Raw genomic sequence first — 137,911 nt, forward strand, 5'->3', positions numbered from 1 at the left:
TGGCTCGTGGCTGTAATACAGGATTTTCCCTGCTGACAAAGGCTCCCTATTGAGAATCATAGAATGGTTTGGGTTAGAAGGGACCTTAAGGATCATCCAGTTCCAACCCCCAGCCATGGGCAGGAACACGTTCTACTAGACCAGGTAAAAATACTCAATGGTGTAATGTTTCCCCACAACAGCACGCTCCAGTCATACTATAAACAAGGTGCTTTGAAGTACAAACGATTTATTGCAATGTTTCATTATTTACAGTACCGTTCGCTTTGTCCCTGGGCGCTACCGAAGTGCAAGCCACATGAAACAGAAAAGCTAAAATGATGGTAACAACAAAACATGCCTGTGCCTTACGCTCTTGCTGTCCTGCCTCTTCCCTGGTACTGAATGCAGAGGAGTCTGCTGCTCTTCCTGGTCGCTTGGAACAAGCTGGTAAGGTGAAACTTTGGTCACAAAGGATTGTCGGTTGTTGTTCTGTTCAAGGTGAAGCAGGAACAGGAATCTGCTGTCTTTCCAGCTGTACTTTACTCAGAATGCAGGGTTTCTGGCTTCATGCAAGACACCTCTAACACAGCACTGTCGAGTTTCTACTTAAATTTTTTATGTAAGTACTGGTTTATTTCCAGTTCTTCTCATCAAGTGATTCTCTTTGGTTTATGTAAGCTTTAAGTCATCTACCTGTTCTGAGGGTAAGCTTCCTGGCTTAACTCCCTTAAAAGAGCCAGTACCTCTGGAGTTACGACTACTGGATACTGAAACTGGACATCTCACCTCCTGGAGTTCTATTTAAAGGTCTTTACAGAATACTGCAACTTTTATTCTGTGTTTCCAATTGTATAAAAATGGTGATTCAGACACCACTGAAGACCACAGTTTCACACACTGTCAGCACAAATTACACTGGTTACTTCAGGAATGATGTCTAAACAGAAACTTGCCTTTGGTGGGGGACAGTAGTTACTACAAATTTTATTGAAGACTTCAGAATTCCAGTGTTCCCGTGGCTAAATTCAGGTCAAGAATCCTTTCAGCTTTCTAACGAATGTATTAACTTTGAGAAAGTACTTGGAAAGACACGCTTCAGATGGAGTACCTGCAATTTCCACTGCTGCCAGCAGCCCCCTGGGAGGTGGGCAGTGAACTTTGTCTCAGTTACCTTAGCGTGCAACAGGGATGTCGTTACCTTCTAAAACTTGAGATGCTTTGTATTACAAAGATCTTGTAATTAGGAAATGTTTAAGACTCTATTCCTGAAAATAGGTTCTATTAAATGGCACTCGAGTCCCCCAGAAAACGTGTGGCAGGGCTGTTGGGTAAGGCTCAGCAGTACAAACCGCTGCCCTCCCTCCTCACTCACCCCATGCCTGGTTTACAGTTCAACAGAGCCCCTGCAACAGCTGCCTCAAATTATTCTAAAATTAGAGCCTCTCAAAAACGGGATGATTGCAGCTCTTGGCAGGTTTTCTCCTGTGAGTCACACTTGTATTCTATGTTTTCACAGGCTTTTCTGTATCACTGTTGGTAGACAGCCACCAAAAGCTTTACAGTTGCAGAAGGTAACATTTTCACAATGAAAATGTATTGGGTTTATTTCTTAACCTACCATACAAAACACGGTGTTTAAAAGCTCTGCAGTGCCTCCCTACTCTCATTCCTCTGGAATTTGGAGGAGGCAGCAGAGCTCACATGCAGTCAACAACGTTGCTGGATCCCTGGCCCACGTCCCGGATCTGGCTGCTGAGACAAGAGCACACAGCCACGCCGGCCCCTGCCCTGCAGTGCGACACGGAGCCGACGAGTTCCCACCTGAAGAAGATGGCAGAGGAAACAACAAAAGTAAGCTCCTGTCCTTTCTGAGTGTTTCTTTTCTGTGTTGGAATCACAGAGTAGTACGGGTTGGAAGGGACCTTCCAAGGTCATCTGAAATTCTCTTACACAACCTAGCTGTTTACTCTGCACAGTAATACACCCCGCTAGTTTATTCTTATTATTTCACTGGTAAACTTAGTGTGAAATCAGATTGAAACAACCAGAAGGATCCAGATTCTTATTGAATGAAGGGAAGAGGACAAGGGATGGAGAGGAGGAAGAAAGAGGAGGTGCTTAAGTATTTACAAGAAGAACCTAGTGGCATAAATGTAGCTAGTCATGGATATTACTCAATACTACCAGGAAACAACAGCTAGACTCCTGCTGCACACTATTTCTATTACGTTTTCATACAGGCTGATTTCACTGTCTTAAGCCAAATAAAGCATTTTAAATTACCTATTCACTATGGGATCAAATGCCTCCACTGTATTCAGGTACACGTTGCCATTATGACCTCCAACTGCAAAGATTTTACCCATCAGTGTCGCTATGCCAACACCACCCCTAGGAGTTGTAAGCTCTGCCACATACTCCCACTTGTTACTGCGCGGGTCGAACCGCTCCACCGAGCTCAGCGGAGAGTTGTCGTCAAAGCCACCTGCAAAGAATCATCACATTGTCAGGTTTTAGCCACTTCTAGTGCTAAAACTTAATCTAACAGCTGTCCCTCCTGTCACCGCGTAAGCATCACCCACAGTGACAGCAGTGTTCTACTCAAGCTGCAAGGAGAGGTGTTTCTATTGTTTTTCTCCTTGAATGCATTTAACACATAGTTACAATGAACAACTTCTAATTTGGAGCAGAAAAAACCTTAAGACAAGTAAAAGGATGAGCCTGATTTATTTTGGCTTAAGCAAAACACATTCTTGTGGTGTTTTCAAATTACAGCACTGCCGAATACTTGAGTAGGAAAGAATTCCTCAAGTAAGACTTCAGTGCTGCATTCCCCTTGCTGGGGCAGCTGTCAGGAGAGCACTTTACTCAAAGCTTTTTTAATCACTTATGATGATACACTAGGCAGAGCACTGCAGTACCACTATGGGATATCTACCTGGCATCTTCCTCCCTCAGGAAAGCAGGTAAATGCAAGGTAGAGCAGATGAAGACAGGCCTAGGACAACAGGCTGTGGAATAAGTGTAATCACTGTGTGAAAAAGCTACTGCTTAAGCTCAAAATAGAACTAGAGTGCTTTAAAAGTATGTGAACTTAAGAATCATTTTCCTAAAAGGAAACTCAAGATTAGTGAGTCTTGAGAGGATTTTCTATATGGACAAACTGCCCTGAACAGTATAGGCCTCCTGAAATGCGGGTTAGGAACTGCTTTCTACTTCCTTGCTAACATCCTTTCATTTAAGCATGCCCTGGTTGTGCTTGCATTCTTCTCCTGCCCAAGAACTCAGGTCTATCTGTTCCACAGTTCCTCTGTCAACAGCAGCCCTTTCCAAATGCCAGTATTTGGCAGAGACAGCACTACAAAATGCCACATCTCTACTCACCGACAACGTACAGGCAGCCATGGAGCTCGCTGACACCATTGCCAGCTCTTCGCTGGCCCATCTCTTTCACTTCCATCCACTTATCCAAATGGGGATCGTATTTCTCCACACTGGAAAGAGACGCTACACCGTCATTGCCACCCACAGCATAAACATGGTTCTGGAAAACAGTTGTATAAAGAAAGATTATGTGTAATGTGTATGTATTTACTCAGCATTTCATATGCCTTGTTAAAATTATAGGCAAATGTGGGATAGCGATACAGTCCCAATTATTTACTTCTATGTAAGAATTCCAACAACAGATTTATCTAACAATGCTCTCCTGCAATTAAAGTGAAAAAGTTACGTAGTTTTGTAGATTATAAAGGTTATAAAGGCATTGTTTAAGTGAAACTATTAGATCAACCAGTGTGTACTTCAGACTCTTTAGATAAGAGTAACCTTGAGCCATGGTTTTCAGGTATTTCACTAATAATCTTGACTAGTCTTCCCATGGTGTCCCTATGCAGAAAAACTTGATTATACTACTTTGAATTGCATAATAAGCCTTAACATGTATTGTTTATTCCCCAGGAACCTGATCATTTATCTACTACGGGATCAATGCTATTAAAGATCCTTTTAATTAGGAAAGAATTGTTGGCAAAACTTTCAAGATAAAGCTTTAAGTAAAAGGACAAATATTTGCAGAGCAAACATGGCGACAGGGGGATTTAAGTGCAGATGCATTCACTACCTTTAAACATAGTAACCATGACCAACCAGTCTTCTGAGTGAGACATGAGATATTAGCCTGATGTTAGAATGGTCCTGCTACTTGCTCCCAGTACCTCAAATACTGCTGAAACAGGGCATGTAGTTCAATTTGATAAGAGCATTATCCTAAATATCCTCCTCACCTTGCGCACAGTTCCATAGGATTTTGATGACTGGAGGTGCTCAGACCCACCAGCTGCCTTTTGGTTTGTGTTCTGCCTTATAAAAGCAGATGTGAGAAGCAGGCCAGTGCCTTGGTCGGCCCCAGCCTGGGAGGAAGCAGTCACTTACCACAAGGGCTACGGAGCCGACTCCTCCCCTAGGAGTGTTCATTGGGGCAACCGCACTCCAGCAATCGGAATCAATGTCGTATCTTTCCACATCACTGAAGCAAGTGTTGTCATCCAAACCTCCTATTGCATAAATGGGGCCACCCAAAGAGGCAAGGGCGATTCCTCTCCTAAGAAAATCATAGGATCAATACCTCAGTGCAAATCCTTAGGGAAAGGGCATGGGAAAGACACATGAAGTGCAATGTTACCTACTGGCAGCTGCTTCAAACTATGGGGAAAAAGTAATGAAGATTTTAAAAGTGCAGTTTATAATAAACAATGACCAGTGACTGTGGCAGGCACACGTGGGCCAGGCTTGCAGCTTTATCCTCAAAGTCTTTTCTATGTTTGCAGCCTCCCATTGAGAGTTTTATCTCACCTTCACCTCAGCTTTCCCAGGTACCTGTATGTTACTGTGTGATCCACAAACAGGACTGTTGCAGCTGGAATATTTTTAGACTGCAAAAAGACAAAGCTCCTGTTTCAAAAACAATAAAAAACTAAAGGCAGGGAGGCATGGAATCCTGTTTTGACTGCATGTCACTTAGAGCCCAAGTCCTCCACTTATATGCTTGGATATGTGACACCATCTTAGCTACTTGGGTTTCTCTATGCCGGTACTGAATTTCACATCTCCTACCTTTTTTTATTGTATCTGATGGAGAACAAAACCTGCTGGTTTTAACTTCGTTGGTATAGCTGCTGCTACGATTTGGGATGATTTTTGGGGGGTGATATTGATACGTATTAAAAGGGAAACCTGTACCAGATATTAGATGACTGAACTCTAGCAAGATTTAATTGCAATTTTTTCCATTCTATTATTTTCCAATAGGTCTGTCTTAAAGTAGTTGTCAGATTATTTTTTTTTCTACTGAATATGAGCCAATATGAGCATACAATCAGTACTACAAAATGGAAAGCATGGTCTCTAATGAAAGCATTAAGTTTCTGCTTTAACTGCCAAGACAGGTGATTTACCATTTCACTGAGAACACTCTTGTCTCATTACACAGAGGGCACGCTCACCGATACAGAGGCAGGAGCAAGGGAGGCACAATCTTTCTACAGAACAAACATCGTGACAGTATCCTGGGCTTACCTTAAATTGCCTCATGCCTCAGCAGAAAACACAGACACCATCAATGGTGGCAGTTTTCACTCAATTAAGTTCTCCAGCACCCCCTCTGTGAATGGGAGTGAAGTGTAGCCAAGGCACAGCAGCCCTTTCATTTACCAAGGCATTGAGTAAGAAATGTCACAGAAGTGTAGGGCTGATGTTTGCTGCTGGGTGGTGGCAGAAGGGAGGAAGTGGAGCAAGAAGACGCTTCTGGGAGTCTGGGTCTTTACTTTGATTAAGTCACAGCTTTAGGACTTAGCCATGCTCAGTATTTTTATCCTACTTTTACACAATGCTTTTAGAAACAACAAATAACAAAATGGAATGTAGAATTAAAGAGGTTGATTTAAACAACAGCGGAAACAAAGAAATACAGATCTCCAAGTCCAGTAGCTCCTTAAAAGAATCTTAAATGTCAAAAGGCAAGCAAAATCCTCAGTCTGACTTTCAATGTTTTAGTTCTTCTGGCCTTTTGTGGCAAAAGCATAGGCAGCTATTTGTTTCCTGGGCATGAAGTATTTCACTGTGTGTGTTCTGCTGGCAATTGTCTTGCTCATTCTTAAAAAGAGCAAAAAGCCCCCACAGAACCAGTTAGTCAGTTGTGAGTTCTTTACTGGGCATAGCAGACAGGCCCTAGATATTGGAATGTAAGCACAGCTGGACTACGAAGAGCTCAGTGCTCCAAAAGCCAGGCCCCCAAGAAAAGGAAAAAAGAAAAGGATAATAGTGCAATAAAAGAAAGCCAAAGCAGAAACATAACCACTGCTACCAGCCAGGGATTATGCAGGTTTGCACTGAAATACTTGCAGTATGTTACACACAACTTTGTGTTTGTGCAAATATGTGATAGATGCAAGTATGTGATGCAGATTCGTGTTTGCTTTACAGCTAGTAAATAAAGCTGTGTACTAGCATGAAGCCCCAGAATAAGAAAAAAAAAGAATCCTAAAACCATCAAAGTTTGGAAACGCAAAGGCAGGATGACATGATTTTTTTCAGCATCAGCAAAATATCATCTGTTACAGATTAGGGCTTAAATTTTGGATCACGGGACACGTACCTCTTCGTGTTCATTGATGCCTTCATCATCCACTTGTTTGTGAGAGGATCAAATACTTCCATGCTTCCCAAGTGTTCATTTCCATCATGTCCACCTACTGCATAGACTTTACCTGAACATATAAACATCTTTTGAAACAGATATTGCTTGGCAATATTTCAGGTTCTACTTATGTAATAAACATCCCTGCCTACCTGGAGACAAAAAGCTCCAAGGTGAATGTTTTCAAATGTTGTCAATATCAGGACTTTAACAAGTATGGACTTTGTACTTTTAAATGCTGTGCTCAACCAGAGGTCTGCTCTAATGTGGACTGTTCTACAAATCTTGAGGTTATGTAGACAAAAAAAATCTCAGGAGTTGAGTACTTCAGGTCAGATCAGTTTTGGGTATTTTTATCGGTCTCACCAGATTTTCAAGGCGGGAAGGGAGGGGAAGATCTCTGTTCTGCTGCAGCGACACAGGGGCTACCATGTACAAGGAAAAGTTGCATCCTAAGCGCAACATAAGAAGGATGTGGACCTGCTGGAGTGAATCCAGAGGAAGGCCATGAAGATGGTCAGAGGGCTGGAGCATCTCTCCTGTGAAGACAGGCTGAGTTGGGCTTGTTCAGCCTGGAGAAGGCTCGGGGAGGGGAACCTTAGAGCAGCCTTCCAGTATCTAAAGGGGGCCTACAAAAGTGCTGGAAAGAGACTTTTTACAAGGGCATGTAGTGATAGGACAAGGGAGAATGACTTTAAACTGAAAGAAGGTAGATTTAGATTAGATACTAGGAAAAAATTCTTCCCTGTGAGGGTGCTGAGGCACTGGCACAGGGTGCCCAGAGAAGCTGTGGCTGCCCCATCCCTGGCAGTGTTCAAGGCCAGGTTGGATGGGGCTTTGGGCAAGCTGGTCTAGTGGAAGGTGTCCCTGCCCATGGCAGGGAGGGTTGGGACTAGATGATTTTTAAGGTCCCTTCCAACCCAAACCATTCTATGGTGCTATGATCATGGGTGCTAAGCTGCCCTGGACTGCATGGTTTCAGAAGACGGAGACCCGAAAATAAAGGTAGGTCTCTCCTTGGAAGAGTTATGGTCTTAGTGACTTGCCTGTATAGATTTAAGTATGAAGAGAGCTAGTATGAGCACTAGCAAATTCGGGTAACTCTGCTGTGTAAGGCCATTTCTTTGTAAATGGATTTAAAAACATGTATCACATATTAAGGCAAGAGGCTGTATACAGTTCATAGACTCATAGACTAGTTTGAGTTGAAAGGGACCTTTGAAGGTCACCTAGTCCAACCGTCCTGCAATGAGCAGGGGCACCTTCAACTAGATCAGGTTCCTCAGAGAGCCCCGTCCTGCCTGACCTTGCTCCAGGGATGTGGCATCTACTACCTCTCAGGACAAGCTGTTCAAGTGTTTCACTACCCTCATTGTAAAAAAATCTATCTTCCTTCCTTTATTTCAAAATAGGACCCCTTGTCCTATTGCTACAGGCCCTGGAGCCTTCTCCAGGCTGAACAGCCCCAGCTCAGTTCACAGTCATGTTTTTTTCAGTAAGCCTGTTCTCAGATTGTTTCAGAATTAAAACCTCTTAATGGGAAGAAGCTTTACTAAATTGAAGAATATCCAATAGTTAAGCAAGTAAAGTAGTAGAAGTACTGCAAGTAGAACTAGTAAAAGTACCAATTCCATCAAACAAGTGCCTTTTCAACAGGGTTGCTTGAATGGGGTTACTGACCTCCCACAGAGATCACACCCACGTGCCTTCTCCTGCTGTTCATTTCGGGGCCGAAGAACCAGTTGTTCTTACTGATAGAGTAGCATTCAATGCTCCGAAATGGGTCGCCTGATCCACCTCTGCCACCAACACAGAACAACACACCTGAAGAAGACAAAAGAGGTTTCCAGAAAACTAGCAGGAAGAAGGGGGATAAAGTCGTATAGCAGAGTGAACTGAAATTATGTAGTTTGGGAGAAGTTGTATTTCCCTTCAAAGGGCATGGCTGTTGCCCTCCATAACTGGCTGTTGGATTTTGGCCTTTGCTTGGCATGCTGCTATGCCAATTAACTATCTGTGCTCTTGCAAAAACAATGCATATTTTAAATATGCTTTTTGTGATTTTGCTTAGAGAGATAAACAATTGTTATGTTTAACAAAATCTAGGATTTGCAGTCTAATATTCATCACTTACTTTTGATGTAGGTTAGCCAGAGTTTAAAAGTTAGCTCAACCTTCTCACACCAAAAGGTAAGTGTCTGTTGTTTTCAGTATAGTTTTGAGCATACTGCCTGGTCATACCACACTTAACAGTTCTGGCTTTAATACAGACAGAGCTAATCAGGATAAATAATGATTTAAACAAACAAAATGACTGCTAAAGTTCTGCTAGGAAAATGCAGCACATTACCTAATTACCAGAAAGGTAACCAATGGCTTTCCCAATTTTGCATTAAGTCATTAACAACCATTTATACCAAGCCAGCTAACCCTGCACAGATGTGCTGCCTTTTCTCCACACCACTTCCTACTGGATAATCAGACACACATTTAATTACCAGCAGTCTGCTTCCTTGGTGTTGTGCGAATGGAGTACTCAAAGTCTGGCACTGCCCTGCTGCTCAGGTGAAGGTGGTAGTTTCTTGCTTCATCCAGCAAATCCCTACATTTTAGATTCTGCTTGACAATCTCTTCCTTTGCCACAACACCCATAAGGAAACAAATGGGCAAGAGAGGCAGCCGTACCTGACAGAAATGAACACAGTTGGAGTAACTGGCTGAACTGAGTGAGTCTCACCATTTACAGTGACACACGCGTAACAGACAGCAGCTTCTGAGCCAGCTGGCAGCCCCACGCTCCTCACTAAAAAGAGAGGCTTTCATAGTTTTTTTCCAGAGTAACAGCGATATGAACAGTTCTTTTTTAGTGACAAATGTTTGCGACAACCATTTGCATTTAAGCAGCAGTGGAGAACTATCCCTTGCCCCAGGCACCCGCCTGGTGTGATGGAGGCAGTACCTGTGACTTTACCAGGATAGCCCATGGCAGGTTAGTCTGCTGAGGGCATGGATTTTCAGCTCATTGCTATGCCAGCGTCAAAGGCCTTTTGCTAGAATGGTTCATTTTCTTTGGGTGGCAAATCAAAAAGGAAACACTGTCAGCGTGAACTAAGTTTCTCTCAAGGGAGGTATTGCTAGTGTAGTAACACCCTTCTCTGGTGTGGACCTGACTACAGGATTTTAAAAACAAAACCAAACAAAAAAACACCTCGAGAGCTAATTTTTTGTTTCTATGTTTCCTTCCTGTAGTTCCCCAGAAGAGAGCTGGTGACCAGGTGGAGGAATGGAAGGGTCCTTCTGGGTGCAACTACAGGTATTCACTGCCCAGAGCAATCCCCAGCGACAGAGCAGATCTGAATTAAGCTGAGCTTCTCCAAGACTGCCTTGAAATGTCCTTTTCCCCACAGCTATTTATTTCAGCAAACCTTTCATTTATCCTCACATTATCATGTGAGAGAAACAGTGAGGACTATGAAGTACAATCAGGCACAAAGGTGGGATGTGTTAGTAGGGGGGAACTGAAGTAAACCAGCATCTGACTTCCTAAGGTTTGGAGTCTATGCTGTCAAGCAGCTCCCAGTTAGTTCAGAGGCAATGGTGAAGAAGTCCAGTATCTGCAGTGCTTCTCAGAGCAGCAGGATTGTGCTGTTATATGGCTGGCAGGTGTCCCTGTCTTCAAGTAAGCGTCTGTACCAGTTCTTCCTTGCCCAGTTGCTTTCAGTCCCACTTCTTCATTTACTTTGGCCCAGCTTATTTTAGACTGATTAAAAGCACCATGATAGCCCTGCTAACAGACTTGTGAGGTTAGTGATGCGGTAAGAATTCAAGGCTGACAAATCCAGAGCTTCGTTATAACAGCAAAACCTGTAAGGCTGGTTATGATGTGGATAATAACTGTCAAGAAGCCCTGTCATGTTTTCTCCTAGCACTAATATTCAGATCAACTGATGGCTCCATATACTCTGGCAAATAACCCACATTTACAGGAAGGGGCTTACTTTTTCATTGCTTTGTTCTAGACTCTGGTTTTCATGACTAGAATAAAGCTGTAAATCTCTTCTGCTAGCATAATTGGGTAATAAGACTTATTATTTTTTTAAATCTAAAATTATATTGCTTATGAATTTAATGACAGTGTACTAAAGAAGGTTTTTTTTGTACCAAAAATCTTATGCTTGTCTAGATGAAACTGAAAGGTTTTGGAAAACAATTGTGATCTTTTTACCAGGAAGTGTGAAAAATGATGCATGAAGACAACGACAGCAGTATGTCAGTAGACCTCTTGTTACTCACATGACACCAATATTAGCAATTCTGCCAATGCAAAATATTCAAGTTGGAGTTCAGTGCTACCTGAAACAGCACAGTTGATCCTACCTGCTAAGATCATAGTGCATTTTGCAGCATGTAGCGCCCTCTTTGCCAGCACAGGTTCTCCATACCTATCTCAAATACTGTATTTTAAACTCCCATAACCAGCACATATAGAGCTTGAATAACTGAGGGTATTTAGATAAGTTCAACTGAGTGACCTTTTGATACTCGTGTGTGTTTCTTTCAGAAGAAGAGGACTCATATCAAGTCTAGATGATTAAACTGCCAACTCCTTTTGGATTCTACAGGTAACCAGTAGTGCTAGTCTAGTGAACACGGAAGGGTCTGGAGTATGTTTCCTAGCCTGCTCACTGGGCTAACACATCTTGGTCTTTTGTTAATTAAATATATGGAATATTCTAGAAGTAGCACAACTTGCTAGGACACATCTCCATTACAGTTTTACTTTCCTTGCCACGTAAAAAACCTCAGCAGCTTTGGTCTCCTTTTTTAAGTACAGATTCCTACCAGCAAGAGAAGCGAGCATTTCAGGCTGTAGTAGTATCAAACCAAGTGAAGTGATGGCTTTGCTCTCCACTATGTGTAAATAAGGAGTTTCTGCTCTAACAAGGATGCAGCTTTTTGTTGGCTCCCCACCTCCCAGCCATGAGCATAAAGTATTCCTCTCTACAGAAACTGGAGAATACCACTTCTTCCTGATAGTCAAGAGATTTAACCTGCTTCCACTATCAACTCACAACTGTAAATACCAGATAAGTCACCAACTGGTAAGAACATATTTAATCTTGAGATCTACCTAAGTACAAACAGTTGATTATAAATCTAAACCAGTGATGAGACAGACACCCGGAACTGTGGTCTGCCCTACCTGGGCAAGTATTTCATCCAGCCATGTGGCATGATGCTGTGGATTGGCTAGCAGCCACTTGATAGCAGCGTTGTAAACTTGCTTTTCATTTTCAATATTCAGGTCACTGGAGGACAGGAGTTTATGGAGGTGCTGTGGTGACACACTCACAAAATCTTCGCACTCCACCACCTCTGTGAAATGTTGGCAAGCATACTGATCCGCCATTTCCATCAAGTCAATGCGGTTGTGGCTCTCTGCAAATGCCCTGACTGCCAGGCAGTTGGAAGGATGGAAGTGCAGCTTCATGTATTCACAGCATGCCTTTGCTACCAGTTCCACCTGCAGAATGCAAGCAGCGTACAAGAGAGGCTGGACGTTATCCACCGTCAGAGTAAGCCGGGAGGAGTACACAAACTTCACTAGGTCTTCTATTGCATCGCCATCAAAGTCCCTGATCTCAATCAACGTCTGCTTGGCTTCAGCCATTTCTGAGAGGAACATGGCTCTGAAGTAAGGTATAACACAAGCTAGCACCAGTTTGTGGCAGGAGATAAGTTTTGAACCAACCTGAAAAAAAAAAGAACAAAAAACCCCCTAATCTTTTACTGGAATGTCAGTTTCAGCTATGAAAGGACGGACAGTTAAGCTGAAATAAGAATTCTGAACTCAATATGTACTGAGCTACTGTATTTTGTTCAAACAAATTAACTCCATTTGCCCTGTAGTTCTGACATCGATCAATGTATCCCAATCAGATCTGAGCTGTAACTTGGCTGCCAGAGTAGGGCAAGGCTGTAACGCAAGAAAGCAATAGCACTGATGTGCTGAACTCTTCTGTAGGAGCTGTGTCCTGTTTTTTAAATGAAACATCCTTAGAAACCTTCTAGATGCGTCTTGGAGACAGGAGACTGCTAGGCTCTTGTTTGTTTTATGTGTATTCAGAGATGAGGGGGATTGTGAAGTGACATTTTTAGATTACTTAATTTAAACCTTGGGACTTGTATTACTGTTGAGGAACTGATAAAGCTGTTTATAGAAGCAAATTCCTGTAAAACCACCGCAGTAACAGCTATTACAGGGATTACTGAAAGTTACCAATCACTTCAAGATTTTTAGAAGGTGTTTAGCTACAAAAGATAGAGTATTCCCCAAAAAGACAATGTCTTTTTCAAAATTCTGATCAGAAAATGTGCAAAATAAGCTTTTCACTAACAAAACTACAGAATTCAATTACATTAAAATGAGACTGTAAACACTGCTAATTTGTATTACAGGAGTGCTTGCTTACAGCATTTGTCATTCTGCAGTCTGCACTAACATAAGGGGGTGTATGACTTAAGTAACCGGTTTCCCTGACAGACTTGAATTGCATGTTCCCTGTCAGATGAAGGTGTTACTGAGCTATCTTGCAATTTCAAAAAAATAAAAAGGGTATTACATTCTAAAGGATAATTTGGAGGTTTTTTCTAGCTCAAATTCAATACACAGTAGCTCTACCCGTAAAAGCGTGTATTATCACTCATGTAACCTGCCTGGTGAGTAGTAAGTCAAGCGCAGAAAGCAAACACGTATGAAACAGTACACAGATTAAAAGAGAGGAAAAGATAGATGGTTCGGTATGACTTAATCAGATCACTCCAGAAGGAACAATTCATAGACCTACCAAGTGAACAAAAACCCAAACCAACAGGAGAAAAGCAGATGGTATGCATCTGTCACTCTCCACCTTCTAGCAGGGAGCTGTTCATATGACAGTAGCATTATAGTAGGTGAAATGCCAGATTTTAAACCTTTGGAGCAGAGGAAGTCTCCCTGTGTGTTCCCACGGTTTGTCACTGTTACAGCAGCACTCCAACTAATTACAGTGCTGACGCAAAAAGATGCTCCCAGCTGGTCTGCTGTTCTCAGGGAAAGCTCCTAGGCCGTTTTCACCTTCAGAGATTTTTATTCTGCCCATCATCCCACTCTCTAATTAGATCTTTCTTTTGAATTTTTGAATCTCTTAAATTTAAAATATCTAGCATGTTCTTGGTATTTTGAAATTGGAATTCCCCTCCAGTTAGTAACTATCGGATTTTAAGAGCCAGCAGTTAAATCAATAATTGGCCTGACAACACCAATGACAGAACTGCTCACTATCAGAGGTCACGCACAAAAGCGGAAAGTTCAGTAGAGCCGTAGTTATTCCTAAAACATGAGAAATGCCTGAGCACTACAGAAAGAAAAATCAAGCCCTCCAGAAAATTCTAGTTCAAGTTTTATTACCAGTTACTTGAAAATCACTGACTTCAGAAGCCTTACGGTAAGATGTACACAGCTGCTCTAGCCTCCACTGATCGTATTCTCCACTTGCAGACTGGAAGCCAAGTCACGCAATCTAATACTCTTAAACTACCAATGTAGCTCCGCACAAATAATACAAATGGACATTAATACAAGCCTAACTTAGGGAAAGTTACAATGCAGCCACAGTAAAGTGTATTTTCCAAGCCAAGTTTCCCTAGCAGGAGTATACATTGAACTGTTTATAAAATAAGACTTTCTACCTTTTTTGCAAGGGTGAGTGGAAAGGGAGAAAAGTGAGGATGATGTCAAAAAAAGGCAAGAGGGTTGTTAAGAGTTCTGACATGCACCTTCTTCCCCAAGCCACCTTTTAAAATGACATATGTGAAAAGATCTGATGATGAACAATCAGGCAAGTTCTGCTTCATGGCTCTCGTGCTGCCTGGAGCAGCTTCAGTATTGTCGTTCTGTGTTCTATGAGCATTACCTGAACTGTTATGAGTCACTGCACCTATTCTAGTGACTGCTCAGTGCCTGCGACCTAATACCTGCTGCAGAGCAGAACAGAACAATGTTCTTGCTTATTCTACTTCTGTTGTCCACCGCGGCAGGAGGGAGAGATACCCTCTTCCTCTCACAGATTCCCATTTTAGAAAGATGGGCTGCCTAATGGGGGAGCAGCAGGGACACACATCTGTCAAGGATCTTCCCTGTTAATATCTAATAGTAAAAGCAGCAGACAAATTATTTCTCTTAAAGGCATCTGTCATTTGCTCTTGGAGCAACTCTCCTTCATCTCTTTTTCTTAAATAACTATTTTGCACTACTAAGATGCCCAGCTAACTGACACTTCATATTTGTAGGCACTGGCAACCACTGTTACGGATGCTAGATATAAATTTATTGTGATCAGGATATAAGTAACATACAGATGAGTTACAAAGAAAGCATTAAAGCAATGCTATGCAAGAATCCTAAAACTGGTTTCCTCTTCCTCCTTTACTCTTTCATCAGCCGTAGAACATGACTGTCTGTCGGCTTTTTTTTTTCCCCTTTGAGAATGCTGGAAGCTAGATTTGTTCCAGAAATCCTGTTTGCCAGGACAGATCTAGCAAAGCAATGCAGAATGCAAAAACAGACATAAAATGGGGGATGAAAGTGTGTGAGAGGCAAGGAGGCTACAAGGAGCTGAAACTGCACAGTAATATACTGATCAACTGTGGGAACTTGCTTAGCAGGCAAATTGGGTCAAAGTCATGAACTTCCTCTCTCAAGACTGTCAAGAATTTACGTGTTTACATTTCAGTTGTAAACTTCCTAAATAAGAAAAAAACAAACATATGTAGAGATGCTTCAGATTCAAAAGGTATTCTATGGCTTCCATACCCATGCCCAAATTCACCGCCAGCTCCAGCACACTTATTCACAGCTTAATCTTCAGACTGCTAAATGCAATGAATGTATGACAGTATCACCTTCAGCGTAACATCGCAGAGCTCTCCAGCTTCAAAGAAGTGAAGAAGAGAGCTGTGAAAATCCTTCCAAGCCTCATTTGCTTCAAATACAAAGATGTCATCTTCAGCGTCACTGTTGGAAGACCTAGTTTGCTGCTGCTGCCGCCTTTTTCCCTTTACCAGATGTTGTTTTCCCTGCTCTGGGACCATAGATTCTGAAGCCATTGGCTGTTTCTTCTTTCACTGCGTCAATCTTCAAAAACCCCTGTCAAGACAAAAATCCAGCCCATCAGGAATCAAGTCCTAAAATGCAGTTAAGTTCTGTTCATTTTCCTGTTTCAAAAAAAACCACAAAACCAAACCCGAAAAACCCACAAAAAAAGCAGATGAAACATTAGGTACTGCTGGTACCTAACACTGTGATTACATGTTATAAATACTACCTATATTCTTACTTCGGGAAGGTGGGAGGAGAAGGAGGAAAAAAGACACACAGTCAGGAATCCTATGCATGCAGATTTAGGAAAAGCCATTGTCTGTGAACTTGTTGCCCGCACTTCTTGAAAGAGACTATATTAAGAGTGTAAGTGACCATCAAAGAAAGTGATTGATGCTAAGGAAACTAAAGGAAGTGCCTCAGTCATAACATCATTTGTTATTCCTTGTAGACAGCTGCTTGACACTTTCCATGAAGGGGTAACTGTCTGAATAAAAAAACAAAGCACGCATTGTTTATAGCTCACCATTGTTTGCTGAGAGCAAGTCAGCAATCGTCTTGTTCAAGTTAAATATTTAGAAATATTGATGATGTTTGCTGTTCCCAGAGTGCAGCTGTTTCAGACTGCAGAGTTGGTGTTCTGGTCCCTAGCTATTCCTCGCTGTCAAACTTAGAAAAGCAAGCAGGGATGGGAAGTCAGAGCATAAGCATGTTATCTTAATTCTCCAACAACCCAAAAAACAGTAAAATCCTAAAATGAAGCAATTTCGATTCAGACATTCTAGCTAAATCTGAAACTGAATTACATGTAAAATTCCTTAAGTCACACGTTCGGCTGAGGTAAAATGCTTCAAATAATTTTGAAACTAAAAGAAATGGAAGACATTAGTGGTAGGATGGTAGGACATGAATGAACATCGCTCTGTTTTCCCTTGTCATGAAATTAAACACCAGGAATCCTGGCCAACAAGCCAACCTAGATGCTGGAGTACATGGCCTCCTCCCCCATCAGCTACCTTGGGAGACAGTGTCCCAGAAAGAGCGATCCTCCTTGTTCTTCCACTGACACAAGGGAGGAAGACATTTCAGTGATACAGAAAAGAAACAAAACCAAGATTCCCTCTAGACGGTGTTCAGATGAGAGAGATATTATGGTACCTCTAAATCCAAAGCTTTTTATGAGCAGTGGTACTGAAGTTGGGAAAAAAGAAGGCAAAAACCCAGGAGAAATCAAGATACAGGCGAAGTTTCACCAACTATCCTATACGTAATTTTGTTTACCCACCCACAAGATGAACAAAAATCACATCGTGATCTGTGCAGGGAACGGCAGGTAGCCTCACTCAGGAAACAAAAGGGCCTTGTAATTGAAGAAGATGAGAAATTTGCCTTCTGTAAAAGGCAGAGTTTGTAGCCCTGTGAGCAGGGAGGTTTTAGAAGTGACTCTAGTATATCCAGACTGCATGCATACAAATATATACAAGTCTGTTCATGTGGCTGAGTAAAACTAACTTGTCTAATATAGAGCCTGATGAGTCTCTGCAGATAATTCTGTGCTGGTGCTGCTGACCACAAGATTAGATAAGCATATGCAGCGACAAGATCTTCTCCAATTTAATCTAGCGAACAGAACAAGTTTAGCTGTTGTCCTGTGTTGTACTAAGAAAACCTGAACATTTGAAAAGAGGGCAGCTGGCAGAGCTGAGGAAGAGACAGAGGGAAGGAAGTGGGAAAGGCAGAAGGCAGCTGCAGTACAAACTGCAGCCAAGCAGCAGCTTTGGCAGGGACTGCACAAGGAGCTGTTTGCTGTTCAGTCTGGTTACAACTGCATCACCAAGAAGGAACACGGGGAAAAAACCTGATAGATAAAAATAATAGTGTAGAAAAACCACGGTGCTCTCCCATTCTCCATTCACCGATCCCATCAAAGGAGTTATGGAAACCTCACACAAAACTGCTCAGATGCCCATGCTAATTAGATCAAAACAGACAAGGCTGGAAAACATGGGAAAGGTCAAGTTTCAAGCCTAAGCCTACTGTACTTTTCAGCAGAAAGATAACTTAACAGGGGGAAAAAAAAATCAGAAACCACACACCTAACTGGTTTAGCTTGTTTAATATTACCAGGCTTTCTTTTGTAGAAATTCATTAAAAATTTTCTTAAACACCACTAACATAAAATTTCTAGATCCTTTCAGTATTCCAAAAGCTCTTTGTAGCAAAACCTGTTATGTATTATTGTTCCGTGTTACTTGTCACACGGGTAGTTCAGAAAACAGTGAAATGTTGGCACCATCTTTCATCTGCTTCCATAACCAAAACCCCATCAGTGCTGTAGACACATGAACAGTGAATGCCAAGAAAGTGAAAACACTTTCTTGGAAAAATGCAACAGTACCAGGACCAAAAAGGTATTTTGTAGAGCATGAATATCCATAGTCAGATAAAATCTCAGTTTGGAAATCATTCTGCCTGGCAATCCCTTAATCCTGTTTTGAAATAGCTTCTTCCCTACTTCCTCTGACCCAACATGGATACACTCAACAAAGTTCTGCTGAGGTTTAATCCCAGTTTCCACTGAACACCCAAAAGGCTATATGTCTTCTGGGCTTTATGGGATGACAGACTGACAATTCTGATCAATTTTGCATAATCAAAAACATAACAAAACAAAAATCATATGCCATGATTTACTTACACTTGGTTTACTTTCGCTTCAGAACAACCATCAAAACCCATCAGAAGCCCCAAACCAGTGAAGGACTGCTTTGCAGATACAGGTGTATCACTTCACTTAAGTGGTGCTTTATTTATGCAAGGTAACCTCGGGAATATCCAAAAAGTAGAACATAAAAGAAAACCCACTGCAATTCTTGGGAGCATAATGAAGTGTTGGTAGATGTGTAATAAAACTTTTATTTATTCCTAAGAACACAGAACAGGCCCTTACCAAGGAGAGGCACTACTGTCTTCTCTGAAGGACCTGATTAAAAATAACAATAGTTTAATGGTCTCCATGGCAGTGTTTAGTTCAGCCCTTCCTGGGAAGTGTTAAGAGAGTGTAAAATAATTTTCAAGTAATTTACCAGCTGCCCTTTATCCTGGACATGTAAATCAAGGCATGGTACCCACCAGAGCATCCCAGAGCTGTAGCCCAACACCATTTCCCACACACCGACCAGCCCCATCCTCTCAGGGCTCTCTGCCTTAGCTGCCAACCATCATCATATTCTCCCATCTAGAGCTGAGATTCACTGAGGCTGCCCCCTCATGTTACACTCACAGGTCAAACAGCTCAAACCATGAAGCAGTATCAACTTCCTTTTATCCCAGAGCTGTAAGACTCCTTCAAAATCTGTTTGAAATCAGGAGGGGGCAGAAGTAATACAAAATAAAAGGTTTCACAACCCAAGAAGCTATAACTATTGATGCAGGAAACTACTATTACAAAATCTGTTTGGTGAAGCCTGCTGAGGAAGAACTAAGACGTTGGCTAACACGGTGCTACGCTGCCTCACATCAAATTACTGGCAGTAATTACACAACAATTGTGTCCTCTTGTGACCACTCTGATTAAACTTGTTTTTACAAATAAGTGGCCAACTAGAAAACTCGATGCTAGGTTCCTGACATCTCATTAACCATTTATAAAACAAACCAGGTCATGAGTACACTGCTAAACACATGCTGCACACAAACTACAGGTACAATCTTGGCACATTTCAAAGTGGACACATCTTCTTACACAGCACACAAAGATTACAGGGGAATCAGCCCAAACTAACTCAAAATCCTCAGAACCAATTGCTTAAAGAAGGTGGCTGAACCTTTTGCAGCTTAACCTCCACTACAAGCAATCAAAGCCTATGTGACACACGTGTTGTTATTTTAGCTTGTTAACATTTGATGAGCTATTTTACCTGCTGAGGTACTTTTCTACAGTCACGTGTGTGTGACTAGTTTCTTGGTTATACTGCCAGAAGCCTTTGCAACAGGCACAGAAAGTCAGGTACCTCTGAGTTTTATAATTTTTACTACAGCAGAACACATAGGAACAACTAGGCAAGGAGGAAATGCAGCTCTATGAACTATCAGGCCATATTTGGTTTGTGAACTATCTCCACACCTCTTACAGATAAGAGCTTGATTAGCTGATACGTCCCAGCAGTCAGTAAGCAATTGGCTTGAGTGGAGATGGGAAAGTGGCACTTATCAAAGCAGGAAGGAAACTCAAGCAGGCAATATAAAGAGCTGGCAGAGTTGTGCATCTGAAATTCTTATCTGAGAAGAGAGGGAAGGGGAGGTTAAGAACTCCTACGGCTCTCCCCAGTGGCAACAGGTAATTTCTTGCTGTTTTTTAAAACAAGAAATATTTGGCTTGGGGTAACTTAAGTGACTGCTTGTTATTCATCACAAGACCTCAGCAGTAAGCTCACCAGGGCACTAGTTTCTTAGGCTGCACTCTCCACAACAGTGAATTACATGCAGCATCCTGAAACGTGTGGACTCCCAGCTCGGTTTGTGTGTTTTTGTCTCTGTGCTGGAATCGTATGGCAACCATACGATTCAAGAGCTCGGTGAGCCCTTGTGAGCACTCCGTGCGTGCCTCTCACAGAATAAGCTCAGTGATGCTGAGGCGAGGCTAGTCCGGGCAGCATGCTGCCCTTGGATGCTCTTGCAAGGGACATAATCCAGCCCCGGCGGACTTGCACCAATTCTAGGTTGATTCACAAGACACCACGCTCAGTCTGGGTCTCTGAAGCCGGCTGGGCCAATACTTAGCAGTGAAACGGGCCCGGGCCCGTTGCCGCCGCGGCTAAAGGAGCGGGGTCCGGCCGCCCTCCCGTGAGGCGGGCGGGCAGGGGTGTTTCAGAGGGCTCTGAGGAGAAGGAGGAGGAGGAAAAGCCACCCCGACCGGCCGCCCGCGCCACAGCAAGCAGGACCGCTTCCCGTTACACCTGAGGGGAGGGGCGCCAGTTACATAAAGGCAGGGGCAACCCACCATGGCGGCAGGCCCTGACCGGGGACGAACGCGGTGCGACGGCGAGGGGCGGGAGCGCGACGGCGGGGGAAGGGCCGGGGAGCGCGGGGTGCAGCCCCGCCGGGTGGGACGAGAGACACGGTTCCTACCCTCCCGCTGCCCGCCCCGCTCACCTGCCGCGGAGCCGGCTCCGGCGGAGTGCCGCCCGCCCGGGGGCACGGAGGGAGGCGGACGCGCAGCCCCGCGCGGGGCGGGGCGGTGTGCCGTGCCGTGCCGTGCCGGGGCGCATGCGCGGTGCCGGGGAGGGCGGGATGGCGGTTGTGGCTGCGGCGGGGCTGGAGGGTGGCTGTTGGGCAGCGCGGTCCGGCGGGCCCCGGTGGGGGCATGGTGTCTGTGTGCCTGCCGTGCCTGGGCTGCGACGTTGGGGGATACCAGCGCTTCTGTACCCCCCCCGTGAACCCCGTTATGAGAAACATAGCATCAGCTGGGTGGGAAAACACGTTTAAGATCATCAGGTCTAACGGTTGCCCCAGCACTGCTAAGTCCGCCACTAAACCATGTCACTGAGGGGCTCATCTACACAGGTTTTGAACGCTGCCAGGGACAGTGAGTCCACCACTGCCCTGGGCAGCCTGTTCCAATGCCTGATCACCCTCTCGGTGAAGAAATTTTTCCTGTTATCCAGACTAACCCTCCTCTGGTGCAGCTTGAGGCCGTTTCCTCTTGTCCTGTCACTTGTAACCTGGGAGAAGAGACTGACCCCACCTCACTCCATCCTCCTCTCAGGCATTTGTAGAGAGTGATAAGGTCCTTCCTGAACCTTCTCTCTCCAGACTAAACAAGCCGAGGTCCCTGAGCCGTTCCTCACACACTTGTGCTCCAGACCCTTCACCAGCTTCGTTGCCCTTCTCTGGCCCTGCTCCAGCACCTCAATGTCTCTCTTGCAGTGAGGGCCCAGAACTGAGCAGAGGATTTGAGGTGCAGCCTCACCGGTGCCCAGCACAGGGCGATGATCACTGCCCTGGCCCTGCTGGCCACACTATTGCTGATACAGGCCAGGATGCTGTTGGCCTTCTTGTTTGCCTGGGCACAAGCTGCTCCTGTTCAGCTCCATCAATCAGCACCCCCAGGTCCTTTTCCTTTGGGCAGCTTTCCAGCCACTCTTCCCCAAGCCTGTAGCGTTCCATGGGTTGTTGTGGCCCAAGTGCAAGACCTGGCACTTTGCCTTGTTGAACGTCATAGCACTGGCCACAGCCAGTCCAGATCCAGGCTGTGCAGAGCCCTCTGCAGAGCCTTCCTATCCTCAAGCAGATCAACACTCTTGCCCAGCTTGGTGTCGTCTTCAAATTTACTGAGGGTGCGCTCAATCCCCTCATCCAGATCATTAATAAAGATATTAAACAACACTGGCCCCAATACCAAGCCCTGAGGGACAGTGCTAGTGACTGGTCACCACCTAGATGTGAGAAGGAAGGGTTTGGTCCGTGTCCGAGCTGATCCAGTGTTTCTTGTGTCTCTTGGCATTTCACTGGAGCTGTGCTGTATCTGATCTGGCAGGAATATGGTGGTGTGAGGGCTGGCTGGAGCATGCTGCAGCACCAATAGTTCAAGGGTTGTCTTTGAACAAACATGGGCAAAGCCACACGTTGAGGGGAGGCAGCTGCATGTTTGTGTTTGGAAGAGGGGGGAGAAGGCAAGCTTTGCGGTAAAAACAGGAACATGCGCTCCTTTACTATCTAACAGTGGGCCAGCGGCAGGGTTTATTTTAGTTCAGGCAATTCATGGTGATGGCACAAAGCAGCTGCTGCTGCTCCAAGGGCAGGCTTTGGTGCAGCGTTGCTGACGGCAGTTGCCCTGGCTGTGCTTGGCTTCGTCTTTTTGGACAGAGGAAAACAGAGGTCGGCAAGAGGTGATGGCTGCATGGGGTATCTAATCCTCTGTGCCAGCTCCACTTGTATGAGCTGCCATATGAGAATAGTTGCTCTTCTTGCTGTATTTGGTGTCTGACTATTCTCTTTCCATTAGAGAGTAGTTTCTGTGGAAAATACATTTTCCAGGCCAATTTAAAAAAAACCCCAAGATTTGCACATGAGTAGACACACGAGTGCTGCTGGGTCCACACTAGCCATCCATCCCAGGACAGGTCCACTGTGAAAATGAGCCTCTTGGCTTGATATTTTCTCATAACCGTGTTTCCCTTTTCTGGTTCAATGCTGTGTACCAAAGCTTATCTCCTTTCCTCTTGGCATACAACAAAGCTGCCATTCGATGGGAAGCAGAGGCAGGCAGCACAGTTCCTGAGAAATACCATCACCCTGTCCCCACAAAATCCAAAGTGGTGCAGTCTCCTAGGTAATACAGATCAGAGTGATCCAGCTTCTGATTTTGGAGGAACTGCTCTCTGTGAGTTCGGAGAGAGAGGAAAAGGCTGTACCAGCTCCTTCCTCCCCATCTGTGCACTCAGTATATATATACATATCTCACACAGTGCTGCCATACACCCCCTTCAGTGCAGAAATACGTTTCCACATTAAACGCTTCCCCCAGGTTTGTTTCAATCTGTTTGTTTGTTTGTAGTGTCTCTCTCTGCTTGTGGAGCAATAAGGGTAAGTCTTGGTCCAGTTTTGCTTAAAACTTGACTTGAGAACTTGAAAAGAGTTGGCTGGGAATATTTTACAAGCTGTTAGAATCGAAGACAGACCTTATTAAAGAAAGACATGCCCTGGGAAGTACAGAGTCTTCTTAAATAACTGCCTTGCACAAAACCAAGCACAGCTAGCTAGCTGAAAATGCCCTCTGCCTCCAGCCCGACAGCTAAATAGCTGAATAGTTTTTCCAGCTACATACCACAGAGTTGAAACCTGGGCTCTCATGCTTCCATGCCAAGTTCACCTCTATAGATGTGCGTAATAATCCTAGGATTTCCTTTTTTCCCCGAATACAACACAATTCTGCTGAAAAGCAGGAAGGTGTTTTATAAATCCGTGCTTATCTGAGAATGAGTGGCTGGAGGTTTACAGTTCCAAACAGAATACATATACACTATGTTTGGGAGGAAATGCCATTTTTTTTGGAGTTTTTAAAGGCAAAAAATGTTAAATAACACTGCTATTTGAGCTGGCCTGTTTGAGAAAAAAACAGAACATCACCCATGGGAAAATCATTACTATCTAAACCAGAACTGTTTAATGAGTTTGGGTTTTTATCCCCACCCCACCCCATCATGTATTTCATAGAGGTCAGAGGTGGTGAAAATTCATTAGCAAACAGCTGAAATAATTACGAGATGGGCTGAACTGCCCAGAGTGCGCTAGTTTTGATCAACACAAAGTGGTTTAGGTTTTGCATAAATGTATCTCAGAAAATTCAAATTCACCAATGCCTTAGGGGCTATTTTCCTGAATACCCCCCAAGCAATCCTCCTGAAACCTATTCATGTGTTTGAAAGGTACTAACCTGTATGTACATGGCAGAGACACTGCTAGCCATGAGCAGACAGGCCTCTTGCTCAGAGGGTTAAGAAGGGGGCTTCCCAGCAGGCCTCGGGAGCCACAGGCACAAAGCTGATGGTCTGATGGGAACATCAGTTTGTCAGAGCTTTGTGTTTTCCAGTTTTTTCCTTGCCACCTATTGTAATGCGCACTATTATTCTTTATTGGCCTCATAGTTTCTACATCGTGTGTCCATGATGTCCAGCTTGGCAGCTGCTTTACTTCCCCAGATTGGTTCTCTTCAAGATGACAGCCTGACACTTAAGAAGTTGTAGGAAATCTTACCTCCCGGCTTCCTGAGATGAACACTGGGGATTGGAGCAAGGTCGTTGCTGTGTTCTGTAAAAAGGTAGGAAGAATCTTTGGGCAGATTGCTATTCTAAATGAGAAACTATTGTCTTTGTGCTCTTATTTCTGGTTGGAGAACTAGTGATACTACTTTGTAATGTATTGTGGCTCTCATCCAACACCCCTGGAAACCATCGAAAAGGCTCCCATTGACTTCAGTAATAGTTTGATCAGGCCTTCAACCCACAAAGACACCGTTGTTTAGGTTTGCTGCCATTGGGGGTTTTGGCATAGTACTCCCCTCCTGCCCTCAGATACATCTATCTACGAAGTCCTTGCAAGTAGTGATTTACATGTGTGATGTGTAATCTCTGAAGACAGAAAGAGGTTATGTTATCCTGAACAGGGAGAGACTTTGAGGCCAGATTCTGGGTGATTTGTTGTGGCTGTTCTGGTAAATGCTTTTCCTTTCTTTTGTTAGTAAATATAAAATAAATTAACGTGATTTGGTTCTCTTAAAGGCTTGAGTCTAAAACTGTACTGGCTTGTTGGGTTAGCAATTGTAGAATCAGAAAATATCTTCTGGAAAATGCAGTTAATACTTGACCAGTGCAATTTTATTTGCACTGGTCAGGAATTACATTTTAGGAAATAGAAATCTGATTAGGGTCCTAATGCATTTAAGCTTATACACCCGTGTCCTTAGCTCTGCAACAATAATACAAGCACTCGAAAGACTAGCTTGTGTATGCTATGCTGCATAATGCATATTAATAGTGAAAGGGACCTCAGACTCCAAAGCTTTGAATTGTATCTGAAGTTAGGCAATGTAGAACCTATGGAATTTGAAGTTTCATAGCAGGATCAGTGATCATTTAAAATAATCTACAACAAAAGAATAAAGTCTAGATGGTTACTAAGCTGCTTTGTTGGTTGGTTGGCTGTAAGACTTCGATACTCCTTGCTGTAAAGGTTGACTTATTAAACTGAAAAATTCAAACAGATTCTTAAAACTGGCCTTTACTGTCATGTATATTTCTGCCATCTATTTTTAATATATCTTGTATCCAGGACTAATGTTAACAAACTAAGAAATAGTTTCCAACTGTGCCCAGACAGGCAACGGATAGAGACTTTTTATCTAACAGGGATGCTTTAGGAACAGGAGTGCCCTCTGAAAAACTAAGTTTAAAATATTGCTGTTCCCTAATAGTAGAAGTTCTCACAGAGGGAGAGATTGAAGCAGATATTTGACTTAAGAGTAAACTGCAAAAGCTTAAGTAGCTGGTTTTGTTGTTAGGGGTTTTTTGGGGTTTGTTCTTGGTTTTGGCTTTTGGTTGTTGTTTGGTTGTTGGTTTGTTTTTTTTCCCCCAGTGTTACGCTTGAGGGGTAAAAGGAAGTTCACTTTGTTCAAAAGAGAAATCATGATCTGACAGCTCAGAAACAGGACATAATCTTGGGTGAAAAGGATCTTTGGGTGTTGAGTAACTGTGGCTTTGTGTACTAAGCTCAGCTAAATAGCATGTGTCAGATATGCCTACAGGGTGAGAGCCCACAGGAGCGTAAACACCTACCATGAAAAGGCTTTCGATAGAGATTGAATGCCAGATAGTTGTATCTTGCCAAGAAGGTGTCATGCACTGAGTATAGGTTTGCAGTGTGTCACTTGGCATCGTCCACAGATCCTTGAGTTAGCTGCTGAATGAAGAGCATTCCCTTTCCCAAACATGTTACCAAAGAGCTGCACTAATACACCTGCACCACTGCTGGCCTCCAAGGCAGCAGATAAGCACAGGGCTATCTGTATATGCAAAACATCTCTTTCTCAGTGCCTTTGAGCACTGAGTAAGCTCAGCACTGCACAACACAGACATAATCTAAAACTGCCTTTAGAGTTTGGAGGATCATGCTTTAGGATTTGGTTGTCTGTGAGCCATTTATATGTTTTAAGAACTTGAGGAGATCTGTGCTTCATGTAACTGTGTATGAAGCATCCTAAGTTTTGTGACTTCCGAGGCTGCAGATGTAAATACAGCATTGTGTGCGACAGGGCAAGATTGAAACAATCCATGGCTTGAAAAATAACTAGCTGAAAAATTTGTGCTACTGCTTTGTTATATATAGGCCTGGGGTATACACAGACTTACGTCATCCTGCAAAGGGAGAATACACTTTTGTTTGGCACACGCTGCCATTTCTTCCTTTTTAGCTGTTGCTTCTCCTGAGGACAGAGAGCATGAAGTGAGCTACAGCCACTTCTGCCCCTACATAGGCTCCTGATTAGCCATATGGGTCAGGAACAAAATAATCCTTATAAATCAAAGACTTTGGAAAAATGCAGCAGAGGTAGTCTCTGAAGAAGTATGCTCAGACTTAGCTACAGGCTGTAGTGCTGTGGGAAGTTTTAATCTATGCTATTAGAAATTCAGTAAGACTTGATGTGACTAAGGTGAGATGAAGCCACTTAGAGACTCTTCAAAATTTCACCTGTCATGATGAAGACAGTAATTATGAATGTTAAATATCATCATTAAATATTGTTATTAAAAGTTGAATGAACCTCTCAAATTTCTGACCAGTCAGGTCTGCATATACAGTGGGCAAAGAGAAACTATCACAGCTGCTCCTTTGTTTTATTCAGTGTTGATTTGAATGGTGTCCTCGGAAGGCTTCTGTGTCCATAAACTCCCAGTCCTCATCCAAAGCAGATGGTCTCACCCACACTGTCTGCCCAGCAGCTCATACCCGGGGATGCACTGCCTCCACACGATGCCAGAGCATGCACTGCCAGACACAGCATAAGGGCCCCATAAGGGCCAAAACTATGCCAGGAAGCACGCTAACACTTGTTATGTTATAGATGGTATGGATGATGGCAAAACAGTGGATGAGTGTGGTGCCTGGCCATATAGCTTACAAACACAGCCATAGGGTTTGTGGTGCCATTAGTTCTCTTTCCTGCCTTCTGCCCTGGGGAACAGAGGCACTGTCAGCTAGCAGGGCAGTCACAGCAGTGGCAGCTGCATGCTGAGAGCTCATGGAATACATAGTGCATCTGGTACATAAAATCCCTGTGGGGTCCTCACATGCCTGTGCTTTCTGAAAATGGAACAGCTGCAGGAGCTGGACGGAGCTCCACAGGCTGCTGGCCAATGTGCCAGTGCTTTAACTGCGCTGTTGCTCATCTTGTCTGCGGGAGACTGCGTCAGCTCCAGCAGAGAGATTCAGAGCAAGGCACTTCCTACTTTTCTCTTGGAACTTAGCTCTGTTCTTAATTAACACATCGGTGTTTGGGCCAGACCCCAATTGCACGGCTCAGCGCTGCTGTCGTTTTCCTGGCATGGGGCTCCAGTCAGTGCTATGACCAAGCCGGACAAGGCAGAGAGGGCAGAGAAGCACTGACTCCAAGAGATACCTCAGAGGGAGGCAGAGCACAAAGCCAGAGTCACTCACTGACTCATAACAAGCCCTAAACCAGGATGTGAGGTTCTGCTCTTCAAATTTGGGACCTAGCTGTGGGCAGCTACTACATGAAGCTTACTCGCATAGGCTCCTGCTAGGCAGCCATAATGATGAGATTTTGGGATAAGCTTCAGTTGTCTGTTGTGACCAGAAAGAGAACTGAAGAGCCTGGGAGGCTTGATGATTCAATTCTGTCACTGGTATTCAGGGGACGAAGGCTTAAATCCTTGCATTTGTCTCTGTTTCTTCATGCCAAGCAGAAGACTGGGAGTCTCAGGCAACATTCAGAGGAGCAAGAGGCTCTCAGTTGAGACAGGCCTGACCTCTTAGCAAGAGCTTTACATATAGCTCAAATAGAAGCTGCACAAAATAAGGAACTTCTTTCAGAGTAGACATTAAATCACTGCTCCTGATTTGGGAGATGCCTCTGAGGCATGGAAAACAGACTTACAAAATAACTCACTGAACGTGCATGTAAATTGGCCTCCTTTATCCTTTGGGACTCAACGCATGCTTCTCTGTAATGTTTTGGAGTTTGGAGGGTCTTGGTTTTAAATACAAAACATGTCTAATACTCTTTAATTGGCTTTTAAATTGTTTAATTTTCTCATTCCCTGAAATTAGCAAACCCCTTTTCCTTTATTGGGTGCAGGAATCTTGCACTGTAAAACAGAAGCTCCCAAGCTGGGAACTTGGGCTTTGACACGCCTTGAATGTCCTGTTACATGAATGTTCCATGAGGAAAAAGGGAACCATTTTTGTATCATGTAGCTCATTTGGCATCCATTCATGCTGCTGGCAGCACAAACCTCCACTCGTTGCCAGCTAAGAGCAGGAGGAGCTGGATGACGAGGACTCTCCCTTTCCTCAAGAACCTCAGTTTACAGAACAACATGAAATGCACAGGTGATTGGGATGGATTCTACTGGAAGCCACCCATCTCATCTGTGCCAAATGTGGCAGCATTTTGGGGCCTCCCTTGCATGGCTGCGTGCCAGCAAGTGCCTGGTGCAGCTGGGAGTTGCACAAGTAGGTGGAACGATAGTCTGTGCTCTGAAGAGATCTTTGACCTGTGTTTCACCAGGTGCTGTTCTCTTGTACTACAGGTTACAGACCTTTGGGGGTCCTGGTCAAGGTAGGTCACATCAGAGCAGGCCACTGGCTTGTGATGAGGAGCTGTGAGAGGGCTCATCTGGAGCCTTTCCCTGTGCCCCTACACCCCCCAGCCTGGCACCCACGTTTAAGCCCTGGCCTTGCCCTGGCCCTTGCATGGGCTGCGGTGTTGGTGCGGCATGCCTGGCCCTCTGCATTGCTGACCCTGATGTGGCTTCTGGTGTGACTGGGGACGTGCCTGTCCCTGCAGCCTGGCGGGGTGGTGGGCAGACTCTGGCTGACCCTTCCACCGCTGTGGCTCCTGCTCCACCGTCCTTGATCGGGAGCAGTGAGGCAGTGCCCCATCGGTGAGATGTCTGCCTCACCCCAACCTGTGGTACCTGATGTACCTCCTCCTGCCAAAAATCCCTGCTCCGATGCTCCCATGCACCTGCAATGAGCAGAGCAGGGTTGGGAAGGGAAAGCTGAGAATCACACAGGGATGTTGTTGCTGCAGCATCTTTTCCAGTCAGTGAGACAGCATTTCAGGAGTGGAATATGTAAACCCTCTGTATGGTGCACGTTTTTCTACTTGGAAAGCACATGTAATATCCAGTGCCTGTATGGGTGTAACTTTGTGTTATCCTGAATGTGTTAGTTGAAATGAAGATGTATTCAGGCCTTCTCTTGCACTGTACACAGAGGCAGAGGCTCTGTGGACTTCAACTTACACTCAATGCTACATGTGAATGAAGGCTTTCCTGGCCCAGCATAACCCTGAGCTTTTCTTTCATAGATGAGTCTGACTTATGAATACTGAAGCAAACAGCCTGCAGAATTTTTATTAGGTTGGATTATTTGCCTTGTATTGCAAGGAGAAAAGTAGTCCAAATTTGTTTGTGTTCTCACGTAACAAATAGTATTCTCTAGCTTGCATGAAATGCAGGAAGGAACTCAGTAATTTGTGGAGAAATACTGCACTGTTTTTACAGGAAGGCATTTCAAAGGTGTCTGGGATTTGCAGATGAACAGTGTGAGAAATGATACAGGGAAAGGGTGTATTACTTGATACTGTACCTTAAATGCATGTCCAGGACTTGGTTATGACTTTCACTGCCGAGAGACACTTTTGGGTTAGAGAGAGAACTGTATTTATTCAGAATAAGGCATGTTGATGGTGCTAATGCAGAGTTGATAATCAGTGTAATTACGTAGTATGTTACAAACAAGGCAGTATTATTTCATGTACTTGCTACAAAAGCACATGGAATTCAGTGTGCATTACAGCAATTTTTAAATTTAAAAAGCAAAATTGAGGTGAAACAGGCCACCCATGTCCCCCCGAAACTGGAGATAGAGGTGACGTGATGTACAGCCAAAGCAGCCCTTTACACTTCTAGAGCTGCTTCTCTGCTTTGTTAACACGCCACGTTATGCGGGTATGTCCCTGCTGCACGTGTGGGATAAACACTTGGACGTGTTTGGAAGTGGTGGCCTGGAAGCATCTCTCTTGGTTCTGCTCTGAATCAAAGCAGCTGAACTATACTCAGCCCATGTCCTGTTTTCACTGGTGCCACTGGGAAGTGAGAATCAATTTTTGCTTTTCACTGGCTGCTTCTCTGCCCAATGACTGCATCGAATTTGACATTGGTGAGCTTTTTCAGGACAGCCAAGGCACGTTCTGGAAGCAACCTGAAAGGAATAACAGGAAATTTAATGTAGGATAAGAAACTGTAGAAGTTACCTGAAAACTTAATTCAGTTGTTCTGATGTTAATTCTAGCTTTTAAAACCAGTGCTCTGGTAAAAATACCGCTTCAGCAGAACTGCTACAGTGGATATGAAACCCATGTGAAAGGACAAATCTTGCTGTATGTGGCAGAGAGAAGCAGTAGAGCCCTTTTGAAGCAACTTTCCCAGCCTCTGTGACCTCAGTCTTTGGTGTTGACATGAAGAAACAACCACTAATAAGCAGCAGGTTCTCAGCTCTTTCTGGAATTATTTTGGGGCTCCTGGTAGATAGTGTTTCAAAGCAAAAGAGAAACAGCAAACTGTAAAGAAAAAGTGTTCTCTTATTCTCCCCCTTCCCTCCCTGTCAGTCTGTAGAGCGTTTGCACTGTTTGGTTACATTCGCATGTGTTCTAAACATTTTGATGTTGCATGTTTAAGGGTTGTACACTCAGCAAGTTATATCTGATACATGGCTGGGGGAGGGGGTGTTTAGATGAGAAGTTTTGGGGGGGGGGTTTCTACTTACTTTTCAATAAGTAAAGCAACACTTTGATGTGATGGAACAAAAACCATTTTCTGGTTGGTCAGTATTCCTTCCATCAGGGCCTCGACAACTTCCTCAATCTCCAAAATCTTCCCAAGCCTGCACAGGAAAGCGAACATGTGAGAGCTGTGGTGGCAAAACCGGGGAGGTACGAGCGGATGTACGATGCTTCACATATGCACAAGCTCAGGTAATTCAAGTGCAACTGATGTAACTGTTATGGGGGTTAAATGACACTGCAGCTTTTCTTTAGCCAATGTTATAACTGTTTTTATAGTCAGTTGGAACACAAGGCCTAAAACTGGTGCTGTGTAGTGCCTTGGTGCACAGAAGGCAGGGCAGGAAAGCAGAGATTCCATAGTTACCTTGTACTGGGGTTTTTGACGAATCCAGTGTTTATAAAAACCGGGCAGAGACAAGTAGTTTTTATTCCATCCTTTCCCAGGGTAGACAGCTCCTCTGTCAGAGCTTTATGAAATCCAACTGCAGCAAACTTGCTTGAACTGCAGGAGGGGGAAAAACCCAAATGAGAAGGCAGAAATACTACTTCTAACTTTCTACAACTGGAAATGGCCTAAAAGATCACACAGCACTGACCAGGAGGCAACAAAATACAATCCAGCTGAGAAACAGGACAGGGACTGATTCTAACCGCCCCTGTGCCCGCGCGTAGTGCTGGGTTAGGGGCAGGAACTGCAGAATGCAGAGCAGCGTCTTTCAGAAGTTGTTGCCTTAGCGGTGAGCAGACAGACAAAGGTCAGGAATTCTTAGAAAATTAGACCCAATGTGCATCAATTGATGGCCTTCCCGTTTTCCCCATGTGAGGAGATTCTTTGAAGGCACGCAGACTCCTGAAGCTCTGAAGTTCAGAAGGATGGGGGGAGTAGAAATAGAGAACAAGCCTCTACTGCTCCTTGTACCACCCAGGAGTGTCTCGTGACAGTTGTGTGTGAGGGTTGGAATAAAGGAGCATTATGTGTGCCAAAGCTGAGGAACATCTTGCCACAGAAATTGGTGCAGGCCAAGAGTATGAATCAACGCCTAAGAAAGTAGAACCACTTTATTGAGTGCTACTGATTTGGACAGCGTAATTCCAATAAGATCCTTGCCATGGGAGTGCTCACGTTGCCAGCAGTGAGTGACTGTCTAAGAAGGAGTGTTCCTAGGGGAAGATTGCTCCTCCTGGAGCTGCTGTTATAGAGGGCTGGGTCTGATATAGAATGACAGTATGCAGTCTAACAGGTTTGCTGTTCAGGCACAGTGATTTTCTAGATGTGTTTCAAGTAGAAAAACAATTTTATCTCACGATGGCATAATTATTTCTATAGACTAATCACTACCAGAAGGATAGAAAGATCAAAAGCCACTCATTAGGAGTTTTCTTGCCAGCGCTACAACAACTCACAGAAGCACTACATTCTAAGAAATAGAAGGGAAGCTAAGTCAAAGCTAGTAAGAAACTTGGTGTGTAGCTCCAGGCTACACCAAGTAGTTGTACTTTTCTCCTTAGCACAGGCGTCAGGCCATACTGTATTCAGAAGGAGGACTATTTTGCTAACTCTGTGCTTTCTGATGGAGAAGATGCTATTAAAAATAAATAATGAAGAGAGCTGGTTTTAAAATCACTTACCAGTAAGTCACCATGTAAGAAATAACAAAATGACCCGCTGCCGAAGCCACTGTGACAATGTGACCGTGGTTGTTTTCCATCATGGTTGGCAGAAAAGCTTTTGTGGTCTTGACATCAATGAAACCAAGAGAGAAAAATGCAGGAGGGTAAAAAGGGGGAAAAGAACAATGTTCTCTTAGGCAAATTCAGCACTGACCCTGACTGTCATTAAATGACAAATGCTATCATGAATGCTGTGTCCTGCACAGCACCTCAGATTCTGAGAGCCACAGAGAAACCCGCTCTCCGTTCAGCTGGTACAAGTGGCAACCTATTTCCCAAACAGGAATGTTTCAGGAAGTTGGCTGTCAACAGGAGCTCATTCTCATTTCTGTCCCAGGCTGCTTTTTAGGTTTCAGGTGACACTGACAGTACTGCCAGTGCCTCACCCCAGCACATACAATCAAACACTCGTCAATCAGTCACTTCCCTTTTCTCCCACTGCAAAAAAGAAGCCCTTAACAGCTGGGCCAGGCTCAGATCAGCAAGATGTTAATGTGGTTTCCCAACAGTCAGTCCAGCTGGAGCCCCTGTGCTATACACATTTGAAAGACACTTTTGTAATTCACTGCTAGCTGAAAATAATTGTTAGTGTAAGTATGTGTCCTGAACAACACTCCCCCCCAAAATGTAGGTATGAAGTTGGTGGTGGTCCTTACCCACATGTGAGCAAGAATGTTAACTTCAAACATTCTTTCAATCTGGTGGTCCTGAGTTGAGAGGAAGTCAGCAGCTGTAATCACACCAGCGTTATTCACCAGGATGGAGACATCCCCAATATCCTTTCTCACCTTTTGGACAGGAAAAACCCAGAAAGTTGTCATAAGTTTTGGGGTTTTTTTAAGGAGAGGAAGATAGTGCCCCATTTCCAGAGGTGGTAGGAACTGTGCAGCAGAACCATGAAATTGGGTTTAGGTCTGATGCTTCTCCCTTCTAATTACTGCCACATCTATAGTCTTCCACACATTGCCCACAGACACAGAATGCTCTGAGTAGTTTCAGTGGGGACTATGGACATAGAGGCTGTTTTGAGCCAGCTCATTTTGTTTTCCAATAAAATGCCCTCAGTGCTCTTTAGGAAACTAAAAGGCAGAAGTTCCCTCAGGAGCTGGACATCTAAAGAGCAAACCTGGCAATGAGATGTGGTACGCCAGAGCCTCACAGAAAAGCAAGAGAGTGGCTGCCATGTGGGAAGCGCTACTTCGCTCTCCGTCCTGAAATCAGCAAGAAGTGGGCAGATTCCAGGGGCTGCCATGAACTGCGTACACCACCTCTGCTCTTGTTTTCCCAACTTAATGAAGACGGAGCACGTTTGGGTAAGCCTTTGGACGTGCCCCTGCTCCCCTACCTTCTCTGCAGCGCTGTAGATTTCCTCCCTTTTGCTGCAGTCCACCACGAAGGCTTGAACAGTGGCTCCCAGCCGTCTGCATTCTGCTGCCGTTTCCTCAACACCGTGCTGTAAAGGCAGAAAGACACGTGCAACTGTACTGTGCCCACGTGTTGCTGCTGGGGCCTCGCAGACACCGGTCGGAGACTGCCTGCCAGAAAGGGCATGTGGCAACAAGAGTGAGTTTGCCTTGGTAAAGCATACATAGCTCGGCTGCAGGAAGGGGGCTGTCGATGGCTTTCCCAGCACAGCAGACAGACACCACAGCTGAAAGCAGAGCTCTAGAAACACAGTGGGGCCCTGCTGACCCCCCACTTCTCCTCCCCACAGAGATGTGAAAAGTGGCCCTTTATGTTTCTGTGTTCACAGACTGGATGTGAGAGAAGCGGTTTGCTCTGAAGTTCACAACGTAGAGAGACTTTCCTTATGAGAATGGCATTCAACAGACACACAACAGAAGCTTCCCTAAGTCATTTTATCAACCCACTAAGTGAGGGCAGAAGTTGCTTTGCTGTAGCCTTGTCCCCAGGAGCCAGAAAATTATGGCAATGGGGACCTGAGACATTTGTGACCTGGGACCATTTGTTATTTGTGACCTGGGACAGCTCAGAACCTGACAGAAAATGTGCAGGTCCTGGGGTGGTTACTGGGCAGCTCCGCTCAGCCCAAACTGCTGGTTAAGGCTGATGGCCCCCGGGAATGGGGCCTGTGCCAAGGCGGATGGACTGGAGAAGCATATTCCTAAAACCTGTTCGGGATCCTCCACCTCCTTTGGATTGTATTTCTGTGCCTGCTTACATACTGCTTTACAACATGTTCCCCAGCACCAAGGCCAGGTATAGCTTGCTACTGAAGTTTACTCCTTTTCCCCAATTCCAATGCCATGCCTCTTTCCACTCACTCCAGACTCTGATCTTAGCCATCATGGGTTGCATGAACAGACACTGAAAATATTCTAGAATATCCTCTCTATTTATAAATCCCCTTACACTAGGCTTGGCTTGGGCTTTTATTTGTTTGTGATGGGCTGTTTGTTTATTGCAGCTTCAGGATGACACGATGAACTCCTGCAGCTTCTGATCCACTGTGTCGGAAGACTTTCTCACACAGTGCTGCCCAGCCACTCCACCCCATGTACAGCTCCTACGAACATCCCTTTGCCTTGATCCCCATCGAATGATGTCCTGCACGTTTGTACCTGTCCATCCTCCACTTGCCAAGGTCTTTTTGCATTGGGGCAGATTTGGGGCTAGTGTCAACGCTTAGCAAGGAGCTGCCTACACGTGTAACTGCACCAGAGGGCAGCAAGAATCAACCCACAGCTCAACACAGCGATTCCCCTTGATAGGAGTAGGGAGGCATATGCAACATCTGCATATTCCAGCAACAGACGCAAAATACCTGAGGCCAGAGAGGCAGCGAGCAGAAGGTAAACCCGCTTCTCTCTAGAAACAGGCTGCTGCTCTCATGCCTTTTCCTGCCAGCCCAGGCAGCAGTTCCCACAGCACCTTGCTGACCCCTGCGTTCCCTCTCGCAGCTTCTCTCTGCCGCGCTGTGGATGCCGCCTCGCCGATTAGCACCGAGTGACTGTGGGACCCAGGCACTGACATCCTCTGGTGCGATGGGGCAACCCCTGGGCTGGGGCTCAGCGTCCCCGTCCGTGAGCCTGCAGGAGCGGCCGTGGCAGGAGGTGTGGGTGCAACCGTGTGCCGCCTTTCTCGTGCTGTTAACCCCCAGGGCCTCCCTCGGGGATGGACGGGTCAAGACACGAGCTGTGCCGTTACCTTGCTGATGTCCCACAGCACCAGTCTGCTCTGACGCTTGGCAAACTCGAGGGCAGTCGCTCTGCCTACACCGTGGCCAGCACCGGTGACGAGAACGAGCTCTCCACTGACAGACTTCCTCTTCACAGGGACGAAAAGCTTCACGAACGCCTCTAAGTAGGAGTAGATGAGCGTGGCCACGAACAGGAGGATTTCCACAAACAGATTCATGCTGTTGCAGACAGTCCTTTGGTTGCCTGACTGGACTTTAATCTCTCCTGCCGAAGGCGCGGGTTGTTGATTCCCCAGCAGCGCTCCTGCTCACACATCGCCCTTGCGGTCAGTCACACCGCCCCGCCCCGCCACAGCCTTGCGTCCGCCGCCTGCCCCACCGGCCACACCTCCCAGGGCCGCAGCCACCAGTCAGAGCGCGGCCTTTGGGGGGCGACAGCCCAGTGGGCTGGAGGCGCTCGCCATTGGCAGCGCCCGGTCCATGTTGTAACGAGGGCGGTAGCGCGGGTGCTTTGCTGTTCCTGCGGCGGGCCCCCGTGAGGAGGCATCAGAGCGTGTTCTGGTGGGACATTTGGTGCAGGTGGGACAGAGACGGGAGCGGCAATAAAGTTGCTCATCCAGTTACCGGCAAAAACCTGAGAGCTTCTGAGAGGCCCTACGCCTCTGCATCTCAATTCTGTCTCAAATCCTGCTGTGTGACTGCCCAACTGCTCAGTCTCCTGGGTTCCTTAAGCAGTTTTCTTCATGGTGAGTCCAAGTCCTTAATTTGGAATACCTGTGCATTGTCAGCAGGCTTTGTCCCCTACCTTCCTCTTCTGGGTCACTTAATGGAAGCCGAATGGCACAATCTCTTTCAACTTGTGGTACTCCACATGTGAGATCTTGGCTGGCTGTTCCCTCTTTCTCTGTCTTTTAATTAGTTAGCTATCCATAGCCATATCTTCTATCTTCTGGCTGCTTAGTTTCCTCAAGTCCTTTAGAAAATGGCACTGACTGCGTGAATTAGGTCATCCTTATCTAATTGAGTCTGAATTGTACAACTCACACTTGGACTTGCTTATGTGTAATGGAGTACCAGAACCTTAACCAAAATAGGAATGCTTATAGGAAATAGGATAAAACTAATTTCAGGTGGTTCATCCAGCTCTAACAACATAACTTTGTGGTCTTACTTGGAAAGGATTGATGACCTAACTCCTTGGCTTTTCAGTGAGAAAGCTAAATAAGTCCAGGTCATGTTCATAATTTTACTTAAGGATATTTCTGAGCTGCTTGGGAAAGAGTGAAGGATGCCTGAACATCCGTCCTCTGAACAAAATCAGACTAAAGTTAAGATCAGAGTTGTTGGAAAGGATTTTTCTCATTTTCCTGGTGCTTTAACTGCGCTGTTGCTCATCTTGTCTGCGGGAGACTGCGTCAGCTCCAGCAGAGAGATTCAGAGCAAGGCACTTCCTACTTTTCTCTTGGAACTTAGCTCTGTTCTTAATTAACACATCGGTGTTTGGGCCAGACCCCAATTGCACGGCTCAGCGCTGCTGTCGTTTTCCTGGCATGGGGCTCCAGTCAGTGCTATGACCAAGCTGGACAGGGCAGAGAGGGCAGAGAAGCGCTGACTCCAGGAGACACCTCAGAGGGAGGCAGAGCACGAGGCCAGAGTCACTCACTGACTCATAACAAGCCCTGAAACAGGATGTGAGGTTCTGCTCTTCAAATTTGGGACCTAGCTATGGGCAGCTACATGAATATTGCTTGCATAGGCTCCTGCTGTACCAAAGGTGGCAGACTGCTGAGGCCTCCCTTGTGCGGCAGTGTGTTGAGGCCTCCCTCGCATGACTGTGAGCCATCAAATGCCTGGTGCAGTTGGAAGTTGTACAGGTAGGTGGAACGGTGATCTGTGCTCTGATCTTTGACCTGTGTTTCACCAGGTGCTGTTCTCTAGTACCACAGGTTACAGACCTTTGGGGTCCTGGTCAAGGTGGGTCCCCTCAGAGCAGGCCACTGGCTTGTGATGAGGAGCTGTGAGAGGGCTCATCTGGAGCCTTCCTCCATCCCTTCTGCCCCCCAGCCTGGCACCCATGTTTAAGCCCTGGCCTTGCCCTGGCCCTTGCATGGGCTGCGATGTTGGTGCGGCATGCCTGGCCCTCTGCACTGCTGATCCTGATGTGGCTTCTGGTGTGACTGGGGACATGCCTGTCCCTGCAGCCTAGTGGGGTGGTGGGCAGCCTCCAGCTGAGCCTTTCACTGTTGTGACTCCTGCTCCACCATCCTCGTTTGGACCTGATTACCACTTCTATTGCCAAGAGACACCTTTGGGTTAGAGAACTGTGTTTATTTGTAGTAAGGAGTGTTGATGGTGCTAATGTAGAATTGATAATCAGTGTAATTAGGTAGCATGTTACAAACAAGGCTGTATTATTACAGTACTCACTATAAAAGCACACAAAACTGTGAGTGCTCATTAGCACACAGTTTTTTAAATTTAAAAAGCTAAACTGAGGTGAAACAGGCCACCCACGTCCCCCATAAACTGCTGCTTCCACGATCCCTTTGCTCAGGGATGAGGCCAGATGAACATACTCTCAGGCAATCCCGGGAGTACACTCAAGTAGTGCCTTTGTGGGAATTCCTGTCTGCCTTAGCTCTAGGAGATAGAGGTGACGTGATGCACAGCCAAAGCAGCCCTTTACACTTCTAGAGCTGCTTCTCTGCTTTGTTAACACGCCACGTTACGTGGGTATGTCCCTGCTGCACGTGTGGGATAAACACTCGGATGTGTTTGGAAGTGGTGGCCTGGAAGCATCTCTCTTGGTTCTGCTCTGAATCAAAGCAGCTGAACTATACTCAGCCCATGTCCTGTTTTCACTGGTGCCACTGGGAAGTGAGAATCAATTTTTGCTTTTCACTGGGTGCTTCTCTGCCCAATGACTGCATCAAACTTGGCATTGGTGAGCTTTTTCAGGACAGCCAAGGCACGTTCTGGGAACAACCTGAAAGAGATAACAACAGGAGATTTAATACAGGAAAATTAGGAAAAAAGTGGCACCACAGGTGAGGGAAGAGCTGGTCTGGGAGTGGAGGTGTCCACACACAGACTGAGACCAAGGCTTAAGGCGGGTGTTATTTCTGAAGAATACATAGACCTCATTAATCTCTGCCCAGTTTAACTCCAATCCCAGTCGTGTCCTTGACAGTTCCAAGTTTGGGTATCTACTTGGCAGTATTTGGTTTGCAATCCTGCTGCAGGATCCAAGAAAGGTTCAATATTAGGTGCATACTGGACGTGTTATGCTCTGAAGAGCAGCAGGCCTGTGGAAGGATGAGATGTGAAACTGAGGTGTGGTTTCCTCGCCGAGGATTTCTTCTCTTATAAGTTTTCTCTCTGTGTGTCGTCGTCCCCCCCCACGTTAAGGCACAGTTATCCTAAGGGTTTTGACAGCATTAGGTTTGACTTGTCTGCTTCTGCAGACTTGCACTGTCAGCATGCAGCTCTCGGGGATGCAAAAAGGCTTCAAAACTTTCTCCCATACTTTCTATGCTGGGTTTTGCAAACAAGCTATTACCAAGTGTTTCATGAAATACTATAGGAGTTAACTGAAAAGTTAACTTAGTTCTTCTGATGTGAATTCCAGATTTGGAACCTGTGCTCTGGTAAAAACACCTCCTCAGCAGAGCAGCTACACTGGATATTAAAACTATGTGAGAGGCCCAATCTTGCTTTACATGGCAGAGAGAAGCAGTAGAGCCCAATTTGAAGCAACTTTCCTGGCCTCTGTGACCTCAGTCTTTGGTGTTGACATGAAGAAACAAACACTAATAAGCAGCAGGTCCTCTTTCTAAAACTACTCTGGGGCTGCTGGTTCAGAGGAACTGTTGTTTGCAAGCCCAAGAGAAATGGTGATCCGTGAAGAAAAAGTGTTCTCTTGTTCTCCCTCTCCTTCCATATAAAACCTGTAGAGCAGGTGAGTTCTCCACTGGGACAGTGAGCAGCAGAGAGTGGATCACAAGGACCTGTGATCTAAAGCCCACCTAAAAAAACCCCACCTTTGTGTATGACATCTGTTGTCATTCAAAAAACAACACTGCTATGTCATTATTTGTTATGTGTTTCTCATACTAAAATATTTCAGATGGGTGGTTGTTTAAAAACTAGTTTTCTCTCCTGCAGACAGTTACACATTATCTAGTTACTATAGGCATAATGATGTTGGATTTGGACTGGTAACTGTATAGTGATGTCAACCACTGAAGATAATACAAAATAATTGAAACTGGGTTGAATATGAACTTCTGCTGTCCAGCTGTCATTCCACTGTTTCACTATACTGCCAAACCATATTTTATGTTACCATAGGTGAAAAATGCAGTTCCTCATAAAAAATAACCTTGAATCAGATGTAACAAGTTGGATGCTTGTATACTCGGGTAGTTAGCACTGATATATTCCCTCCTTCCCTTCCCACTCCCCGTTTTCTTCCCCTTTTGCTACTTACATTTCAGAGAGTAAACCAATGTTTAGATGTGGTGGAACAAAAACCATTTTCTGGTTGGTCAGTATTCCTTCCATCAGGGCCTCGACAACTTCCTCAATCTCCAAAATCTTCCCAAGCCTGCACAGGAAAGCGAACATGTGAGAGCTGTGGTGGCAAAACCGGGGAGGTACGAGCGGATGTACGATGCTTCACATATGCACAAGCTCAGGTAATTCAAATGCAACTGATGTAACTGTTATGGGGGTTAAATGACACTGCAGCTTTTCTTTAGCCAATGTTATAACTGTTTTTATAGTCAGTTGGAACACAAGGTCTAAAACTGGTGCTAATGCTTAGTGCCTTGGTGCACAGAAGGCAGGGCAGGAAAGCAGAGATTCCATAGTTACCTTGTACTGGGGTTTTTGACGAATCCAGTGTTTATAAAAGCTGGAGAGAGACACGTAGTTTTTATTCCATCCTTTCCCAGGGTAGACAGCTCCTCTGTCAGAGCTTTATGAAATCCAACTGCAGCAAACTTGCTTGAACTGCAGGAGGGGGAAAAACCCAAATGAGAAGGCAGAAATACTACTTCTAACTTTCTACAACTGGAAATGGCCTAAAAGATCACACAGCACTGACCAGGAGGCAACAAAATACAATCCAGCTGAGAAACAGGACAGGGACTGATTCTAACTGCCCCTGTGCCCGTGCGTAGTGCTGGGTTAGGGGCAGGAACTGCGGAATGCAGAGCAGCATCTTTCAGAAGAAGTTGCCTTAGCGGTGAGCAGGCAGACAAAGGTCAGGAATTCTTAGAAAATTAGAGCCAATGTGCATCAATTGATGGCCTTCCCGTTTTCCCCATGTGAGGAGATTCTTTGAAGGCACGCAGACTCCTGAAGCTCTGAAGTTCAGAAGGATGGGGGGAGTAGAAATAGAGAACAAGCCTCTACTGCTCCTTGTACCGCCCAGGAGTGTCTCGTGACAGTCGTGTGTGAGGGTTGGAATAAAGGAGCATTATGTGTGCCAAAGCTGAGGAACATCTTGCCACAGAAAATGGTGCAGGCCAAGAGTATGAATCAACGCCTAAGAAAGTAGAACCACTTTATTGAGTGCTACTGATTTGGACAGCATAATTACAATAAGATCCTTGCCATGGGAGTGCTCACGTTGCCAGCAGTGAGTGACTCTCTAAGAAGGAGTGTTCCTAGGGGAAGAGTGCTCCTCCTGGAGCTGCTGTTACAGAGGGCTGGGTCTGATATAGAATGACAGTATGCAGTTTAACAGGTTTGCTGTTCAGGCACAGTGATTCAAGTGCTTGTAGTAGAAACAGGCAATGCATTGACCTCTCAGATTCATCAGTTAGTTTGCTCACAACACAGTATTATTATGTTTTTACCTTCTGAAAGGTAATTTTACAGTCAAAAAAACATTTTATCTCATGATGGCAGAAGTATTTCTATCCACTACAGTCACTGCCACAAAAGTAGAAAGATCAAAAGCTATTCATTAGGAGTATACTTGACAACACTACACAAACTCACAGAAGAACTACTTTCTAAGAAGGAGAAGGGAAGAGGATACCTTTTTTTTGCTAAGCAAAAGTCTGGATCAGTGAGGGAAAGGAAAAAGGAGAAACTTTCATTAGTTGATGTGTCATATAATTATTCCTTCATACAAGCATTGCTCCTGATTCAGTCACAGTTAATAAGCAAATTAGTGAGACGCTCCAGGCATCTATAAGTGCTGGCAGTTGGGCTTTTCTCCATAGCTCAGTTCTTTGGCTGTACCATATTCAGTAGGAAGATTATTTTGGTTACTTTGTGCTTTCTGACGGAGAAGATGCTATTAAAATAATAATAAAAAAGGATCTGATGATAAAGTCACTTACCAGTAAGCCACCATGAAAGAACTTACAAAATGACCCACTGCCGAAGCCACTGTGACAATGTGACCGTGGTTGTTTTCCATCATGGTTGGCAGAAAAGCTTTTGTGGTCTTGACATCAATGAAACCAAGAGAGAAAAATGCAGGGGGGTAAAAAGGGGGAAAAGAACAATGTTCTCTTAGGCAAATTCAGCACTGACCCTGACTGTCATTAAATGACAAATGCTATCATGAATGCTGTGTGCTGCACAGCACCTCAGATTCTGAGAGCCACAGAGAAACCCGCTCTCCGTTCAGCTGGTACAAGTGGCAACCTATTTCCCAAGCAGGAATGTTTCAGGAAGTTGGCTGTCAACAGGAGCTGACTCTCATTTCTGTCCCAGGCTGCTTTTTAGGTTTCAGGTGTCAGCAGGAAGGCTGCCAGTGTCTCACCCCAGCATATACAATAAACCACTTGTCAATCTGTTGCTTCCCTTTTCTCCCACTGCAAACAAGAAGTCCTTAACAGCTGAAACCCTCCTGCTCTGTAGCGTGTGCTGGCAGCTGCCCTGTTGCTGTACTTGTAGGGTCCTGGTGCTCAGCTGTGGGTGCCCAAACTACACCATGCAAAAAGGAACCCCAAAATCTCTGATAGAGACCAACCCATGCTGCAGATGAGGTTGTGGCCGGCTGGCTCATGCAAAGACAAGAGAAAATGAAAATCTGGGGCCAGGCTCAGATCAGCAAGAGATTAATCAAGTTTATACACATCTGAAAGACACTTTTGTAATTCACTGCTAGCTGAAAATAATTGTTAGTGTAAATACGTGTCTTGAACAACACTCCCTCCCAAAATGTAGGTATGAAGTTGGTGGTGGTCCTTACCCACATGTGAGCAAGAATGTTAACTTCAAACATTCTTTCAATCTGGTGGTCCTGAGTTGAGAGGAAGTCAGCAGCTGTAATCACACCAGCGTTATTCACCAGGATGGAGACATCCCCAATATCCTTTCTCACCTTTTGGACAGGAAAAACCCAGAAAGTTGTCATAAGTTTTGGGGTTTTTTTAAGGAGAGGAAGATAGTGCCCCATTTCCAGAGGTGGTAGGAACTGTGCAGCAGAACCATGAAATTGGGTTTAGGTCTGATGCTTCTCCCTTCTAATTACTGCCACATCTATAGTCTTCCACACATTGCCCACAGACACAGAATGCTCTGCGTAGTTTCAGTGGGGACTATGGACATAGAGGCTGTTTTGAGCCAGCTCATTTCGTTTTCCAATAAAATGCCCTCAGTGCTCTTTAGGAAACTAAAAGGCAGAAGTTCCCTCAGGAGCTGGACATCTAAAGAGCAAACCTGGCAATGAGATGTGGTACGCCAGAGCCTCACAGAAAAGCAAGAGAGTGGCTGCCATGTGGGAAGCGCTACTTCGCTCTCCGTCCTGAAATCAGCAAGAAGTGGGCAGATTCCAGGGGCTGCCATGAACTGCGTACACCACCTCTGCTCTTGTTTTCCCAACTTAATGAAGACGGAGCACGTTTGGGTAAGCCTTTGGACGTGCCCCTGCTCCCCTACCTTCTCTGCAGCGCTGTAGATTTCCTCCCTTTTGCTGCAGTCCACCACGAAGGCTTGAACAGTGGCTCCCAGCCGTCTGCATTCTGCTGCCGTTTCCTCAACACCGTGCTGTAAAGGCAGAAAGACACGTGCAACTGTACCGTGCCCATGCGCTGCTGCCAGGGCACTGTGCACACCAGCCAGAGGCTGAAGACTTCTGTCAATTGCATTATCACTGCCAAGCCCCTGAACAGTTCATAGGGACCAAGTGAAAGAGCTGCAGCTGGAATATGTGCAGGACCAGTGTTCCAACCTCAAATTTTGGACCTGTGTAGAGTAACTGCCAGAAAGGACATGTGGCAACAAGAGTAAGTTTGCCTTGCTAAAGCACACATAGCTCGGCTGCAGGAAGGGGGCTGTCAGTGGCTTTCCCAGCACAGCAGACAAGACACCACAGCTGAAAGCAGAGCTCTAGAAACACAGGCCCTGCTGACCCCCCCCCCCGGCCCGATAAGTAAAAACGTCCCTTTGTGCTTCTGTGTTCACAGACTGGATGTGAGAGAAGCAGTTTGCTCCAAAGTTCACAACGTAGAGAGACTTTTCTTACGAGAACAGCATTCAACAAACACACAGTAGAAGCTCCCCTAACTCATTTTATCAACCCACTAAGTGAGGGCAGAAGTGGCTTTGCTGTAGCCTTGTATCCATGCGGCCCCAGCTGATGGTTAAGGCTGAAGCCCCCCGGGAATGGGGCCTCTGTCAAGGCAGCTGCACTGGAGAAGCATATTCCTAAAACCATTGGGATCCCCCACCTCCTTTGGATTGTATTTCAGTGCCTGCTTACACCCATCCTTACAACACATTGTCCAGCACTGTATTGCTCACTGATTAAGTTTACTCCTTTGCCACCATTCCAGTGCCTTGCCTCCTCCCACCCACTCCAGTCTTAGCCATCATGGGTTGCATGAACAGACACTGAAAATATTCTAGAATATCCTCTCTATTTATAAATCCCCTTACACTAGGCTTGGCTTGGGCTTTTATTTGTTTGTGATGGGCTGTTTGTTTATTGCAGCTTCAGGATGACACGATGAACTCCTGCAGCTTCTGATCCACTGTGTCGGAAGACTTTCTCACACAGCCCAGCCCAGCCACTCCACCCCATGTACAGCTCCTACGAACATCCCTTTGCCTTGATCCCCATCGAATGATGTCCTGCATGTTTGTACCTGTCCATCCTCCACTTGCCAAGGTCTTTTTGCATTGGGGCAGATTTGGGGCTAGTGTCAACGCTTTAGCAAGGAGCTGCCTACACGTGTAACTGCACCAGAGGGCAGCAGGAATCAACCCACAGCTCAACACAGCGATTCCCCTTGATAGGAGTAGGGAGGCATATGCAACATCTGCATATTCCAGCAAGAGACGCAAAATACCTGAGGCCAGAGAGGCAGCGAGCAGAAGGTAAACCCGCTTCTCTCTAGAAACAGGCTGCTGCTCTCATGCCTTTTCCTGCCAGCCCAGGCAGCAGTTCCCACAGCACCTTGCTGACCCCTGCGTTCCCTCTCGCAGCTTCTCTCTGCCGCGCTGTGGATGCCGCCTCGCCGATTAGCACCGAGTGACTGTGGGACCCAGGCACTGACATCCTCTGGTGCGATGGGGCAACCCCTGGGCTGGGGCTCAGCGTCCCCGTCCGTGAGCCTGCAGGAGCGGCCGTGGCAGGAGGTGTGGGTGCAACCGTGTGCCGCCTTTCCCGTGCTGTTAACCCCCAGGGCCTCACTCGGGGATGGACGGGTCAAGACACGAGCTGTGCCGTTACCTTGCTGATGTCCCACAGCACCAGTCTGCTCTGACGCTTGGCAAACTCGAGGGCAGTCGCTCTGCCTACACCGTGGCCAGCACCGGTGACGAGAACGAGCTCTCCACTGACAGACTTCCTCTTCACAGGGACGAAAAGCTTCACGAACGCCTCTAAGTAGGAGTAGATGAGCGTGGCCACGAACAGGAGGATTTCCACAAACAGATTCATGCTGTTGCTGATATCCGTTTGTTTCCGAACGGTCTGAGGGCAGCGCAGCGCCGGAGCCGCTCTGTGCGCGGTGCTCCCGGCTCCGCGCCCGCACCGCAGGGCCTCTCCGGGCGCGCCCCTCCACGGCCGCAAGGGTGCGCCCGCGGCCCGCCTAAGCTCGCTCCGCCCGTCCCGTCACTCACTGGCAGGGACCGCTGCCTCGCCGCAGCCTGCCCGCCTTGCCCAGCGCGTCCCGGCGGGGCTCCGGGCTCGGCTCGCCCCGCGGCGCCCCGTGACACGCGGTGACCGCAGCCGCCGGGCCCGGGCCGCGATCCGGCCCTCAGCAGCAGCGGCCGCCGGCGGCCACACCTCCCGGCGGCGCAGCCACCAATCAGAAAGCCGTGTTTGCGGAGGGGGTGTGTCTATGTGAGAGGATAAGCCCGGGGGACTGGAGGCGCTCCTGATTCGTGGTCCTTCGCCCAATGAGAGGCGAGCTTGTAAAGAGGGCTGCTGGCCCGGCCCGGCGGTGGGGTCCCGGCTGGGCGCTTGCCCGGGGCTTAGCGGGACGTGCCGGAGCCGTGCCCGGCGCCCCGCAGCCGAGCAGGGGGCGGTGCCGCTGTCGATGCTGCTCCTCGCCGGCGCCCTGCGTGCGGGCGCGGTGCCCGGCGTGTCTCGGGCGGTCGCCGTGTTCACTCTCGCTGTTGCGCTGTCCGCCCCGCCTGCCTGGTGTGTTCTGCAGCGCCGCCCGCCCCGCAGGTACCGTGGCCCGTGGTAAAGCGGGGCCGTGGTCCCGGGTTGCCGCTCCTCGGGCTCCGAGCCTGCCTGAGGCCGTGGCTCTGCTGCTGTTTGGCCTGTCGAGGTGGTGCTCTATTCCCCAGGGAGCAGCCGCCCCATCGCTGCGCCAGGACCTCAGCGTTTTGCCACCCCCTGTCAGCTGAGGGGAGCTTGGCTCGGGATGTGCTGTGGAGCTGAGGGTGCCCCTTTGGGACACGGCAGAAACAAAAGTTGGGCTGTCCTTTAAGCTGATGCACTTGATGAAAAATACAAAAGCAGTGTGACATTAACCTGCATGTGGAGGTTGGCACTTGATACCAAGTATGTGCTTTTCCCCATCTCTGTTAAAGATGTTGTGAGCCTCAAGTGTTTTGTGGGTTGGTTGAGCTCTTGAGAATACCACCTCAGCAGTGTATGTGACAGCACATGCATGCTGCAACGGTGACCAAGGAATTCTTGACTTCAGTGTCCTAGGTGCACCTGAGGGTTTCATAGCGTGAGTGGGGTGTTTAAGGACTGGAACTGCTGCTTTTGAAAAAGCCTGGTCTGTTCTGCTCGTTATAATCCAATGTTCACCTCTGGGTTTAAACAGCAGGGTTAATACTTAATGTATGAGTTGTTTTTTTCTTTCTTACCTGAAACTCATTTGTCCCATCATCACCTTGCTCAGATGTCAAGTTGTTAAAACCTGAATGTATTTTTGAAGAGGAAGTGTATTTCTTTATATGCTGGAAGTGGTTCTTTTAAGAGCTGGTGATCAGACACTGTAACCCAATCTGCAGTTAAGTGTTTTATTGTTAACTGGTCTTTCAGTCCCAAAGACCTGTGGCAAAATAAAATCACTAGACTTGTCAAATATTTGTATTTTTACTTTTTTTAGTATTTTTTGTCTTAACTAGTTTGATAGTTCTGGCCTTCTTTAAAATTGCAAACCGAGATATGTGTAATCCTATTTGGTATTGCACCAAGTGATATTCTGGTGGTCGCAGCAACTTGTAGAGCTGTGTTGCTCAGGGATTTGGGTGTTTCATGCTTGCTCTTACCAGGCCTACCACTGGATGTGAGAGCAGGACTCTTGTAAGGCTGGGTTGATTTGTTGATGAAATGCCCACATGGGGATTTAATGTTCAAGCAGGCCTTCCTGCTGCATTTATGGTAAATAACTGAGGTTTTCCTTGTCTATGATTAATAACTGGTCAGTGTTTCACAGTCGGGAAGGGTAGTTCTGGTTCTCAGCTTCTCACTCATGCTATGAAATTGTCATGTGTGTCTAGTAGAATACTCTTCTGCTTCAAGAAGCTGAAGGTAAAATTCAGAATTTGTTGGTCCAGCCATGCTTTTGCATGATATCTGGAAGAAGTAGTAATACATTCCTGAGAGCTGTTTTGTATAGAAAGCCTAGTCTGTTCTGCTTGCTACGATGTACTGTGCAGGTCTGGGATTAAGGAAGAGGGTTAAAGCCTAATGAATGAGATGCCTTTTTTTCCATTCTTTCAGTAATTTGTCTGCAAACTGTTGGTCCCATCTTCATCCTGTTAACATGCCCAACAGTTATAATGTTAAGTTCTACCACAGCAAAGCTCTCACCTCCCCGTATCCAGGATCACACGTGGAGCGCAGCCAAGTTCCTGCAGATAAAGTGGGCTGGCTGACTGAGTGGAAAGATTATAATCCTGTGGAGTACACTGCAAAGTCTGTTTTGGCTGGACCCAGCTGGGCAGATCCCCAAATCAAGTGAGTGTCATTGTGTTTCTTTTCTCCTGTGAATATGGAAGTGGGAAATAGTGATCAGCTGAATTAATAAAATCATCAGCTTAAGCGATGTGATTTTACAGTGATGTGTGAACGTCAAGACCTAGAATGATGGTGGTTAGAGAACTGAATCGTTTGGGTTAGCTCTGAAGGACACATGATTTTACAGAGCTAAGAGTAATGTTAACTGGAATAATGGACATCTGTTGGTGCTGTGTGGTGCTGCTTCTCTGTGTTGTGAGCTAAGTAAAAATCTAATTCTTAAGAATTTGGGAGAACGTTTTCATAATATATTTGTTCACGACTGAATGCAAGATGAGGAAAGACTTAAAGTAGAATTGTAGTTCTTGAGTTGACCACTCTGCAAGGAAGTAGAGGTGGTAGGGTAGCCCTATATGTTAGTCAGTATTGTTGATGATGGTGGTGATAGGATTGAGAACTTTGGAGGAAGGGGCAGGCAACTCAGGAGGGCCACAAGGATGTTGTGGGGTTATGCAGGGAGAAAATTAGAAGGGCCAAAGCCCGACTAGAGCTTAATCTGATCACTGCAGTAAAAGACAACAAAAAGTATTTCTATAAATACATTAATAACAAAAGGAGGGCTAAGGAGAATCTCCATCCTTTATTGGATCTGGGGGGAAACATAGTGACAATGGATGAGGAAAAGTCTGAGGTACTGAAAGCCTTCTTTGCCTCGGTCTTTAATAGTAAGACCAGTTGTTCTTGGGGTACCCAGCCTGCTAAGGTGGAAGACAGGGATGGAGAGCAAGATGAAGCCCCCATAATCCAAGGGGAAATGGTGAGTGCCCTGCTACACCACTTAGATGCTCACAAGTCTGTGGAGCTGGATGGATCCACCCAAGGTACTGAGGAAGGTGGTGAAAGTGCTCATCGAGCCAATTCCATTTATTTGCAGTCCTGGCTAACTGGGGAGGTCAGCAAATGTGATGCCCGTTTAGAAGAAGGGCTGGAAGCAGTACCTGGGGAGCTACAGGCCTGTCAGTCTGACCTCAAGTGCCAGGGAAGGTTATGGAGCCGATCATCCTGAGTGCCATCATGTGGCACGTACAGGACACCCAGGCGATCAGGCCCAGTCAGTAGGGGTTTATGGAAGGCAGGTCCTGCTTGACTTACTTGCTCTTCTGTGACAAGTTTTGTAAATTATTTTTATTATTCTTTTCCATACAGTGATAAAGGGTTTTCTCCCAAGTTCAATGAGAGAGATGGAGAAGTGGAGAGGAGGAGTCTGAATGGCATATACGTGGTTGAAAACGGGAGGCCCCGGTGAGTATTTTCTTTGTTCGCGTATTCATTTCAGTGATGTAGAGCTCTCACAGGTCTATCAGTTTTGATACATGGCACCTGCTAGAACAAAAGTCAAGATAGTCATTCTTAGAGACAGGGAAAATGATACCTCAGGGCCAGAGAGTACTTTCTGGAAGACGGTTGTGGCAGAGAGGCGCTAAAAGGTTAGCCTGTACTGCCACAACAGAGGGTTGTGGTGACACTGGAGTCAGAGGAGGTCTAACACTGTTAATAGGAGGCTCTGTTGAATTAGTTGTTTCCACAGTTTGGCCAGATGTTGGGCTCTGAAGCTTTTGTGACTCTTGTGTGCTATGGCGGAGCAGAAAAGTATATCCTTCTACTGATGAATCCTGGCATAGCACAGATAAGGGTAATCTCACCTAAAAATAACATCTTTTCTTTCTGCCTTTCGTACGTAATTGAATGCTCTGTGCATCTGTAGTCTTGGAAACTAGATTCCATTTTCAGATAAAGTTGTGGGCACAATGAGAGTAATGCTTAATCAGGAGTATCTCAGGATGCAAGATGTGGGAAACGATAGAGCCATTTTGTGTATTTCCTTTCCCTGTACTATCAAACGCAAAGAGGTTGATGAAGGTGAAAACCATCCTTTGTCTCTATTGCTCTTTAAAGCATACGGTAGCACCGAATGTATCTTGCTATCCTTTCCTTTGTTGTTTAGGCTTCTTTAAATCTACTTTTTTAAAATACTTGGAGCATATTTTGAACGTGGAGAAGTAAATGTGTTTAATGTAATGTGCCACTTATTTCAGAAATCCGGTGGGAAGGACTGGCCTCACAGGCAGAGGATTGTTAGGGCGCTGGGGACCAAACCACGCTGCTGATCCTGTTGTAACTAGGTAAGGGACAGGTGACACAAAGGTGCCCTGCAGTAGAGCTAAAAACCCCATGCGTTTTGCCTTTTCCTTGTATCTCTGGGCAGGCTATTCCTTACCACAGGCCTTTTGTGTGTGTTCATCTATGTGTAAGCCCATTTGGACATGGGTATCTGAATGGAGAGAGATACATAGACATCTGGAAGAAAAAAAATCCTAATTTTTTAGTCTTTGTTTCTGGAAAAGAATAAGGACTCACTGCTAATGACAAGCAATAGCTTCTGAAATGCTGAGGAAGCAGATTTAAAGATAAAAAAACAACCCAGGAGGCTTAAATAGAAATACATTTTACAAATAATGTTCAGTAATGAATGTAAAACCTGAAAGGATTGTGTGATACTTTGATACTGCATACATGATACGCCAAGAGGCCTTAAGTTAGGTGTGTTAAACTGCACGAATAGGTTTTCCTGTTATAATGATTTAACTGCAAACAAAAGCAGTGTGTCTGCTTTTGCTCTGTAAGAAATACTAACTGGGCCTAGGAGGAGGTGAGGTTAGCCTCTTCCTTTTTTTTTTGTCAGTATATGCTCTTTTAATGGTGTTTTTGCCAGCGGGATCTGTGTGTACATGCTGACTATTTTACACAAAGAAAGCATTCAGAAGAGATTGTGTAGTTAACTCAGATGCAAGGTGGGAAGTGCCATGCTGAAGGTTGAACCATTGTGAAAATCATCCTAATGCATTTTACTTCTTTCCCTTTTCAGAAGGCTGTCAATGCTACCAAGTTGTTTCCTTGAAAGTAAAAGAAATGCTGGTTTGATTCTGTTTTTGTTTAGACAGCTTTTTGCTTTAACTATTGTTCTTAATTCCTTACTGAAGGCAGTAGTGGGTGTTTGTGGCCTTGTGCTCGTGCTGGGCAAGCAGTTCAGAGATGGTGTTTCAGCCTGCACGTACGTTCAGTTCTAGCAGAAGGCATACTTACCCCTCTCATTATGGAGAGGCACCAGTGCAGCTTGGGGAGCATTGCAGCTGGTAGGGTGTGCAGGAGGCAGCTCTCAAAGGAGCTGCTGCCATCAGCGTGGTTACAGAAACGTGGTTCTTGAGCAGTTTCTGCCCTTTTGGCTGGGGAAAACACACTTGGTAGAGGTGTGCAGAAAACACAGTGCCCTTGGTTGTGATCTTGCTGGACAGCATCCGTCACCTGCCCCCTATGACTGTTCTTTTTCTGCTTTGCCTGCTCCCGCAGAGGTGACAGCGCGGGTGCTTTGCTGTTCCTGTGTCAGGCCCTCATGTCAAGAGGCAGAAAAGCATGTTCCTGTTTGTCATTTGGTGCAGGTGGAAGAGAGATGGAAGTGGCAATAAAGTTGCTCATCCGGTTACTGGCAAAAACATCTTGCAGTTCGTAGCTATCAAGAGGAGAGACTGTGGGGAGTGGGCCATTCCAGGGGTAAGAACAAAGCTCTGCTGACAGTAGACATTTCCCACTGGTAAGGCCATGAAGCAATAACTGGTGTGTGTGTGTAGTAAGAGCATGCTTTTGATGAACAGCCTTGTGTGCAGAGGGGAGGAGAAATGCTCCTTAACCTAGCTTTGCCCAAGCATCAGGTGGTATGTCTTCTGCTGTTTCTGCATTACAAGGCAGTATTTGTATTTAATTCTGACCATGTCTTTTGTTTAATGCAGGCACAATTTTATCCATTGCAGGTTTTGAAGGATCTGTGTGCTCGTTCTTTACAGCTAAGTGTAAAGTTCCTCCCATGTCCAGAGTATGATGCAGGTGGATGTAATATACTAAGAGCCAGTCAAAGGGGATTAAAACCAAGTGGAATCCAATGGGTAGATACCTTTTTATTTTCTTCTCTCCCTGCTTTAAGGGGATGGTGGACCCAGGGGAGAAGATTAGCGCTACCCTGAAGCGAGAATTTGAGGAGGAGGCCTTGAATTCCTTGCAGAAATCACCTGAGGAGAAAGCAGAATTGGAGAAGCAACTCCACAAGCTGTTCAGCCAGGAACACTTTGTGGTGAGCTCTGTGTCTCTTGTGATAGCCTCTTGAGCTATGCATATAACTTGCAGCTGTGTGGAGATTGAAAAAGTGTCACTGAAATGAAAATAAGCTGTGATGCTCGGGTTGTCATGGTGTAGGAAATGGAAGTGAGTATTGAAAACTCTGTACAGGAGGGAAAGGAAAAAATCTTCTTATTGATTCCACCTTTGTTGTTGTGACACTGAGCTTGTTTTGGTTTGTTTGGGGCCTTAGGTGTACAGAGGATATGTGGATGACCCTCGTAACACTGATAATGCCTGGATGGAGACGGAGGCTGTGAACTATCATGATGAAACTGGTGGGTGTCTCCACATGTGCTTTTAGTTGCCTTTTAACTCTGTATGTTGGATTGAAATTGGCATGTATGTTGGGCTGAGATTGGCAATGAAATTGGGGGAGCATGCAAGTCAGGTGTAAAATTTTGGATTAAAACCAATGGGCATGAGGGTCTCTTGTCTCCTAAGATGTTCAGATGACAGGTAGTTGTCACTCCCCTTTGGTTTCTGACAGTCTTGAAATAAGGAACATACGGACTTTGCTTGAAAGTTATATATGCATTTGTTAGCTGCTTCTAAGCTGCGGACTCTGTGCCTTGTCCAGTGTTCAGTCTCCATAAGATTAAGCTTCTCAAGGGTTCCTTCTTGTCACTGTTTACCTTGAGTTCGTTTAATTTCCTTTTTAATGAGTCTGGGGTGGAAGGATAGTCTGTTTCTTTTGATATTTTTCCTCTAGTAACTAGTGTGTGCTTCAGGAGCATTCCCTCTGACCGCTGGCACATTCTCACTGCATTTATTGCTTTGTTATTGTAACTGCTCTGAGACCTTTTATCTTGGTCACTCTGCCAGAGTAATTGTTGGACCTTATTTTATTTCTATAAATCAGTAGGAATGGGCATAACACACATTGCTAGTTCTTAGATTGCTCTGTTAACCTGGATTCTCATCTTTCACCTGTAAGATAAATCAATCTGGTTAGGTGAACAAGTCAGAGGCTTTATATAATGACATTTCCACTGTCTTTTGGGTAATAGATACCAGAGAAGTTTCACATGTTACTGGTCCTTGATTTATCAGCAATCAGAAACCGTGAAAATACTGTTCCTTTTTGTTTCTAATACACATTTTGTGATACTTTTAAAAGCTTTTATTTGGTTGTTGTCTGTGAAGTCCTTGGGACTCTTTTTGAAAACAGAGTAAAAAGCTTTGGAGAACAATTTAGAAGCCTCTCTGCATTCCTCAAGTACTATTTTTGATTTTTGGCCCTTTAGTACAGTTGTAATTATTGTGGTTTCCATAAGCATATATGTTTCAGAATTCAGTTTGTCCTGTAGAATAGTACCTGAGAAAGGGAGCAGTCAAATGTTAGCTGAATAAACAAAAATCAAAGCAGAGGGATTGGCTAAACTGGTGGTAATGAGTACATGTTGTCATAATGATTTCTACTAATTTATGCTGCTGCTGATAGCCGAGGAGTGGTGACAAGGAGTTGACACCATGTATGCCACTCAGATTTGCTTTAAAATAGTGCAAGTATGAAAAAGGTTTCTGGCACAGAATCAGTGAGCAACTTAGTTATTTTCTCTCTGAGTAGTAGTTGAAGGTGGCTGCCTGTGGAGGAGCCATGTGGAAGGGTGGAACTGATGGGTTGTGAGAAGAAAAAGCAGCAGCATGTCCTAACTCTTGTTTTGTGAACAGGTGAGACATTGGATAATTTGCCCCTGGAAGCAGGTGATGATGCTGGAATGGTCAAGTGGGTTGACATCAGTGAGAAGCTCAAGCTGTATGCAAGTCATAGCTACTTCATTAAGCTTGTGACTGAGAAACGGGGAGCCCACTGGAGTGAGGATCCTGGTCTTGGGTGCCATGAGTGATGTAAACAAAGAACCAATGAACACCAAGCGGAGAATACGTTTTCCAGCTTTAAAACAGATGACATTGTCCTTTTCAGTGAAAATTCTGTGCTATTCATCTGGCAAAACCACTTGGCAATGATAAATAGAGGCTTTCTCAGAGGCTTTAGATTGCTTCTTTTGATTTCATACCTAGTGTGAAATGATGTGAATGTAGAACTGTTACCTTGTTTTGCTTTGTCTTCATTATTTGCAACCATTTTGTAATACCTGCAGATCTGCATGAGAACACAGGGGTTCTGACTGGCTGCATTTCAGAGGCTCTCCACTTTAGCTCTGTATTTTTGCACTGATTTCTTGTCAAGTGTATGAATCCATAAAAGATGAGACACTTGTGGGAGGATAGCCTGAATAATAACAACTCAATTGAAGTGCTACATAATAAAGTGACATTTCTTTTCTGAGTTTTGCTTAACGTGTCTTTTCAGTGATTTTCTATTTTGAGAGATTAATTTTCACATTTACTTGCTTTCTGGTTTAAAGTATGGATGGTATTCGCATCTGAATGCCTGACAGTGCCTCTATCTATGACAGGATCTCTTGGTGGGTGTAACTTGATGACTAACTTTGGGAGCTGGATTTTAAGGTTTATCTCTTCATACTGCTTATGGCTGTTAGGAAGACTGTGCCATGTACAGGATCATTGGAAAGAGCAGCCTTAAATTATAATCTTATAAACTGTGGTGGGTTTTTTCGCAATTTAGGTAACGTGAGTCACTTGCAGTCAGGAGGCCAATGTGGGCCTTCTGTGGCATTTATACTGATAACAATAGCTGCACAACAGTTGCTGACATTTCTCCCTGTGTTTTTATTCCAGGGATAATTGCTGTTAATTGTGTAAGTGTCAAGAGTCGGTGACAGAAACAGCTTAATTTTGTGGTTGAGACCTGGGGAGGGGATCTTAATGAATTTTGAGCCATGTGTTGAAGTCAGATTGTGATAAATGTCATGGTCTGGAATTACCTTCTTTAACAGGACTGTGACATGCTCATGTGTTGTTGAGACTGTTGGCCACTGCTTAACTAATGAACGTTTTTAGGGCCTGTTCCTTTTCAACACCACTTCTTCCCAATGGAATCTGGAGAAGTTGTGTGCATTTATATGGGGGGACCCTGGGAATATTGTGGAGTTAAAGTATGTTACTGTCTAAGGAAAAAGTAATGCTAAGAGTTGTTAATTTTTCTTTCAGTCCTTGCTAACCTCTGCCTGCATGTTTGATTTCTTCTATGGTCCTACTGAAACAGCATAAATGCTTTAATCTAGGTTCATTTAAAACTAAATGGAAACAACAAAATCTACAGAAGGTCAATAAAATCATCACTACCTATCTTATCTGCTTCACAAAATGAAGAAATAATAAAGATTAAATTATTTATAAATTAAGCTAGAATAGTAACGTAATTAAAGTACCGATGGGGAAATTAGCTTTCATTTATCATCCTTACTGTTAATGCTCTTGTCATTTGTAGATTAAATATTGGTGGTGGTTGCCCCCTCACAGGGTGCATGACCTCAGGTGAAAATTTTTCTCGTGCTGTGACTGTAGCATCTATTTCTGCATACATTAGCAAATGCTCCTTTTCTATGCCTGGCAGTGGAAAAGCTGAAGTGGCAGCATCACTGAGAGTTTCAGAATAGGCTGGGTGAGACAGAGAATATGCTTTTGTACATGTAATCCAGGTTGATTTATATACACTGCTGTGTGATGTTACAGAGTGTGAAGTGGGTGACAAATCTGGCTTATAGGAGAAGCTGTTAGTGAAACTGGTTTTGGAGAGAAATAATCTTTTGCTTAAGAAGTTCCTGTGTTGAAAGTAATCATAGCTTGATTCATTGTCCCCCAGGGCATCAGCCTGGAGCTGGACTGATTAGCAGCCCTTGCTGGTTCAAGAACAAACCAGCAAAGGGCAAGTGGACTTCCACTATATAAGCTACCAAAACAGCATTTTGGAGTTCCATTTTCCTTTCATTGGAAAGGTGACATGCTTCAAGTGAAAGGTGTTTCCTGACCTTGCTTTACAGGAATAGCATTTGGGGCTTCTTGCTTACAGCAGAGTATGTCTGGAGCATTTCTGGTGAAGTGTTTGGCTTAAAATCACAAAGTTAATGGGATTCAGGAATAATCTCATCCTGTCATGGTTTTCATGCCTAAATTGTGTCTGTCTTTAGGAAAGCAAAAGTTGGGCAATGGTGAAATAAATAGTTAGAATTTCTCTCTCAGGAAAAATGGTAGCAGTAGTTGCTGCTCCTGTGGGAGGCAGGAAGAGAGTGCCTGCTAAGGAGAACAAGGAGGTGTTGGAGCTGTTTATATCCTCTGTTCCTTGTGATGGTGGGCCTGTCGCCTGTCTGGACACACATCAGCATGTTCATGCAATTAGCTTATTACACAGTTGTCAGCTGTGTGGCACTGGTGATATTACTGTTCCATTTCAAGAGGTGGGGGAAGAAGTATTGGCAAAGCTCTGACTTTTTTTCATGTGCTTTAGGAATTACGGTTTAAGGACTGGTGTATATGATGTACGCTTTAGTTTCTTCACTTCCTTAAATCTAAAATGAAATTGCCATTGAACCATTGCCTTGATACCTTTTCTTTGACAAAGTTCTGACAAAACACATACATCTAGGTAGACGTTTTATTTGAGGCTTCTATGCAGAATGTTAAACTGACAGTACAGTAAATACAGGAAACAAGTCCTATTTCAAGTTAACTTCAGTGTACAGTAAAACCCACATCCTATCTTTCTACTGAAGAGTGAACAAGTCAGTCACCAGCTTTAGTACTATTTGTTGGTTCAGAGAGATCATGGATACATATGGAAGAAAACAGTGCTTATTTATGTATGAACCACTTGGAGTAGTTAATTTTTTTTTCTGCTATTAATGAATATAGAACTCTTCTGCCTTGTGTTATTTGATAAGAATGCAGTTAACCTTATGCCATCTCTGTCTTGAAAACTATGAAGCTGTTAATTATAGAAATAAACAGAATTCACATATTTCACCAGTTCTAGTGCAGCACTTGGATTCTATTCAGCCAGGCTCAGAATAGGAGATTTTCATTTATGTCTTCTGCAACAAAGAAGAAAGTGTTATTAACATTTGATGCCAAAGAGACGTTTTTATGCTGTATCACTATCAAGAAAGCAATACACTAAAGTTTCAGAGGGCTCACGTAGGGGTATGCTACCCCTAACAAAAACCCAAATATGCTTGCTGCGATCGTATGCAGGAGCCATTCATTTAGACCCTTCTTGATAGGTGCTTTTTTGTTTCTAGTGTTAGGTCTTCTTGATCTGTTTGTAAGTCAAACAGATCCCTTCCACCCCACTCTTCACAAATGACTGACCCTAAACCCCAATTTGGATGAACAATCATTGGCAGCAGCACATGTATGCTATGATTAACTCCTCACAGCTTACTTCCACATGTGGTTTGTGACTGGTAAATTGTCATCAGAAGAGCTGGAAAAAATCTGAGAAGAGTGAAGGCTCTGCATGTCTGACTAGGATCAGCCTCCACTTAAAAGTACAGAGTTGCTAGTAGGATTTTGAACACATTACTTCAGTCTGCACGTTTATCTAAAGGCCTTCTGTCGCATAGTTGGGATTAACCTGTGCTACTGCTGCCCTTGCTGAATGACTGACAGTATTGTTCAGCTGTCACTCGGGGTTAGATCAGAAGACAGTGGATTACGAAAGGATGCATTACATTGCATGTAGGTATGTAAATCTCAAATTGCTATCTTGGCAGCTTCTGTTCAGCTGCTGCCTAATTCTAGAGACATCACCAGCACAGTGGTACCTAGCTTCTCACTTTCCTAGAGAAGTCTCTATGTGGAGTGAGCTGAACCAAACATATGCATTTAGGAGTCAGAAACTGACGCTGCCTCTGCCTAAGCCTCCTGGCGCATGCAGTCTGGTGGGCACCATCTGGCGTGTGTTGCATCTGATAGATGAGGTAAAATAGATGGTTTGGCCTGCAGCTATAGTGTGATGACAGTATTTGTGTTGTACATAGCAATCTAGAGATGAGCATAGTTACTTGATCAGTGAGAGATCTTTCTTGTTTTCCCTGCTTGGCTTGGGATTTTTAAATGCATTTTCAATCAGTATGTTTTGATCACCGATTTGAAAGCACTCTTTGCCTTTCCTTTGGCACTCAAGGAAAAAAATAGAGTGTTTCTGAGAGACAGACATGCAGAACATTTAGGTTCAGACATCACACAGGAATGATTTGATATTTGGTACAAACTACTTTCCACATTTTTCCTTGTGGAAAACATGACTTTTTCCTATCTTTATATAACAATTCAGAACCTTGAACCTTTTGCAGTCTTGCTACTGTTCCAATTGCTTCTGTGCACCACAGCCATGAGCTCCTGGCTACAATTTATTTCCCATATGTTGTGGTCTGAAAACATGTCTAGTCTCAACAGGAACGTTTTGTCCTATACACCTGCCTATTCTTCTAGGTTTACCTTCCTTAATCCCAAAGCAGTGGCACCATTCCTTCAAAGCAATGAGTTTGTCGTGGTCTCCATCACATTCTTGGAAGAAACGGGTTATGCAGTGTTCCATGGGAACAAGGGAGGCTCTCAAAGGTGCGAGCTCTGAATGTGTTAATAATCTGAAAGAAAGACCAGGTACGTAGAGCTGTATTTCATTAATAAATCATAGGCATCATCGAAGATGGTCTAAGCTGCTATAAGATGATAGTGGTGGCTTTGACACAGATGCCCTGGTAGATTTTGTTGTGGTGCTTCTGTAGTGAATCTGTCCCAGGTCATTACAATGATGTGCAATACCTGATAAACTAAAATGTTTTTACTGCTATTTGCTTGCTAACTTTTTTTTTTTTTTAGAAGAAGTTGTGGAGTTTTGCTGTTAATGTTCAGGAGATCAGCTTGCAAAGGTGCTTAGCTATGTTCTAAGACAGTAAATGTGATCAGCACGTGGTACTGGGAGCTTGCAGCCTTGAAACATGGATCCTATCACCGAGCGTCATGACCAAAAGCCTGAAAATTGAGTCACCTTCTCAGAAGGTGGGGTTTCCTCTGAATTGTGACACTGGTGCTGTCTTACCATATTTGTTCCTTAATCTGAGAGACTTCTGTAGTATTATTTGAAAGCTATGTGTATCCCACTGGTGAATTCTTGCTGACAGGCCTCTGCCCTTTGTACTTAGCCTGTTGCTCTTAGCTTCAGTAATAACAGAATCTTGTGATTCTTGTTTTCTTCCAGAATCAGGGCATTAGTAGTTATGAAGACACTACAGAGCCTAAGGTGTAATGCGTGATGATTATGAAAGGCAAGAGGATACCAGGTTCTGACCTAAGACATTGCTCCAGCAAAACAATGAGAGAAGTTCTGTGTTAGATGAATGCCCTCTTAGAAAGAGGGGGATGTGGGCTTCTATCAGCTGAGGGACTGGTCCTGCAGGTAGAGAATCCTTCGAGTGATTTAGAAAGGTGAAACAGCCTGAGTTTAAACAGCAAATCAGAACTGAACCCACAAAGATCTTTTTTTACCTGTCAGCAGGGTGCTGATCAAGCTGATGGAACTGCCAGTGCACAGGATACACATACATGTGATAATTTTTCTCAAAGTCATGCAGGAGCAGCTCAACAGCGTGGTCGCCAGCCGTGAGGCGCTTGTCATTCTCATAGATCTTTTTGACCTGAACACAACAGAGAAATTGGTTTTCCTTTGTTTAAGGGTGAAGATCTGTCCTAAAGAGAACTAGCCAGCAAGGAAGTGGTTTGAAGAAATTAAACTTGATAAAATACCACAGCGGAAATGGGTTTTAGTGTTTGTGACCATACACAGCATGAAAAACTTGCCTCAGGTAATTTTTGTTGCTGTCCATGTCAGCTTTCATAGTAACTGGAAAGGAAGTGAAATACCTGTGGTCTAATTCTCAGACTCAGCTAAGCAGGGCAGTAACCTCAGGTTGTAATAGGAGATGAAACCAATTTTATTGCCTTTGTTGATGCTCTCTCCTGAGGCAAGCAATTCGGCTTTTGGCGTGAAATAAGCAAAAATATTTCTTTTCTGCCATCTCAGAAATCATCTAATTTGTACCATTTAGTATGAGATGTTCTGAGTAGGTCAATGTCCCTCTTGGTAACTGTGTAAGTAGTCTTTGGTGTTGCTCAAGCATATTTTGTATAAACCTGCTGTGACCTACTGCATGCATCTCCTACTCTGGACTTGGAGCAGCCCCGGTTGTGGTGTAACTGAACCTATTTTCTAACACGTGCAACTTTTCAGGCAGTTATGGCATCTGTATCTTCAAAAACACATTACTGTCACCAATTCACTTGACATAAATCATTCTCTTTTTTTTTTCCTTAAAAAAAAACACACAATGGTAATAGATGCTTACTCCATTTTAAGCCAATGTAGCATGATGCTGCAGGTCTGCTGGATAGTAGAGAGCAGCTCTTTTCTCTTAAAACTGTATGTCAGACTTGTGTAATTTTATAGCCCTTAAATGTCATGGTATAGACGGTGTGGCTGGATTCAATACTGCAAATGATACCCTTAACTGTTGAGTCTATTTTCAGGTACTTTTGTACTGATGGCCAAGTACAAGGTATGTCTCAAGAACAGAAGAGGAGCTACTTTTGGTCAGTTCAGCACAGGGATCCCCTGCCCCATAAGGTTCCCCTGAACTCTCTATTGTAGTCCTGTCTCAAATCCTGCTGTGTGACTGCCCAGTCTCCTGAGGTCCTTGAGCAGTTTTCTTCATGGTGAGCCCAAGTCCTTCCTTCCTTCCTTCCTTCCTTCCTTCCTTTGGAATACCTGTGCATTATCAGCAGACTTTGTCCTCTATCTTCCTCTTCCAGGTCACTTAACAAAAGCTGAATGGCACAATCCCTTTCAACTCGTGGGACTGCACAGGTGAGCTTTTGGCTGGCTGTTACCTCTTATTCTGCATTATAATTAGTTAGCTATCCGTACCTAGATCTATCTTCTGGCTGCTTAGTTTCCTCAAGTCCTTTGGAAAATGGCACCGACTGCATGAATTAGGCATTCTTATCTACGTGTTAGTTGGTCTTTCCAAGAGCTTTGTCACAAAGAACGTACCTGAACAGAAGCTGTTTTGTGTATTCTCAAATGAATAATGTTTATGTAGGTGTGCGCTAATTCTGACTGTTCTACCTCTTGTCTATAGACGCTGAGTTCAAAATAATATAGTTGGCTTTCATTTGCTTGGACAAAAGGAACATTCTTAGCAGAAATGTGTCTCGGCTTAAATGAGTGTGAGGTGCAACTTTTGAATCAAATTGAGTCTAAATTGCCTTAACCAGAAAGGGAATGCTCATAGGAAATGGGAGAACTCATAAGATGTGAATCGCTTTTTTCACATTGTTAGTGCAGCTCTAACAATGTTGCTGCATTTGAAAAGGATTGCTGACCTTGTTCCTTTGCTTTTCAGTTAGAAATCCAGAAGTATTCAGATCCCGTTCATAATGTTGCACAAGGATGTTTTTGAGCCAGTCTCGCATTCGGAGGGGGAACTGATCCACTTCATAATCAGTACAGTGTGGGATGTCTGTGCCATACAGGAAAGCTTTTGTTAACAAGTGATCTGTTAAGTCCCCACTCAAGCATTATTGAGCCAAGTTAGATTTGATTCTCACTAGCAAACTTCCAGTTAAGCTTAAAATTGACGGAGCTGTTAATACATAAAATTGGGAAAGCAACCTATGGGTTCAGTTATAAATCTACAATTCTTTGGTGCACATGGGTAACCAGTTGTAAATGCCACAACTTTTATATATCTGTACAGCTTCTGAGCAGAGATGTACAGTGAGACTCTTATCAGTCAGTCGTGTGAAAGCAAAGTTCTTGACAGCAAAGGAATGGTATGGCTGAGAGTGCAGTTTCCTCCCGGAGTACGCAGCAGTTGAAGAGCTTGGAAATCAGTTCTGGATTTTAGATCCTTGCTTCTCCATCTGGCATCTAAGTAGGTTTGGGGTGTTTTGGGTTTCTGGGAACTGAGATTGTAACTTTTTAACTGTCTGTAAATATTGGTTTTCTGATCAAGGCATTAAAAAACACCTTGAGATGCTACAGCAGTGGGAGCATGTAAGAGTGCAAGGAGAAGACAGAGTTGTCAACAAGTCAGTCTAAGCAAAGGAGGAATGTCTTTAATACCCTTAATTATAGAAAAAGTGACATTTTGGACATGTTTAGTGTTTGAAGGTCTTAATTAGCAGATAACTGATGCAGAAGGGGGAGAGAAGAGGAAGAAAGCAGATAAGTTATGGCTAGGTGGTAGTTAAGGCTGCTGGCTCTTTATACCTAGGTGAATTTTTCACAGGAAAACAAGTCTTACATTTGCAGGAGCCCAAATAGTCTAGGTGCAGCTGGCGTCCCATTTTTGTCCCTTCAAGCTGACATTTGGTGCCAAAGAGTTGACATGTGCCATCATAAGTCTTATTATCCGTACCACAAACCTAGAGGAGGAGTGAAAAAACAAACCCACCCCACCACCACCACTGTTGAGAAAAATTTTGGTCACTCATATAGGCATTACAATAATAAAAGTATTGCTAACATATGTGGTAGCAGTTGGGAATACATGTGATCAGAAGTATTGAAAATTGTAGTTGTTATATGCCTACATAAGGGTTAGTTGTCTGTACTTACACACCCAGTCTTGAGACACTTGAATTTATTTTTGTGTGGTAGTAATATACTTTCTTAGGTAGTCCAGGATTACTGTACTAGATATGGACTAGTGTTCAGTATATGTTCTAAAATATCAAATGGATAAATAGAACTTTTAGGGACAGGGAAATCTACGATCTCTGAGAGACAAGTGAAGCAAATCACTTTAGGTACTATGTAGCTACATGTATTCCTACTATTCTCAAGCTATAGTCAGTGGGTTCAGGTACTTTGTACTTTTACAGTTACTGGAATCACCCAGACCCACCGCATGCTTTTTAGGGTAGAACTATTCTAAATAATAGCAGGGGAATGTGTTATCTTGTAAACATTTTAGCTGTTTTTCCCCCATGCTCTGCACTGATTGAAATACTTACGTGCTCATAGTCTTTGGTGGAAGGGCAAGCAGCAGGATCTTGACAAATACAGCTGGGTTTCCCATGTTTGTCTGCATGGCAGACTTTACCTCTTTTGCAGTGGAAGTTCCTACATGGGTCTAGGGATCATAGCAAGAAGGATGGACTGTTAGAAGGGATGGGATGAAGCCAAGCATTTCTGTCAGGTGCTACTGACAGTCAAAGCAAAATGCAGCCAAATATTCACCAAGAAGTCAGGTGCTTTTTTAAGTTTGTTAAGATGCAGCTGGATCTTGTATTGAATAAAGCAAACCAAACTTTAAATGAGGATTTTTTTTTTCCTTTGTGAGACTTTGAGCAGTCCCAGGTTTGATGGGGAAATAAATTTCTCAGAAAAAGCTATTTATTGTATAAGAAGGACTGACATTCACTTCTGGCTTCCTTTGAAACATATCCCATCTGTCCTTGCTGAATCCAGTACTGGCACTTGTCCCACTCCAAGCTGAATTCAAGTTACTGTTCTGAAACTGAACATTTTCAGTGCAAGATAATTCCCATTCCTGTATAACTGACACAAAAATCTGTGTGCTGTCTACAAATGATTTTCACAAACAAATGAGTAAATCCAAGGGTATATGGAAGGGATTCTCTGGGAACATAACTGTGATGCAGGATTATGCGCAAGCACAGTTCAGTCATGTGAAATCACATGCTGCCAAAGGCAGAAAAGAAATGCAGACCAGCAGATTCCCCAGCTGCAGAGAGTTAGCAGTTACATGATGGTTTTGCTTGTGGCTTACCCAGGAAAGCCTTCTCACTCCTGTTGCTTGTACTTTCCATCTCACTGTAGGAACTGCCTGCAGACTTAACCTGTGCAGTCACAGAGACATAAGCAGAAGTTGTGGCAAATGTTGTGAAGAAAAAAATACTTGGACAAATTTTTTCAGGAACAAATACAGAGCTGACTGAAGCACCGTTTGCTCTGCTTGCGGCAGAAAGAGTTTGCTATGCAAAATGTGTGAGACCGGCATAAAGCCCCTGGTAGTATTAAAGCGCTTTGTTATTTGGAGGGGAAAAAAGATAAGTAGTGATGGAAAGAAAGAAACAGGAGCTCAGTAAGGCCTACTATAGATCCTTATTTGACAGCAATAGGAAAACTCACTCCTTTCTTTTTGATGATCATAATAATCTTGTTCAGAGTCAATAAGGTCTTATATGACCCCGATAGTCAACTGGTTATCTACTTGCAGATGGGGGTATGGGAGATTTGGGTGCAGCATCCTCCTTTGTCTGAAGGGACAAAGCCCACATCATTCATTTTGTGTGCGTGACTCTAGCCACAGTAATTAGTCCAGGGACTCTAGCCCTGCCTTTCCAAGCTGTTCACTTTTGTGTGGTAGTGTTTAAAATCTTTGGGAGACAGGAGTGAACAGATTTTCCTAGTCATAAAATCATATAGTAGTTCAGGTTGGAAGGGACCTTAAAGATCATCTAGTTCCAACCCCCCTGCCATGGGCAGGGACACCTTCCACTAGACCAGGTTGCTCAAAGCCCCATCTAACCTGGCCTTGAACACTGCCAGGAATGGGACAGCCACAGCTTCTCTGGGCAACCTGTGCCAGTGTCTCACCAACCTCACAGTGAAGTTCTTCCTGATACCTAATCTAAAGCTACCCTCTTTCAGTTTAAAGCCATTACCCATTGTGCTATCACTACATGTTCTTGTAGTTGGCTTAAGACTGAGTTCCAGGTTTTAAATCTGTGTATCCATACATATTTGTATGTTTTGTTACACAGCCCATCAGGTCTGGAGCTCTTACATGAGTTGTGGTCACTTCCCTTCTGGTACAATTCATCTGAGCGTTACCTGTGAAGTGACATAGCATGAACCGGTTGAATAGTGAATTAGAGGAGAGATGAGACTTCTGCATATTAATAAATGATTATACCTGTTTTTATCCAAAATATCCTTTCATCCAATCATCAGGAATTTAAATTTGTGACTCTCTGTGTCATTCCCCCCTGCTTTTTGTAGTATTCCAACTTTATTTTAAAGAGAGTTTACCTTATGTTCATTTTCCATTGAATTCATTCTCTGAACAGAGCTGGTCTTTTCCAGTTGTTGCTTGTCATCAGAATTAGGTGGCTCATGATCATAATCATCTTGCTCAGAGTGAATAAGGTCTTTAATCTTGACATCTTTGTAATCCTCAGTCTCTCTCTGAACTGCAGTGTCATCTTTGGTGGTTTCTTCCCCTTCATGCTCAGTACTGGTGCTCTCCTGGTCATTACTCTGGATTCTCTCCTCTTCCTCATAGGCCGCTTCTTTCCAGGTATTGCTGGGATATTCCTCACTATCAACATCACCACTGTCATGACCATCATCATCATCAACATTATCGTCCTCCATATCTTGTCTTTTCACCACTGTGTTGTGATCACTCTGATAGTTTACTTGAATATTGTCTTTTCTCTCTTGGCTTTGCCATTTGTCATCCTGATCTTCAGTTTTTTGAGAGAGGATTTCTTCTTTATACAGCTGCTTCTGGCTGTTCTTCCTCTCTTCTTCCTCTCTGTCAAATTTCCCACCATGTCTCTTGGCTGTCTGGATTGGTTGAGTGGAATCTCTCAGGATTTCATCAGATTGCATACTGTTTTCATTTTGCTGTATTTTGTATTGGTTACCTTGATTTGTCTGGTAGCCTTTGTAATTCGTATCTCTGTAGTCAGTTTCTTCACCCCATTCCTCCTCCTCTTCTTTCACATGTTCTTCCTCATCACTTTCACTGTTTTTTTCAGATAGGCCAACTCTATTTTTATTGTATTTCCAGGTGTTATGCTCACGATCAAGACTGAGAGCATCCACTGGATTTCCTGCATTGCCCAGAAAACGTGGATTGGCCGTATTGCTGTGTTTCTCTTGCCTCCCGAACTGGTAATGCTCAGAGCTCAACTGTTCTCTGCCGCTGCTTCCAGAGTCACTGTCCTGATTATCAGAAGCCAAACCTGGTTTATTGTGCAGTGCAAGAAAATTGATGCTTTTTAGGCCATTTTTCACTTGATGCTCACTACCAGTTCTTCCTTGTTCTCTAGTGGTCTGGGGCTCACCCCTGTACTCAGCATCTGGTACCGATACCTCTGGATTTAGGTTTTTGAGGCTGGGCAGCAAATCACTGTTGTCAGCAGACCCGGTGTTCTCTTCCTTTAGGGCTTCAAGGTGAATACCTTCAGTCTCAAAAAAAGCCCCAAAAAAACAAACCAAGTAAATTAATAAATCTTGGAATTTATTTGAAGTCAATGCAGTGTTATTTTTGCCTTGTATTGCAAAGCATAACACTGACCTGGTTTTCCTTATAAAAGCTCCTCTTAAGCTAGCCCAGAGCATGGAATTCACAGAGGATGTAATTTCCATTTCTCAGCAATTTTGGTTATCTGCCCCTTCTTTTATTGCTGGAGTTTCTAAAGAGGTCTATGCAACTCTGTTTAAGATCCCATAGGAGATAGATGCATATGGGTGTGTTGTGAGATCTCAAAATGCTTACTAATTTAGTAATTTAGTGTCATAACTTCAGGCACTTTCAGGCTGCTGTAATTATCAATTATCCCAGAGAAAGAGGATGTGATACTAATCTTTCCACACAAATAAATGGGAAAAAAGCATCAGGGGGAGAGAGCACCTTTCACAAGGTGTCATGGTAGCAATTCCTGAGGAGTGCACTGCATCTTAACTATTAATCAATGTATTAATCTACTTTGAGTCTGATACATAATTGCTTCCTAGATGAATTCATCAGGAACTATTGTATTTGGTGGCAGCTACTGCATCATAAGCTCGCTTAGCTCACTTCTTGTCATGCTGTCAAGCCAATGGCACACCTAGTAACTTCAGTGAAAAAGGTTCAAATGCTCAAGGGAAAAACAGGTATTAAAATGACTGTTAGCTCTTGCTGCAGCAACTGCCTTTCTGATGCTAACATCTCAGCAGCTTCTGGGTGAGTATAGGCACTTCCAATAGCAGCAATACCAGATATGTTTCTGGATAACATGTGTGGATATTTAGTGTTGCTTATTGATTACTACAGTATGGAACCTGGTGCTGATATTCCTTCAAGGTTTGGGGGGGGGTGTCTTATTTATGAAGATAAGACCTTCTCAGTGCCCAAGTTGCTGGAATACCATCTCCTTTAGTGTGGGCAGAGTCATGACTGCTTGGAAACAAACACTAACAAATAATTATAGAAATGTAAGAAATTGTAGGGTTAGACACATTAACATGGCTCTTGGCAGATCAGCTGTATCCTGCCTCCTAATGTGAAGGTGGTATCTGGATGTTTTACAATTTTGTCTTTGCAATGTATTCACTGTGTCATTTCGCGCTCTAAATTTTCAAGGAAGGATTGTATGTTTGCTCAGATCTGACAGAAATTCAGTGACGAGCTTTTCCAGATTAAATGCACATTTCTTGAAGACCTTACAAAAAGTGATCTGTGTGTTACCAAGCATTACAAGCTGATATGAAAACACTTGAAAATTAAGTTTCAAGCTCAGGTTTTTTTTACATGTGTTTTGGGGCACTACTGCATACAACTCTTATATGTCTTTAAATTTAAGCAAAAAACAGGGCTTCCAGTTCTATAGAATTAGAAACCACACGGCCAGTCAGTCATTGAGATTGTCTATTATGTGTGTCTGTATTTAAAGCAGAAGTTTGAGGAAGATGCAGCTCATGTCTTGACAGGAAGCCTCAATATGTGCCACAGCCTTGGGGTAGAGATGTGCCTAAATGTGGTTTTCAGCTGCCAGTTTTTGTTAGACCTTTGTCCTCAGGGTATAATAAACTTTTAGAGCTCAATTGCTTGTGAAGATACTTGAGCCTTAATAGGATGGCAAATTTCAGTCAGTCTGTCTGTAGTTAGCTACTGTTAGGGGACAGCTGGCCTTTGATAGATGTTGCATATTCACTTGGAACTGATGATTTGTTCAGTATTGCAATGTTTAGTTTTGATGCAGGTGTCTTATGTAAGAGTTTTTTCTGGGAGACAGCTGTAGGCTGCACACTAGTGTCTATACCATAATTTGTTCTGCTGGATACTTTATTAAGGAAAGTGAATTTTTTTGGTTTTCATAATGCAGAGCACCATTGGGGTAGACACGCAATGCATCTGGAAAGCTGCGCAGAGTGGGATATAATTGATAATTAAAGGTTAGCATGAGAGTTGGGATTTTGCATTTCTTACTACAGAGCATGCTCTGAATATTGTTGTTCCAAAACATTCATTGGCTTGGAGTCAAAGTCCATTGTGTCTGAACCACAGATGCTCACCAGAATGGTGCAATAAAAAGGAATTTTGATTTGGGTCAATCATGAATGCAAAAGCTCTGTCCTTAGGATGCATATATGGCATGGGGCTGCTGAAGTTGTCTCTCATTACCATCAGGGCTGTGTATCTGGCTTGACAGCCGCAGTGTACTTTTCCAAGATGAGCTGTATCCAATGCTCTGTGTTGTGTATAATTAAACATATGGTGGCTAAAACTCTTACATGTTTGAGACTGCCTATGATCACTTGGTGTGATAAAGTGAGGATCGCATCCTCCTTGGTTCACTGGAGCAGTGATAACCATGAGTTCGACTGTCAATGGAGCTTATAGTTTGTACGAATATGGGTGTAATGATTATATGTGAGGATTCATTAAAGGTAATTTTTTCAAATAAGTGAAACATCTGTTGTGAGCTTTAGATTTTGTCCTGTTCTGTTTCTACCTATGTAACATGTGAGGCATGACATGCTTGGTACTCATTCTTGAGGTGAAGGCCCTACATTTTTTTTTTTAACCTAAAATTTGCCAATCACTACATATGTGCTAATGTGTTTTATATATTTGAGATTCATTATATAGGTTGCCTCTCAAGGTTTAAAGAACAAGAGGAGTACCTTTTCTGGAGTCTTCTTTCCATGGGTCCTGAGTTTGTAGTTTAAGGGATGGCTCTAGAATAGACAAATATATTCAATATCTGCACTTAAGTAAGAATTTTGTATAGGTCAGTGGGATAAAATAGAATATTCACAGAATGGGAAATTAAGTGTCCAGTAATAATAGCATGATGAGGACTTACTGGAATAGCAAAAGCTGATCCTACAAGACAAATGAAGAGAGCTACAGCCTTCATGCTTTTCAGGTCTCGTAGCGGACAATAGTTAATGGTACAGTGGTAGGGTTTAGAGGTTTCCTTTCTGCAAGCAACATGAAAAGAAATAAAGTTAGGATTTGGGCGTAATGGTCTGTAAATGACTGATGGAAGCAATGTAGTGGCTGCTTTAACTTGCTTAGTCTGACGACCTACAGAATTTCCACCCAGTGTTCAGTTGTGTGTAAACTCAGGTATTAGACCAGCTTATCTAAAGGATACTTTGGTCTTAGTTCTCTTACAGGGCTTAGGCTGTATGCTGTGTTCCCTCTAGTGATGTTACTGGAGGCAGAGTTATGAATGTACACAGGTACAGCCCTGTAAACCTTATGTAGTCTTCTCAGAAACTACTTTGTGAAAAATGTCCCTTTTTATTTAGTTCTGAGACAACACCTCTTCGTGCCTTCTCTGTGGCCAAGGTGTCTCCTGGCTGCTTTCCTTTGTGGCTGCAGTAGGAAGAACTAAGTGGTGAAGTTCTGCTCAGCAGGTCTCAAAGCCCAGAAATGCTGTGCAGGCTGTTGGATGGATGGGTGCTGTCCTGCTTTGGGAGGAACAAACCCAACTCTGCTCTATGGCAGTGTGCAAGATAGATGGCTGGAAGAACATGCAATGCACTAGGAATTTCTCCAGTCTACGCCAATATCCTCATGTGAGTGGAAGACAGGCAACTCATTTTTATCTTGGATGTTAGCAGCAAATTTTCTCACTTTTGCAGTGCACATGAACAGGAAGTTTCTATGGCTGTAGCTGGGAAAAGCAAAAATAAGCAAGTCGTATTGTTTCTGTCCCCCACCCCTCTTTTATTTTTAACTGTATTGCTTTCTTATTCTTTGTAATTTCCTCCTGTTCTTTTTTCTGTATTCATATGGAATCGGTAGGATTTTCACTCTGCTGCTGTTTCTTCTCTCATTCTACTGGCTGTTCTTCCTTGGAAATTGTCTTCTTGGTCTTCACCCCCCACCCTTGCCCTTTAAAATATTTTCACTTTCCATGTACCATATGTCCTTTTTCATTGCTTCCCCCTTTCCTAATGAAACGGGTATCACAGTGTCCTTACTTGAGGAACATTGTGGTTTTTGCTGGTTAAACTCCCTGGCATATGAAGAAGCTGGCAGTGGTTTCAGCCAGTTAGGTCAGCCTTATTCAAACACAGGAGGCTCAAAGTATGATTTTAAAATGTTTTTGCTTGGGGAGGGCAAGGAACCCTAAACCCCAAAAGAAGAATTCCAGGGGAGCTTGTGTGTATGGGAGCCAGATTGGTGAAGCAGGAAGCAAGGACTTTGAACATTACATTGGTTTGTGGTGTAGAAGCTTGCAAAAGCATCCTGGGCTACTGCTGTGCTTAGATCTGAAGGGTACACTTTGGAAGATCTCTGTGTTATACATGATTTAATGTCAACATCTTTCAGTTAATGAAGAACAAAATACTTCATTAGTGGGGCATATGTGGTATGCAAACCATTTTTCTTGCAGTTAACTGATTAGTCCTCAAATTATCTCTTATCTAATTATCTATTCTCTCTTTGGCAGCCACAGTTAGTTGTTTAAGATGTTTTCAGAGGGAAAGACAGAATACAACAAAAGCCATTAATAAGCATATGCAAAATGCCTCACTGGACTGTTGTATGTGGGCAGTCACTTCATATCAAGGCAAGTTTTGTTAGTCTGAGGGTCACGCAGTCTGAGGGTCAAGGTTAGTTGAGGGTCAACTTGCCAGAGATGCAGGGGCATAATCCCCATGGAAGGGACCCACACTGGAGCAGTTCATGAAGAACTGCAGCCCATGGGAAGGACCCACGTTGAAGAATATGTTTTGCCTGAAACTTAGAGGAGGCAAAAGCTCTGAGTTGTTTATTCCATTGCAGTGGGTTCCTAGCAGGATGAAAGTAGCTCAGCTTAAAATAGGGGAAAAGTGGTGGTGGTGGGGGAAGTGCTTGATGTGGATGTGATAATTGCTCTGAATAAACAACCCCTGAATGACCCTTTTCCAGAGGACAGTGCACAGATGCTGTGATGGTTCTAAGGGTGCTTTGGTGCACTCAGTCTTATTGAACACAGATACAGTGGGCCATGTTAGACAGCCTTCATGTACAGTCTGCCTCCTGAAGACAGACTTCATGTACAGCGAAGTGCGTCCAGCTTGTGAGAGCCTTTGCCAGGGCTTGTGTGGAGTTGCTTTATGAAGAGGAGTGGCCTCTCTGAGTATGGGCTCTGTGCAGCAGCCCTGCATTGTCGTCTCTGTACGCATCTGAGGGCCTGCTGACCAAGGTGAACATCAGTCCCAGCCTGTGAACAGACTTGCAGATGTATACGATGGGGTTACTGAGACCTCTGATACATCAGTAGGTTTTAAAATATTGACTGATTATCCATCTACTTGGTTTGCTGAACTTGCAAATATTAACATTTTCCCCTCCAGTAGGGAGAGCTGGAAACATGGATCAGAAGGTAAATGTTAGTTTGGATAAGTGCTTTAAAAAAAAAAAGGCAAAAAAGCCATGTAAAGATTCATGATTTTGTGTCTCCTCTTTGGAAACCCAAAGGTTAGCACTCATCGGCTCAAGTTTTCACTGAGATGACTGCTTGTGTCCTTCAGCCTTCAGTTGTGGAGACTACGGCTCAGGGTTTGTTTCACTCCTCACAGTTCTGCAATTGCTGGCAATTGTGGAGATCAGAGAGATTACTTCCCTGACAGGAAGATTGCACAAAGGCTGCCATTCTAATAGTGTGTCAGCAGTCGCTTGAAATACTGATCAATGACATTATTTTTGTCTAGAGGGCTTGAAGTAGTGGCATCCAGCATGCCTGCTAGTCTTTCCTGTCCTTCTCAGCTATGCTTGATCACATGTGTTTTATACAGCAGTCCAGCTCAGTCACCAAGGTTTACTGCTTCTCATTGCTCATAGCAGGGACTCTGGGTCTTTAACTGAAAATTAGAGAGAATTTCAGGAATAGGTGAGATGCCAAGTGCAGTCTTCCCTGCTCTCTCTATATTCTGTTTCTGATTCAGCATTGTTGTCAGCCACCGAAATAGCAAGCCTAATGCTTCTGAGACCTAGCAGGGTCTCTCGCTTTTGGAAATGCCACCCAGAAGTGATTAGCTTGCAGAGGCTGTAGCTGAAGGTGGCAAATGCCTCATGTTTAACAGAAGAAACCACACAGACTGACCTACTTCCAGTTCTAGCTTTGGCAGAAAACTGCATAAGCTTTTGTCATTAGACCTAACTCGAGAAGATGAAGCTGCCCAATGCCCTGCCATGTAATGTGATTTTTATTTTTTTTTTTTTTACTTTTAATTTTAATTTTTTTTAATTATTGCATTGAAACGTTCTGGACTGCAGTAAAACTGAATGTCTTAGAATTATTGCAAACAGTCTCTGCTTGGTGCATCATCTGTTCTTTCTGTAACCAGGATGTACAAATAATACTTTTAAATTGTAGCTGGTAGAGTACATTATAGAATCATAGAATAGTAAGGGTTGGAAAGGACCTTAAGATCATCTAGTTCCAACCCCCCTGCCATGGGCAGGGACACCTCGCACTAAACATTCTTATATCTAGGTCTGTTTCAAAAGCCCTTTTGGGAGCATGTGTTTATACATGTTATTTATGTGTATAAGCTGGTTCATGTGTGTACATATATAAAAATAAAAAGCAGAGTTTGAGGCAGAAATTTGATCTGAGTAAAAGAAGAGATTGTAATTAGAAAGTAAATACCAAAGCATGAAATGGATGGATGGATGGATGCATGGATGTATTCCACTCATTCTGTACCAGTAAATAGCTGCTAATGAATATTGATCTCTCTGATGCTACCAGTTTTACAGCTGCAAAAGCTGAATGCACAAAACCCCAAAGCAATAGTATTTCAGGACATGTTAAAGCAGTTTTAAAATAAATGATGCACATTAACTTGATGTAATTGTTTGATCTGTTACTTCCCTTCTGCTATTTGATTTTATTTTCTACTTGTTGATGTCTGAATTTCTAGGTTTTTTTCAGAGCCCTGTGTAGTTTAAATCCAGTTCAAGCCAAAAAGAGCTGCTTTGATTTAATTAGAAAAAGGTTCAAAATGAGACCTCTTTAGTAACCGGAATTATTTTCTATATTTGATATCAATTGGTGGGCTTTGTCATATCCCAGAATCTGCATTTCCTTCCTGGGTGCCCTGTTCGCTACAAATTTTTACCAGTTCTAATAACGCTCTTTGTGAAAGGCTTCTCCAAGACCAGCCACAGTTTCTATCTCTCCTCCCCGTTATGGGAAAAGAAAAGAATGAATCTGCTTTTTGTGGCCTTGTTAATTTGATTAAGATTCCTGAACTGATATTACAGGAGACTGTGACAAGTGTTGGGAAACCAGGTTTCACTGTGGCTTTCAGCTGGATGGTTGAATGCTTCTGCATGTCCCTCAACATGATAACTATACAGTGGATATTTTCTCTTATAAAGAACATTTCATGTTCTAGACATTAATGTCTGAAATTGTTTATCCTTAAAACAAACAATGGTACTCTATGAAAGCTTCAGTGATTTCACAGTAAGTGAAAAAGGTTTGCAGAGTTAGGTACAAGGTGTTCTAAGATTTTAATTAAAAATAAAGAAGAAACAGTACCATAGCAGTAGAAGAGGTGCTCCTTCTTGGTTAGCCACTGATGAACTGGAAATCCTTGGGCCTTGCAAAATCTTGCTGCTTTTCCTGTGATGAATTTTGGTGTCTGGTATGGAATGTGTTTTGCTGTGAGCTTCAATGAAGGAAGATGATTGATACTCTATGGATCTTGATGGAACTAGAGGAAACAATCTCCTAGACTTCCATGGGATGAGGCAGGGGTAATGGGCTAGTGTGATTCTGCTGGATTAATTGAATCAGAGGGACCATTCAGTGTTCACAGGCTCCAGGCCAGCAGAGCTCAGCCGTTGTGTGGAAAAGACATATCTAGTCTTTTGTGGGGAGGGGAGCCAAAGGGAGCGGGTGCAATAGTTTCTGCTGCATTGGCTGGTCCCAGAAGAGCTGAACTAAGGGATCAGCTGGGGCAGTCACGTTGTGGGCCTGAGGGAAAGTAAAGCACAGAGGATGCTGCCCCTGCCAAACTTTTCAGTGTTGTTTCAGTGTACTGTACGTAGAAGTGTAAGCCTGTAAAAAGAAGGTGAGAAGTGAAGAGCCAAGCTCTAAACTAAAAATGTGAAAAATAGGATCGGTTGGAGTGTCTTGCATAACTCTTAGGAGTTAGCTATTTTGAAGCTGTTGCCATGGCTATGCTTCCTGTTTGATAGCGATGGTGTAGAGCAAGCTGGTGTAAGTGTGAAAACTTCTACAAGTGATGCCTGCCTGCAACAGATGCTTTGTGGCTTTTGGGTTTGTAATGATTCAGTAGTAATGAGTTTAATCTTTCTTTTTTATTTCCCATTTCGTTATTCCATAAAATACACCTCCCGAACTGGAAAACTTTCTGGGAGGTTCTCAGATCAGAAATAGGGGAGCAGACGCACCAGTGAAAGAACAGAGGCACTTCCAGTGGCGTGTGCAGTGAAGTCAGCAGGTCTCCAATTTCCCATTCTGCCAATATCATGTATTAGTAATGAGTATGCTTTGCGTATTGTGCTGACATGATTGGAAGACATGTCAAAGTAAAATGAAATAAAGTGTATGAATGATAAGAACTAATGGTTTAACTTTTCATTTTAAGGTTACAGTTTTACTAGCTTCTACTCTGTTCATCTCCAAAGCAAATAGACATTGCTAAGATGATTAGATGAGATAGACAAGATACAGTGAGAAATATATGAAGATTTACCATGTTTTACGTGGCCAACTGTGAAGTTTATTGTTAATAAAATAATTAAAATAAAAAAAGAGGCTGAAATCACAGCTGAGCCCTCTCTCTGTAGACCAAGCAGAAAATAAAACTTTGACAAAACCCCATGAGAAATTCTTTAAATCCCTTCCCCTTTTATCTCTGCTTCTTTGCCTGGAAACTAATTCATGCCTATTGGAGTTGAAATTCTGCTGGTCTGTCAGCCAGTCAGCGTCTGAAAGGAGCAGTGATATTTCAGAACTTCCTGTTTGTTTTTTCTTTTGTTGTGCATGACTAAAAGATGATTGGTTTTATCTATTCAAAACTTTGTGGTGTGCCAGAAGCATCCCTCTTTGTACTATCAGATTAGCTTTATTGGATCATCAAGCATCAAAGAGAAGTGGTTTTCTGTGATTCTAAATATTCCAGGTATGGACAGATCCTCAGCTAATAGAAGAAAGATATTCAGGTAGCTCAGCAGAAATTAGGACAAACACACCAATGCTAATCTTACACTAGCTAAGTATTTAGCTCTTTTTCTCATAAAAATATTCAGATAATGGCTATTAACATTGGTTTGAAATTGTTAATTCATTAAAAAGGTGCCAGACTGCCAAGAACTGGAGCTGAAATTTGTAGGGCTTGAAGGTTATCATTGGAAAATGTGTATGTGATTTCTAAGCTTTGCCTGTTTCTGTGTTTAAACAGCTTTCTTGGGACTTACAAGGTGTTGATGGAGGAAACGTTTTGGTTTTGAGGATGTTGGAGGATTATACATTGTTTATCAAAGCTGTTGCATGTTTCTAAAATGTTTCATTAAATCAAAATTTCTGGGTTTGCCTTTGATGACAAAATGCTTTGGCCGAGAAAAGATGCCTGGTTGTCTTCTGGGTGTCATCAGGCAGCTTGAGCTCGTCTCAGAGCCATCAGTACGAGGGAGGAAGTCTGTAGCCAGTCCTACTGTATCAGGTAGTGTAACTTTTGGAAACCCTTTCATTGATGGATTAATAGTTCTCTCACCAGAAAGAGGTGCTGTACCATCATGGTAAAGTATAGGGGTGAGGGGGAAGCCAAGTTGTTGCTGTGCAGGAAAACTACAACCTAGAAATTATTGTGACTCATTAGAGGATTCCATTTGGAAATAGAATAATTATATCCTGTCCTCACCTCTATTTTACTTGGGAGGAAGGACTTGAGCACTAGTGTGACAGCTAGATGACCTTTTAGTGAAGTATATGGCTGCGTCAATTTTGACTTAACAATAGAAGGGCAGGAATTCATTTAATACCAGTATTACGCCAGAGGTCCTGGCTTGATCTTTGCTTTGGTTTCCATTTGTGTCTGTGTTTGTGCTGTGCTTGTAGCCTGTGTGCTGGATACAAAAACGTGGGGGACATCTCAGCAGCTGTGTCAGTGGAAAGACGCTTTCTTATTTCGTTAGACTTTGGCCTAAACCCCGATTTAATGAGTTAAGACCAGATATTCCCCAAATTGCCTGATCCATGCATTGCAGTTAGCAGTGAACATGAGAGCTTCTATTAACATGTGCTTGAGAAGGATTGATGTATCACTGTGATTGGCGCATCAGTGGGTCCCATTTTGGTTGCCTGCTGTACTGTGCAATTATTGATGTACCTCACATGAAATGCTGGTTTCATTTTAGACTTCAGCTCTTTAATTGCAGCCTACACAGTTAGGGTGAAGTCATGCATTATCCAGCAGGAGGGTGGGAAAACTGGACATTTGAGGTTCTCCTTAAGAGTATTTTCAGGTAAAATGAGTGCTTACTGGTGAATATTATGGCCTTCAGTAAGTCTAACCTGTAATGAGAAGGAGTATGGCTGTTGGAAGGAAAAAACCTGCATGTAGAGGAAATCGACAGAGAGAATATGCAGCAAACAATGCAGAAAGATTAAACATGGAAGAAAGAAGACAAATACAGGAGGTGAAAAAAATTTGATTTTAGTGTCTCACTGTGACAGCTGCTAAATGGACACTTGAAACAAAGGACAAAAAGGAAAAGCTCTGAGAAGTTTGCATTACATTTATTAATATGCTTATCTTGCATTGTATTCCCTGGCAGAACAGGTCTGTGGGCATGACTGACTATGGGGAAGAGGAAGTTAGACTGAAAAGACATTTATTTTTATTGGAGCTATGCACATCTGCATGCTTGGCACAGCCATAGGCCTTGAGATCTCTGCCCACAAGAGAGTGGTGTTGAGCCATCAACTTCCATACCAGGTACAAGGGTTCAATTTACGTTATTTTAAAATGTAAAGTACGTTTTAACCTCGATGCTAGTTCTCATTCACAAATAAAGCTTGACTTTTCCATCAAATATTCTTTACCCTGAAATGAAAATAACGTAAGCAAATTGGAATTCAGGTGGGGCTTTTACAGTAGATGAAGAAACTGTGCACGAATGCTGGCAGTTGTATCCATGGTATCATACTTAGCTTGTGTGTCCCTGGTTTTTGTTTTTACTGGAGGTGGAAAAAAAGAGCCACAAAACAAGAGACAGACATGAAACAGATGTACCTGATCAGCCAGGGCTGATCGTGCAGTGCTGACGTGCATATGCCATGGCTTCCTTCATTGCTAGGTTGTAGTCTGCCAAATGGTGTTGACAGGGCTCTAAGCACATCTCTAGTTGTCTGTTAGTTATTAATTACCAGGTGATTAGGTAATTAAGGGAAATCTTTGTGTAACTTCCTTACCAAATGGTGCACCTGAAGCCTTTTGTGAGCCTGTGAAGTGGCCTTCATTTTGGATACCCGTACAAATAGTTTAGATTCTCAAAAGACCACAGCCTGTAGCAGCTCCCACTGGAAATGCTGATGGGTACTGCTCATCCTTTCCTATTGGAAATAATTGCTTGTGTTGGTGGGAAACATAAGGGCATTTTATGGGGAGTTTAGTTTTCTTGAGAGCTAGCCAGGTAGAAAAACTGGTTGGAGAAAGTGCTAGGAAAAGCACTGGTGCCTCTGACCAGCTCTGTTCCACCTCAGTTCAGTTGCTCTGCACCAATGGAACAACAAGAGAGGCTTCCTGCACCTTACTCTTGAGGAGGCAGGAGAGTGTCTAGATATGTCAGTGTATGGCCAGTTGTGGCTCTTTAGATATCTTATGATAGACATCCTGACAGGAAAGCTTGCCCAAGTATTTTGCATGCTTTCTAAATTAATTTATCTACTGAAAATAGTGATAATTATGAAGTTTATACAATAAATATGTGTGTATACATATGCAGATATATTACATCCTCTGGACTAAGTAATATTAGTACATTACTTCTTCCTTCTATTTTACCTCAAAAGAAAGAAAACTTGACTGCCTTCAGAAGGCTCCTTGTACTGAATTGGGACTGAAATATTTATATTATGAAAAACTAAATTTCAGCACAGTTTTTTTGGCTCTAAAAGCTGCCCTTCTCCATTAGAGATAACAATGTCCTGAGTCCTTTCAAGGTTAACGAGCATCTCTTAAGATGGAGCATTATAATAAATGTATATGAGCTGATGATATTTCGAAATTGAGCTATCTCCTAAGAGGTTTTCAGTAAAAAATCTCAACAGAGTGTGGTATATCATTAAGAACATTAAAAAATCACAGAGAGACTAAGTTAAAAGTCCTCCTGTGTGTTCTTAGCCTGTTTTTTGTTCAGCTCGACATCTAAAAACAGGTCCCAGAGCTATACAGACTAAGTGGTTTCACAGTTTATATTATGTGCTAGCCCAGGAGCGCCCCATCATCAGTGGTTTTTTTTCCATATAGCAAGAATTCTGTCTACTTGCACATTATAATTCCTTTATTTTATTACATGGCATTTTCCAATCCTTCAGCAATCCCAATTTGTCGAAACCATATATTGCTTTTCTCAATATTGATGCTCTTTATTTCTTGGGTTTTCTTTATTAAATGCTGTACTGAATGTGTTTCTGTCTATGATTTTCATGATGCCCAAGATGATAACAAGTGCCAGCCAGGACTCTTGTTGCCTTAATGTATGGACATGAGTTGCACTTACAGTGAGTGGGAACTGACTCCAAAATGGGACGAGGCTCTGATGAGGCTGCCCATGTAATGCTGCTAAATCAGGCTTTTGTCTTTCGAGGCGTGATGCAGTGAGTGTATTAGAGACTCTCATCCTGTCTCCTGTGAGCTGCTGCACTGCACTGTGTCATGTTTGACCACATTGTCTACATAAGCTGAAATTAAAAGTTTAAAAAAGAGGGAGAGAAATAAACATCTTTCCCAGCCAGGGAACATTTGACTCCCATTGGGGAGGAGCTATTTTAAAGCTCAGACTGAGGGATGGCTATTTTTGCCCTTCAGACAGACAGACTCAGCTAATGGTCTATATTGTTCAAAATGGTGGCTTTTTTTTTGACCAAATTCTTAAAAAGAAGAAGAAAAAAAGAACAGGAAAAGTCCTTAAACCATCAGGAGGTAGACATGGCTCTAAACTATAAAGCTCTTATCTGTACGTTTGCTGTAATAATGATACACACAGATTGAGGTATTTTAAGGGCAATTCTGCTGAAAGCTCTCATGTTGCATAAGTTGTGCAATCTTCAAGCATGGCTCAGGATTTGGTGGTTATTTCACTTAATCATTGCAGACACAAGTGCAGTTAGAGGCCTTTGGGAAAGGGTGATGCAGAAGCAGACAGTTACACAGTAGAGACTGCTGTCCGAATAGCATCACATGGTGTTGTGGCTCATTTACCTTGCTGCTGATGTTCCACTGAGTAAAAGCCTTAAGGCTGCCTGCGTAGATGGATTTAAGTCTCAGCGCAAGGGGGTCAAATGCATTTTATATTATGGGTGGATGCCATTTCATTCGATATTGAACCCGACTGCCATGTGAAGCAGCTCTGCAGCTGTGTGGGAACACCATGAAACAAATGTGAGTGGAGGAAAAATCCGTATCTGCTTGTGAAGGGGAAGTTGATGTAAAAAGCACGTCAAGGCTCACAAAGGAGTATGTCAAGACTGTTTAATAAGTGCTGTGATCTTTGGGGATGACAAGCAGCACAGCCTTTGTCCGTAAAGAGACATAAAAATTGTGTAACATTGCACTGAATCTGTTCCTCATTGACTCAGGAACAGCATGGCCTTAGCCTGGACTATCAGCATTTCCTGCTGTGGTCCTGGTTCTACCGCTGATATTCCACACAGCCTGCAAGTGGCGTATTTCAGCTCTAATGCTGCCTCCCTTTCGCTCAGGAATCGGCAAAACCCAGTTGTGGATTTGTATAGCTAAAGTAGCCCTGCCCTGCTCTTGGGCTGCTCTTACCCTGCCTCCAAGGCAGCATGTCAGGGAGCTTCCCTTGCTGCTGGGAGCTCTGGGGTGGCATCTCTTGGTTTTTTTCACTTGGCTGGAGGCAGCCAGGCATTGCCCTGGAGCAGGCAGCTGCTCTCAGGGGTTTGCAGGGCACAGGAGTGTTTCAGTATCCGCTATGGCATGGTGCTCCCAGCTTCTGCCCTGGGTAACTGCTCCTTTCTTCCCTCAGGTTGTTCCCTTGTCGTGTGCATCCTCAACTTGGCGCAATTGCCTCTTCCTCAAATAGAAATGAATACCAAGGAGGGTGTGTTGTTGGTGACAGCGTGAAGGTCAGGCTCCTATCAAATGTGCCATCTGCGTGTGTGATGTCTCGCTGCCTGCAGCCTCTCGCAAGACAAAGAAGTGTCTGTGGTGGGTGGGTGTAATGTCTGTGTTTCAGTGAGCGATGGGTTTAAAAATACCACTTGTGAATTACCTGATGGGAGCAGTTTTAGAAGGCAATCCACGCCCTGCACATTTTAGTTCTCTGGTGGGAAATGTTTATTTCAAAACAGAATTAACTATACATGAAGGGAACAGGACGCTGAGAGGAGATAAATATCTTTTGGGCTTGGGCAGCATCATTATGTTACGGAGTGTGGTAGTTATTATTACAGTCCCAATGCCTCTTTGGGGTAGTTCAGGTCACTGGATTTATATCAGGGAGAAGGGAGCAAAGGGGCAATGAGATGTGGTGAGCTTGGAGGGGAATAAGTAGGTGATGGGGACCTTCTGGTGAGAAAGGAGGAGTGAGGAGAGAAAAACACTCTTGCCATAAGATGTCCATTGTCTCTAGCTCCCCCAGCACCAGAAACGCAGAAGGCATTTACATGGGCCTGTTTCCCCTTTACACAAAGTACTGGGGTTAGGGAAGTCTCAATGTAGTTGAGCTGGTTTAAGATGTGTGTCTGTCTGGCCCTCAGTCAACTCCTTGGATTTTTACAAAACCATCTCACCTCTTTTGTATGGGTTCTAGATTATTTTTTGAGTGAAGGCTTTGTGGATAGCTCCAGATGGTCGTGTTTACCCTGCATATTCAAGATATGCCTCACATCGTAAAACTTTGATTTCTATTGATTTCTTTTTCTTGTTATTTTCTTGTATTTAAAGAGCTTTGTTCAATCATTTCCTTGCCGTTACAGAAAGCTCTTGGTAAATTATACGGTACCATTATAAAAATGTTTTAATTGTCTTTTGCCTAAATGAAGTAAGGATAAAGGAGTAAAGCAATCTTTTGTTAGGCCTTTTTTTATGTGTCTGTTTAGGTATGTTGTATTAAAAGGATTTTAGACATCTGTCTTTTAATCAAAGACTGGTATTCATTTTCAAGTACCCTTCTCTAGTGCTATAGCAACAACTTCCTGTCTGAACAAGTTATACTAATTTCAGTGCTGAAAAGCCAAATATAGCTGTGGGGAGAGGAATCAAATTATAGTTTTACCATGGGATGAGGTGGTGGGGAGGAGAAGGATGCTGTACCTTCCCGCTGTGTGGGCATGGGTGCCTGTCTTCCTGTGCTCAGGACCCAAACCGGGAGCAAACAGAGCACTACACAGGCACCACCTTCCCTATGCTGCACCCCTGTGTTGGAATTGTGACCATAAGCACCTGGTCAGCTAAAGCAGTGGCCATGACAGCTAAACCTAGTACAGCAGGCACTGCAGGCGGGTCAGGGAAAGCTCAGCCAGAGCAAGCCTGGCTGCTGTCGGCCCCCAGCCCACACCAGCTCAGCAGAAAGCACTGGTGATGCTGTGCTGCGGGGCTGCCCCGGTACAGCACGCGGCCGTCATGGGCTGGGTTTGCTGATGGACCTAGGCTGGGAAATGGGTTTTCTTGAAAAGTGCTTTCTGGTGATGCCTGTTCGAGTGCACCGTTTGTGTTCATGCTCAGCTAGCTCTCATTAGCTTTATTTTGGGGGTTAGTTTCAGTAAAACTTAAAACAAAAAATGGGAGAAGGCTCAAACTAAGAATTCCCTTTTTTCCATCTATTTTTCAGTTGTGCAACCGGGTGTTGGAGGGAATGGAAAGTCTTGAGCTTACCTGCTGGAGTTGGAGCGCATTAGTCATATGAAGAGATGACAGCTGTGGGCATGGTCAAGATCTTAATGTGGGCTACGTAGTGAAGTGCTTAAGCCCACAATGCTGAGAGGACTATGGGTGAGATGAATCAGTTTTTATGAGTTGTGCCTAGACCCTGCTGAAGGCAGAGGATGCCCTGGTGCATAAGCTGAGGTGATGTTTCCAAGGATCCACCCTGCATGGCTGGGCGGATGGAGGAAGTCCTTACATGGCTCTGCATTCCCATTTGGGCTGCCTCTGGAGAGGTGCCTGCCGGAAGACAGAGGTGATGATGCCACTTCCTTATAGAAAGCCACGAAGTGTACCATGTAATTACATCTGGGCAGAGCAGCACAGGCGCCTTACAGTTAGCATACGTGACTTGAGGAGGCAGGCAGTGCCTGAGCTTGCAGGCATTTCAGAAGGCACAAATACTAGAAATCCTCAGGAAAGCTTTTGTCAATGATTTCAGCCCTGAAGTTACTAAAACAGTAATAAATTGTGGTGGTATTGTGTACCTGCTCCAGCTGTGGGACTGCACAGGCTGGAAACAGGCAGCTGTTCTTGACCCTGCTTCCCCAGCCAGCACCTTGCCTGCATTGCTTTGCATCAGTCTTTCTTGCTTGGTTGTCAGATATCCACAGCTTTTTGTTTGTGAGTGGTTATGCAAAAGTGTGACTTCTGCGCACAAGGGTAATTGCTTATCCCGTATTCATTTCTTACCAGCATTTTTAAGATTTCTGCTTGCATTATCTCTTGTGCAGTATTCTTCTGTGCATTTAGTATGCAGAAAGAAAGCATTGTGTGACAAGAGGGGTCTCCAGCAGGAACAGTGAAGAGGAAATAGCCTGAGTCAGAAGGTTGCTATGAGCACGTGCAATCACATGTATGTAGCTCCTTTGAGGTGTACCATTGAATTCAGCTGGAAGTTTAACAGAGTGTGAATGGACTTGTCCAGCAGAATTAGTCTGTTGTATAAGACTTCAATCTGCCATTTACAGTTAAGTTGATTGGTACAGAATTACAAAGAATGATCGGGGGGGTGGAGGGAAGCTTTCTTCATGAATAGATCAAACAAGGAAGAGTGTTAAAGTCACCATGTTGTTGAGAACGAATGGTTGATCCAGTCCTACAACTGGTATCTGAATCAGGTGAACTGATTCCTGGGGTGAATAAATAGAATGTCTTCTAAATCTAAGTCTTAAAAGCAGCAAGATTCAATTCCTACTGCAGCCTGTGTGAATGTGGAGCAGAAATGCAGGTTCCTGTCTCAAGATTGGGGGTGGCTGCTGTCAAGTGCTGGGGCAATATTCCTGATCTGCCTTTTTGTGCGCTGGCAGCGCAGTGTGCACAGGCCCTCTGGGAAACTGCACACCAGCATTTTGGCTGCTGGTTGAGTGCTTCTATGGGTTTGTCACCTACAACCCCACATGCTGTTTTCAGGAAAAGTATTTCCAGTTAATCATTCCAGGTTTTTCTTTGTCCCTCTGATGTGCAAAACGCTGTTTCCCCACCCACCCAGTATTTAGACACTCTTTTAGGAACTAAGGAAAACCAAGAAACATTTCATTGGGTTTAATACTTGTTTCTTACTGAAAGTGGTTTAACATAAGCATGTACATTCCTATATAATGTAAAATAACTTCTATGGGATTTTTATTAACTAGACCCTTAGACAATATGGAATATTATGAAAAATGTGGCTACAGGAGTTGTGTAATAATAGTTAATAAGAAGTTAGATCATCAGCTAAGTGAGGAGGATTTGCCAAAACACCTGTGAAATGTCTTTAGGGTTTGCTAAGCATTTTGGCATTGGAAATGAGGCTGTTCCTAATGAATCGAATAGAAGAAACACAGTGCCTTTCTGGCTGGAGAGGGCAGAAGGGCAACAATGGGGTTCCTTAGCTATTGGAAAGCTGTAGGCTTTACGCCTGCCTAGGGTGCTTCTGGGTAAGCAAGGAAACATCTGGGTTCCTCCTTCCTTCTCTGTCCTTCATACTCCAAGGAAGCAGGCAGCTTCGAACTTCCTATTCTGCTGCCTGTTCTGCCCTGGACCATCTTTCCTGGAAGGTTTGGCTCCCATCTCTGCTGTGGGACAAGCAGTTTGGCTGTGCGCAGTGTGGGTGCTGCGCTGAATGAGCTCAGCTCCAAGGGGAACTCACCCAGTGCGTGATGTGGTCCCCAGCTGGGCTTGGGCTGGGTTTTGAACAATGAGGGCTCAATTACTTTGTAAGCACAGGAGGAAATTTGCATATACATAAATAGATCTTTTTGAGTGTTCGAAAGTGCTTCTGCTGTCCCAGAGATTTAATATCTTCTGTCTTGCTTTTATTTTATATGGCTGTATCAAAGTTGAGGGTTCTCCGCTTTTTGGGGGCAGGTTGGGCTGTTTGAGTTTTGGTGGGTTTTTTTTGTTTTGTTTTTTGCTCTCTTTTGGTATTTTTTTAAAGTTATTAACATTTTGAGGATTAAAAAAAAGATGATTAAGGTTAAGGAAAAGGATGTTGTCAGAATTAGGGGAGAACATCTCAGCTCAAACATTTCAGGAATTTAGCTCATTGCAAACTGGACAAGGTTGGAGATAATCATAGAATCATAGAATCATAGAATTGTAAGGGTTGGAAAGGACCTTAAGATCATCTAGTTCCAACCTCCCTGCCATGGGCAGGGACACCTTGCCCTAAATCACGTGGTTCAAGGCTCTGTCCAGCCTGGCCTTGTTTATCATCCCCAGCCAGACCAAGGCTCTGGTAACCTTCTTTCCAATGGGGCCTGGCATAGGACACATCCGCAAGGAGTGCACAGGCTTCGTCAACAGACAATGCTTTGACTATGAAGCAGGCTCTCTGCTCACATGGTTAGTCAGTGATGGGGACCGTGTTCCCCTATTGTTCTCTGATGGAGTTCTGTGTGTTGTGCACCCAGAAGCCTGGCTGAAGGCTGGGCTGCCCCAGCTCACAGCTGCTCAGCATCTTCATGGGATGAAGCTTGTAGCGGAGAAAATGCTACAAACTGGCTTCTGTCCTTTGGAGCTACAAGCCAAATTGCTGCTGGTCTCTTACTCAGGGCTGCATTGATGGTGTCTATCCAGCTTTTCCAGGCTCCCAGGGGATTGTGGTAATGCTTCCTGTCCAGCTACACCAAGCAGTGATAAATTTAGACCAAGTGAGCCATAATGACAGTACAGGAACCAAAGGAGTGCTGACCGCCCTCCTAGGAGGAGGGTCTGGCTGTCCGTACAGATGTCTTCATCCCTCGAGCTGCCAACCCTACCCTGACCTCTCTGCCCGCTCTGGGCAGCCTGTGCCTCCTCATCACCCATTCACACTCACGCAGTCCCTGTTTCATACAATCATGTCAATCAGTCATCTCCTTCTGATGTACTTTTCCCCTCCAACAAGAGACCAGGGTACTGTGAAGCTGAAGACCTCTGATAAGCACACACAGCGCCGCGGCCGTATCCTAAATGTACAGCTCGGAGCAGGTCACCCCCAGCTGCCAGCTGATGTGAGGGCAAACCTGGCCCCAGCTCATTGCTGTGTGTTATTTCCCAAGAGCGCTGACATTGTGCTGCTTTGCCGGAGTCTGGCACAGATCTCTGCAATTCCAGTTGGAGCGGGGGTGAGTGCAGGGAGATGCTTGGAGAGGCCTTTTCATGTTAAGGCTCTGTTATTGTTCCATTTCCAGCTTGATTGACAAATACTTACTGCTCCTACCTCCCAGTGGACTGACTTCTGAGCAGGGAATGGTTGTAGAAGATATTGTACTCTGAATGAAATTTTAGGAGCCATAATTATACATTGCTGTCACTATGATTACTGCTGTCTGTGCTGAGCTATTGACAGCCCAGCCACACTAGGCTGCCTGGTACCTGTGCCAGCAGTGTCAATGGGAAGTGGGGAGAGAGGGGGCTTTGGGAGCTTGCCTTGTATATATATGGGGAAAGAGCATGGTACATCTTGTTGGTAGGACAAGACCAGCATGCTGGTCGCCTTCCGTCGGCAGTGTCACGGAGACCTCAGTCTGTGATGCATTTCAGTCTGAAATAGGTGCCTGGAACAGGGCAAATGATTGGTGACTTACAAGTGCTTGTTTTCTCTGGCTGTAAAGGAAGCTCCATGGTAGACACCCGAGGATGGGTTAATGATCCTACCCTTGTGCAGAGGGCTGCTGGTCTTGTGCAAGGGTCTAGTGTTAGGAGGGCCCTGTGTGCATCTGTAATTCAGAGCTCCAGGACTCAGCCTCCTGTGATGTGTTTTTTAACAGCGAGAAGAAATAGAAGATTTTAAGGGCTTAGCATGAACCAGTATTGTGGGTGCTTCCACGCAGTGAAAAACACGATGTTAACTTCCATCTGCTGTATATCACAGCGTTTGTAGCTTTGAGGCTTGCTGCCTGGGGGAGTTGAAATATCAATGCCGTTCTTCAAACACCTAAAATGTTACCATTAGCTACTGCATTATGTATCGCAATGCTATGAAACCCGGGTAATATTTACTCAGACTTCAGGGAACAGGCACAATGCCTTTGCTCAGACCCCTTGCATGTGCAGAGGAGCCACAGCCAGGCTGCTTCTCCCCCTTGTGCCCACAGCCACCAGCTGTGGTGCACCTGCAAAGCAGGTTGTGACGTGGGAACCTGGATGGTTTGCAAGGCTAACCACCTGTTTTTAGAGGAGCAGCGTGGGAATCAATCCTTTGGGATTGGGCACTGGGTAATTCCTGGTGCTAATGTGGCACGTATGGGGAAAATGAATAGGAGGCATTCCTGCCTGCTCCCAATTGAAAAGGCAGCCCTGCATTGTAGTAACTGTCACCAGCAAGTGCTTGGCAGAGGGATTTAGATCTGAGCATGAGGCAGGAGCTGGTGTTGAGTGTTTGGGAAAGGGCCAAAGATGTGTGCCTTGAATTCTGCTCTCATCCTGGTCTCTCCCTCTCCAGTTCACTCGCTGATCCTTTTTGTTTTGATGCTGCTGTCAGAAACCATAGGTGTCATCAGGAGAGAAGTGCACCAGCAACAGAAATACTATGAAAATACCTTGGACTGAAAAAAAGAGGGGACGGTGGTTTTTTGGAGCAATATTAGTTTCCTGAGTTTTCAATGCTGAGATGCCTCAGTTGGTGGAGGAGAGCAGCAGTTATGTGCCTCCACTGTCAGCTCACTCTCTGCAGTGCCAAATTCTATCTTGGTTTTGGCATCTCTTTCCCTCCTTCTGTCTGTGCTCACATCTTTTCTCTGCCTTATGAACACCGCACAGTCCAACTTGTCAAACAGCAGAGTGATATTCCTGCATCTTCTTATCAGCCCTGCCAGCCCTCTTGTCTCTGAGTTAGCTGCCTCCTCCTCAGTAGCCTGAGGCTGCCAGCTTTAGCCTGGCCAGGTTTCCCCGTATTCCTTGCCCCACTGTTTCCCATCCTGGCTCTCTTCAGGGACCAAGCATCTCAGGAGAGTGGGACTTGGGGAAATGCACAGTAGCATTTATACCACTGGTCAGACAGCCGCTTCCCCACCCCCAGTCCATTTCTTACCTATGGTATAGCAACAATAATCCTAAATGTTATTGGTTTGGAGGTTTGGGCTTTTTTAAGCCTTTTTGAAAGGTTACGGTGTGTGGGCTGGGCTCTCCTTTCCTTGCAGAACAAAGGCAGAGCTGCTTGAACACTCTGGCTGATGATATGGGATGCTCTCTGGAAGGGATTTAAGGGACAGACCTTGGTCTTTCAACCCAGGGCTATTGGAGGTCGCAGGAACGTGGGGTCAGGTTGGGGTTCTGGCAGCAAGTGCTGTTGGGTGCACTGGTGCCAGGAGTGTTTCAGGGCCACTGGAGGGGAGGGAGGTGGCCTTGGGATGGGTGGCCAGAGGGGCAAGCGAATGACCCGTGGTATAAAAAAGCCAGGTACACACAGCTCGGTGTTTATCCCCTTCTTCCACAGCTTGGACTTGAGGCAGCACCAGGTCTTTGGGGGCTGAGTTAAATGTAGGTTTGACATAAAAAAAACCCAACACAACAAAACATGATAATTGTTGAAGGTGCCTAAAAAAGGTTGGCAACGTGAACTCATATCTGGCTGGGGACAGGGGTATAATTTTGTCGCAGGTCAAGAGGAAAATACGTCCCACAGTATCTGCAGCAGGGGTTGGGTAGGGAAGAAGAGGGAAAACATCTGCTGAAGGTGTACGCATGCGTGAGAGCGAGCGGCTTGGCGGTACCCATCTTGAGGCCAACGGGCTATTGGGAGAGCAGTGGGGCTGGTTTGGCACTGGGACCTCCCTGCGTGGGGAGCAGGAGGAAGGAGAAAAAAGGTGTTCGTTGCAGTTGGCACCTGTGTGGTCCTTGCACAGTCCTCACAGGACAGGTATGCAAGGTCCTCTGGCTGGTAATGATGGGAGGGGGGAAGGAGGAGATCTTAGAGAGTAAAATTAAGCAAGCAGCCATAACAGCAGACTGACACGTCTGGTCTCACAAGACGTTGTCACGCCGTGGTGGTGTCATAGCACGGAGGATGCTTTCTGGATGCTGTTATCTGTGGATGATACATCCCAGGAAAATTCGGGTTATCTGCAGTTTGCAGAGCCTACGCTCAATCCAGACCCTGCTCAAGTTCCCTTAAGTCACTTGCACTTGCAGTGCCAGCATCTCCTGTGAAGCCCTGTAAATCTCCAGCCCTCGCCCAGGGCAGCAGAAACACCTCCTCCGACCTGGGAGGACGTGCAAACGCTCCTCACAGAGTATCAGTGCTGTCATTTACACTTCCTTCCCAGTAAAACACCTGTAGGCACCCTCCTCCTGGCCCCTCGCCCTGTGGTTGTGCCCATAATCCGCAGCTTGGCTTGTGGGGAGAACCCAGCTTGCAGAGCAGAGACACACTGCCTGCTTCAAAGCAATCTATGTGCGCTTGCGGTGTGTTTTTATTAGCAGAGAGAGGGTATTGCGGGCACAGAGGATTTAGCAATGGCCAAATACAGGCAAGAAAGTTGCCTTCCTTCCGCGCAGGCTGGGGCAGAGGGAATAGCTGGGTGTAAAGCTGAGGCGTGCTGGTCCTGTCCTAAACTGCACGGGCAGAGAGGTGCGTTTGCACTGTGTCAGGGTGTGCGCACACATGGGGGTTTGCAAACTGCCTCTCACACTATCTGTGAGCAGGTAGAGGGTGTGTGTGTTGCTGGGTTACTGCATTGTTTGGAGTAAGTAATCACTGAATCAGAATGGTTTGGGTTGGAAGGGACCTTAAAGCTCATCCAGTTCCAACCCCCTGCCATGGGCAGGGACACCTTCCACTAGACCAGGTTGCTCAAAGCCCTGTCCAGCCTGGCCTTGAGCACTGCCAGGGATGGGGCAGCCACAGCTTCTCTGGGCAACCTGTTCTAGATCATCACCACCCTCACAGTGAAGAATTATTTCCTAATACCTCATTTAAACCTTCCCTCTTTCAGCTTAAAGCCATTCCCCTTTGTCCTGTCATTACGTGCCTCTACTCCATGCTACACCAAAGGGTATCTGTGGTGCATGTGTATGTATTTGTATACATTTGCATGTACGTGCCCATGCATATACACACCCATACACATGTGCCTGTGTTGTTGCCTGTGTTTTCCAGAGCAGAGGTTTCATCCCCCAGCCAGCAGATCGAGGAAGCTATGGGGGTGCTACAGTCCCCTGTGCAGGGGGTAGGATCCTCCCTGTGCACCTCTATTTAGTGTTTCCTTTCTCCCTTCTACGAGTGCGTATGTGGGCATGAAAATAAGCATGTCCTCTCCTATCACAGCGTTTTGTGCTTCTGCCCCAAGGTGCAGGAGGAGGCTGAGTCCTGGCAGGGGAATGGTCCCACGTAGGTTTCAGCACCACAGCACAGGGCACACGCTGTTCCCAAGCATATGCCTTAGGAGGATGCCATCCCCAGGACGGGGCCCGGTGCTCGGCATGGGCCAGGCCGTAGTTGTTTGTGTGTGTCAGAGCGGGAAGTGTGTGAACGGGACAAATTTAGCAGTGAAAACACAGGCCGGCGCAGTCAGTCATTAAATGCTGGCCCATCTCGTCATCCTGCAACCACAAACAGCTTTTTTGGGGCCGGCGTCCCAGCGGAGGCCGGAGGAAGTGTGGGAGGCCAGTTCCCGGTGACACCTCCGCGCGCGGCCGCCGGTGCCATTGGCTGCCCCCTGCCCGGGGCCGGCGCCAGGCAGCGCTTAAATGCCTGCAGGGCCTCGCCAGGGCACACAGCGCGGGGCGTCCCAGCACAGGCAGCCAGCCCGTCCCCTCCCAAGCACTGAGGAGACACCAGCTCGCACCACGCTCAAGGTAAAGGGTTTGGTTTCTTTGGGTTGCTTTGACATTGCCTGGAGAGAAATGTTTGGGGAGAGGGGTTGTAGATTTCCTTGCGAGTTTTGGTAGAAAGCAGGACACTTGTAAGCTGGGACGATGGTGTTGCTTTGTAAGGGAAGAAATCAGGAGCATGGCTCTTTGCTCCAGTGCGTTTTGGGTGCAGGGTGATCATAGAATCATAGAATCCACAAGATTAGAAAAGACCTTTAAGATCATCAATTCCAACCTTTACCCCAGGACTGCTAAGTCCACCACTAAACCATGTCACTAAGGGCCTGATGTGCAGTGCAGTTAGTATGCCCTGTGGGGATGCGGTGCTGGGCTGCTTATGGGGCTTGGAAAATGAGAGCAGAGCTGGAGGAAAGCCCCCCCGTTTCACCTGCCTGCACAGGTAACCATGCTGCTGGGATGCCAGACCAAGCTGGGGGATGCAGCTCTCCATGTGGTTATCTTACCAGGGGCTCCACTTTGGGGCAGCAGGAGGTTCTATGGGCTGTGGGGACCACACCAGGTGGGAGGCACAGCACTGCAGCTCATGGTCTTATGGAGCTGCCCATCTGTGGTGCCTGCTCCCATCACTGCCCCTGATCTCAGCTGGGTGGCTGGTGACATTACTGTGGGAACAGGGAATTTGGAGGAGCTTTCCCACTCTTTAATGATGCTTAGACAAAGTATCTGCAAGAACATGGCCAGTTATTTAAAATCCCAAACTAAAAGGAGGTTCCTGCACAGAAGATGCCAGGAAGTGGCACAAAGACAAATCCTTTGCTTGTTTGATGACATGCCAGGTTCAGCACCATGTGCCAGGATGGAAAGGCTGAATCAGCTGTAAGGGCTTTGTGGGGCCAAGTTACAGCCAGGGGCACGTACCAACGTCTTGGTCTAGTTGCAAATGCTTTTCTTCCTATTGCAGCCACGGGGACCACAACTGACATGAGGGCTGCATTCCTGCTGCTGCTCCTCTGGCCCGTAGCCTGCGCTCACCCTGTAAGTACCCATGGACAGGTACTCAAACCCCAAACCCCAGTGGTTTTGCCCACCCAAGGCACACCGGTCACTGATCAGATGTCTCCTGGATGTGTTTAGGTGCCTGGCCACGAGCCTGCCCGCTCCCGCCGCAGCGCCCAGCAGCAGGTAAGCCATGGGGTGCTGCGGTCCCACAGGCAGCACGCTCATACGGCAAGGGATGGGGAGCCAGCCCCAGGCAGGCATCCTTGGATCAGGCACCTGGGAGAAGAGCTGCTGCTTCTGTGGGTCTTTGAGCTTTGCCCATCTGCTCAGTCTTCTCAAGGCTGGGTTGGTTTCACCTCATTTTGCCTCATTTCCTTGTGCGTATTCCCAATTCACTTTGTGCGTGAAACTCCTGAAACAAGAGTTTCTCTGCTCTGAACTGTCATGGTTTGGGCTTTTCTGTGTTGCCCTTTTATTGGTGGCTACTTTTTATTTGCATCAGCAGAAACAACCAAAGGGTTGGGGTAGAAGCAATAAAATAGGCTTGAGTACTTGCATGGCTTAGGAGTGATATATCATCCCATAGCAGTAGCAGTAAATGTGCAGTGGTGTTTAATAACCTAAAGCACTGTATCATGTTTTGCCTTCAGGACACAGCAAATGAAGATTACATCAACAATCTGGGTAACCTCTTGGATGATGGAGATGGCAGACATCCTCCTGCCACTGGGGAGACGGGGGACAATGCCCTTGCCTGGGACCCAGCAGTTGGGAACGCTGTGGGTGAGGAGCTGGGCGAGCATGGTGGCCAAGACAAGAGAGGCAGAGCTGGGGAGGCTCAGCACCTGAACCAGGTGGACCATGAGGGTGCGAGTGCCCGGGATGGGAACAGCCTGGGTTTCCTGGTGAGTGAGTGCAGAGGGGTGTTCTGCTCTGCCAGGAAAGAGCACATAGCCCCAAATCTGGTCTCAGTCAAGGTTGCACTTGGCCTGCACATTGAGCAGTGCTGGTAGTGCCTGTGACTGCAAGACTTTGCATTCATCTCCATTTGTCACCTCCATAGGAGGAGGATGCACGTGATGCTGATGATGGTGACAACGGAGAGCACCATGGCACTGGAGTCAATGGGCTTCCCTCCCAGGCTGGCGGGCTTCTGGATGAGGAGGACGACAGTGGGGATGACACCTTTGATCAGAACGGGCAAGAGGACGGGGGCGAAGGTCCTACCTACATGGCTGGTCCTGATGGGGCAGGTGAACTTGACCATGATGCTGGCCGTGGGGACACTGGAGCTGGTGGAGGGCACGGCGACAGCAGCAGCAGTAGCAGCAGTGAGAGCATGGGGGCAGACCACCGGCAGTACAGGAACTATCTCGGTGGCCAGTATGAGCGGACCTACAGGCACAGAGGGGGCAGCAGCAGCAGCCAGGAGGAGGAGGAGAGCTACAACTTCGCAGATGAAGCCATGCAGGGTGATGACCCCTCTGTCTTTGACGGCCCAGTCAGCAGCTACAAGGGGCGTCGTGCTGGCCCCCATGCCCTGGGCAGCAGCTGGGGGGCTGGCTCCCACCAATGGGAGGAGGGTGACAGCAGGTCCCCAGAGGTGGAGGATGCTGACTCGGAAGAAGACAGCCCATCCACAGAGGGCAACAGTCAGTCAGAAGAGCCCGACACCAGCCAGTCAGAGGAGAACAGTGCGAGCCGCTCCAGGGAGGATGGGGATGGGGAGGACAGCCCATCCAGGGAGGATGAGGACAGCGAGTCCAAGGAGAGCACTGCTGACCAGTCAGATGAAGAGCCAGGGGAGTCCCCAGAGGACATCTCCAAGGAGGCGCTGAGCACGTCAGGTGAGCACAGCAGCAGCCGGTCCCGGGAAGAGCAGGAGGACCAGGAGTCTGCTGAGGACAAGAGTGCACCATCCACACCTGACAGCGAGTCCAGGGAAGATGATGGTGACCAGAGCCCATCCACAGAGGACACTGCAGAGGAGTCAAAGGAGGACGAGAATGACTCCAACCCTGACGGGGATGTGCCGAGCACATCAACTGAGAGCCAGAGCGCATCACCAGAGGATGACGGCAGCCAAGAGGATGATGCAGGTGAGGACAGCAGGTCCACAGAGAGCAACAACAGTGAGTCTCAGGAGGAGGACGATGATGAGGAGAGCCACTCTCAGGAGGATGCCACCCACGAGTCCAGCAGCCGTGGGGACAACAGCTCGCCACAGAGCCTGGAGAGCGGGAGCCGCAAGCGGCGGCTGGGTGCCTACCGCAACAAGCCCGCTGCCGACTCCGATGACAATGACTGCCAGGATGGATACTGACATGTGCCGCACAGGCTCATTGGTGCTAGGGGGTGTGGGGGGAGGAGGGTTTAATTTATTTGCTATATAGCCTGGCTGACTTCTTCCTGAGGAGATGCTGTGGGTAAAATGGAGGTAGGTTCTCCACGGCTCAGTCTGTGCACACTACACAGGGTGTGAAGTGGGAGATGATGCCAGACACAGGGAAAATGCCCAGCTGCAGTGAGAAAAGCCATTTCCCAAACCAGAGAGCAGCCAAGAGCTCTGAGTGCCAGCAGGGTGATGCTGCCCACTAGCTACATGAGCACAGTGGCGGCTCAGCACTCCGGGAGCTGAGTGTTCACCCCTTGTATTTACCTACCACTGCCCTAAAAGCGTCTGTCCAGACTCCAACAGGAGCTTTCTGTTAGCTCCGTGTCCTGCACATAAGGAGGAAAAGCTATAGCTGGTGTGCACGCGTGGTGCGTGGGCTCAGTGGTGTGCAAAGTACCACTTCAGGATGGGATGTATGTAATATTTTGTAAGAAATGTACAGAAAGCGTTATATTGTATCCTTTTTGCACTTGTATTTCAAAGCTGAAATGTACCCTGTTGATTTCTTTAATTACCATTAAAACCATCACACTCCATAGTGGTGTGGTCTGAAGTGTTGCTGGTTTTCTTTCCGGGGGGAGTTGGGTGCTGAGATTTGGGGTTGGACTAGAGTGAGCGAGGAGCAAGTAGCAGGCTGTTTGCACAGGCAGCCACAGCATGCTGGGGTGAGGGGGAAAGCAGAGGCTGAGGGATGCTCCCAACCCCTATTTCCAGGCACCCCAAGGGCCACCCTGCCCTGAGGTGACCCAGCAGCAGGGTGGAAAAGCTGGCTAACGACCCCAACGAGCTGGGCCTGGGGCTTTGCTATTTCATGGCTATCAACCCGCTGCAGTGTGAGCAAGGGTTGTTCTGCTTTTCCTGAGGCACTGGGAAGGAGATGCTCCAGGGCACCACTGACTCTGGGTGCTCACGGTGGCTCCTGGTGCCAGGTCCCCTGCAGCACAGAGCAGGTAAGTGAGGATAAAGGGGTTGTTGTGGGCTCGTAGATCATGGGCAAAGCTTCTTTTGCTCAGTGTGTTTCTTTTTTCCCTTGTGCAAGTAAACAACACATTATTTGTTTAAAATCCCACCCAGGCGCTTTGTCCTGGTTGACGTGTGTGATGAGCTGTACAGTCATCAATGCGTATTGATGCTGGGGGAGGAAGCTGTGGGCTGTTGCGTAGCAGCACAGTTTTACAGCATGGAGTTGTGGCTGTGCAGGGGATAGTCTCTAAGGGGTCAGCACAAGAGAGCGCATGCCTTTCAGCTGCCTTGGATGTCACTGCTGGGCATTGCAATACCAAACTCAAAAGCCAGTAAATAAACAGCTTTTTACTGCTTCTAGAAAAACTGCACATAATTGGTAGGCTCTTTCCACCACTGGAAAAGCTGAACAGCTCCTGGGTTTAGTGGAAGTTGTATTAAATTCCACCCTGTGTAAGCTCTTCCTACTTCCTAATGAGATCAGCTCTGAAACGTGCAGCTTCCCCACACTGCTGCCTCTTCCCTGACCCTCCGCCCCGCTGGTCCCCACTTCAGAGAGGCTACCTCAGCTGTGACTTGCCCCTTAGTTTTTGGACCCCTTGCATTAGATGTGTGAGGAGTTTGGTATGCTGTGATGGTGGTGATGCCTGTCAGGGTCGTGGGTACCAAACTGCTGGTGCACAGCCCCATCGCTGGGGTCAAAGACAGCAAGCACAGGTTTGGCTGCAGCCCAGAAACGCAAGAAGGGCTGGATGGCAGCTGCTGCTTTGGTTTAAAATCGTAGTAATGATGTGTTTGCTGGCTCCTCTGCGCAGCGGTGTGGGGTAGGGCTGCTGTGAACTCTCCTGTGTCCAGCAAGCGGTGCTGCCGCTCAGGCAGTGGGAACGCTCCGGGTGCTGGCTAGGTCACATCAGAGGTGGTGTTTGCGTGGGGACAGCGGGTGGGGATAACAGGCACTAGGAAGGGTTTTTTGGCGATGGATGCCCTGCAGCTCTGCTGTGAGCCCAGCCCATGAGCAGGATGGCTGAGACGTTGCAAGGGTGAATGGAACAAGCTCTGTGAAACCACTTCTTGAAGGTCGTGCGTGACTCTTTGCTTGTCCTCATCACGAGGCCAAGTGAAGGGGAGGCGAGTGCTCGTCCTCCTCTTGGTTCATGAACAGAGAGAAAAACCGGGTTGATCTGGCTTTAGCTTGAGCAGGAGGGGTGTGTGCGTAGCAAACAGCCACGCAGCACCCCGCTGCACCCTGCGCTCCCCCTGCACGTGGGTGCCCTCCACGTGCCTCCCCAGGGCTCTGCTGCCGTTACACGCGTGTCCCCACCAGCAGCGCCCAAGATTTGCCTCCCGCTGGCCGGCTGCTCCCCAAAGGCCGGGGAGCCCCTGCCAGAGCTGGCTGCTGCCTGCCAGTCCTGCCAGGGCGGCTTCCCACGGGACTGTCCCTCCCGGCACACTGGGATGGTGAAGGGGAAACCTCTCATCCAGCCGCGGGGAGGGAGCTGCTTGTGTTGCCCCCACACAGGGACATGCCCAGCACCTGGCAGCACGTGTGTGTGAGGACAGGCAGGTTTCGGGGGACACTGGTGTCCCCCAAATGCTGTTCATCTTTGTGTGAGTGGAGCCACCCTGCTTGTCGTCTGGAGGGCTTTGGTGGCCAGCAGCACTTCATAGTGTGAGGTTTTGGATGGCCAGAGATAGCACGGCCAAAAGATCATAGAACCATAGAATGCTTTGAGTTGGAAGGGACCTTAGAGATCATCTAGTTCCAACCCCCTGCCACAGGCAGGGACACCTTCCACTAGACCAGGTTGCTCCAAGCCTCGTCCGGCCTGGCCTTGAACACTGCCAGGGATGGAGTATTCACAGCTTCCCTGGGCACCCTGTGCCAGGGCCTCATCACCCTCATAGTAAGATAAAAATATGCTTGCTTTGAGGATTTTAAGGCATTTTTAGCAGCATCCCATGTGTTTGGTTTTTGCAGTGTGCGCAGTATACCTCTGAGTGTTCCCACTCTCTGCTGCTGGGCAGGGAGGAAAAGCAGCTGAGAAGGTCAGCTGCAGGCTCTGCCATCACTGGAGGTGCTCCTGCATCCAGTTTTGGGCTGATGATTGTGCGATAAAGTCATAAGGCTCAGCAAACCTGGTGGGTTAGGCAAGGACAAAAAATGCCCACGTCAATGTATGCATTTTCCTTATCCACCCACATGGCATTTTTTGTGCGTTGGGGGTGGCCTCTAAAGCTGCACACAGTGATTTACCCAGGAACCAGCACTGGGGTTTAAAGCAGGTATTTTTGGTTGCATTTGGGTTTGTGAAAACACCAGTCTGCACCATCTTAAAAGAGAAGTTTCTTGTTTGGGTTTTTTTTTTGGTCCTTTCCAAGAAGAAAAAAATCTATTTTTAATAAGTAGCCGGTGTGGCCGAAGCAGTGGGAGGCAGCAGCACTGAGCCCTGCATGGCTGCTGGACTTGGGGTGCCACGGCATGCAAGCTGAATGCATTCAACCCCCTGATTTTCCTGGCTTGGGTGGGAGAGAGACCCTCATGGCCCTCAGAGCACCCCTCCATCCAGTAGCAGCTCTTCTAGCAGCAGCCAAGTGCCCTTGGCTTCCCATGCCTGGCTGAGCGACACAGCTGGCTGCAGGCTTCTCCTTGGCCCCTGTTTGCCTTTACAAAATGGGAATATCTGCAGAAGAAACAATCAGATGGGATTGTGCCTTCTGTGCCTCCTGGATGGACTTCTGTGATGGTTTTCTGCACCTCTCCTATGAAGACAGGCTGAGAGAGGTGGATAAGAGAAGCCCCCAGGGAGATCTTACAGCCGTCATACCTAAAAGGCTCAGTAAGAAAGCTGCAGAGGGACTTTATACAAGGACATGTAGTGACAGGACAAGGGGAAATGGCTTTAAGCTGAAAGAGGGTAGATTTAGATTAGATATTAGGAAGAAATTATTTTTTGTGAGCGTGGTGAGGCGCTGGCACAGGTTGCCCAGAGAAGCTGTGGCTGCCCCATCCCTGGCAGTGTTCAGGGCCAGGTTGGACGGGGCTTGGAGCAACCTGGTCTAGTGGAAGGTGTCCCTGCCTGTGCCAGAGGGTTGGAACTAGATGAGCTTTAAAGTCCCTTCCAACCCAAGTCATTCTATGGACGGGAACTGCCCCTCACCAAGTAAGGCCAGAAGAGTATGATTGTGTTTCTCTGCCCTTTTCAGTGGGGAGGAAAAGCCTCTGATGGAATCGCTGCTGCCGTCAACCTGAACAAAAGAAATGTCTCAGCTGTGGGAAAACAGCCAACAGCCTCTGACCTCAGTGAAACCCCAAAATGTTACAAACCTTTTGAATGCTCTAAGAAATTTTTGATTACAGCTCTCTTTACTGCCATGCACTTCAATGGCAAATAACTTTCCCCCACCTCCCCAGCACAGCCATGTCCTGGGAATTCTGTGGTCTTCCCAGCACTGCCCCAAGGAGTCGGGCACCACAGGATGGCACATAAAGTGCAAGCATTGGCATCCTCCTGCATGGCACCCCCAGAACTCTCTCTGGAGACCTTACAGAGTGAGCAAGTGTTTTGCAGTTCAGGTTTTCCTGTTTTCACACCCTGAAATACAGAGCTGCAAAGAGCTGGTGTTTTGTTTTACCAGAAGGCATCAAGTGTCTGAAGACAAGAGCTGAACATGCAATTGGGGAACAGAGGCAGCACTTGCCCCCTCCAGTTGCACAGAGCAAAAAGTAGGTTCATTATAGCACGAAAACTTTGAAAACCTCCTTTTTCAGAAATAAAATGAATGCCTAAGAGTTAAGGTACTTACTGCAACAGGCATGTACTTGTCTGTGTGTATATGGATACATATACAAGTGTTTTGCAACTCATGTATGTATACAACAACAAATAACCAGTACAAGCTAGTGGTCCTCTACTGACACGGGCCTCTGCTGCAAATGGCAACTTTTTAAGCCCAAATGCAGGTATTTTTGCAGGTTTGAGCAGGGCCTTCCGTGGTGGGGAGGTTGGCAGCCATTGCTGGTGCCTCCACACCAGCCAGGTGCCTGACTGTCCAGGGATGCTAGTTTGGCTTTGGCAGAGAGCTCAGTTCCTGAGCTCAGTGTGCAGGTTATCAGTGGCACCTCTGCAATGAACCTGGGCTGTCTGCCTGCTTTCCTCTTGAAAATGTGGCCTTTTGGGGGGGGTTTATTTGGGTTGTTTTCCTCCTGGTTCTGTCATGTGGCTGTGTTTGAGGGCTCTCACACACAGATGGAGGCAGCAGCCTGGTGGTGGGACCAGTCCTGGTAACTTACTCTACATGGTGCAGAGTTTCTTCCTCCTGAAATAAACAAACTAAGTAGAAAACTAGAGGAAATATGAGATACAGATAATGCCCAGACACGTGAGGACCTAGGTGGTGGCAAGTGCTGGGACTTGCAATATTGCTGTGACCTTGCCTTGGTGATTTGCTGGGTTCCCTACAGTTAAGGCCGCCTCAGAGTACTTGCGTTACAAGCTACTGGTGGCTCACGTTTTGCCAGGCATGTGAGTAGAATTAATTTCCTTTATCTGGTTTCTTGCCTCAGAGAAAAAAGAAAATCGTATTAGATGTTTACTTGCAGAGGGCCAATATGTAAAGGTTGTGTACTGATAACTGAGGTTGATATGTGGTGCATTTCAGGTGTTCTCTCCCCCTGCTTTTATTCTAAAATTGATTGCTTGCACACAAATAACAAGCTCCATGCCTAGTTGATGTTGGTTTGTGTTTGGGTTGATGCCAGGAGACGGAAGGGAGATGAGAGAGGAATTCTTATGCTGTTTCTGGTGCACCCTCTCCTTGCTCATCACTTCGCTCCCCAGTTCATGGCTCTGGCACAAATGCTCCCATCCCTGACAGCATGTGGGGAGTGGTGGGAGCTGGGGCAAGCTCTGCCTCTGGTGCTTTCCCCCCCAGTTTTGGAGGTGCCATGGCCACTGCGCAGCATGGTGCCCCTTTCCCTGGCTGCAGCAGCACCTTGGCCTCTCCCCTCCAAGCTCAAAGTGTCTTTCTGGTTTTGTTTTTCTATACTTATTTTTGGCCCTGAGGTTTCCTTCCAGAATAGCTCCAGGGCGTGGAAATAGGATGGTGCAGCCCCAACCACAGCCTCGGCCCTGCAGTGGGCCCGAGCAGGACTGGAGCACACTGCTCTGCTCCCTTACCGCCCTGCAAAAATAACAATTACTTTTGGACATAGGAGCTGTGTCAGCCTGCGCCAGGCAGGGACGCTCTGACCGTGAGGTCTCCATGGGCTCCGGCTCCTACATCAAAGCCATAGGCAGTGCCCTTGCTGGGCCATGCTGGGTGCAAGCCCACCCGGTTGCAGCACAGAGCTGGTGTCAGCAGCTGGCACAAACCCCACCAGCGCTGGGACATGGGGTTGTCTTCATCTGCTGTGCAAGGGCAGCGATGTGCCCGTACAGGGCTTTGGGAGCGGGCTGCCTGCCTCACCCCTGCTTGCTCACCAAAGCGTGTAACGAGCAACATGGCAGCGTACTTGTACATAGAAAAAACCCGATGGGGGTGCAGAAGGGAAACCATTGCGTTTGCACTCATGGGCTGCGTGCTGCACACCCGCCTTGTCATAGAATTATAGAATCAGCTGGTTTGGAAAAGACCTTTAAGATCATCTAGTCCAACCGTTCCTGCAGCACTGCCAAGGCCACCACTAAACCATGTCACTGAGGGACTCATCTACACAGTTTGTGAACACTTCCAGGGACAGTGACTCCACCACTGCCCTGGGCAGCCTGTTCCAATGCCTGATCACCCTTTTGGTGAAGAAATTGTTCCTAATATCCAATCTAAACTTCCCCTGGCACAGCTTGAGGCCATTTCCTCTTGTCTTGTCACTTGTAACTTGGGAGAAGAGACCAACCCCACCTCACTACAACCTCCTTTCAAGTAGTTGTAGAGAGCGATCAGGTCCCCCCTGAGCCTTCTCCAGAATAAACCCCCCAGCTCCCTCAGCCGTTCCTCACACACTTGTGCTCCAGACCCTTCACCAGCTTCGTTGCCCTTCTCTGGCCCCGCTCCATCACCTCAATGTCTCTCTTGTAGTGAGGAGCCCAGAACTGAGCACAGGATTCGAGGTGCAGCCTCACCAGTGCCGAGTACAGGGGGATGAACACTGATGAGGGCCTTTTGGCCACACTATTGATGATACAGGCCAGGGTGCTGTTGGCCGCCTTGGCTGCCTGGGCACAAGCTGCTCCTGTTTAGCTCCATCAATCAGCACCCCCAGGTCCTTTTCCTTTGGGCAGCTTTCCAGCCACTCTTCCCCAAGCCTGTAGCGTTCCATGAGGTTGTTGTGGCCCAAGTGCAGGACCCGGCACTTTGCCTTGTTGAACGTCATAGCACTGGCCACAGTCCATTGATCCAGCCTGTGCAGAGCCCTCTGCAGAGCCTTCCTACCTTCCAGCAGATCAACACTCCTGCCCGTGATCTCAATGTGGCCCCAAAAAATGGGTTTTTGCTGCTGTCACCAGTTGGCACATCGCCTGGAGGCAGGTGAGCTGTTCCATGTTTTGTTTCCAGCAGTTTATGTGGAAAGGCATGGTTATTTTCATGAAGCTGCTCCAGCCCTGAGATGTGACGCCTTTTAAAATGTATTTATTATTATTTTTCTAAATGGGAACATTTTGGATGTGTTTGTTCAACTTCCCTGCTGTTGTCCCTGCATGGTGCTGTGAGGTTGCTGCTGCTGCTGGCCTGCACATGCAGCACCCGCTCCCTGGCCCAGGGGCTAAACATAGGTGCTGGCCGCGGGAGGCACTTCAGCACACGTTAATTATCCTTTTTAGGTGCTTTTTAGGGATCTTGGGTGAAATACACATTTTTTATAGTCAGTTCTCTCTTTTTTTTTTTTTTTTTTTTAAGCAGCCTACAGCAGCAGCCCTTTAATTACATTAGAAATTGCCTCCCACCAGCACTCTCTGTTCCTCAGCCCTGATGAAATTCAAGCTCAAAGCTGGGCACGGGTTCGCTGCTCTCCCGCTCAGGGCAGCCCGTGGGGCAGTGGGAAGCAGGGTTATCTCTGTCCTCTGCCCCCATCACCCCTCCAGCCACCCCAGCTCCATGGGGATGGGGGCTGCTGAGCCCCTCGCGATGCTGGTGCCTCTCTTTACCATAGGCTGCTGCGTTGGCACAGGAAAACTGCATGGCTCCGGTTTTTTCCCTTCTTTTCTTTTTTTTTGATGTGTGTGGGTTTTCCTGGCCCGAGGCGCCAGCCGAAAGCCACAGCCAGCTCCAGGCTCCCTTGTAATTATGGCTCCTCACAGTGACACAAGGGACTTTGAAGCCCATGGGGCAGGCACAGCTGAGCCCCAGGGTTTGCATAGTGGGCACATGGCCTGGATTGATGCAAGGGCTGCTGGACCCCCGGTGGGGCCGCAAGGGACCTCTCCATCCCCAAAAGCATGTGATGCGCATGGTGTTTGGCCAGCACTTAGCAGCTCCCCACCATGTACCTGTTGATGTGGTGGTGCGCAAAATAAGGCAAAATAACAACAACAAAAGAAGTGCTTTGTGTTTCTGGTCCTAATCTGGGAATTTGATTAACTGCAAATCTTTTGCTTCCCAATCAAATTCAGACTCAAACTGGGCTTCCCTGGATGTGGGTGAGGCTTTCAGCCTCTGATTTTTGAGCAGAAGCATGAATGTTCAGGTCTTCCACTGCAAAGAGGACTTTTCTGCCCTAAATAACCAGGGTTTGATCACTGGCTAACCTGATGGTCAATAAACCTGCTGGAAAGCATGCATTTTCCAGCACTGCCATTCCCTCTGGGGGTTGTAGGGCTGAAGGCATCAGGTGGAATTTGCAATTCTCCTTGTCACTGTGGGAAGCAAAGCTGCATTCAGTGAGGAGTCATTCCCCTGAGCTGCTGCAGCCCACGTGCATGCAGGAGCAGCAAGGGGCCTTTGCCATCAACAGCGCATCACTTGTGCAAGAAAAATCTGGGAAAGAGGGAGCAGAGGTGCACTGGAGAGATGGGCGGCTGAAATCCCAGCAGGAAACAGTAAACATAGGGGAAGGATGTCTCTGCAGAGGTGACTGCCAGGGGGCAGCTGCAGCACCCATGTGCCCCCATCCCCTGCCATCAGGTGCAGGGCAGGAGCTCTCCGACCGCTGGCTGTGTCCTGCCGTCAAGGTCCCTGCTGAGCTTTGAGTGCCCATGAGGGTGGGTTTTCCACATCTTTTTTTGCCCCAGGCAGTTATTCTGTTTTGCTGGGGACATGTACAGAGCCACCAGGTTTCGGCTGGGGAATACCTGACTTTGCAGAGCCAGGCTGGCCCCTGCATGGGTCTGCGTGGTTCAGGGAGTGTAAGAAATGAAACAGATCTGCATTCTGTAGCATCACTGTGGCAGAATGTCTCTCAAGGGGGGACTGGTACCACCTGTATCCAAATCCCCTTTTCTTTCCCTGCCCTTCCTGAGGCCTATTTCACCTCTGCAGGCAGCCTGGAGAGGGATTTGTTTGGATTTAGCCTTTTTTTGTCTTTGATGGCTATGCCCAAGTGCCTGTGGAGCCAGGCCTTTGAGGTTGGTCTTTTATGTCTGCTTGAAAAAACAGTGACAGAATTTCCCAAAAAGGGAGGCAGACACCCCCTGAGAACAGATTTCCCAATATTTATTTTAATTTAAACCCACAGTATTATTATACCCTCTGGCCTTCTCTGGCCGTTGCTCCGAGGCCAGACCCTCAATTAAGCGGCACAGTGCAAACCTCCCCAGGTTTGGCAGCGGTGCGGCCACTATGTTTGTGCACCAGATCTGCCAGCGCTGAAGTTTGGGGGTTTTCTGGTGCACACTGGCGGGCTGGCGTCACTCTGGACAGGGCGGTGACTGGCCGGGGGGGGGGGCAAAAATAGACCTTATATCCCAGTGGGCAGCAGCGGGAGGAAATCAGTGCTGGCTGACTCCACGGGTAGCCATCGGTGCTGTGCCTGGGTAAGCTTGCTGCTGCTTTTCCCGGCTGGGTTATGCATTGCTGTCTGCTTTCTGTGGGGGGATGGAGGGGCTCAGCTTGCTGGTGGGGCTGGATGCTGCTTTTAGCCTTTTCCTGGATCTGTGGCTTCATGGAGCACTTGGGTGGAGGGGATGACCATCTGGAGCCTCGCTGCATGGCCAGGGAAGGTGGCGTGTGGCCAGTTGTTTTCTAGCCTGAGGTAAACAAAGATAGGGAAAATTCAAGGGCACATAAATATAACAACTCCCTCCCCCCAAAAAAAACCCCTCAGCACAAGTTGATGGTGGGTTTAGCTGCAGGAAAAGTAGGAAAAAGGATGGTTAGTGTGCCTGACTGAGGCTGGAGGGATGTTGGGAGCATCCCTCTCTGGTGGGAGGCTGGGGTGCTGTGGGTAGGATCAGACATGCTCCTTGCTGGGGCCATGATGAAGGCAGGCAGGCTGAGTTTTGGTGGGGCTTAGGGGATGCAGCTCAGACCTGCCCAGAGCCAAGCCTCCTGCCCAGATATGCCTACAGCAGGCTTGTTGCATTTGTTCCTTGCCACTGCTATTTTTGTCAATGCAGACTGTAGAAGCAATTATATTCATTTCTTTTGCTTGCTTATTTTTATTCTTCTTCTTGCTTATTTATTTTTCCTCCATGAGGTTAACTCTCTGCGGTGTAATTCCCATGAGCATTGCTCCCTGGGCAGAGCCTGAGCAGGTTGCAGGGCTGTGGGAGGGCGGCCACAGTGGGCAGCGCTCCTGCCGGCTGCTCCTGTTCCATCTCCAGTGGGGATTGGCATTCCCCACTCACTTGCGGGCAATGGGGAAGCAGGAGCGACTGGTCCTGCTCAGGGAAAGCAAGGCATCTATTAATGGGTGAAACTTGCTCTTCTGGCTTCTTGCAAACCTAAAATGTGTTCATGGAAATTGAGGCAGATTTGTCAAAACTAAAAAAGGAAGGACTTGGATCTCTGGAGGGGCTGGGTGACCCCATCAAAAGCTTGCTGGTGCTCAGCCTTTCTTCTCCCTGCTCACCCATGTGGACACAAGCACCTGTATGGTTTGGGGTAGTGACGGAGCTTTCTAGCTGGAAAGCAAGTTCTTGCCATGTTTTGCTGTTCCTAGAGAAAGCAGCCATGAGGACTGCCCTGGTCTTCGCCTGCCTGGTGGGGATAGCATGTGCCTTTTCGGTGAGTGCCAGGCAGCTGGGGGGACCCTCAAGCCTCACCAGGGCTGGTGTGGGACATGTGCCAACCCACCCTTTTCCCCAGGTCAAGAGCTGGCTGCGGCGAGCCAAGTGGGATGACTCAGAAGAAAACGCGGTAGGATGTCCCCCAACCCCGCATGCCCAGCCCCGCGCAGTGCTGCCCTTGAGGATGGGGACGTTTCGGTCACTCAAGCCCCCAGCCTGGTGGGATTTACCCCCTTCTTCTCCCGATAGGTGTTCAAGAACAGGCACCGGTATTACCTGTACAGATATGCCTACCTGCATTCCCCGCAGCAACGGTACCAGGTGGGTGCTTCAGAGAGGCTGCTGATGCTTTGCTGCCCACCGAAAGTGGAGATACTGAGATGGGGCACGATCTGCCACTGGCTTGCAGGGCATCTTGTGATGCTTGTGATGCTAATGGAGATCCTCCAGCCTGGCTATCTGCAGCTTGGTTTTCCCTCTCTTAGGGCAGTGACTCATCGGAGGAAGAGGGGGACGGCTCAGATGAGGAAGAGGAGGAAGGGGGGGTGAGTATGGCAAACCAGCAGCCTGCAAAACAAATACGGGAATTTGGGGGCTTTCTTTGGTTTCGTAGTCTCTGCTCATCATCTTTTGTGGCTGCTGACCGCCCACAGCCTCGCGCTCTGGATGCGACTGGATTTGCTACTCTAGGCTTTATTTGATTGTGTTTTGTATGTTTCCTCTTTTTTTCTTCTTTTCTAAAGAGAATGGGCGGGGGATGCACCAAACAACTGAGACAAACTTTCTGGGTTTCCATTTTCAGTGGCTCAGAAAGGAGCAGGACAGTCCAAAGGGCAGACACAGGGAGGCTCACATGCAAGGCAAAAGGTGCTGTTAGGGACTCCTCTTACCTTCCCCTTTCAGGGTGCGTTGCCCCCACAGTGCTGACAAAATTGCTGTGGGAAATACGGTTATGCTCCGGACGTGTCTGTGTCAAGGGACACAAACTGATGCTGTATTGGGAAATGCACATCTGTACCAGCCCAGCTGGTAACACTGCTCCTGTCTGCTGGGTCAATATGAGATTGGGCACCACTGCATTTGAGAGAGCCACTCAGGCCCAAAATTAAAAGCCAGGGATTGCAAAGGTCTCTTGTGCCTCACCAGGCTGCAAATGCTCACAATTAATCCAGTAGTCTCTGGCACACAGATGTTTTGGGACAGGGATCCAGCGCGCTTGGAAACCTATGTGTCAGGTCTGATCACCTCTTCTTTTCTTTTTTTTCCCTTTTCTTAGTGATTTGAATGCCAATTTTAGGGGTCTTTTTAACAGAAGTGTAAGCCTGGGCATCTGATCTTAAACCCCCCTTTGGAGGCCCGCGTGGGGCTGGGGTGCAGCATGAGGGAGCCTCTGCACCTCCCTGCAATTTGCCCCTTTCTGCCTGTTGCTCTCCCCTACCACTGGGATCATTAGGGGTAATTTCAAGTAGTGGGATGAGACAGGCAAAGGGGGAATTTCATTCCTGAAGAAGGAATTAAGAGATATGCACAAATGTGGCTGCATTTGGGGAATGTAGCCTGCTGTTCCAGGCAGCCCCTTTTGTGTCAAGAGCACCAGAGCAGTGGCTGCTCTGGAGGAGGGATGCAGGGGATGGTCAGCAAGATAAATCATGATGAAAGGCCCCAAGGTCTTTACAAAGCCCTCAGGTGTGTAAAGAGCACTATTATATTGGCTACTAGATGGGGGACATCACTCCTGCAGACTCACTACAGCAGGCTTCACCATGCTGTTTGGTGGCTCCCCTGGTGGAGAGGAAAACAGCCTGGTTTTTTCTGGCTTCAGATACACCCGTATTTTAAGTGTCCGTATTTTGGTGGCCCAAAACACTCAGGTGAGTGTCCTTCGTCTTGGCACACAAGCAATGGGGGGGGGATTGCCCTGGTCAAGGATGGCAGTGATCCTGGGTCTCCCTGCCATGCCTGGGTTCATTTGCTGGCAGCAAGGTGCTCCAAGGGCTGGGGAGAGGGTGAGCTGCCCCACTGCAGTTCTGCAGTGGTTGCTCCAGTCTCTGCTTGAACTTGGCTTATTTATTGCCTCTTTTAGCAGCATGGAGTGCTGTGCACCCTGCTGAGAGACCTGCTTCACTGCTGCGTGGTCTCTAGGGCTGAGCGATGCTGATGGCTTATTGCTGGTGGGATTGGGGCTCACGCTCTCACCGCCTATCTACACATTGTGTGTCTGCAAGTAGTGTGCCTGGGGCTTTCTTTGTTTGTTGGAAACTGGGAGAGGTAACTTCAAAAGCAAACCTTTAGATGCTTCGTAAAGCAAAACGCGCAGCCAGAATGGGAACACCCAACTCCAGCCACCACCACTTAATTGCATGGCTGGGGCTGCCCTGCTGCAGCTTCTCCATTTCAGCCTAGGGCGAGACCCGTGGGAAAGAAGGGAACTTGGAGCAGCACCCAACGCCGTGCAGGGATGCTGTGTGCCCCCCTCACTGCTGGGAGGGCCGTGCTGCGCTCCCGCTGCTGACCGCCTGCCCTCTCCTCTCCCTGTCCTTGCAGAAGGCATCCCATGCTGGCACCAAGGCAGACGGCCACCCCATCGGAGCAGCCCCCGGAGACAGCAAGGGTGGGCTGGGAGGAGACCTCGCATGCCCCCAGCAGGTGCGGTGTGGGGGGCTGGAGGGGAGCTCCATTGGATGGGGGTTATGTTCAATGCATGTTTGCTTGCATCCATGGGATGCCCTGCACTCTGTTTCTGCTTGAGGGTCGGCTGTGCAAGATACCCGCAGCTGGGCCAGGCTCTGGGCACTAACTTGGCAGGAGGGTTGGAAGGAACACCCCAAAAAGGAAGCCTTGCCATGCAAGGGATGGGGGCGATGCTCAGCTCTGCCTACACCTGCCCCATGTCACGCAGCACCAAAAAGCTGCAACCTCCCAGCACCCAGCTAAAATTGTGTTATTTTCCCCTGCCAGGGCAAGGGCTGCCAAGGGCTCCCAAAGGGGGACAGGAATGGCACTGCGGGCAGGGGGGATGACTCTGAAAATGAAGACAGTGATGAGAATGAGGAGGAGGAGGAGGAAGAGGAAGAGGAAGAGGTAGCCGAGAATGAGAATGGTGTCAATGGCACAAGCACCAACACCACTGAGGGAGCAGATGGACCTCATGGCAATGGCACTGCAGTGGCTGAGGAGGGCACTGGTGCAGCTGAGGAGGAGGAGGAGGAGGAGGAAGAGGAGGAAGAGGAAGAAGAAGAAGAAGAAGAGGAAGAGGAGGAGGAAACCGAAGCCACCACCATTGCCAGCACCACCAGTGAAGAAGGGCTGTCCCAGGCAACCACCACGGGAGATTTGGCACCCACGGATGCCACCACAGCCGGGGAGCAGTGGGAGTACGAAGTGACGGTCGCAGGCCATGGCCGGGGGGACGAGGGCACCACCGACGGCAGCTATGGGGAGCAGGACGAGTACGCCCGTGGGGACAGCTACCGGGCCTACGAGGATGAGTACGGCTACTACAAGGGGCACGGCTATGATGTGTATGGCCAGGATTACTACTACAGCCAGTGAGTGGGGGGTGAGGGGCAGCCCCAGCGCTGGTCCCCCCCTGCCCCATCCCACTCAGGAATGTGCATCCGCATGCTCCCTGCAGCCGCCGCACACCAGAGGGGATGCCAGGCAGCTTGTGGTGTGCACTGGCTATGTCCCAAGCTTTTTTGTATCTCACAAAGTGAAATGAAATAAAGCAACAGAACTGAACTTGTTGGTGACAAAAGCTTTGCTGCCAAATTTGCTGGGGTCAGCAGGGCAGCACAGCGCTTGGTGGATTCGAGGGGCTGCAGGTGCTCATGCTGCTCAGGGTTAAATCTCTTTATTCCAGCTCAGATGCACACAGAAGGAGGGAGAAGCAGAAAGACTAACTGGGAAAGCATCTGTAGAGTCCCCTCTGAAAAACAGAAGGGCATTTTTAGGGTCGCTGCTGTGGGATTACTGCCACGTCTTATGTAGACTTGACGTGAATTTGCAATATGTGGGTAATGATAACTTTACGTCTTCCACTCCTTGGTAGCATGCCTCCCACAGCCTGACCACACACCAGGCAATATTAATAAAGGTAATGACGTTAATTTCTCTTCTCGTGCATCACTAGCTGTAAATGCACATCTCTGTAATGACAGCTTTGCTCCTGCATCCCTGTGCCAGGCATGTGGGTCACAGCAAATCCGAGCACCTCGAACATGTGTTTTGGACAGGAGATCTGCAGCCCAAAACAGTCCCTGTCTCTCCCCGCCACACAGCCTCATCCCCAGGGCAAGGGAGGGGTGTCACAGTGGCAGTGGTGCATCTACTTGCCTCCTGCATCAGGGATGGGGTGCTAGGCTTGTGGTCCCCAAGATCTCCACCTCCCCATGTGAGCATGGCCCCAGCCAAATGGGGATCAGCACCAGGGACTGGGAAAGACCAAAAGCCTCTGGGTTCCAGGCAGGTGCCCCCATTTATGAAAAGCGATGGGTTACGGCAGGTACCGCGCTGCCCTCGCACTCCTGGAAAGGAAACCTGTGTTCAGTTCCCCATATAGGCCAACCTGTAGATCAAGTTTCTGTTCTCCACTGCTGGCCACTGTACAAAACCACTTCCATGTGCCAAAGCTGGGCTGCAGCCACCAGGATGGCAGGAGGTGCTGCCTGCAGGGTGGGCACCCTGGAGCCAGATCCCTGTGGTGGCACTGGGGAGCCCTGCAAGCTCTTGTGGCAGGGGAGCCCCATTGTCCACATCCCCAGGGGTGCCCAAATACGTCAGGGAACCAGCAGGGACAAAGGGCCCTGGCACTGCCGGGGGCCGGGTCCCGCTCCCACGGGGCACATGGCCCAGTCCCATGTGCGTCAGTCCCCACAGGCACCCGGCCAAAGCTCTGCCTCCCTGAGCCAAGGTGTGCTGGCTGCTGCTCCACTATCCACGGGGCTGCATCCGACTGCAGCTCCCTGGCCCGGTGGAAAGGGCAAGTTTCCTCCTGGCCCTGAGATTTGCTCCCACCTGAGGCTGAATGCTGATGGTTTGAGTATTTCTGGTGTTAATGCAACAGTTGTGCCTGCTCTCATGGTTTGGGTCGAGGCAGGGTGATGGGTGGGATGGCAGCTGTTGTCACCATCACCACAGTGAGCCACTGAGTCACGCTGGCCACAGCAGGGACAACTTCCCTGGGCATAGGTGTAGGTGACCAGCAGTACTACCAAAGATAGAGGGGACAGTAGTAGCGTACATATGTTGCGCACATCCTTGCAGCACCTTCTTACACTAAAGGTGGGCTTGAAGGAACCTGTGCAAACACTGCACGAAAAAATACCTTTTCTTTTTTTTAACCACTCTTCTATTTTGCACTTGCACCAGGCTTAGCTCAGGGGGGGTTGAGGTTGAAACCCCAAAAGCAAGTGTTGGAAGCTACGGTGTGGTAGCAGCTCTCAGCTTGGCCAGCACTGTCCCACAGTGCCTGTCGTGGCGGCAACCAGGACAGGCTCAGTGTATCAGCCTTCTCTTTCTGCAGCCCTATCAGGCTTTCCCATGTCAGTCACAGTGAGCATGTTAAAACCCCCTGCACCCCCTCTTATCAATAACCAGGCTGGATGTGTGCCACACTAAGATCTGCGCTAATCATCGAGCAATTTCGCCTTCAGAACAGATATTTATAAACTGTGCTTTCTGTTTATCCAGCCAGGTGGAACATTTGATAGCTGTCTTCCACCACAAACACATTTTTAGCTGGAAATTACTCCCCCTGGTTATCTGCGGGCGCTGCCAGCCCTGACAAATGTCCCTGGGCAGGAGCTGATTGGCTCTGCGCACCCAGGGCCAACTTTAAATTTCAGCAAAGTGGACAGAGCCTCCACGGGCTGCTGCTGGGACCTGCCTCCGACAGCAAAAGGTAATCTTCTTACCTACTTTGCCTGGCCTGCCTCTCCCTAGCACTTCGGCTCTGCTCTCTCTAAGCAGGGCATCTTCTGCTTTCACTCTGGGCAAGCCATGGTGGAGACAGGGAGATGGGCCGAGCCTCGGCTGAGCACATCTCTGCGTTAAGCTCTCTTGAACCTCTGTTGCTTTGTACTGCTGATCCTTGTGCACGGATTTCCTTCTGATGTTTTCTGTACCAACTCTTGCATGGTTGGATATAGTTTCTGGGCTAGACCTGCGAGCCCAAGCCAGGGTGGATGGGTGAAATGAGAATTATTAGCCAACAGAGCTGTCGTCTTCTGCCATGTATCAATGCTGTTGAAAGCAGGGTGCAAGTGTCTTAATTCAGGCTTATGACTGTATGGCTTAGCCTCCGGTGGTTTTGGTGGTCATTTATTGCAAATATCCACCCAAAGTGTTTTGACAGAGCGTGTTAAGAAGCTTTAACAGTTAGTGTCAGCACCCACTCAGTGCTGCTGGCCATGCGTGTGTCCTCGCCTCACTGCTGTATGCCCATGGTAAGAGCATCGCCTTTGCTGCAAGGAGTGCAGAGAGGCACGGTGATGCTGAGGGCCACTGAAAAGGCTGGGGAAACCAGGGTCACTGGATAACCCTGTGCTGTAGGAGCTTTTGGGTTGCTGCTGACCGGGACTGTTGGGTACCACAAGTTCCAGGAAGACAAACTTCAGCGACGCTTTCCTTTGTGCCCCCAGGAGCTGCCCAAGATGCAAACAGTCCTCGTGTGCCTGTGCCTGTGCCTGTGCCTGCTCAGCACAGCCTTCTCGATACCCGTGAGTATGGCTCTCCCCAGCTTCCCAACATGCTGCTGAAAGCATGGGGTGTAGCACCCAGTGCGCCCCACCATGCTTTCAGCAGCAGGAAAGCATGAGTTGTGCTTGCATATAGCACCTCTGGGGCTTGAGGTGGGGGAGTTGAGGTGCTGGCACAAAGTTGAACCCAGCAGGAAAAATATAGATCAGTACTGAGGTGCCTGAGCTGTTGGCCTGGGATCAGCCTGAGCGGAGCCATGGGAAGGGAGGCACAGGGAGGATGCTCACCTTACCCATGTGGGTAACAATGGTCACAGAGGTGCCTGCAATTATATGCCAGCTTTCTTAATGTGAAATTCAGACAGATGTAACTGAAACAAAGGGCAAACTAAGATAAATAGGAGCCATTTTGCCCCCCATACCTGTTTCCCAATGTACTAAATATACAGCTAGGCTGAAAATCTGCTCCTGGTGAAGGCATGCTTTTCTTGGTGGGGTAAGGAGGAGGGAAGCCATCTTCCCTGAGGGCTGGCCCCAGTTGTGTGTCCTTTAGCCCCCAGGGCAAGCTAGCACAAGCAGGTCTGTTGCAGGGCAGCACAGGCGGGAGGCAATAAATCAGCACAGATTTGCTTTTCAGATAGGGGCACAAAGAAGAGCCAGGTAATACTCTGCTGTGTAACCAGGGCTGTGATCCAGCCTTTGACATTGTCCACAAACAATGGAATAACCCCAGAATATTTAATACTCTGGGGTGCATTTCTGCCCCTTTCAGCTGTGCTCGAGGCACTTCAGTGGCTGATTTTGCTGAGATTGGAGGTGGCTCAGGGCCACATTCTAATGTAGAAAATGGCTTGGTGAGGCTCACAGGATGCTCCCACCTCCAGGTTCCCCATGGCTGGGGGATGCGCTGGCCAATACATCCCAAAAGATGCCAGGATAATCAGGGGAAGCCAGAAGCTTGTACAGAAACCTGGCTGTGGGGGCACAGCTGTTGCTTCTGAGTTGCCCAGTAAACACTGGGAATCACCACCAGTTAAACCAGCTCCAGGCTCTCATTGCAGCCAGATCCCAGACATAAGCTGCAGCATTGTGGTGTGAGCAGCGCTCTGCAATAAAGATACTCTGCAGCAGAATCCAGTAAAAGGGTATTTGCAGACCAACAATGTCCTATTAAAAGTAGCTGTATCCTATTAACAGCATGCTGTAGCAGGATTTGCAATACTTTTCGGACCCTCAGAATGGGGTTTTGACCTTTCCTACTACTGCTGGCTTTAAGTCGGTACCCCAGGCAGTGCCTGGGGATTTATGGGCTTATCAGCAGTTTTCCCACCCTTTCCTGGACACCGTGGCATGCCCATCACACGAGGCAGGGAGAGTGCCTGGCAGCGGGTGCTGGAAACTGCTTGCACACCAGGGCAGCATTTGACACCTCAGCTCTCATTTGTGTTTTGCTGCCCACAGGTACCACTGCCGCCGCCTGGGAGAGCTGCCGGGAACTGTGCAGGACAGCACCGGGTATGTCCCCCCTGTCCCATCCGGACCCTATGGGATGCCCTGCAACAGGGGCACAGGGAGAAAAAGCCACTTTTGGAGGGCAGCCCCAGTGAGCCACAGAAAATCCCCTTGTATCTGAGCAGCCCTTATAAACAGCAGGGGAAAGGAAAGGTGTGATGTGCTCAGGCAAGGGAAGGGCTTCCCCCACCAGCTGCTCCTCTGCCCCTGCCCAGCCCCAGAGCACAAATGCTCAATGTACCCACAGGTGAGGTTGCAGAAGTCCCAGGCCCACTAAAACCCTGCTATAGGGTTGGATTTTTAAAGTGTATCAGTGTAAAGTGCATCAGTAGCAAAATTCAGATGAGTAGTGTGGGAGAAAATGCCTTGTTTTGCCTATTGGAAGCCAGCTGCTGTCTTTCCAACACTTTAGTCACCATCAGTCCCGTCACTTATGTCTGATGGGAACACCAACCAGGTTTTTCATTCAAACTATAAGCTACCTAGCAAAAATGAGCCCAAGGGAAAGCCAAACCCCGGAGATCAGGAGGCAAGCACATGAATCCTGCCCAGGTCCCTGCCCACAATGGCAGCTACAAGGCGGTGAGAGCTACTGCCCTTCTCAGGCTCCAGTGGATGCTGGTAGGACCCTGCTGCAGTGCCAGGTACAGCAAGGCACGCTCCTGCCATCACATTTACTAAGAAAATTGTGGGTTTTGCTTCTTTCTTCTCCACCAGATACTGCTGAAAGGCTGCAATGCCAAGCATGGCTTCTACGTCTTCAAATACGTCTACTCGTTTTCAACACGGAGGAACCAGACGCAGATAAAGGTGAGGAGGCAGCCGGGTGGCACGGCAGGGCCCCAGCTTGGCTGTGGTGCCACACGCAGCTGGCAGGCACCGGGGCTGGCACTGACCTCTCCCTTATTGTACTGCACAGAAGGAAGAGGCCGACAGCCGGAGTGCCGTCCCCGGCCGCCAGCTGGGTGAGGATGACGCCAGGCAGGGGCTGACAGATGACAGGACAGCCCCAGAGCATGGTGGCAATGGCAGCACGGTTGTGATAGAGAACGGGACCAGCTTCAGGCCCGACAACCGCAGCACTGCAGGCGTTGGCAGGGATGCTCACAGACCTCGCCCGGGCACTGGCGCTCGAGCACGCGGTGGTGTTGGCATTGCAGGTCCCACCCCGGCCAGCTCAGAGGGCAGCGGTGACCTGGATTTGGTGCTTGAAGTTGATGGTGGTGTTTCCATTGTCCCCGAGGGTGGACGCTCCGGTGAGGCTGTGGCAGGGAACAGGTCCAGTGTCAGGAGCGAGGACAGGGATGTTGGTGCCCCTGAGGGTGTTCCAGTGGAGGGGGCCATGACAGCTGGCAGGGAGAGGATCCCTGTCACAGGAGGGGCTGTGGATGAGGGCAGCGGTGAGGCCACCATCCCTGTCCAAGGGCAGGAGGGTGCCATGCAGGGCCCAGGGACAGGAGGCGCTGCTCTTGGTTCCGTCACCGAGAAGATGGAGGATGTTCAAATTGATGCCAAAGGTGTGGATGAATACGCTTACATCCCTGACTCCAGCAGCATCACCATCACTCGTGGGAAGGTGGGCAGCACACCAAGGGCCACCAGCTTCACCCAAATCTCTCCGGACAAGGACGACGAGGTCAACATCTTCATTGGGAGGGCCAATATCCGCGTGGGAGAGCAAGAAACCACCCAGGCTGGTGCTACTGTTGGCAGCGAGGATGACGGTATCCCCACTGCGGCAACTAGCAGCCCCCTGCCCAGGCTGAGTGTCACTGTGGCGCACGATGGCAGTGATGATGATAATGGCATCCCTGCTCACAGGCAGCCTGAAGGACTGGCCACCACCGCCACCCCAAGCCATGGGTACAGCATCACCAGCAGCCCCAGGTATGGGCATCCTACAGGAGATGATGAGGATGGTGCCACCACCATTGGTAATGGAGAAGGATCAGTGGCCCCTGGCCCATGGAGGGTCACTGGTGGTGACATTACTGTCCCCGCGGGTGCTGGCATCCATGGCAATGACAATGATGTGGCAAGAGGTGAAGGGCAGAGGTTTGATGGGAGGCCGGGCCTCCTGGTTGTCACCACCCAACAGCAGGAAGGTGACGAGGAGGCTGATGCCACCGTCCCAGCCGAGGGAGCCAGCATCCGCCTGGGCACCACCATGGCCTCCTCTGGGGTGAGTGAGAAGGACTGCACCACCACCCTGGGGACGGCTGGTAGCCACAAAGCAGGCGAGAGCACCGTGGCAGAGAGAGCGAGGAGCAGGGAAGTGGGGTCAGCCACCCCCCAGCCCCGCCGGGAGGGACAGCCCGGGGCAGGGGTGAAGGTCCGGCCGGGGGGAGCAGGGCTGGACAAGACCCCCAGGACAGACAAGGCGCCATCCCCACGCGGCAAAGCCGGCGGCCAGGCACCAAGCAGGGCCCAGACGAGGGCTGGCAGCCGTGGCGGTGATGACGGGGACAGGCCACGTCCCACCGCAGAGAGGGGCAGCGCCCCTCCGCAGGCAGGGCAAGGCAGGGGCAGCGTGGCAGCAGGGGGAGGCCAGGAGCGGGAGAGAGGTGTCAAGGCGGGATCAGCGGTGGTGGGCGCCGGGGGAGGCCGCCTGCCCGGGCACCACGGCAGGAGGCTGGGGGCTGGGGCGCCAGGCACGTTCGCAGCGCTGGGCCGCAGCAGGCAGCTGGACCAGGTGAAGCGTGCCGACGAGCTCCATGTCCGCGAGCAGGCCTTCTATGCCCTCGGCGGGGCGGGGGGCGGCCCCCATGGCCCCTACGCTAGCCTGGGGAGCGCTGACAGCAGCCAGTCCTCCGAGGGGGAGCGGGGCAGCCGCAGCGATAGCCGGCAGGCAGAACCGCAGCCCTCGGAGTGGGGAGCCCCCCATGACCGCTGGAGCCGCGGGGCCCTCTGAGGGGTGCTGGTATCCACCCCGGTGGGCTCCAGCAGTGGAGCTGGGGGGTCCCATGTGTCATCCCCCCACCGGCATCCCCGATGCAGGCGCTGCTCTTGCCTGGGTGAGGGGCACCCTGCACATCGCTGCGTGGTGCTTCGCAGTCCAGGAGCCAAAAATCACTGGTTCATGCAATCCTGCTGTTAATTGGAGGGGGGCTGCATGCAGCGCTGTGACAGCAATGTATGGGTTTGCTGTGCTAGACAGCCATGTAACAGCAATCGTGCTACACGGCATAGGGTAGCGTTGTTCATGCACTGATGCGAAGCAAGTAAATAAACGGTGAGAAAAAGCCTCTGTCCTCGCTGTTTCATTTCCAGCCTAATGGAGAAATAAAGGCATTTCTATACCTAAGGCTCTGCTGACTTTGGTGTTTGCAGCAGGACTTCAGGCAAATGCTTTGCCACCAGCAGCATGCTGTGAGGGCACTGATCCTTGGGCATGGGGGGATTTCTAGCCCCAGCACATCCCTCACACATCCGTCACCTGTGGGGCAGCAATTTGGCCAACCAGCCCCACACATCCCTCCCCTGGCGTATCAAACCCCACAAACTGTGGGGAGCTCCACAGAGCATCACCCCCCTTTCAGCTCATCCATCTCCTGCAGCAAGAAATCCCCATCACACCCTCCAGCACGCTGCCAGGGCGCTGTCAATGCCCTTCCAGCACCACCATAATGCCCTGTCCGTGCTGCTGCCATTCCCACCACTGTCCCCTGCACGCAAGCCAGGCTGGGCTTCGAAACGCTGGAGCCGTGCCGCTGGTGCCCAGAGTTAATCACTGTTTATGCAATTGCAGGTTGCTTTTTCTGTCTGAGAAGCTGCTAAAATGGGTGTAATTGGCAGCAAAGGGCACAGTGGGAGCAGTGTCGAGCCTAGCTGGGAGAGGTGCCACCCTCGGCACGAGCAGGAGGGGACTCCCCACCGGTGCTTCACCCATGCAGGGATAGAAGGTGGGAGCAGCTACGGTGTTGGCAATGTACCCGCAGAACGTCTGCTCTCCTGTCCTCTGTGTGGACACATGTGGTGAAGTGGCAGGTCCTGTTTCAGGCCATAGACTTGGTTCTTGGGGATCGTGCATGGGTGACTGATGCTGAGACCACCAGGATAAGCACAAGGATAACAGTGTGCATCTCTCATGCTACCAGTAGTACCAGCTGCCAGAGCTCTGCCTTGTCAGAAAGGGTCAAAAACTGCATGTGCCCACTATGCCCCACACCAGGGCGTCAGGCCCCGATGTCCCCAGGGGAGGTGTGCCAGGCAGCTTGGTTTAAGGTTTAAGCAGCCTGGGGCAGCAGCTTGTCTGCAGCTTCCCAGGTGTGGGGCAGCATCCACAAGACCCCCAAAGGCTCAGGGACCTCCTGTGCCAGCACACCCGGCACAGAGTGACAAGGGCTACAGGGCTGGCTGGCAGCCTGGGCTGGGAAACTTGCCACCAGAATTGCCATGGCATGTCACACCCCAAGTCTGATGAGCCACAGCGATGCTCCAGGGAGCTGGGGCTCGATGTATGCTGCTGCATGGCAAATGAAGGGGGTGGTTTTTGGGTCTCCTCCCTGGCAGAGCTTGGACAGCCACCTCCATCACCACTTCCAACCTCATCCTTGTCTACGCCTTTAAGCAACATCCATAAGCAAGGTCTGGGCACCATCTAGTGGAATAAAGAGCCTGTTGCTGGGATCATCCTGTGCCTGTTGAATGATGCCCCCCTCTGCCTGGTGCCGGGATGCGCACTGCTGCTCTCTTGCTCCTCTGCTTCCCCGAGCTCCGGGGGAACCCTTCCTAAATGGCAAGGTCAGGTACAAAACTGGCTAGTTCAGGCGTAAATGGCATACATTTATAAACCAGCACTACCTCCTTGCACAGCTGCTGTTAAAGCACCTGGAATTTTTGTGCAGTGGCCATCGTGGGGCACATGGCATCTTGGAGTGCTCACCCCAAGCCCCCTCCTCTCCACCACTGTGGTGCCTCTGCTCTTCCAAAACTCACTGCCAAACAGCACAAGCGGCCACTGAATGGACAAACTCTAATTTCCCAAGGAAAGGGTTTTCCTGGAGTATTGGAGCAAACTGGGGAGCTGCTTTTTCCTTGCAGTGAGGACTGGTCTGACAAGTGCTGATAAGCTAAAAGATCCCAGCTTGCTTTACAAATACTAATTGTGGGGATGTGTTCAGGTGAGTAGTGGTGGTTGTTTATTAAGGTAAACGTCGTGTTTAGAGGAATCATCTGCTATTGTGGCCTATCACTGATTTCTAGAGCCTAAAAGCCCTTGCACATGAGGTACAGAGGGGTTTCTGCAGCAGCTGTGGCAGTGGGAAACCCCTCAGATTTTGCTAAGGGTGGATTTCTGTTGCTGTTGCTTTTTCAAGTGGGCCGGTGCATGCAGCAGTACTGGGAAAAGCTGAGTAAAAAGTGGATCAGCTCCCCCATGAGTCAAGAGAGCCAGGTAAGGGCAGGGTGAGCAGTGACCCCTAACTGGGGATTGCCACAGCAGGCCAGCTGTGCAAGGCTCTGGTTGGGTCCTCTCCCCAATGCACATAGAGCTGCATAGCTTTTCCAGTGATATATCTCAGAGCAGCATCCTCATTAAGAAAAACTGCTGACCATACCTTGGTATGCATACCTTGGGTATGCAGTTCCTCAGGGAAGCCTCCTCACCTTTCCTAGAGAATCAGCAGCTGGTTGTGAGCTGCTGCTTGTTTTAGGCACTGGTACTAGCCACTCTGCAAACCCAGCCCTGCCAGGGGTGCTGTGGGTGTCAAGGCCATCAGAGAAGGATGGGAGCAGCATTTCCTGCTCCCAGCTGTGGGGCTGGCAGCACTGCAGGTACCAACACCAGCAGTGAGGAGTGAGAGGGGCTGTGTCTCCCTGGGTTTGCTGGGCAAACAGGAAGCAAGGGCCAGCCTGCCCTGCTTTTCCTGAGCAATCCTGCCAAGGGCAGGCTTTTACCTGGCTGACTCCACAGTGCCTTTGCTGTAAAGGGGGGGGCGACAAAAAAATACACTAGACCATTGCTACATGTCTTAGAAGTAGTTCTCTTTGTAATTACTCTTTGTGGCTTTATGCCTTGTGGCTGCATCAGGGCTTATATGATGAAGCGAGCTGCTCTGCCATGTGTGTGTTTAGTATGCTGCAGCTGGACCTTGTGTGGCCATGGGCTTGTGGGCACCTTGCAGCCATCCTCAGGGTCCCTGGGCAAGCCAGCTGAATTATCACCTCTCCTCACCATCATGGTCTGTAACGTGGCCTCAGTCACCTCCCAGTGCTTTGTTAATTTAGGAGTGATGATGTTGTAACCTTGGTAATTAGGAACCTCTTGCCATGAGGCCATAGGTCTGGAGGACCTTGAAGCCTTGGACAAATAGGGCAAATGAATGTCAGTGGGGTTTTGGGAAATGGTTATTAACATTCAGTCTGTTTCAGCTTTTAGTGGATACATTTTTATAAACTGAAGGGCTTTCACCTGCCTTACCTTGTGACTTGTACAGCCCTGCTGAAGTGAGAATTCAACCATCCCTTCTCTTGGGGGAGAAGGGGACAAGCACTTTTTCCCTAACAGGATGGGTGTGGAGGACAGAAAAACTGTAAAAGCTACCAGAGGCTGGAGTGCGCAGCTCCAGGTAATGACACCAAGTTCCCCAGCCTTAGGGGGAAATTCCCCTTTCTCAAACATTCTTGCCCCCACTTCCCCCCTTTGTTAGTGCTCACAAGGCTTGTGGACTGCGGTGTGCGGGCTGGCTGTGTGAAGCTGCAGTCTCTGGAAAGGTGTTTTCATCTGTGATGACAATTGAGGTCCCCTGGGTGGGGTGATGGTTGTGCTCACTGGGAGGAAAGCCACAGCAAAGGTGTGGAAAATCCACTGTTATCTCGGGTATCTCAGAGCCCACAACAGCTGTGGACAAGCCCTCCCGTGCACACCTGTATTTTATCTCCTGGTACATCATAGAATCATAGAATGGTTTGGGTTGGAAGGGTCCTTATAGTCGCAATCCCCCTGCCATAGGCAGGGACATTGTCCACTTGGCCAAGTTGCTGTGCGGGAGAAGCCTGCTGTCTGCAGGTCCTGCACGCATGGCTGCTTTACAATCCCCCACCCACCAAAAACCTGATCCAAGGACAGCTTCTGGGCACAAAAAGTGCACATTTAAGGAAACCCGGAAGGATGGCAGTCCTACTTGGCTTGCTTTGTAAATAAACACTGGCTGTGTGTAATGCGATAGCACGTATACTTGGCTCCAGCTGGGCTGTTTCTCTAAAGCGTGTTGTTTTGGTGTGTGTTCTGCATCAGAAAACTGTAGGTTTGTTTTTGTACCAGCGACTCAACCACTAAACTGCTTAACCTTCTCCACAGTCAGCACCTCAGGAAAGCCAAACGCGAGCAGCTCGGACTGTGTGAAAACATGAGCTGCACGCTGGCCTGAAAGCCAAATGAAAGCTGTAATTTACTGGAAGGTCCTCTTTAAATTTACAGAGAAGAGAATATATAGAAATCTAACAAAAGCATGTAATGATTGTCTGGCAGGGACCAGGGCATGCTGCTGCGGGAAGCAGTGATGTGGATCAGACATCACATGTTAAACACAGTTTGTTTTGGTCGGGTCATAATCCCACATCCTTGCCGAGGAGCATCTCTTCCTACTGCTAGAACTGCAGAGATGCAGTTGGAAAAGCAAAAGCTCAGCTCAAACTGAAATTGGCCAGAGATGTCAAAAACTACAAGAAAGGGTGCTTCAGGTACGTAAACAAGAAGCAGACACAGAAGGAAAATATTTGCCCACTGTTAAACAGTTGAAGTGAATCAATCACCAACAACGCTGAAAAGGCAGAGGTTCTCAACACTTTCTCCACCTCACTCTTTACCAGCACTGTTGGGCCCCAGGCCTCGGGATCAAAAATCCAGGTTGATGCGAACGCAGACTCACTGTCAGGGAAAGAGGAGTTGGTCTGTGAACTGCTACAGGAGCTTGATCCCTTCAGATTGATGGGACCTGGCAGTATCCAGGGTGTTACAGAGCTGGCTGATGCACAACCAAGGGTGTTACAGAGCTGGCTGATGTCGTGAGGCTGCTCTCCGTAGTCTTTGAGAAGTCATGGAGATCAGGGGACATCCCAGAAGACTGGAAGAAAGCTAATGTCAGCCCATTTACAAGAAGGGCTTAAAGAAGGATCCAGGAAATTACAGGCCCATCAGTTGTGCTTCAGTCTCCAGGAAAGTTACGGAATAAGTGCCCCTGGCGGCTAGCACAAGTCTAATCAAGCACGTGATTGGGAAAAGCCAGCACAGATTCACCAGGGGCAAATCGTGCTTGACAAACCTGATGGCCTTCCACAACACAGGAACCTGCTTGGCTGCTGCAGGGTGAGCGGTCGTGATTGTCTGCCTGGATTTCTCCAAGGCTTTCAGTGCGGTTTCCCACCGCCTCCTCCCAGAGAAGCTGCTGTGTTACGGTCTGGACAAGTGGTGTGTGCAGGGGTGGGAACTGGCTGACAGGACGCACCAGAGGGTGGTGGTGAACGGCCCCTTTTCAGACTGGTGACCTGTCACTAGTGGGGTCTCCCAGGGATCCATACTGGGCCCAGCGCTGTTCAATGTGTTCATAAGTGACCTGGAAGATGGGATCGAGTGAACCCCGGTGAAGTTTTCTGATGATACCAAACTGAGTGGGGAAGTGGGTACTTTGGAAGGGAGAGCCACCCTGCAGGAAGGCCTGGATAGGCTGGAAGAGGGGGCTAACAAGAACCTTATAGAGTTAAACAAAGGTCCCTTCCAACCTGGCGTTCTATAATTCTATGGTACTTCTGTCACCTGCTTTACCCCACCTGTAGCCAAAAGTTATGAACAGAGGAGTTAGTGTCACTAGCTACAACATAATGCATTGACATGTCTGCAGCCACTAATTCCTCCATTAAACACCTAATTAATTCTTAATTGGCCAAATTCTTAATTCTTAAAGGCCGAAATTTAGCAGTGCAAAGCAGCAGTTTAGAAAGCATCTTGCTCAATTGAAAGTAAAGAGGGGGTTAAATCTGTAGGGCTGGAAATAGAGACTTGGCTGGAAAGGAGATGCTTATGTTTGGGCAGGATCAGTCAACACAGCAGAGGAACACACTGGCTTTTGACTTTTCCCTGTTTATTTTCTATTAGAGCAGCTGAATGCATACATTAATGGCAGCTGTGTCCTGAGCAAACTGGGACCAGGCTGCATCCCTGCAGGCAGGTCAGGGCAGCTGGGGGTACCCAGGAGGGCTGGCAGGAGGTGCCATGTCCCCAAGAGCCTGTGCAGATATGAGGTGATGCTCCAGCACAGGGTTTGCTGGCATATAGCAGAGGAGCAGGATCAGGGTGCTGGTATATATGGAAAACAACTGGGAGAAACTGGATAAAATGGTTGCAGTTGGCAGCATATTTGAGTGGAGTCTTGCTGATGGTGTATGTTGTACATGCCAGTGATTGCAGGGACACCTTTAGGTATGCTATGGGAATTCAGAGCACTGTGTTAGCACCAAGAGTTGTGCCAGAAATGGCAGTTAAGTTTACACTCTAAACTTTTAATGCAGATGATGCCGAGCTCTGAGGCAGAGCTTGCAATCTGATTCCCTGAGGATAACGCATAAGTAAGTGATCAGGCTCATGAAACCAGAGCTGATGCAGGAGTATAGGTGCTGGCAAACCTGTGGTCCAGCAGGGACCATTGCCACAGACTTGGGCAGAAGGCTGTGTAGTGCTGGTGGGGACTGCATGGCTTGGGGCTGTGCTCTTTCCCTCTGTTTCACCTCTGCCTCTGACTAACCAGCTCTGCCTTTTGGAGTGAATTCCTTTTTCTTATTTTGTTTTCCCTCCCCGCTTTCCAGCTCAGTTTCCTCAGCTACCTGTGTTTCCAGCCTTCTCCCCTGCCAGCCTTCTGACTACTCTATTTGCATTTTTCCCCTTAGGCCTTTTTTCCACTCCTGTTTCTCCAGCCTTGCCTTTTCCGCTCTGCATTTCCACCCTGGTGTTTCATTTCTCCCTGCTCTGCCCTCTCTCACTGTTCACCTCTTCTGCTCCACCCTCAGTGAACTGGTGCTGGCTTTTTGCTCTGACTGTCCAAAATCTCCAACCACATGAAGGTCAAAGGATTCCTTAATGTAATTCCTTAGGTGTCAGTTTTGTGGAATAGCCTCCTGCTTATTCAGTGTATCTGGTTCTTCTATGCTTCCAAGCTTCTTCTGCTTTTTGAAATGAGCTGAAACAGGAGTGAAAGGAAGATGCTGTGGGGGACACTTAAGAAACCCACTGCTGCTGTGGTCTGGCAGACGTCCTCTGAGTCTCATTTGCTGCCTGGAAAATCTTTGCCTTTATTCCTGTTTATTATTAATGCCTCTGAATGAAGATCATTAGTGCAAAGGAATGGTTCTTGCTGTGAAGCAGTCACCTGTAAAAAAAAAAACTTATACTGTGATGAGAGAAATCGGATGTTGAAGACCTGTAGGTTATTTTGCATAGGTCTCATCTCCACTTAGAAGGTAGAGGCTTGGGCTACAGGTAACAAGGGACGTCTCAGGCTGGGTTTCCCTGGATCAGCTCCCTGGGTTTCACAGACAGCTTCCATGCATGGAGGTAGAGGTATTAGGAATGTAAATCACTGACAGGCAGGTATGTTGGTCTCCAAACTAATTGCCCAAAGCAAAGTTGCTTGAGGTGAGTCACAAGCAGCTGATGATGTTGTCACCTCATTTGGACCTAGTGACCTCCTGCTGCCTCCTGACTTGCGTGGGCTTCCTTTGGTGGCTGGAAACCAGCTCTGACACATGCCTGGGGGCAAGATGGGATTTGCTGTGCAAGAACTGGGCAACAGCTGCTGCTCTCAGCACTTCCCAGCAATGAGTAAGTCATCCTGGAAATGGGTGTCGGGAAACTGCCTTTCTCCTGGGGTGAAAAGTGACCTCTGTCCCCCATGAATACTGCCCTCCCTTGTCACCAGCCATGGCTGTGGTTGGGTACCAAATGTGTTTAAGGCAAGATGCTGACACGAGGTCTAACACTTTCTTGCCCTCTCCCAGCTCCCTGCTCAGGACGATGTCTCTGCTCCCTGTTGTCACCCTGCACAGCCTTGGATGCTTTCCTGCCCCCATGTTGTCCTGCCTGCCCTCACTGGTGTGCCCTACAAAAGGGGCTTTTGTGAAGGTATGCTCGAGGGAGGTGGTTAATTTTTAGCTTCCTGTTTGCGGAGCCAGGAGTGAGATTTTAACAGGGACCTGTGCTAGACCAGGGCTGTTTTGCTATTGCTTAACTAGTGCTGCCTGGCTCTGGGCCACACAAAACAAAAGGCCAGACCCCAGGAAAGAGCAGAGCATCGCGATGGTCACTGAAAAAACAAAACTGGTCCCTTTCTCCATCTGGCTCAAACACTGCCCAGGCCTGGGGTTTCAGAGCTAGAGAAGCCTCCCCCGAATTGGTAGGTGGAGGCATTTGTTGGGGTGGAGGCTTGTGTTTCTCCACTTGGGGATGTGGAGGGAAACTGAGGGTGTCTGTATCATCCAGCAGGGTTTTGTGGCAAGGGAGAAGCTTTCATCCTCTTTGCAGCAACCCGTGGCCACTGCATCTGCTTCTCGGGTGGAGAAACTGAGGTGCTGATTCCCCAGGGACTGAGCTCCGTGGCCAGGCACTGTCCTGGCTTGTGCTGTCTGGGCAGCCTGCTGTGGCACACCTAAACGGAGGGGAAGGTGCTGGCTGGGTTTAGCAGCAGCACAGGTGTGGTGCTATGCACCACACTTCATCCCGGAACATCCTGTTCATTTAAAGGCATGAACACAGTCTGAGATTTCATGACTAACTAGAAAATGAGATTAAGTTAACAATGCATGCATTATGACACCAGTGAGATTAAATCTCTGGGGTTTTAATGACAGAAATAAAATACTTCTGCCGTATGGTACAAAAAGCTTATGAACAGCTCTTGTTGGCTTCTGTTTCCCTCCTCTTCAAAGAGCATGCTGTCAGGGACAGAGTGACTAGTACAGAACTTCATGCCTTATCCATGACACTATTAAGGGGAAAGCAAGGGGCCCCCTTCCCAGTGATGCTGGACAAAGCTGTGCAGGGCTCTGGCATGGACTTGCTCTCTCAGGTTGTTTTCAAAACAGCTGTTCTGCTTCTCAAAGTTTGCAGAGGATTTCCAGCAGCCAGGAAGACCATGGAAAAGGTTTTTAAGGGCTCGGATGTAGGAGGTGCAAGTTAAAAGCTAACCTCTTATAGCAGAGATAAAGCCCTGATGCTGTAAACAGCTCAGCGTGGGACAGCTGGATCTGTGTGCAGGTGATAATGCAAGTACCTAGGGACCTAGAGCAGCTACCACGATGTGCTTTCCCAGGACATGAGAAACAACTGGGAAAAGGAAAAAAAGAAAAGATATTTTATTTGTTTTCTTTCTCTTTGATCCTCCACTGTAGCTGACCGATCCCTTGGTGTGGCTTCTATCAGAAGGGGAGTGGTGATGTTGCATGTTGTTTATTGCCCTTTCTGCACATATGATCTGTATTTCCAGAGCCTGCCACAGCCTGTGACCCTTAGCAAGGACCAGTGGCCAGTCAGCACGCCAGGCACAAGTAGAAGGTTTTGCTCATGGTATGGGGCATGGCATGCTCCTTTTACCTCCTCTTCTTGCAGTAACCATAAAGGAATTGGTTGGTGACGTAGGTAGCAAAGTGCTGGTATAACTGAGTTCATATACAAGTGCCTACTGATAGCTACTCATGTTTTCCTAACACTGCTGGATATTCAGTGTTTGTGTGCTTGAGAGAGATTTTTGCTTGGGCTTGCTCTTGTCTTGTAATGGCATGCTGCCAGTAAAGACCCCCAGGAAGGCAAAGCTTGTACTGGAAGGTGTTCTGTGCCTAGTGTGAGCATTTCCCTCTTTTTTTCCAAAGGGAGTAAAGCACTGCTCAGCCTGGAGCCTGCTCTCATGAGGGTGAGCAACGGACAGTTTTAACCCTCTTTGCTGCAAGAATTGACACACCTTGCTGATGTGATAGATAAAACGTGATTCATAAGCCACCAGCCTGGCACTGGGGGCTGATGGAAAATCCCAGTTTAAAAGCTTTGCGTGTTACTGAAACAAAGCAGTTTGTCACGCCTCTGGAGGAGCTCAGAATCGGTTTGTATTTCTTTGTGTTTGATACACAAAGGCGCAATGTGGACCTCATCTCTTCCTGATGGTCAGGTTGCAAAGGTCAGTGCAAAACACAGCAGGACCTTGAAAACTTACTAACTATCGGGGCTGGTTTAAGATTTGGTGCCTCATGCATGTGGCTAAGGAAAGAAGTGACTTATGTGCTTGTGACTGGATTTTCCTTGCCGGGTTGTGCTGCCAGACAAGAGTGAAATGTGTCTGATGCCTCAGGCTGCACACAGCTAGGTGGCACTTGCCCAGCCATAGGTGGACAGGAGGGTAATTGCTCACAGCAGCACTCTGATAGTGCTTCAGGAGGGTAGAGGTATGCATTGGCTGTGGAGAGAAGCAGTCTTAGCATCTCTGTCCTTGACATTGCCTCCTGATGCAATGCTAGACCTGTCGCAGGCTCCAAAACAGAGCTAGAAGAGTAATCTGTTGCTAAATGCTCACTGGAAGTGTCAGGTCTCTGGGAATATCCTTGCTGAGCCATAGTTGACAATGTTGTGTTTGACAGAGTAAGTTGCCAGACCGAATGGGCCAAAACATTGTAAAACTTGTGTGAGGGGACACATTTCGGGTTCTTGGCTTTCAGCAGGAATTTGATTCAAGAAGCTCTTCAGGTTTTGTCCAGTGGCCTTTGTGCAATTACCTGGAAATCAAAGTATTTCGTCATCTTTCCACCTTCTCTTCTTTCTCCTGCGTTGCTCCTCTTGTCTTGAAAAATACATTTTATATCTTGACAAACACCTTCCAGGTAGGATGGGGGATACCTTCTGACAGATATCTAGGCATCTTCTGAGAGCTAGAAAATAATTTTAAAATCATATGCTATATGCATATACTGCTTCTGCTCAGTCACGTGCCTGTAGCCTCCTAACACATATCTTGACTGCTGGGAGAAGCACCCCTTGATGTCTCTTGGTTGCTTTGCCACCTCCCTGGGCAGTGGTGGCGATGCTGTCGCTGAAGGCTCAGCACGTTTCTCACCAAGATGTCCAAGTCTGCCCGGAGCCCCCGGCCCCTGACAGCACAGAGGGACAGCCAGACAGACCCTGCAGAGAGAGGAGAGGGCCAGAGCAGTGCACTCCTGTGTTTGAGTGTCAGGGGAGAGCAGCTCTCAGGCAAACGGGTATTGCTCCCATGTGGTCCCTGCCAGACCAGCCTTGCTTCGCTTTACCTGAGCTGCATACAGTGTGAGAAGTTTGCTCGTGCGTTGTTGTTGCCTGCTTTGCCCAGTGGTTTATTCAGCTGTGCCACTTGTGCTGCAGTGTGTTTTCTTATGGATGGAGGCTGGAGTATTTACTTGTAAATTCCTGCAGTGACTTAAGAAAATAAGGCAGGAAGCAGCTGATATTTTTTAAGGTACGTTGGCTCAGAAAAACTAATTGAGCCCTGATCCAAACAAGTTCAGTAAGTGTTATACCTACTAATGAGGCTTTCCACTGACAGAATGTGAGTTTTCATCTTTGCTTAATGATTGACCTTGTTTGGAGAGCAGGAGAAAGTAAACCATTTGTTATTTCAGTCTTCTGTTTCCGTCTTGGATTATACGTTTTGCATGTGGAGACACGTTGCAGGGAATTACCCATCTGGGTAAAATGCTCTCTGGCCAGGAGGTGCCTTACCGCTGCTTTCCTAGGCTGCAACGTTGCAGCCACATCATGCTGCTCTCCACTTCTCTCAACAGCTCCTGGGGCTCAGTTGTATATGCGATCAAGTGTTTTGCCTCCTCAAAAGCAATTGTAAATACACAGTGAAATGTGAAAATGGTCCCATGTTTGGCCAAGTTCTTCCACAGTTAGGAACTGCTTTTGCAGAGAAAAGTTTGACTTTGAAGAACTATTGCACATCTTCGCGTGAGCTGTGTATGAGAAAGTATATGTATCAGGTTTGCCAGAACTGAGAATTTTTTTGTGTAGATTTTAATATTACTTGAAATCAGAACAGGGTTTGCCATGTCAAACAGGATCACAAAGCATGTGCATGTTGTGGCATGTGTTCAATCTTTGGAAAACTGCATTTATAGATTGGGGGAAACAAGTTACTTTCTGTGAGCTAACCATCATTATAGGTTATGGCAGCCCTTCCCAGACCACTGACTTAAACAGGAAGGGAGAGAGACGTCTGCCCTGTCTTCAGTTTGACAAACCAAATGTTCACAGTATTTTGATGCACAAACCATCACCCAAAATAACCCCATTCTTGTGCTTTGGTTTATATTTGCAATTATGCTTTGCAACAGGAAGAAAACTATGTTGATTACATTTCACAGAAGAAACATTTCTTGTGTGCTTTCCTAGAACGTTCTGTAGGGAGATTACTATGTTAAGAAAACAAATAAACCAATGGCTGCTTACACTGGAGAGCCTAGTTTCTGCCTTTCTGCTCATCAGAGTAGGGCCTATGCCGATGAAGTGATTTTCTGGAGAGTAATAGCTGAATAACCTGCACAAAGAATTGCTCCTGCTGGGCACAGGCCCTGCATGATGACAACATACAGAAGTAGTTCCAGCATGACAGATGCTGACCCTATCAGGGCCTCATTGAGAGAGAGTGTGTACATGGGTGAGACCCCACTGAGGTGGGTACCTCGCACAGAGCAGTTGGGTTACACCATGCTGAGTAACCTGAAAATCTGTGGCTTTGCTTCTGATGTACAGAAATGCTGAATAGGTGTCAGGCAGGAAGGATCCTCCGCTTCAGGATACCCTCCACGCTTCTGCTTCAATTCCATTGAATCCAGAAAATTTATTCCTCTGGATTTCTATGACAAAAACTTGGAGTAGGATAAAAAGACAGCGGACAATGGAGTTTGTACTGCACTGATTGAGGAATGGAGAGACGGTGTCACTGGTCACTTCCAGAACTAGTATCTAGAGTCTTTTAACAGCTGTGTGTTTCTGATCCCTTTTTCCACCAGTGGCTCAGCTACTTTAACTGTCTTGCTGTCTTCCAGAGTTGATCACTGGGAGGAAAAATCTTATTTCCAGGAAGTTGGGAGATATCCATGCAGCCTAATGGAGTTGTGGGAGGTCCTATTTTGTAGGAGGGCACCGACCTGTTTGCCATACAGTGAAGCAAAGACTTCTTGGGCAGCAAAGTCTGATTAAAAAAAAAAAGGCCAGTGCTCTAGGGAGCCTTTCTCAGCTGTGAGCACAATTTGCTAATACCAGTGCTGGAGGGGCTGGAGGGCTGGAATACAACTGATAATTGTGGACAGCTGAATTGTGTAAATGGCATGAATAATCTCTTATCCAGAAAAAACAATGGGAAAGCCTGTGCATAATTTGATTTAGAGTTACAGATGTGTGGTGTAGTTAGCGTTCATCATATATGGAAAATGGCTTTAACACAGAATAACCGCAATTCAGGAGGAACAACTGCATTTGGTTAAGTGCAAGCTGTTAAGCTCAGTAGTATCTGGACGTGGTCCTTCAGTCTGATTTGCACAGAGAGTCAAAGTGGAAGATGGTCTGTTTTAACTTTAAGAATGCACAAATCCTCACCCTCTGGTATGTACCATCTGTACATGGTGGTAATTGACTCTTCTAGTCTGTCTGTACTACAAATTCAGCCTGGCAGAACCATTGGCCTTCCAGGAAAGATCTTGTGGGCATTGACCTGGACCCCTGGATAGCCCGAGCAGCAGTCCAACATGTAACAATGGAGTGCACAGGCTTGCTTTCATCCCTGTTAATTGCTATGCAAGGATGGGATAGGGAAGAAGAGCAGCCCAAGCAGACAGGCTAATTGTCAGCAGGCCATATTGTGGTGAAAAAGGAGCAGCACTGGTGTCTTAAGCTTCAATTTGGAGTCTGTGTAGCCCATGTAATGAAAAAGAAGCTGCCCTCTTTCCCTGACAATCTGTGTATGTGCAAACATAGTTGTTTTCCACTGAAGTCTATGGGGAAGACTTCCTGTTGAAGAAAGATATTTAAAACCTACAGCCAAAGAATGCAATTATTTGGCTAGGTTATCTTTCCTCCTGTTTTGCCTCTGTGTTGATCCTTGTTTTCCACGACAATAATGATGGGAAATCAGTGTGTTAAATGCTAACATAACTGTGAGTTCAGAGCATCTGATGTGTGCGTGGTTTCAAGCCAGAAGTTGATAATTATATTTCCATCAAGTCTTATAGTTGCCTCCTCTTTAAAAATATATTTAATAGTCTTTACCCAATCAAGCACGTGGTTGGGAAAAGGCAGCACAGATTCGTGTGCTGGGACGAATCATGCTTGACAAACCTGATGGCCTTCCACAACACAGGAACCTGCTTGACTGGTGCAGGGTGAGCAGTCGACATTGTCTGCCTGGATTTCTCCAAGGCTTTCAGTGCAGTTTCCCACCGCCTCCTCCCAGAGAAGCTGCTGTGTTACGGTCTGGACAAGTGGTGTGTGCAGGGGTGGGAACTGGCTGACAGGACGCACCAGAGGGTGGTGGTGAACGGCTCCTTTTCAGACTGGTGACCTGTCACTAGTGGGGTCTCCCAGGGATCCATACTGGGCCCAGCGCTGTTCAATGTGTTCATAAGTGATCTGGAAGATGGGATCAAGTGAATGCTGGTGAAGTTTTCTGATGATACCAAACTGAGTGGGGAAGTGGGTACTTTGGAAGGGAGAGCCACCCTGCAGGAAGACCTGGATAGGCTGGAAGAGGGGGCTAACAAGAACCTTATGAAGTTCAACAAGACCCAAGGTCTTGCACCTGCGTAAACTCAGTCCAGGACTGCAGCACAGGCTGGGATCGACCTGGTTGGGGAGCAGTATTGTGGAAAGGGACCCGGCGGTCCTGGTGGACAAGCAGCTCAATGTCAGTGAAGCGTGCTCCTGCAGCTAAGGAAGCCAACAGGATGCTGGGTTACAACATCAACATGTTGTGATGCTGGATCAACAAGGGCGTCACCAGCAGAAATAAAGAAGTTATTATCCCACTCTACTCGGCTCTTCTCAGGCCCCACCTGGAATGCTGTGTTCAGTTTTGGTCCCTGCTATGCAGAAAAGATGTGGACACGCTGGAGAGGGTCCAGAGAAGCGCCACAAAGATGATCCAAGGACTGGGAAGCCTGTGGTGTGAGGAAAGGCTGAGAGAGCTGGATTTGTTCAGCCTGGAGAAAAGAAGGCTCAGGGGAGACCTTATCAGCATGTTTCAGTATTTACAAGGTGGCTACAAGAAGATGGAGACTCCGTTTTTACAAGGAGTCACATGGAAAAGACGGTGGCTAAGTGGCACAAGTTACTCCTGGGGAGATTCTGATTGGGCACAAGAGGAAAATTTTTCACAGTAAGAACAATCAGCCACTGGAATAATCTCCCCGGGGAAGTGGTGGATTCCCCAACATTGGACACCTTTAATATTCAGCTGGACAGAGTGCTGGGACATCTTGTCTAGGTCATGCTTTGCCAAGAAAGGTTGGACCAGATGATCCTTGAGGTCCCTTCCAACCTGGTATTCTATGATTCTATAGCTGTGTGATCAAAAAGAGAAAGCTTGTGCCCATACAGTAGCTTTGCAATATCTGAGCCATAATAAATATTATTTTTGCTGAAAATTATTTAAGTCACATGCTAAAACATCACTGTGAGAAGGACAGGTGTAGTAGACATGAAGCTAAATGAAAAGCTACTTCAAAAAAATCTTGCCCTGGTAGTTTGCATTTCCTATTATTTTGATGCTACTGTTTTTTAGTTAGCACTGGAAAATCTGTATTATTCCATCATCTTATGATCTTAAGCCAGCAAGCATGCCTTGTAACTTGACTGTAAAACCAGCAGTGTTATATCGCAGCAATGACACTCATGGCACTGGCCAAAAAGAGCCATGGTGAATGTTCCCGGACAGCCCACCTCCTCTCACCCTTGCTCTGAGACTCAGTGCTGCATTTCCTCTTGCAGGAATCTGTGTCAATGGAACTGCCACTGTGCTACACAGCTCCATCTCATGATATCAGCCACCTAGCAAAGAGGTAGGATGAATGGATCGACTGATCTGAAAGATTGGAAGGTACACCTAAAAATGCCTGGCTTCTTTGCCTGGGGCAGAGGCAAAGGAGACATCTGTGGTGGTGAATCACAGAATCATAGAACAGTTAGGGTTGGAAAGGACCTTAAGATCATCTAGTTCCAACCTCCCTGCCATGGGCAGGGACATCTTGCACTAGTGTTTGTTGAAAGTCAGCCCTCTCTTTCCATCCTTACCAAAGCCTGAAATAAGGTGCTCAGACTATTCTCACTGGGACTTGCCATGGTATGGCACTCTCTTTTGCTGTTGATTTATTTTGGAGTTTTTTCTGTGTTACTTCCATGTGATTTGGAATGCCAGAATTTCATTTGGTCCAGAGGGTGGAATTTAAAATATTAACTATATGTGCATACGTATGTTATATATGTGCATCTGTGTGTGGCAGGAAGCCTGCTTGGATCAGACTTTCAGCCTGGGATGTAGTTATGCCTCTAATTTTCAACCTGTAAAATTCTAGCCACCTTGTGCATGGAGGCAAACACTGAGGTGTCTGTCTGTACCAAAGCTTGTCCCAGGGGAAGTTAGCTGCTTTTTGCCAAAGGTACATATAGAAGAACCTATTCCGCACAAGTCATTTATCTTAGCAGCTTTGCTAGCTGAACGCAGACCTGCAGCCAGCTCTGGTCTTTGCTGTAGAGAGCACACTATTTCTTTCCTTCTGTTTATCATACCCAGGGAGCCTGGGTAGCATTGCTGAGCTGGTGTGTAGTTGCCTGCACTATTAGGGTAGTGCAGGAGTAGAAAGTGTCAGAGATGTGTGTAGCAGTGTGGTCCTGCAGGGCTCAGACAGATTCCCATGGGAATCTGTGACTGTGTCAGTGCCAGTGAAGGTACAAGTGCCAGAGTTCTATACTGCTGCTTTCAGGGATTGCATGCCACAACAAATGCTTTTCAGCCCTGCTGAGGGCACACGGTTATCTGTGGACAACCTGCCTCCTTAGATCTGTAATTTCCAATCTGTCTCAGCCCACATGTCTCTGCCTTGTTACTGCCCTGCTGCCTGAGGTGAGAACACAGCTCCAACAAGCAGTTGCACTTCCTCATTTTGTCTAATCAATTGCTTAGATGAGATTTAGTCTGTGTTTCAACATCAGCTATTTTGGGTACAGCAGATCAAGTTTCTCCATACAGAACGGATGTTGCTTCCCAAAATTGCTTGTCATCCTCTGTGTTCACATTTTCCATGGGTGAGGAGAAGTCACTTGACTTCTTTGTGATAAACAAGATTCAGTGAGCAAAACAGCAGTTCTGGTTTGTTATTTACCAACTGGTAATGTTCTTCCTAATGCAAAGAGCCCTGATGCTACATATGCCCCTCAAAGTTTAGCTGCCCCGTCATCTGCCCCTTCTTCTTGTTTGCTTCAGAGCATGTCGGTTAGCCCAGTTTCTTAGCCTTTCCTTTCCTCTAGTTAATGTATAGCTGCAGTTTGCTTCCTGCTTTGCACCCATATGCCAACCACAGTTTGCCATTTATTCTGCCAAATTTGTAGCTACATGCTTAACCAATAATCTGTCTAGGTAGCCAGTATGAATTATGTGCAAAATGTTATTTCCTAAATCTGGATGTGATTATCTCTCAACTGCCTATTTCCAAAAAAGCATCTCCCTTCCAAAGAGAGCTGGTAAGCCAGGAGAGAGAGCAGGGGCTTGCCAAGTGTTTGTGCTGCTGTGCTCCCGTACCTAGCAGGCTGGCTGTCCTCCTGGCTAGCCAAGCTCAGTGTGCCTCTGTGCAGTTCCCTCTTACAGCAATTCTGCTGGTCCTCAGTGCTGGGCAGAGTCTGGGGCCGGCCGGTCTAGGAGGTGACAAATATGGAGAGTAAGGGCACCTGCCCTGTATACATGATAGTACATAGGCACATTTCAAAACAAGGTATTTTTGCATTCCAGTCCTGCTAAAAAGGAGGCCAGGAAGGAAAAGAAAACTGACTGAACAAGTATGAAGGCAAGGGGAGAGGGGTGGGAAAGTACCTTTCTAACGAAAAGAAACCTTTTTACTTTTTCCCAGGCACTTGTATTACCCATCATCTGAGCTATTCAGTGTATCAGTTTATCCTATTTACTTGAAAAATTATGCAAACAAGAAAACTAACATCTCCTTTGACTTCCTGATGGTAATACCCGTCAGGTGTGAGTTACTACTTCCCATTCTATCCAAAACAAACCCCAAGTTTTGAAAACTGAAAATACAATTTTAATATGCAAAACACAAGCAGAAATTGCTGGGTCCGAGTGATATTCTCTATTGGCACATTGATTGCTTTGTTGTACAAGAGGTGACTACCTCAATACCAATTAAGATGAAGTATCCTGACATGCAGGAGGTTTCCCAGCTTTCCAAGCCAGAACCGAAATGATCCGTTGTGGCAGTGAAGCCTGGTTCCTGCAGAGCTCCTGCCTGGATAGGCTTCGAGGGAAAACAACCTCACCTCTGAGCTAGAGCAAGCTGTGGGGAATCTCTCCATGACTCAGTCGAGACAGCAAAGGCCTTGACCCTAGCCTGCTGGTTTTTGCTTCCCCCACAAAATCAAATCAGCTTCTCAGCCAAACAACTTCCTCCCCAAATCCAGTCCCCAACTCTTTAATTTCCCTTCATTAGGCCCACAGATGGGTTTCTCCTCCCACTCCACCAGCAGGGGCTCCACACCCAGCAAGAAATGTTTGCTTTCACATTGACTCAGTTCTGCATCCGTCCCACCTCAGACCGCAGCAGCCTGAGACTGAGAGTTAAAAAAGCTGCTCACAACAAAACCTGAAGCCACGTGAAATCCGAAGGGTTTCTGGTGTGTAGCCCAGCCTGGGTCTGAGGTCAGGTTTACTGACAGGGTCACAACCCATCCTAGCAGTCCTGCACTACTTGTACAGTACATGCTTCACCTTCCCCAGACCTTCTGGAGATAGAGAAGTCAGGGCAGGCTGCAGAAAAGATGCCTTGTGTACAGATAACCACAGATATGCAGGCTGAAATCCTGCGTTGCGTAATGCCTGGTGCCTCTCCAAATTATCTGTTTTGTGCTGACCCCTTCCAGGATGCACTCAGAAAGCGTGCCTTGTAAAAGGTTTGTGTCTGGGACTGGTAGCAACCTTTTCTGGACTCTCTGCTCCTCATGTTATGAACCTTGTGTGGTTGTGTGGGAAACAAGCCATGAGCTCAACATGGTATATGTGAAATGCAACATCAAGATCAAGGCTGCTATGTGATAAGGATTGCCAGGGCAGAGTTAGGACTCTATCATGCAGTACAGGGTTGCAGTGCTCGTCTCAGTTATGCACAGAAGCAGTATGCGGGTGACTGTGAAGGAGTCATCTTCCCTGTCCACCTCTTCCCTGTTGTGCTGTGCTGTAATCTGTCCTGTTTCTTGCAGAGAGGGGGGTGGCTCTTCGTGCTTTACCAGTGGTGCTTAGTGAAAATGCAACCTGAGGGGTGCTGGGTCTGCAGAATCATTCCTGTGGTGCCCTGCCAAAAGCCCCTGCACTCGGTGGAACAGGCATCTTGTGACTTTCCAACAGTTTCACAATGCAGAGCAAGAAGATGCTGTTCTTTCCATACCCATTCTGCATATTCAGATGTTTCCATTAGTGTCCTTTCTCACTGTGAGGAGAAAAATTTGCAGTAGGATAGGAAACAGGGAACTGAGCAGGGGGGAGAGAGAGGGAAACAACTTGTCACAAAGGTTTTGCAATGCTTGCCCAAAAAGAATCTTCTGTGAAGCTATTTCTTACTATCAAATTCCCCTCAGTACTCAAACTGTGATCCCTAAGCTAGCAAACTGACGGTTACTTTCTGATAAGCATATAGAGGATTTAAGCACGTGCACATGCATCTCGCATGCTTTCCTTCATCCTGGAGTGTTATCTCTGCAGCAGTGTTCAGGCTTCAGAGCCAGGATATTAAGAGAGTGGATTGAGCTCAGCTCCATTGAGATGCTGAAAGTCTCATCCTTCTGTTCTCAAACAATTGGTTTTTGAGGGTTATATACATCACAAAATGGCACAGTTGTGAAAACATGACATACACCATATATACGTTCACAGATTGCTTTTGTTTCTAATAGTAGCTCAGACTATTATTGTGTTTATTAAATTTTCAGATTGCAACCAATGCAATTCCTTTTCTGTCAATTCAGAGCTGAAATACAGCCACAAAAATAGCACTGGAGAATCTGGTGTTCTGCTCTTCACACTGGTAACTATGATGACCTGATAATAACCTAACATTTCTGTGCTGGTTTAATTCCTGCTGCTGCTGCTCCATAGACTTCAGAATTAAAATACACTAATTCCAACAAGAAAAAAACCTGGAAAAATTGTTTTTCCTAGCCAGCTGTAAAAGTCAAGGGAAGAAATATCAGTAGGGCTCCATTTTAGGAAGCTACAAAACAGCTGGATTGTATTTATGCTGCAGAAGGAGCAGCCACTCTCGTCTCTGAAAGCTGGGATCTGACTGAGGCTGTTGAGGCTCCAGGATTTGTAGGCCACAGCTGTATGGCAGTTCCTCAAATGTTTATTTTTCTCCTTCAGCTTCCAAAGCCATTCCTAAAAAGGCATTTGGAAATGTGAGCAGGTAGCAACTAGTCTCCGGAGTCAGAGAAAAGCAAGTGGGCTCTCCTTATGCAGATGGGGATAAGGACAGCACAAACA

The 137,911-nt window shown here is 46.9% G+C and overlaps 8 protein-coding genes and 2 long non-coding RNA genes across 13 annotated transcripts; 6 read left to right on the plus strand and 4 right to left on the minus strand.

Annotated features, from left to right (window-relative positions):
• Window positions 1–212: 212 nt before the first annotated feature.
• On the minus strand, window positions 213–21,086 carry KLHL8 (kelch like family member 8). Of its 2 annotated transcripts, none has more exons than XM_030491487.1 (10): window positions 20,973–21,086; window positions 15,623–15,866; window positions 11,883–12,203; window positions 9,178–9,364; window positions 8,360–8,503; window positions 6,638–6,749; window positions 4,417–4,585; window positions 3,367–3,526; window positions 2,266–2,467; window positions 213–1,803 (listed from the first exon to the last, which is right to left on the minus strand). In XM_030491487.1, exons 2-10 carry the CDS (start codon window positions 15,824–15,826, stop codon window positions 1,680–1,682), a joined length of 1,623 nt encoding a protein of 540 aa, XP_030347347.1. In that variant the 5' UTR covers window positions 15,827–15,866; window positions 20,973–21,086; the 3' UTR covers window positions 213–1,679. The 2 variants fall into 2 exon arrangements, with proteins under 2 accessions (XP_030347347.1, XP_030347346.1); XM_030491486.1 differs by having other exon boundaries at window positions 11,883–12,431.
• Window positions 21,087–30,259: 9,173 nt separating this feature from the next.
• LOC115610266 (17-beta-hydroxysteroid dehydrogenase 13-like) lies at window positions 30,260–46,183 on the minus strand. 2 transcript variants are annotated; one of them, XM_030491491.1, is made up of 8 exons: window positions 46,164–46,183; window positions 36,247–36,472; window positions 34,424–34,531; window positions 33,735–33,866; window positions 33,037–33,143; window positions 31,772–31,909; window positions 31,389–31,505; window positions 30,260–30,824 (listed from the first exon to the last, which is right to left on the minus strand). In XM_030491491.1, exons 2-8 carry the CDS (start codon window positions 36,454–36,456, stop codon window positions 30,737–30,739), a joined length of 900 nt encoding a protein of 299 aa, XP_030347351.1. In that variant the 5' UTR covers window positions 36,457–36,472; window positions 46,164–46,183; the 3' UTR covers window positions 30,260–30,736. The 2 variants fall into 2 exon arrangements, with proteins under 2 accessions (XP_030347351.1, XP_030347350.1); XM_030491490.1 differs by lacking the exon at window positions 46,164–46,183 and having other exon boundaries at window positions 36,247–36,576.
• Window positions 35,449–36,377, plus strand: LOC115610270. Its single transcript, XR_003992167.1, has 2 exons — window positions 35,449–35,891; window positions 36,000–36,377. It is a non-coding gene; the product is annotated as an uncharacterized LOC115610270 (long non-coding RNA).
• On the minus strand, window positions 38,706–46,701 carry LOC115610267 (17-beta-hydroxysteroid dehydrogenase 13-like). Its single transcript, XM_030491492.1, has 7 exons — window positions 45,939–46,701; window positions 44,144–44,251; window positions 43,455–43,586; window positions 42,595–42,701; window positions 41,114–41,251; window positions 40,728–40,844; window positions 38,706–39,224 (listed from the first exon to the last, which is right to left on the minus strand). The coding sequence occupies exons 1-7, from the start codon at window positions 46,146–46,148 to the stop codon at window positions 39,137–39,139; spliced, it is 900 nt and encodes a 299-aa protein (XP_030347352.1). The 5' UTR covers window positions 46,149–46,701; the 3' UTR covers window positions 38,706–39,136.
• Window positions 45,140–46,069, plus strand: LOC115610271. The gene is made up of 2 exons (XR_003992168.1): window positions 45,140–45,583; window positions 45,692–46,069. It is a non-coding gene; the product is annotated as an uncharacterized LOC115610271 (long non-coding RNA).
• Window positions 46,602–55,155, plus strand: NUDT9 (nudix hydrolase 9). Of its 2 annotated transcripts, XM_030491489.1 has the most exons (9): window positions 46,799–46,883; window positions 47,948–48,056; window positions 48,399–48,635; window positions 49,842–49,937; window positions 50,732–50,818; window positions 52,133–52,244; window positions 52,672–52,818; window positions 53,056–53,140; window positions 54,537–55,155. In XM_030491489.1, exons 2-9 carry the CDS (start codon window positions 48,001–48,003, stop codon window positions 54,710–54,712), a joined length of 996 nt encoding a protein of 331 aa, XP_030347349.1. In that variant the 5' UTR covers window positions 46,799–46,883; window positions 47,948–48,000; the 3' UTR covers window positions 54,713–55,155. The 2 variants fall into 2 exon arrangements, with proteins under 2 accessions (XP_030347348.1, XP_030347349.1); XM_030491488.1 differs by lacking the exon at window positions 47,948–48,056 and having other exon boundaries at window positions 46,602–46,883.
• Window positions 55,156–57,744: 2,589 nt separating this feature from the next.
• Window positions 57,745–74,954, minus strand: SPARCL1 (SPARC like 1). Its single transcript, XM_030491493.1, has 11 exons — window positions 74,589–74,954; window positions 69,903–70,020; window positions 69,721–69,774; window positions 65,851–67,017; window positions 64,586–64,655; window positions 63,807–63,925; window positions 63,095–63,215; window positions 62,172–62,308; window positions 60,279–60,427; window positions 59,229–59,377; window positions 57,745–57,820 (listed from the first exon to the last, which is right to left on the minus strand). Exons 2-11 carry the CDS (start codon window positions 69,954–69,956, stop codon window positions 57,792–57,794), a joined length of 2,049 nt encoding a protein of 682 aa, XP_030347353.1. The 5' UTR covers window positions 69,957–70,020; window positions 74,589–74,954; the 3' UTR covers window positions 57,745–57,791.
• A 17,305-nt stretch (window positions 74,955–92,259) lies between these two features.
• LOC115610269 (dentin matrix acidic phosphoprotein 1-like) lies at window positions 92,260–95,375 on the plus strand. The gene is made up of 4 exons (XM_030491495.1): window positions 92,260–92,463; window positions 92,563–92,610; window positions 93,078–93,332; window positions 93,491–95,375. Exons 1-4 carry the CDS (start codon window positions 92,275–92,277, stop codon window positions 94,748–94,750), a joined length of 1,752 nt encoding a protein of 583 aa, XP_030347355.1. The 5' UTR covers window positions 92,260–92,274; the 3' UTR covers window positions 94,751–95,375.
• Window positions 95,376–95,703: 328 nt separating this feature from the next.
• Window positions 95,704–109,497, plus strand: IBSP (integrin binding sialoprotein). The gene is made up of 7 exons (XM_030491720.1): window positions 95,704–95,772; window positions 105,879–105,943; window positions 106,025–106,075; window positions 106,195–106,266; window positions 106,431–106,490; window positions 108,490–108,591; window positions 108,904–109,497. Exons 2-7 carry the CDS (start codon window positions 105,890–105,892, stop codon window positions 109,495–109,497), a joined length of 933 nt encoding a protein of 310 aa, XP_030347580.1. The 5' UTR covers window positions 95,704–95,772; window positions 105,879–105,889.
• A 3,101-nt stretch (window positions 109,498–112,598) lies between these two features.
• Window positions 112,599–117,066, plus strand: LOC115610224 (ovocleidin-116-like). Its single transcript, XM_030491370.1, has 4 exons — window positions 112,599–112,664; window positions 114,105–114,158; window positions 114,873–114,965; window positions 115,075–117,066. The coding sequence occupies exons 1-4, from the start codon at window positions 112,599–112,601 to the stop codon at window positions 117,064–117,066; spliced, it is 2,205 nt and encodes a 734-aa protein (XP_030347230.1).
• Window positions 117,067–137,911: the final 20,845 nt, after the last annotated feature.

Source organism: Strigops habroptila, chromosome 7, assembly GCF_004027225.2.
Source record: "Strigops habroptila isolate Jane chromosome 7, bStrHab1.2.pri, whole genome shotgun sequence".
Lineage (NCBI taxonomy): Eukaryota > Metazoa > Chordata > Aves > Psittaciformes > Psittacidae > Strigops > Strigops habroptila.

Excerpts from the sequence above, each read along its gene's own strand:
- KLHL8 (XM_030491486.1), bottom strand. The coding sequence starts at position 15,826 with ATGGCTTCAGAATCTATGGTCCCAGAGCAGGGAAAACAACATCTGGTA. Across the intron at positions 12,432-15,622 it reads TCTGCGATGTTACGCTGAAG|GTTGGTTCAAAACTTATCTC; the intron begins GTGATACTGTCA and ends TTTTTTTTTCAG. Across the intron at positions 4,586-6,637 it reads GCATCAATGAACACGAAGAG|GAGAGGAATCGCCCTTGCCT; the intron begins GTACGTGTCCCG and ends TGATTTTCTTAG.
- LOC115610266 (XM_030491491.1), bottom strand. The coding sequence starts at position 36,456 with ATGAATCTGTTTGTGGAAATCCTCCTGTTCGTGGCCACGCTCATCTAC. Across the intron at positions 31,910-33,036 it reads TCTTACATGGTGACTTACTG|TTCAAGCAAGTTTGCTGCAG; the intron begins GTAAGTGATTTT and ends CCCCTCCTGCAG. Across the intron at positions 31,506-31,771 it reads GTCAAAAACCCCAGTACAAG|GCTTGGGAAGATTTTGGAGA; the intron begins GTAACTATGGAA and ends TTTCCTGTGCAG.
- LOC115610267 (XM_030491492.1), bottom strand. The coding sequence starts at position 46,148 with ATGAATCTGTTTGTGGAAATCCTCCTGTTCGTGGCCACGCTCATCTAC. Across the intron at positions 41,252-42,594 it reads TCTTTCATGGTGGCTTACTG|TTCAAGCAAGTTTGCTGCAG; the intron begins GTAAGTGACTTT and ends CCCCTCCTGCAG. Across the intron at positions 39,225-40,727 it reads ATTGGTTTACTCTCTGAAAT|GTTGTTCCCAGAACGTGCCT; the intron begins GTAAGTAGCAAA and ends TATCTCTTTCAG.
- NUDT9 (XM_030491488.1), top strand. The coding sequence starts at position 46,750 with ATGCTGCTCCTCGCCGGCGCCCTGCGTGCGGGCGCGGTGCCCGGCGTG. Across the intron at positions 46,884-48,398 it reads CAGCGCCGCCCGCCCCGCAG|TAATTTGTCTGCAAACTGTT; the intron begins GTACCGTGGCCC and ends CCATTCTTTCAG. Across the intron at positions 52,245-52,671 it reads GGGAGTGGGCCATTCCAGGG|GGGATGGTGGACCCAGGGGA; the intron begins GTAAGAACAAAG and ends CCCTGCTTTAAG.
- SPARCL1 (XM_030491493.1), bottom strand. The coding sequence starts at position 69,956 with ATGAAGGCTGTAGCTCTCTTCATTTGTCTTGTAGGATCAGCTTTTGCT. Across the intron at positions 63,216-63,806 it reads CCACCAAAGACTATGAGCAC|GTTTGTGGTACGGATAATAA; the intron begins GTAAGTATTTCA and ends CTCCTCCTCTAG. Across the intron at positions 60,428-62,171 it reads CTGAAAAGCAAAGGAACAAG|GTCAAAAAGATCTATGAGAA; the intron begins GTCAGCAATCCT and ends TGTTGTGTTCAG.
- LOC115610269 (XM_030491495.1), top strand. The coding sequence starts at position 92,275 with ATGTGCCAGGATGGAAAGGCTGAATCAGCTGTAAGGGCTTTGTGGGGC. Across the intron at positions 92,611-93,077 it reads GCCGCAGCGCCCAGCAGCAG|GACACAGCAAATGAAGATTA; the intron begins GTAAGCCATGGG and ends TTTTGCCTTCAG. Across the intron at positions 93,333-93,490 it reads GGAACAGCCTGGGTTTCCTG|GAGGAGGATGCACGTGATGC; the intron begins GTGAGTGAGTGC and ends TCACCTCCATAG.
- IBSP (XM_030491720.1), top strand. The coding sequence starts at position 105,890 with ATGAGGACTGCCCTGGTCTTCGCCTGCCTGGTGGGGATAGCATGTGCC. Across the intron at positions 106,491-108,489 it reads AGGAAGAGGAGGAAGGGGGG|AAGGCATCCCATGCTGGCAC; the intron begins GTGAGTATGGCA and ends CTGTCCTTGCAG. Across the intron at positions 108,592-108,903 it reads ACCTCGCATGCCCCCAGCAG|GGCAAGGGCTGCCAAGGGCT; the intron begins GTGCGGTGTGGG and ends TTCCCCTGCCAG.
- LOC115610224 (XM_030491370.1), top strand. The coding sequence starts at position 112,599 with ATGCAAACAGTCCTCGTGTGCCTGTGCCTGTGCCTGTGCCTGCTCAGC. Across the intron at positions 112,665-114,104 it reads GCACAGCCTTCTCGATACCC|GTACCACTGCCGCCGCCTGG; the intron begins GTGAGTATGGCT and ends TGCTGCCCACAG. Across the intron at positions 114,159-114,872 it reads ACTGTGCAGGACAGCACCGG|ATACTGCTGAAAGGCTGCAA; the intron begins GTATGTCCCCCC and ends CTTCTCCACCAG.